Raw genomic sequence first — 114596 nt, 5'->3', positions numbered from 1 at the left:
ATATTCCTAACTTTCCTTTCCAACTTTTTTCACCATTCTTGCAGGTTATAGAATTAAACAAAAGTGAGGACAGGTTACTCTCAAGGTAGGTAAGCTTGATGGATCAATTCTGCAGCTCAGCCCTGATCATAAGTCAGTGTACTTATAGTTAATGGTTTCTGATTTATTTTTGCTATGATATACTGCCGAGAAGGACCTAAATAACACCTTTGAGTTGCCCCAAATGAGTGTTATTTGCAATGCAAACATCACAAAGCCACCTTGCAAAGATTAACATTTTCTTCCTACTCAATCCATTGTGTAGCAGCTTGTCAACGCACTTGTGTCAAAGAGCCAAATGACGAATTAAAATGCCCTTAGATGGCATGAGGGTATGTGGTATAATCGCTGGGCTAAACAAAAGAGTAAGAAAGAGTTTTCGGTGCTTTGTTTTATTATAGCTGAAGCATAACAAATAGAATAAGCAAAGGTTTTAGCAGCCACCTAGTGATCAGCTTAACCGCTCGAAATGCATTATTGAGTTTGAGCGAATTTGCTGAAGAACTACAATAGGCAAACAAGGGACATGAAATCAATACTGCTATACACTCTCTCTGTTTCACAATCACTTGCATTGTCTGTTTTGCAATATCGGAAAATACTGAAAACAAACAACAGATTCAGTGAGTGGATCATTTGATAACGTAGAACAACTTAGAGGGGTGCCTCAGTTTAGGAAACAGTATGAAAATTATAGGGTCACAGTGGCTCAGGGGCTAAGACGCTGAGCTTGTCGATCAGAAAGATCAGCAGTTTGGTGATTCGAATCCCTAGCAATAGCAATAGCAATAGCAGTTAGACTTATATACTGCTTCATAGGGCTTTCAGCCCTCTCTAAGCGGTTTACAGAGTCAGCATATCGCCCCCACAGTCTGGGTCCTCATTTCACCCACCTCGGAAGGATAGAAGGCTGAGTCAACCCTGAGCCGGTGAGATTTGAACCGCCGAACTGCAGATAACAGTCAGCTGAAGTGGCTGCAGTACAGCACTTTAACCACTGCGCCATCTTGGCTCTTGTACCATGTAACAGAGTAAGCTCCCGTTACTTGTCCCAGCTTATGCCAACCTAGCACGTAAAAAATGCAAGTAGAAAAATAGGAACCACCTTTAGTGGGAAGGTAACAGGGTTCCATGCGCCTTCGGCATTTAGTCATGCCGGCCACATGACCACGGAGAAATCTTCGGACAGTGCTGGCTCTTCGGCTATGAGCACCACCTCCTAGAGTCAGGAACGACAAGCACATATGTGCAAGGGGAACCTTTACCTTATGAAAATAATAACTCGCATACAAATATTCTGTTTATGTCAAAAGAAAAACTCCGCGTAGATGTTTTACAAATTCAATATGTGAAAGTATCATTGGCAATCAACCCAGGGGCCGGTTTATGCAAAACCTAACTACATTTGCATATTTGTCACACTCAAGTTGCTCTCCCACAACCTTTCACATGGACTATCTTCTCTGCCGTCATACAGAACTACAAATTAATATAAACAAACTGATGAATTGCTCCTTCCCAATCAAACAAGAGAGGTAGCCATTCATGAATAGAAGAAAATAGATTGTATTATGCAGTTTATAGATAGATAGATAGATAGATAGATAGATAGATAGATAGATAGATAGATAGATAGAGATGTGTGTGTGTGTGTGTGTGTGTGTGTTTGTGTGTTCTATTTGTGCTGATAAATAAATAAAGGGAGACTAGTATAGATCTATTTCAAGCTATTTAGCTCTCATCAGCTAGCCATACCCTTACTGGGATTCGAACCTGGGCTGTATTACATATTAGGCAGATGTGTTAACCACTAAGCCACAAGGTTCTCCTCCTTTATCAGATGAGCCAGGGAAATAGGTATGTATTTAGTGTCACAACCCCTGGTGTGCCCAAATATGGGAGGAAGCCTACTGCTTCCTTTCTCTATCGGCTCCTCACAAGAGACCATCCAGACAGAAACCCAATATTTTTACTGTTGCCTTTGCTCAAACTTGAACATTGGGCACTATCTAATAAAATGAGATTTAACGGTGAAAAGAGTAAGGTTCTATATTTAGGCAAGAAAAATGAAATGCACAGGTACAGTATAGGTGGTACCTTGCTCAACAGTAGTAACTGTGAAAGGAACTTGGAGTTCTAGTGGACAACCATTTAAATATGAGCCAGCCGTGTTCAGCAGCTGCCAAAAAAGCCAACCCAGTTCTAGGCTGCATAAACAGAGGGATAGAATCAAGATCATGTGAAGTGTTAATACCACTTTATAATGCTTTGGTAAGGCCACACTTGGAATACTGCATTCAGTTTTGGTCACCACGATGTAGAAAAGATATGGAGACTCTAGAAAGAGTGCAGAAAAGAGCAACAAAGATGATTAGGGGACTGGAGACTAAAACATATAAAAAGAACGGTGGCAGGAACTGGGTATGTCTAGTTTAATGAAAAGAAGAACTAGGGGAGACATGACAGCAGTGTTCCAATATTTCAGGGGCTGCCACAAAGAAGAGGGAGTCAAACTATTCTCCAAGGTACCTGAGGGTAGAACAAGAAGCAATGGGTGGAAACTAATCAAGGAGATAAAGCAACTTAGAAGTGAGGAGAAATTTCCTGACAGTTAGAACAATTAATCAGTGGAACAGCTGGTCTCTAGAAGTTGTGAATGCTCCAACACTGGAAGTCTTTAAGAAGATGTTGGACAGCCATTTGTCTGAAATGGTATAGGGTTTCCTGCCTAGGCAGGGGGTTGGGCTAGAAGACCTCCAAGATCCCTTCCAACTCTGGTATTGTATTGTATTGTATTGTATTGTATTGTATTGTATTGTATTGTATTGTATTGTATTGTATTGTATTGTATTGTATTGTATTGTAACCCAAATATGAAGGTTTCCCGGTTTTCCCACCCAGTTGAAAGATCAAGATCTTGCCTTCACATTGACAAGTCCATCGCATGGACCAATCTCCCACTGCCATGCTGGCAACTTCCACCCATCCAGTTCTGGTCAGGTGCAGAGGGACAAAGACAAAGGTTGACCTTGGCTTTCTAGAAATAATTTTGTTATGGCTGTATATCTCTAACACAGTACAATCCCCACTTCCATTTTCCCACAATAGGAAATGCATAGTAGAATAATAGAAAGTGTGGCAGGCCTGAGATCCACAAGAAAACATGACTGCAGGCCTGACATAGTGATTCACTAACAACTGTGAAAAGAAAGGTCATAAAATGGGGCAAAACTCAATTAACGACTGTCTTGCTTAGCAACAGATATTTTGGGATCCATTGTGGTTGTATGTCAAGGATGACCAGTACCTTTTTTTCCTCTTGTCTCTGAAAGATCTTTTTTTTTTTTACCCTTTTGCTATATGGTGGATCAATGTCTGTGGCATATTGTACTTGGACATTTGCCAAATGCAAATTGCTATCAGGGAATAATAAACCTTAGCCCATGCAGTTTATAATTTAAGACCTGGCATAGAAAAACAAGGAAGAGAATAGGAATTGGACAAATATACATTTAAAAATGCCCTTTGCGAGCGTATAATAAGCAACTGCGTTCTCTTCGCTGATGATGTAAAACTATTCAACACCACCGACAATGCTACTGCCCTACAAAGAGACCTTGATTATGTGTCAGAATGGTCAAACAATTGGCAACCCCAAATCTCAACCAACAAATGCTCTGTCTTACGCATTGGCAAAAAAATATATCAGAATACCAAACACAAACTGGGCGGATACAACCTTGTGGATGACCCACACTCTGTCAAGGACCTTGGAGTACTCACTTGTAATTATCTAAGTGCCAGAGCTCACTGTAATAGCATTGTTAAAAAGACATTAAGAGTTGTTAACCTAATCTTGCAAAGCTTCTTCTCTGCAGTGACGTGCGGTGAAGTTTATGGCTGGTGAGGCAGTCCTCTCTGCCGGCAGCCCACTGATTAAAGCGCTTTCTTTCGCCTGCAGCAGAGCTCAGGCAGGTGAAAGGAAGCGCTTTAATCAGTGGGGTGCGTGCCGGGAAGAGAGGAGAGAATCTCTCTTCTTCTCCCGGCACACACCTCACTGATTAAAACGCTTTCAGTGGGGTGCGTGCCGGGAGGAGAGGAGAGAATCTCTCCTCTCCTCCCATCACGCACCCCACAGATTAAAGCACCTTAATCGGTGGGGTGCATGCCAGGAGGAGATATTCTCCCGGCACGCACCCCACTGAGGGAGAAGAGAGATTAAAGCACTTTCTTTCGCCCAAGGCGAGCAAAAGAAAGCGCTTTAATCTGTGGGGTGCGTGCCAGGAGGAGAGGAGAGAATTCTAAAGAAAGCGCTTTAATCAGTGGGGTGTGTGCCGGGAGGAGAGGAGAGAATCTGTAAAAATGTAAAAAATGTAAAAAGAAAAAGGCAAGAGCTGCTGCTGCCAAAGCCTCCAATGGATGACTCTGCTTAACTGTTTTAAAAAAGCCTCTAAAAATGTGCCCTCTGCAGGAGGAGGCGAGAGAACCACATGCCTCCTTCGCATAAGAAATTTTTTGCCTTTTAACCCTTGCTTAACTCTGCTCAAATGATCATAAAGATAGAGTAAAGGAGGCACATTGTTCTCTCGCCTCCCCCTGCAGTTAAGCACTAAGCAGAGTCATTCACTGTGACTCTGGCAGTAACTACCTCAGCCTTTTTCCTTTTACATTTGTTTTTCTTTTCATGATGACAGTGGTGAGGCCCTGCCTCCCCTGCCTGCACGTCCCTGCTTCTCTGGTAATATTGTATTGCAAACTAGGGCATATAAAACCTTTGCTAGACCTATTCTCGAATACAGCTCATCTGTCTGGAACCCGCAGTGCCTATCAGACATTAATACAACCGAACGAGTCCAGAGATATTTCACGAGAAGAGTCCTCCACTCCTCTGCTCACAAACCACCAGGCTTGAAATTTTGGGCTTAGACAACTTACAACTATACCGCTTTCGGTCTGACCTGAGCTTAGTGCACAAAATTATCTGCTACAACATCCTACCTATCAATTACTATTTCAGCTTCAACCGCAACAATACAGGAGCTCACAATAGATACAAACTTAACGTAAACCACTCCAAACTTGATTGCAGAAAATACGACTTCAGCAAGAGAGTGGTCAATGCCTGGAATGCACTACCTGATTGTGGTTTCTTCCCCAAACCCCCAAAACTTTAACCTAAGACTGCCTACTGTTGACCTCACCCCAATCCTAAGAGGTCTGTAAGGGGCGTGCATTAGCGCACCAACATGCCTACCGTCCCTGTCCTACTGTCCCCAATTATTCGTATCCATTTCCTGTATTCATAATCATGTTTATATCTGTTATCTTATATATGCTTGACAAATAATGATAAATTAAAATTTAAAAAATTAAAATTAAAAAAAGCTCCTTGTTTTGAGACCTAATTACTGATTTTGTTAAACTGGGAGTGAAGAAATAGTGACCAGGTTTTAGAAGGTATGATTTGAAGAAAGATGAAATTACTTTGGCTTTCCAGAATTCTCTCCTTTAAGCTCTTCCATGATTGGGAGTTAAAAGGCAGTTAGAAAATTAAGCAAGACTTTCCTGGAGGACATCAAGACTGGCTGCACGGTCTGTCTTCTTCACCTCTAATATGCAACACCTCTACCTGCCTTTATTGACTATCCAGAAATGGCACAAAAAATGTGGTAATTAGATTTTTAAGCTGCACAGAATCTGGGAATATTATAAATAATGGTCTTAAAAATTAATGTCAGTCGTCTATTTAATTCTGGGCTGGTTTTGACCTTTTGGCTCCACACCTGCTTTCAGAATGTAAGCAGATCCACCAAGTCTGTTTTTCTGAAAAAATATGCCCTTTCCTTCATGTTTTGGTCCCTGTGTGTAGAGGTAGATTTGTAAAGCATTAGATATATTGAACTCTGAAGAGAATAAAATCTCACCAGGCGGGGAAAAAGGTTAAAAATCATATACACAAAGTATTAGATATATGCAATGAATATAATTTTTATATAGTTTGTTACAAATCTGCTTTTCTAAGGAGAAACTTCCTAACAGCGAATACTATTAACCAGTGGAACAGCTTGCATTCATAAGTTATGGGTGCTTCATCACTGGAGGCTTTTTACTTTACTTTATTGTCATTGTACGTATATACACAATATACACATACAACAAAATTCACATAACACCCAGAGACCAGGCCCAACACACATAACAATCCCCAAACACACTCCCACCCACGCAAAAAATTCCCCGCCCCTAAACCACCCAAGCATCCACATAACAGACCAAGCAGTGCTGTCCAATAGCTCACTAGTGGTGGCCCTTTAGTTCATTGTTGAGTGCAATGATAGCTCTGGGATCATAGCTATTCAGAAGACATGAGGTCCTAGTTTTAATTGTTCTGTATCTTCTTCCAGAAGGCAACAGTCTAAAGAGATTGTAAGCAGGATGGGAAGAGTCTCTGAGAATGTTATGCAACTTCCTCAAACAGCGAGATGCGAAGATGCTATCCAGGGCTGGTAGCTGGAACCTGTTGATATGCTGGGCAGTTTTAATGATTCTCTGTAGAGCTTTGAAGAAGAGACTGGACAACCAAATGTCTGGAATGGTATACCATTTAAAATAGGTGTCTGTCCAGTTTCTTCTTGAAAACTTCCAGTGACGAAGCCCCCACAATGGCTGTTCCACTGGTTAATCCTTCTGTCAAGAAATTTCTCCTTAGTTCTAGGCTGCTTCTCTCCTTGACTTTTTCCCCGTCCATTGCTTGTCTTGCCTTCAGGTGCTTTGGAAACTAAGTTGACCCCCCTCTTCTTTGTGGTAGCCCCTCAGATACTGGAATACTGTTATCATGTCACCCCTAGTCCCTGTTTCCCCTGGACTAGCCATACCCAGATTCTTACAGATAGTGATTTACAACCATTCATAGTTATGAATGACCCACCCAAATAGTACTTACAACAAGGTTCCAAAGTTTTAAAAGCAACCCACCGGTAATCACACGACTGCATTTTGGGTGTTTGGCAATTGGCCCATATTTACAAGAGTTTGCAGCATCCCATGGTCACATGACACTTTATAACTTTTTTCACTAGTCAGCATTTACTTCTGGTTTTCTGCAAAACCAGTCCATAACGAACAATTGGGTCTCTTAACAACTGCAGTGGTTGCTTTAGGACCAGAGTGGTTACTGAAGAACACTCACAACACACACACACCCTTGTAAAATTGAGTTGGGCATGTCAAAGACCTCATAACTTACAACCATAATGCACATACTATCTGTTAAGTTGAAGGTTACCTATAGTCTGTTCTACCTTGTTGGGTGACACAAGTTTAGAAATATGTATCTTGTCCTATTAAAATAATAGTAATTTACAGATAATGTAACAGCAGCTTTGTCAGTGTTGCTCACAGCAGGCGCAAGAAAAACTAATAAGAATTGGGACCATGGTATTGAATTACTATATGGAAGCCAGCCATCTTTCTCCACCTGCTATTTTAATTAACAATGATTAATCAAACTTTCTGCTCTGACATTTTCCATCAAGGAAGGAAGCAGAATAAACAAAAACATGCTCCTTACAAAATAAAGGAACTCTGGTGAATTGCAAAAAAGCACCTTTTATTCTTTCCATGCTGCAGAACACTTTGTCGCCTTCTAACAGACAACTATGCAATTTAATTGACAGTATGAAGGCTTTTTTTCTTTTTTAAAAGGTAAATACTAAAATGCAGTAGGTCACACCTTCCAATTCTGCCCCCCAACTATTGACCAAGGAAGTGATTTGCCTTTCCTTTTTTGCTGGGTGAATATCTTTTTGTAGACATGGTCTGTAGCCATTGGGAAGAAAGGAGTGGCAAAATTTCCTCAGAGAAATGTTGATACCGATCAAGGAAATATTAGTGTGAGTGCGTTAGGTTGGGTTATAGGAAGAATCTGGCTGTCCTTTTTGTGACCAGATGCCTTCCTGCATGACAGGATAGCCTCCTAAATGTTATCATGGCATGAATCCCTAGCGCTGCATAAGGGAGCGAGCTCCAGTTACTTGCCTCAGCTTCTGCCAACTTAGCAAATCAAAAGCATGTAAAAATGCAAGTAGAAAAATAGGAACCACCTTTGGTGCGCCTGTTGGCAGGAGCTGGAGTGAATGACGGGAGCTCACCGTTACACAGCAGCAGTTGGATCTTGAACACTGGCTCGTCATGCATCCTTAATCACATGAGCCACCATACTCTTGATCATCACTTACAAACCCTACAAGTCCCAAAGGTGCTTTTTCAAAAAGCAACTGGACTTTGTTTTTACTTGAAGACATTTCGCTTCTTGTCAAAGAAGCTTCTTCGGTTCTGACTGAATGGTGCAGGATGGATTTATATTCCTTGCAGTCCTGTGATCATTAGCACTCTTCCTGAGGTTCATGGAGGCCACCCTCAGTCACCTGAATAATGCAAATGGGTAGGTGGAGGCTTCTTGGAACTGCTGAAAGGACTGTTGTAAACAGGAGATAAGTGGGGTCATATCCTTCCCCCCCCGTTGAGAGTGGGCTGTTCTAATATAATTGCCTTTTTGACCTTTCAAACTAGTAGTCCTCTGTCCAGAATGTGGACTCCACTGTCTTCAAAAGTGACTTTTATCTTTCAAATGCAGATGGACTGCTGAACCTTGTCCTGATGTATTTCTTCTCCTATGTGCCATGCATTTGTGAAGTGGTTGTTGTTTCTCCAATGTACAGATCTGTACACATCTCACTGCATTGTGCTGCATATATCACATTGCCCAGTTTGTCTGGGTGTCTTATCCTGGGGTGGACAAGCTTAGGCCTTAGTGTGTTTTTGAGTTTCAATTGTGTATGTATATTGTGTTGGTTGTCACCAAGTTGGCACCCAGATAGGTTCAGGAGAGCCTGACCCGAAGAGAAGTGATTCATCCAATGCAGACATCCAGACATGGGATACTCAAAAGAGTCCTTTTCTCCCCTTGGAAGATAACAACAGTCCCAGTTTCGTGTGTATCCCCTTGAGAAAATTAACTGCCCAACCCTGATTTACGCTGTTGTTTGGGATGGATTATTATGGGTTTTAAGTGCAATTCTAGCGGAACTTCTATGGTGCTATATTTGATGTTTATAAGAATTTGTAAACTGCCTGGAGTCCATGTGGAATTGGTAGTACAGAAATGCCATAATATAATAAATAAACATTTTTAAATTAAATTATTGAATGTTGCTTTGATTAAATTACGTCCTGAACGTCTCAATAGGCTTAAGAAAATGTCACTTTCTGTTGCTTGGTGGACGCGTCTTTTGCTTAATTTATTGTTTGTGCAGATTGACCATTCTTCCTTATCTGCTTCTACAGCACTCTGCTGGTAGGACTCTGTGTATCTCCTCGCAACATTAAAGAATAAAAAGCAATTTCATTCTGCTTGTATCCCTCCGGTCCACGCTTGCACTCCAAATGTTCTTCCTATCTCAATGTGATAATGGAAGAGTTCCGTTACTACCATTTCATTGGCTTGCGAAACTGTTCTTTTTCTGATTTCAGATATTCATCATAGAGTTCTCTTAGATGCACCAACAATTCCTCCAGATTTTCTCCTGTCAGAGCAGAGAGTGGGATGACCCTCTGCTTCACTTGCTCCTTAAGGAGAAGCAAGTTGTTCTTGGACTCCGGAAGGTCAAGCTTATTTGCAACAATGGCGTGAGGCGTCTTTGACAAGCCAACTTTATACTGTTCCAGTTCATACTTCAAGGCTTCCAAGTGAGCCCAGGGCTCAGCCACAGAAAGATCCAACACAAAGAGGAGAAAGCAGCAGCGTTCTATATGTCTCAGAAAGTCCAAACCAAGACCCCGATCTTCATGGGCTCCTTTTATTATTCCAGGGATATCTACAACTGCAAAATAAAACAGCAAGAGATCAATAAAATTCTGGTTGTTGGAGAATGAAACAAAGAGGAAAATTGGCTGGGGGGAAAAATCAGTATCTGGATAGCTGGAGCAGAAGTTTTCCAAATTTTTCAGGCCATGGAATTTATTAAAAAGAAAAGAAAAATCCCATAATCCTTCATCACGGCGCAAAATTGTAATGACAGAAAATTGGCTGTGTTGGCATGATTTTTTTTTTCCCGCCAGAGAAGCTCATCAAAGTTTTCCAGAACTCTAGGATTCCATGGAACACAGTTTGACATCCTAGAGGACTGTGGGGCAGCTGGATACCCTCATGTTCAAGACCCCTCGATTAGTTTATAGTTGGCATACAATGAGAGACATTCAAAACACTTTCAATTTTTGCAAGATCCAATCTGGGTCGGGGACCAGAGGTGCTGCCAAGCCCTCGCCTCTTAAGTACTCAATAAGCTGGTGGCGGAACAAGCAAACAACAGCCAAAGTCTTAATAGCCAGCTATCAAAACCCCAGTCGACATCCAAAAAGCCACATACAACAGGCACCATATAAATACCTCACACAGAACAGCCCAAAGAACATACACTCTGCTAGAGAGAAGTTCCCTGAGCATGGGCTCCAGCATGAGTCTGAAGGCTCAAAAGACTGACCCAGATTGGATCCGGCAGTATTATCCTTGGACATGTCTATTAGCCTTCATCTGTAATTTTCTTTTTCTTTTTTTTTACAGGAGCTTCATTTTTTTTTCCTTTTACATTTCTTTTTCTTATTTTCCAATCTTGGGTCATGAAAAAGGGTGATCTTCAGTTAGGCTTTCTCCCCCCACCCCCCAACTTAGAACAAACTTATGAAGTGATATCACTGTTGTTCTGACCGAGGCTTCTACCAAGAGCATGAAGCAAACTCCTGGTCCCGGCAAAAAACCCTTTTATTAATTTACAGTAAATTCTGCTCATTCATAGCCAGCAAAGTCTTTCAAGGGAGGATTTACAGTCACAGACCTTATCTGGCGTGGAGAGCTGCCAGGCCGATATCTGTAAAACTTGACAAGGAGTTTCAGAGACTCATGAGGCAATTAATCAAACTAATTGTCTCCTGCAAACTTCACTCCCCTTTCGCTCCTCTTTTATTTCCTCCGGGAGGGGCCATTCATTGTCTGGCCTTACTCCCAAGTCAGCCTCTACTCTTTAGTTGTTCCCTTCGTCTGGCAACTCTGTGCATGCAGAAACTGGGAACAAGCTCCAGCTGTTCGTCTGCCTCAGTGATGTCTGACCAGCTGAAGGCAGCTGATAACTGGCATACGGCTGTCCCCCTCTCTGCCTCTGACACAGAACCTTCATCAGAGTCTTCCCCAGACTCCAGGACTGGCCCATGTTCTTCCCCAACCTCCTCACTGTCCGAATCTGCTGCCAACTCTGCTGGCTGGCCACAACAGCTGTCACAAAATGCTTTATTTTTCCCCCCAGGAAATAATTCCGTGAAGGTCATTTCTTTTTTAAAAAAAAGGAAATATGAAGACGTACCTGCAATCTGCTCGTAATCTTCGTAGTGAACAATGCCTACGTGAGGATTCAGGGTTGTGAATGGGTAAGGAGCCACAGCAGGTTTTGCTCTGGAGATTGCTCGCAAAAGGGACGATTTCCCAGCATTGGGGAATCCAATCTGGAATTAAGAGCCCAATTGGAAAGGGAGATAGATTTTACCTTCAACATTACATTTAATTCAACTGGCAAGGTAGAACACGAATTTAGCAACTTTCATATTTTTTTAAATTTTTTTCACTAGATTTGATTTAATGATCTAATTAATCTAGGTCAGGGATATGAAACTCGCAGCCCACAGGCCTGATGTGTCATGCGCTGGTCGCGGCCATGCCTGGTTTAGCAAAGGGAAAAAGTCATGATACATCACGTTACAGCGGCAACGTGATGGCGCAGGTGTTGGGCCTTTTGCGTTGGGCTTTCAGGCCTGCCACAATTATTGCTGTGGGAAACTGGAAGGGGGGTTATATGGAGTGGAGTAGATATAACATTCCTTTCTCAGAGCATCAAGGTCATCCTGCCCTGCACCTGAGGTGGATTGACTGGGAGGCATCTCCAGTTGGGACAGTGCTTGATTGGACCACGTGATGGACATGTGGGTGCTGGGCAGGGACTTGATCTTTCACTTGGGTGGGGAAAACGTGAAAACTTTCAGATTCGGGTTTTCCCAGATGGGCCGATATGACGTCTCTAATAAAATGGAACTTTGAGGAAACTCAAGCCTCGGAGTCTTCTTTCGGGGTGTGACAGCAAGTTTGACCCCTAGATGGACTAGATTAAATCCAGCCAAATAATATTTAAATAAATAAAAATTTAGAAGCTTCATCCCTTCAGCCATTTGTTTTACAGGCTGAAAAACATAATACAGATAGTCCTTGACTTGCAACCGTTCATTTAGTAAGCGTTCAAAATTACAACGGCACTGGAAAAAGTGACATGACCATTTTTTCCCCACATCCCCACAGTGACGGGATCCAAATTTGGGTGCTTGGCAACCGGCATGCATTGATGAAGGTTGCAGGGTCCTGGGATCACATGACATCATTTGCAACTTTCCCAGTCAGCTTCCACAAAGTCAAATGGGAGAGGCCAGATTCACTTAACCATCACACGATTTACTTTGTTGTGATTCACTTAACGATTGTGGCAAAAATATCATAAAATGGGGCTCAACGCACTTAACATCTGCTTGCTCAGCCACATAAATTTTGGTCTCAGTTGTGGTTGTAAGTTGAGGACTACCTATAATGGCAAAAGAAGCCTACTCCCAAGTTATCCGGCTGTTGTTAGTCTGATCGCCAATTATCTCTAAGCCAAGAATTTCAAAGCAATAATCAACAAGCAGATACTATGAATTATGTGTCATCAGGTCCTTGTCAATTCTTAGTGACCACCTAAATTTTCCACATCTGTCCCTAGCTTGTTTTTCAATTTGGGGAAGGAGGCACCTAATGATTCCAGTGATGGGACTTGAATAACTTAACAATTGGCTGGATAGGCGTGGCCAGTTGGTCATGTGACTGGGTGGGTGATGTCACTCATCACACCCAGCCCCGCCTCTCGGAGACTCAGGATTCAGTAGGATTCAGACGATTGGGGCTAATCCCACCACTGGCTGGCCCTACCCCCGCCTGTTTTTTGACTGCTTTCAGTCCGTTTCCTGGTAAACTGCCCGGAAAACGAGCGGAGACGGGACCAGCCAGTGGTGGGAATTGCTGGTTTGTTGAATTGCGCAGAATCTTAACTACCGGTTCGCCCAAACCAGTGCAAACCGGCAGCAGCCCACCTCTGCAAGGAGTGCATTTTTTAAACCTGCATACATATCTCCCATCTTCCAACATTCCTGATGTAACATAAATTTTTGTTTTTTCAGAGTTAAGTATCATACTGACAAACAAACAAACACACTAACCATCCCTGCATGGCCCACAGTTTTCAGCTCCAAGTGAAGGGATCTTTCCTGACCCAGTTCTCCTGGAGTCGCAGTTGTTGGTGCTCGGTTGTCATTAGCCAGAAAGAAACGGTTGCCTTTGCCCCCGGCTCCACCATAGACTGCAACGTATTCTTCTCCGGGATGGTTGAGATCAGCTACAACCTTAGTGCCTTCCTTAATCACGGTACCAATAGGTACCTACAAAACAAAGGTAAATTTAAGTAAAATAGAGATTAAGCATTTACAATCCTTGGCTGTTTGCTCCCATCTGTGCACAAACAGCTGCTCAGCAATCTTCCAAATGTAGGACATTAGAGATTCAGCTTTTATAAACACAAAATTTTGGCCATCCAACAAGAAGTATCAAAAACTTACCTTAATATAAAGGGGCTTGCCACCTGCTCCATAACAGTTTTTGCTTCCTCCCTTTTCCCCACTGAAGCCTCTATAAAATGGGTAGAGATAGGCCAAGGATTTCATTTGCCGATCCACTGTCAAAAATAAAATATTAAAATTCAACACGCTAATGATGAATTCTTTTTTTAAAAGGAAAAAAAAACCCTGTGTTGATTAATTATGAGTCAACAAACTGTTTCCTGGATAGGAGCACATTACAAATGCCAAATCTTATATTTTTATTTTATACCAAATGCTGATTATACCATCTGTTTCTTACCTTCTGATATACCAGCTGTTCTTTTCTCTAAATGACAAAAGTGTTTAAATAAATTTTTGCAAATATAACTTTATGATTAGTATTTCAAAATACTAAAATTACTGTACTTAGGCAAACTGCAATTCATATTTTTATTGTATTCACTAGTAATTTCAAGAACAGTATAATTAATGATCCCATTGTTTTAGCAGTTAAATTCTCAACATTCATTCTTGTGAGAATTAAACTAAAGTACATATGATGACATACTTTGATGTGTTCTTTTATTTTACCTCATTTATTTACATATTTATTAATATGTAGCGAGCTTATAGGCCATTCTAATCAGAACAGACTGAAAGCAGTTTCATTATTTGAATTACTGGATTTTTAAAATCTGGCCTCCTTTATATTTTATCTTGCATTTTGTAATTGTAATGATCATGCTTTTAATTATTTGCTTAAAATACATATACACAGGCATGCGTGCAAATGGCAAGATGAACTAATTCTACTTTATTGTAAGGCTACATCAAGAGAAATGAATGGACAAATGAATAAATAAATAAAACAATTTTTACCTTGCCTTTATTATTTTTATAAGTAACCCAAGGCAGTGATCATACCTAATACTTTTTCCCCTCCTACTTTACCCACAGTAACAACCCTGAAAGGTGAGTTGAACTGAGAGAGAATATAACTGGTTCAAATTCACCCAGCCGGATGACATAGGAATGTAAATAAAGCAAAATCTTCATAAGATTCTCTTCCAAACAAGAAAATTCTGGGAACTGAGTGTTGGGTTTTACTAGCTGAATTTATAGCAAGGCAGGTATTCTGAAAGAAGCTCTTGGATTAGATGCTCTCACAAAACAGGAACAAAATAGATCAAAGCACTTATGTTCCATCTACTAAAGCATTGTTTTGCACATTATAGCGCCTTTGGACAGTTTAATGTTTTATTACTATAAGGAAGTATCTTTGATTCAATACATTCAAAATGCATAAAATTGATGCCTGCCTGCACTCAAGATGCAGATGGGGGATTTGAAGGAGGCTGTGGGAGACAGAGGGCATGGAGAGTGCTGGTCCATAGAAGGGCTGACGGCCGGACATGATAAAAGACTGATGACGATAATACACTTGAGAATGAGTGTTCTGAGTCCATTGACATGCATGGTGCTTAATGTTCCCCAATTTATTCCTCCTGTTAAATTTTCCCCTGAACCTAGCTTCGGGGTGGTTAAACCACTCATTCACAAACTGCAATAATATTTCCCCTTATTAATAAAACTGATAGGGCCATTAAAGGACCAAATTCTAAGATTTTGAGAAGCAACCCATTTGACTGTTGCTATTTTCTTTTTTTTTTCTTAGTAAAACAGTGTGTATGTGTGTGTGGGGGGGGGGAATCTGTGTAAGGAAACATTGCCAGAATAATAACCTCTTCTCTTTGGTTAGTCAGAGTAATAGGCATATTTCTTATGACTCATCCAGCTCCGTCTCCAAAAAATATTTTGATAATCAAAAGGAGTTTGGAAAGCCTTTTCAGGGCAGTAATCTTTCAGTAATCTATTTATTCAGGCTAGGAGGAAAGATATTTACTCTGCCCAGTTATGTGTTTTCTTTTTTCTCTCTTCTTGGCTTTCTTTTATAAAATTTGTCCACTTCTTTTGCCTCCCATTTTTCTCAGACCTATCTAGACTACTTTTGGCTCAGGTGAGAAATCTTTCGTTAAGGGTGAAGGGAAGTAAGCCTTCCTTGAAGTCATTTCTCTCCCTCAATAGCCAAAATCACACAGGAGAACAGCAGAGAGCGTCAATCAATCTTTTTTTCTTATTACAAAAAGAAAATTTTTTGACCCTTTAAAGTCCAGAACCTTGGATTAGACTAGAAACATGGGAGGATAATGGGACTGATGGATTGTCAAATTTGCTCATGGCAAAAAGGACGTGGCTCAGGCTGATAAAAAAAAGTTTAAAGATTTCCCCTATCCAGTCATGATTGACAGAGTGCTTATCTCTGATTCTCAGTGAAGAGAGCCTTCGTTGTCTGAGAGATGCTTCCATCATCATGTGGCTAGCAGGAAAGTATAGACTGCAATAATCTTTCCCGCCGAAATGGTACCTATTACTTTACTCGCATTTGTATGCTTTCAAACTGCTAGGTTGGCAGGAGGTGAGGCAAGTAACAGGAGTCACCCTGTTGTGTGGTGCTCGGGTCTCAAGCTTTTCAGCTGACAAGCAATGCAACTTTAAACACTGACGCATTGCGCCACCCCTAGGCTGATAGAATAAGGCTGCAATCTAAAATAAACAGGTTGAATCCTTCAATAGGAAGAATTGCAAATTGTTATTATTATTAGTTTGGATTTATTAAAGGATTAAAATTATTTATTAAATGTGTTAAAATTAATCACATTTAAGGAAGAAAAAATTCAGGGATGCATAACTTGAAAGCACTGAAAATTCACTCAGTGTGGTCACTACAGCAAGGTGACTAAGAGCCAACAGTTAGGACAGCTACCAGATGGGACTATTGCAGTTCTGCAACACTTTAGAAATAACACTAGATCAGGGCTGTTAAACTCCCGGCCTGGTTTAGCGAAGGGGGGGAGGTAGTCCCGATACATCACATGATGCCACCATGGCGCTGTGAGTTTGATATCCCTGCACTAGATCAAATGCATAGGAAGTCCTTATCTCTCCCCCCTCCCCAAGAGTCTCTCTTGCGACAAAAACATTGATCAATTCTGTCATTCAAACTGAAATTGCTAAATTGGGACAGTTTAGCAGAGAATTCTTAAAACCGAAAAGGTCTGTAGAAGAGATAGTAACCTTCTTACCTTTAAATATAACATGCCCCCCATCTCCTCCATCTCCACCATTGGGACCTCCAAATTCTTTCCTAGGTTCACTGAGAAAACAGGCAATACCATCTCCTCCTTTCCCTCCTATCACACGAACCTTTCGGTGATCGACAAAATATCGAGTCTGTAATGGGGCAACATATTATTCAGAGATGCTAATCATTTGTGAAGTTTAAAGTTTCAAAAGCCTTCAGTTCTAAACCTACTCAATTATGTTCAATTCTCAAGGAAACATGTAGGACGACTTGTATTGAGGATTGATCTGATGAATACTGCGATTGATAAAAAATAAAGTTGGGAGAGAAACCTACTATGGTGACCTATAATCCAGAAATAGCTTGATCTTTTTCCTGAATTCTATCAATTTACTCAGTTAAGAATACAAACTGCTATCACCCTCCATTTTTCTGAATTCATGAGTACAGGTTGCTTTTGCTCCAACACAATGTCCCTAGCAACACCCCTCACAAAGGATGTGCACAGCCTCACTTGTGGTCATAAGTTGAGGACCATTTGTATATCCTTTCTCAAGTTTGCATAGCATCACCAAGTGGTGAAACTGAAAATTGCTGCAATATTCACTAGTACATTATTTAGACTCACAAAACATGCCTCTTTTGCATGCTTGCTGTTGCCAAAAGGATTTATAAAATCAACAATTTGAAATCTCTCACAAAAGCCAAAGTTCACAAAGAGACCTCTCTCCTGAGAAGATGTATTCAGTAACAATTAACATAACCTTGGGACTCAGAAGAGATGGCTACAGTTATAGTCAGACAGAGCCTAATAGCATGCTGCAGCATGCCTTTTAATAACATGTTGGAAAAAGGGCTACTACAGACTAACACACCTCTCCTACGATATTCCAAATGAAACAAACCAATGATACGATCTAGCTACAAGAAAATCAGCATTAATAAAACCTAAAATGAAAGTCTGATGCTGATTTTTTATATTTCATTTCTTTATATTTGAATTCAAAAGCTAGGATAATATAGAACACTATCAAAAGATGTTAAGTGAATGATAGATGGATGAATTTAGGTCAGTCACCATTACCCTATTTATTATCCCTTGCTGCAAAATTGAAAGGGAGAACACAATGGAACATTGTGTTCCAGAGAAAAAAACAATAGGATGTAAATTAAACAAATATATACAATAACCATTTTCATTCAAAGGAAAACCCCAAATTCAGTGGATTATATATGTAGACAATTGAAGCCTTAAGTCTGTCTATTCTATACAATTCTACACCTTAAACACAGGAGAACATTTGCGTGCAAGGGATATTGAAAACATGTGTCAGGCTTCTCATCTAAATGCTTAAATCTTAATTTAATTATTTTTATTTTTTTCATAAATTTGTGCTTTGTGTAAGAGAAATAAGAGACTTTAAAAGTAGCTAAGAAAAATTTACAGATTACATATATGTAATTAATCTGAATATTTGTTTACTTTACCAGCTTCTTCTCAGATAGACTTCCTTTACAAGTTTTCCGCAATTTTGAACATTGTGTGTTTGTTGTGCTAAGGCTCCTGTGCCAGTTTTTAATCTGCTTTTGCAGTAAGCAACTGTGTATTTGGGAATAAACTGGCTTCCACTGATTTTCCAAACAAGCTCTGACCATTATTTGTAGCATACTGCCTGGAAGGAAAAGAAAACAGTAAGGGGCAGACAATAAGGTGGTAACTATGCCAAAGAGCATACATATTTTGTACCACATCTGGAACAAAAATGAGCTGCTAGCAAAATGAGTTGCTTCCATTTTTGATTTTGAGTGGTTGTAAAAAGCATTAGAAAAAACTTTCCGAACAGCTTTCTCAAAAATATTAACGCTATTGTTGTGGAACTTTACACAGAAAGGTAAATCAGGCCTATTATATGTAAAATATGTATTAAAAAAAACCTTTTCCTCCAGCTCCAACAACTGTTTAGTATGAACTTTATGCCATGCATCCTTAAGTCTTGCAGAAAGTAGCAAAAGACTTGTTCCAATATTGTTTAACCTACATGAGGAGGGGTCAGGCAACATACCAGTAAGCTCCAATTTAAAATATAAAGAGAAACGGACAGGTTTAAAGTTTTTGTTGGTTCGAAAGTAGCAAGATTATCCCTCACTTTGTGGTGTGGTTAAGCAAACTCCTTTTCTTTTCTCTCATTAATGCATTGACTATTTCTGTTGGAAGGGCTCAAAGTTCCCCGGACAGAGATTATTTCAGCCATGTTTACATTCCTGCAAGGTACACCAGTGTTAGATCAATTCTTGAATACAGTTCGTCTGTCTGGAATCCGCACTGTATATCGGACATTAACACAATTGAGTGAGTCCAGAGGTATTTCACGAGAAGAGTCCTCCACTCCTCCGCTCACAATAGAATCCCTTACGCCACCAGGCTCAAAATTTTGGGATTGGAGAACCTAGAACTACGCCGCCTATGATCTGGCCTCTAAACATTGTCTGCTACAACGTCCTACCTGTCAATCACTACTTCAGCTTCAACTGCAATAATACACGAGCACACAACAGATACAAACTCAAGGTAAACCACTCCAAACTCAATTGCAGAAAATACGAATTCAGCAACAAAGTGGTCAATGCCTGGAATGCTCTACCTGACTCCGTTGTTACATCCTCTAACCCAGTGTTTCTCAACCTTGGCAACTTGAAGATGTCTGGACTTCAACTCCCAGAATTCCCCAGCCAGCGAATGCTGGCTGGGGAATTCTGGGAGTTGAAGTCCAGACATCTTCAAGTTGCCAAGGTTGAGAAACACTGCTCTAACCCTCACAGCTTCAACCTCAAACTGTCTACCGTGGACCTCACCCCATTCCTAAGAGGTCTGTAAGGGTGGCGTGCATAAGTGCACCAGCATGCCTTCCATCCCTGTCCTACTGTCCCCATTTATTTGTACTCATTCCCTTCATTCATGTCCATGTTTATGAATAAACATGGACATGAACATGGAATGTTTATTCTTTGTTCATATCCATGTTTGTTCTCTGTCCATGTTTATTCATTTCCTTTGTTCATGTCCACGTTTATTCTGAATATTCTCATGTACAAAGTACTTATGTAATTTGTACATGAGTGACAAAGTAAATAAATAAACCAAATAAATAAATGAACCTCAGCAACTTTGAAAACGAATGGACTTCCAGCTCCCAAGAGTTGCAAGGCTGAGCTTCAGAAAGCTGGATGTAGAGGTAAGGTTACCTGGGAAGCCTCAAATCCCCTCAAAGAGGGAATAAAAGGGGGGGCAGAGGGAGAAGAACACGCGTGACAGCTTCTCGCCTCCACACGTGTTGCCTCGTCTCCCATCCCCTGAGACACACACGCACCTATGTCACCCAAAATGAAAATTGGGAGTCTGCCCTCCCTCCCGCCTCTCCTTTGGCTTACTGGAGCTCCTTTTATAGCGCCTCAGTTTCGTCCCCGCTCCATAGAACAAGGGATAAGGGACGGGGCAGGCACGAGACTTGTCGAGATAGGGAAACTTTCCCGCTTCCTTCACGCGTAGCCCTTTTCTGAGGAGCCTTCTTGTTCGGCGTCGCGCGCCGTGACGTCCAAAGTTGCGCGTCGAGGAAGGGACGGCTAAAGAAAAGAACCTGAGCAGCGTCTTCCCTCTTCTCTTCCCTCCCCCCCCCCCACTCTTCTCTGGGGAAATGGGATTGGAGGGAAAGAAGCAGGCGCGGCGTTGTGAGTGGATAAGAAAAGCACCCGGGGTGGGACTAGCAGGAGTGGGGGAGGAGCTTTGTCAAGGTGGAGGTTGGGTTCTTCGTGTCAGGAAAGGAAGCTGCGCAGAGATTGGCAGAACTTGGTAGCAAAGGAAACCCTATGCTAGGGGTCTGCAACCTTGGCAACTCTACGACTTGGGGACTTCAACTCCCAGAATTCCTCAGACAGCACGTGCTGGGTGAGGAATTCTGGGAGTTGAAGTCCACAAGTCGAAAAGTGGCCAAGGTTGCACTAAGCGTTTCTTATGAATTCTGCCAGGGTTTCCCAGCCTTCGCAACTGTAACATATATATGGACTTCAACTCCCAGAATTCCCTAGTCAATATTGAATTCTGGGAGTTGAAGTCCACATAGTTTAAAGATGCCAGGGTTGAGAAACACTACATTATGTACATTTAATTATTTTTGGAGAAGGACTAGTGTTTGCCACTCCAGCTAGGTGGCAGGCCACTATGACACAGTTGCGAGAAAGCTAGCAGCTATTTGGATGGGAGACCACTAGGAAATTCTAGTGGCCTCCCATCCAAATAACAGCTAGCAGGTGGAATATAAATAGCAGCTGGGAATCATAGTGGTTTCCCATTCAAATCCTTCCAGGATTGTCTCCCATCCTGGAAGAAAGTGGTGGCAAACCACTGACTTCTTCAGAATGGAATGCCTGTAGATACTTTGGACCAACTCCCAGAAAGCTCTGATTCACCCACAAACCTGCCTGTTAGGTGAACTCCATCAATTACCTTGATGGAGGTATGTATTTATACAACATATTAACCTGTGGGTAAATGAGACGCACTGTATTGTAGAAACTCAGCACCCACCCCTCTCCTAGAAGAATGAAATATTAAAAAGGCAGAATATTATATTTCCCTGGATGAGAAATGGAGAACCATGTTTTTAGGCAGGAAACAGATTCACTCTTAATAGCACACCACCTTTGTCAATGGACCAATAAGGCCTGAGCCAATCTATTCTACTTAACAAAAGATCTACCCACTTCAGGCAGAGCCATTTCACTGCCCTTCATTGCACCACCCACCAAGTTTCAACCAAACCTAGCACACAGACAACCTACAAAGCTAGCTATAACCTCTGGCAGCAACCAATCAGGATACTCGGTTCCACCACAAAACCGCGGACGACAAAATTGCGCTCGACGAAAGCGCGCATTTGACGTCATCACAGCGCGACGAAAACATCGCGCTGTGATCGATAAATGTAAAAATAAAGCGAAAACCTTACCCTAACCCCCCCAAACCTAACCCTAAACCTAACCCTAAACCTAACCCTAAACCTAACCCTTAACCTAACGCTAAACCTAATGCTAACCCTTAACCTAACGCTAAACGTAACCCTAACGCTCTAAACCTAACCCTAACCCTTGACCTAACCCTAACCCTAACCCTAACCCTTACCTTTATGTGAATCGGCTTGCTTTAATTTTATTTTTATTTCAATTTTTAATTTTTTTCATCGCGCTGTGATGACGTCAAATGCGCGCTTTCGTCGAGCGCGATTTTGTCGTCCGCGGTTTTGTGGTGGAACTGAGTATCCCGCGGTTTTGACGGGTCACAGGATACTCTTCCTGTGTCCCAGGAAGTTCAAAATCCAGAGAGGGCATAAAACCCAGGGATTCCCAGCATCTCTTCCCTTTTCACCCAGGAGCTCCAAGACATGTGGTCCTGTCTACCATTAAACCATCTTTCCAAACAGCCATCATGTTTCCAGTGTCTTTTTCTTCACTTGGAACTGAACCTAGATGGACATTTCTTCTGACAGTATTGAATTCAATCCTAATTTGTGGCGCTAATTATACTGAATTGGATTTGTATAAAGACACAGAGCAACGGATAGTCAAAGTTAGTTGGCCAGTGATTCGCACAACCTAGCAAACACCATTTTCCCTTCTTGGGATTAAGAAATTGTATATACAGTGCAGTGGTGGGATTCAAATAATTTAACAATCGGTTCTCTGCCCTAATGATTTCTTCCAACAACCAGTTCACCAAACTGCTCAGACAGTTAACAACCAGTTCTCCCGAAGTGTTGCGAACTGGCTGAATCCCACCACTGATACAGTGCTGTTTGATCAACCACTATAAAAATCCACCCATTCAACCAGCCAATTGGTCAGCCACCCCAGAAACATGTCGCTGTCACTCTAAAGATTCTGGAAATCCAAATAAACAGAGACTTCCTTTCCATGTGGCCTGCCTCCCCTTTTATTTTCAGCATCTTTCTCCCACCTTGGAAACGGACCACATTTTTCTTCCAACATCATTTTTGTGGTTGTTAAAATCAGAAGTATTTTCCCCACTGGCCTGTCATGAGGAACTAATAGAGGGAAAACTCTGTGATTTATTGTTGATGTGGCCAGGAAGGCACTTAGCTTCCCATTCAGTGACTTCCATCAATTGTGGTGGTATCTGAAAAAGATCAGTCAGCCCCACACTGCACTGGACTAAGTTAATAGATTATTAAGAGAAACAATGGTATGTGTTGCCAGGATGCTAGTATGGAAAAGATGGTCAGTTTCTCAAGCCTATCATAATACTCATTATCGATCTGCTTCCACGTCTCCTAGTATGAATAGATGCAATAACCAAGTGGTCTATAGAAAAAGAGAGCTATATTTAAATTTAAATTGAGAACAATTATGCACTTAACCCTGTAATTAATTAAGATCTAATTAACCCATTATAACTATGGCCTAGGACAGTGATGGCTAACCTTTTTGTTGTTGCATGCTGAAAGTGTGTGCACACACCCATAATGCAATTTGTGCACCCCCACGTGTCCCACTCCCACATGGGTGACCCTCCAAACATGTACGTGTGATCCCCCTGCACTTCCCACCCCCATGTATGCACGCACGACTCCCCCCGCATGCACTCCACCCCCCCCACCCATTTTTGGCTTCCAGGTTGGTGCAGGAGGCTTTCCAGGCCCTAAATGGGGCATGGGGGGAATTGCATGGCACCCCCGCACCTCGTTTTGGCTTCTGGGTTGGTGCAGGAGGCTTTCCAGGCCCAAATCAGGATACCCAGGAGGGGGGGGACAAGGGGGACACAAACCCTCAAAATGCAATGCGAGCTCCCCTACGTGCATGTACCCCACTTTCCCCATGCGTGTGTGACACAGACCCAAAGACCAGCTGGCTGGCATGCCTGCAGAGAAGGCTTTGCATGCCATAGGTTTATCTTCGGGCCTAGGATTCCCTCTCTCAACCCTGCTTAGTTTTCTCAACCTTGCCAACTTTAAAAATGTGGGGATTTAAACTCCCAGAATTCTCCTGGGGCATTCTGGGAGTTGAAATCCACACGTCTTAAAGTCGGCAAAAGCTGAAAATCACTTAGATCATGCTACTCTTGCAAAATCATTTATGTTCTCCAAATCTTTCCTTTGGCTGCTGCCTTAAGCCTTTTTCTGCTGGCACAATTTTTTGGTTGCTTTTGATCATTCTTCTGTGAGTCCTTTGGAAATGTTGGAAGAAATGTCCTTCTGGGTTTAGCTCCAAGTGGGGAAAAAGACACTGGAGACATGGAGGCTGCTTGGAAAGATGGTTTTAATGGTGGACAGGACCACATGGCTTGAGTCCTGAACAGAAAAAGTGATCATATGCTTCAATGTTGGTGGAGAAGAGAAGGGAAAAGGAGAAAGAGAAGCTGAGTCCCTGGTTTTATGCCCTCTCTGGCCTTTGATCTTGAGCTTGTATTCTGATTGGTTGTCAGACTCCCATGGGGCCATGCAGGGGCAACTCTCTAGGTTGCATTTTGAATCCAGGTTTGGTTGAGTTCTCAGATGCTATGTGGTGAGTTGGGTAAAGTGCCAATATTATCATGCCTTAATCCCATTCCCCTGGAGCTGAAGTGGAGAAGTCTTTATTATGTAAAGCAGTGGTAGTCGACCTGGTCCCTACCGCCACTAGTGGGCATTCCAGCTTTCATGGTGGGTGGTAGGGGTTTGCTGTAACTCTGCTTTATAAATTTTATAAAGTTACTTCCCTACTTTATAAATCACCATTACTGTGGAACTGGGTGGGTGGTTAGAAAATTTTACTACTAACAGAGATACAAAAGTGGGCGGTAGGTATAAAAAGGTTGACTACCCCTGATGTAAAGGGACTAGCTTGGCCTTCTTAATGGCCCATTGACAAAGTGGGGATGGGCAGGAAGCTGCAGGCAGCTATTCTGTCTTTTAAAACACGTTTCTTCCTTTTCACATCCAGAGAAATATTCTGCCTTTTCAATATTTCCTAGGCTATTTCATTTTTCTGGGAGAGGGCTGGGTGATAACCTCCTACAGAAAGTTTTTATATACTAAAAGGCAACATGTGCAAACAGATCAGTTAAATAATCCAGATAGGCGCCCTTCAGATTTAGTGTTTTTTCAAATTTGCAACTTTTAAGATTTGCAGACCTAATCCTAACTCTCTAACTCTTGGAATCTCCCCTCCAGCATATAGTCTGGAGGATTTACACATCTGAAAGTTACCAAGTTTTTTTTTTTAAACTGCTTTAGATCAAGTGCAATTCCAGGTTCAGTGCAGGAATCTAGTAAAAGCATCTCAAAAACTGTCTAACCTCCATTTCAAAGAATCTCATCTTTCCCCAAGAAGAGGACCAGTAATTCTGTCACTCTGCAGAGATGTTGAAGATTCTAGGAACACAATTTTTTTCTGCTCCACGTGGCACTTCTGAAAGTTATTCTACTTAAAAGAGAAATGGTTGAAGCCTGACCTTGATCATTACAATTTTGAAAAGTGACATTGATGCTTTTTTTCCTCATGCAATGATCTTTACTTGAAATATTTCCAAATATTATAAATAGAACGTAGTTTATGTGTCATTTTCATTAAATCTCAAATTTAAAAAAACAAACAAAACGAAGACAAGACTTCAAATATGATTACACCAGTCCTTTTTAAAAGTCTTTCCGTCATACGAAAAAGCGCCAAGGCTTGGCTTCACAATCCAGTCTTTTAAACCTAAAGTGTATTTTAACATTCTGTATTACAAAACAAAAAATATGGTACAAGTAATGAAACTGTTAAAATGCTGGCATTGCCTCGTTTTCACATCAATACATAAAAATCACCACACGTTATCTTGTTATTAACAGTTAGAAATATTAACACTAAATATCAAGTATAAACCAGGAAATAATGTACAAACTATTTCCAAAGCGCGTTTTTCAAATACAATTTATATACAACATTCAAGAAATTCTTAATGTAAGACATTTCCAACAGATGCTATGTTGCTGTTTGTCGGTGTTTAAATGCTGCTGTGGCTTTTTCCAAAGTGATTTTCAGCAATGCTAGGGAAAAAAATATATCCATAGAAGAAACAAATTAAATATCAAAGCTGGTTAAAAAAAAAAAAGCAAGGTAGGTTATACCTTTTTGGATATCTACAATTCCAACATAAAAGCAGTTATTTTCCTACTAATCCTCTGGTGGTATTTAAGAAGCATTATGCACAGCAGTGTTTCTCAAATGTGACTTCAAGATGTATGGACTTCAACTCCCAGAATTCCCCAGGCAGCTGCATGGCTGACTGGGGAATTTTGGAAGTTGAAGTCATACATTTTAAAATCACATTTGACAAACACTGGTCCACAGTTTTCGAGCCATCTTCCCTCAAGTGGTGGCACCTACTGTCAGAAGAATAATTTGGGGGTCCAATTTAAGCCAGGAGGAAAGAAGAAATATTTATTCCTAAAACCAAAGTTTTTCTTTAGGGGCAGCTGAAGAAAAATGAGGCTGAATTTTATCGGGGATCTTGTCCTAGGTGTGGAAGTGTCTATGTACTGATTCTAGGGTCACCCTTAAAGGGCATCTGTGTGTACATATGTCATCCATGTTGTTTATTCTTGTGGATATGCAGTTCCGCTGCAATAACTAATTTAATTAACTTTGTGTTTACAGACTTTAACCTTTGATATGTCGATTAGGTCTGGGTAACTTATTTGGGGTTGAGGAAGTTAGATTTCCCCCCCTCCCATTTGCTATTTTTACTTAATTAACTTAGTTTCAGCTTGACTTTCACTTATCCTAGTGGAAACACGGATTCTCAGTTCATTGTGGATTCTCTTAATATTTTAAGGGAAGGTGGAAACAGCTTAAAGAATAAATTATATTTTGATCCAGGTTTCTCACACTACTCAAAACTTGGCTGAGCAGACTTGGGCTTGGGTAATAACATGGATGGGAGACAATCAGGTAATCCCAGGACGGCAGTCTAGACAGGGGAGTTGATGAAACCAGACAATAAAGACTATCCAGGGGTGGGATTCAGCTGGTTTGGACTGATTCGGGCAAACCGGATGCTAATTTTACATCTGGTTCGCCGAACCGCTGATTACAAGGACTGGCTGGCCATGCCCACGCAGCCCTTCCCCTCCCAGGAGTCTCCACGCAGCCTGGATGCCAGGTAAGTGCAGAGCCCGCATGGAGGCTCTGGGAGGGCAAAAAACAGGCCTCCCAGAAGTTCCGGAAACAAGCCTGTTTCCAGCCTCCGGAACCTGGGGGAAGGCTGTTTTCACCCTCCCAGAGGCTTAAAGAAAGCTCCCCGAGCCCAGGGAGGGCGAAAACGCTCCACCACCACCACCGTGGTGCAGGAGGCCGAGTAGGCCACGCCCACCATGGCCACACCCACCCAGCAACCAGGCAGAGAACCGGTTGCTAAAACTTTTGAATCCCACCCCTGAGACTATCCCATATAGTTGCCAAGAAAACAGCAAGGGGCTGTCCATGAATTCATCGTGGGATTTAGCTTTGTTTCGATTAAATAATGGTGCAATTTTCATTCCCTCCCTCCGCGCAAAGAGCCAAGGGAATTTGCCAGAAGTAACTGCAGGTCAGTACATTCAATTGCTCTTTTCAACAATTTTTAACCGGCGTTGTCTGCAAGTAGGCCAAATATAGAGGTTGTGGTGGGAGGAACAGTACCACAAAGCAGAATATATTAGAGAGTTTCAGTTGGTCCTAGTGGAAACTTTTTTTTTTTAAAGGAAGAAAAGAAAAATAGGAATACGTTATTCCAGCTCTTAAAATGTGGGCAGGGTGTTATAGTTTTTTAAAAATATTTGTTTTCTATTTGTAGCACTAGATATATCGGGGTTTTTTCCTTTAATTGATAACTAATCAATTGGTTATTATCCAAGCTCCTTTGGATAGAAAAGAGAAAAAAAGAATATAACACTTGACAAGAACATTATTTTGCACATCCCCTTTATTTATTTTTTTATAACCACTAACTTAGTACCTATATAGTTTTGCTATGGATATTCTTATCCATAGATGAGAATCCATAAGTGTTGAGATTTTGTGGTGTGGGGATATCTCATCTGTACTTTTCAGAGATTATTATTTTTAATTAATTTTTGTCCCTGTTAATCTCAGGGGCACGGTCTAAAACTTTCAAAAATGTAAGCAAAAGCATATTGAAAATAAGGCTTTGAATAATATTATAGGCAAGATTCTTTTATACCAATTGAGTCAATTTTGTCTGTGCTAGTTAATTCAAGAGACTAAGACTGCAGAAAATTGCTTGGGTTCCGGGGTGAAATCCAGCAGGTTCTGACAGGTTCTGGAGAACCGGTAGCGGAAATTTTGAGTAGTTCAGAGAACCAGTAGCAGAAATTTTAAGTAGTTCGGAGAACCAGCAAATACCACCTCTGGCTGGCCCTAGAGTGGGGTGGGAATGGAGATTTTGCAGAATCCTTTTCCTGCCACACCCACCAAGCCACACCCACAAAACCGGTAGTAAAAAAAATTGAATCTCACCACTGGTTGGGTCTCTCTAGAGTTTGGGCCCTTTTTTATGACTGGTGGACTTCAACTTCCAGAATTCCTAAGGCTCGGGAATTCTGGGAGTTGAAGTCCCAAGTCATAAAGGAGCCATTGTTCCTTACCCTTGCTCTAGAGCAGTGTTTCTCAACCTTGGCAACTTGAAGATGTCCGGACTTCAACTCCCAGAATTCCCCAGCCAGCATTCGCTGGCTGGGGAATTCTGGGAGTTGAAGTCCGCACATCTTCAAGTTGCCAAGGTTGAGAAACACTGCTCTAGAGCAGGGGTGTCAAACTCGATTTCATTGAAGGCCGCATCAGGGTTGTGTTTGACCTTGGGGGGCCCGGGGAGGATGGGGGGGCATGGTCAGGGGGCAACATGAGCGCTCTGCCAGCCAAAACGGGCTCCCAATCTCCTTTTCCGGCTCCTGCAACCCTCTGCCAGCAAAATAGAGCTCCATTTTCGCTGGCAGAAGCCCGCTGTTTCCAGGGCGGCCTGCTGCGGGCCTGATCTAAGCACCCCGTGGGCTGCACCCAGCCCCTGGGCCTTCAGTTTGACATCTTTGCTCTGAAGTAACAGTCCCTATTTACTTGAAAACCTGCTGTGTTCACTTATAATGCTAAGCCATAATTTTATATATTACATTTTTATGCCACACATCTCCCTTACATGGTGACTCTGGAATTCTTCAACCGTAATTTGTTAAACCTGCTTTTTATTCTTCTGAGGATACAACATAAAAATTACATTAAGCCAAATCTATACCTACCAACGTATGACTTAGTTCACCCACTGCTAAATAAAGAATCTTGAGCATTAAAAAAAAATATCTGCATTTTAACCTTCCAGAGTGCAAATACATGTCGTAGTAATATTGTTGACTGGCAGAAAAAGATCAGTAGATGGGTTTTTTTTTAAGGGGGGGGGGGTTAACTAAGGTGAAAATACATAGGATAAATGTGTATTTTAATACACAATAATTATAATTTGCTGGGGGGGGGGACACTCCAAAATCGCAGTATGAATATTAAGCAGTTTTTGCTAAAAATCTCAATGTACATTTGTCTATGGAGATTCTCAGTGAGCCAGGTTCAAAGTGCTTGGGAATGAAAGGAATATAAATCCTTCCATTCTCCACCATTCAGTCAGAACTGAGGAAGCGTCTTGGATGAGAAGTGAAACGTCTCCAAGCAAAACAAGAAAGTCCAATTGAAAGCCTTTTGAAAGAAAGCACCTTCGGATCAACATACATTTCTTGTAACATCTGCCAATGTTTCTGCAGATAAATGTTTCCTTGGTATTCATTTGTTAGGCGCTATAAGGCCATCATACATCCCATCTCCACGTCTTTTCCAATGTAGATTTAAGATCTGGCAATCAAATAATCAAATACAGGTAGCCCTTGACTTACAAGAGTTCATTTAGTGAGCATCCAAAGATAGAACAGCACTGGAAAAGCTGAGTTAAGACCGTTTTTCACACTTACGACCACTGCAGCACCTCCATGGTCACATGATCAAAATTTGGATGCTTGGAAATTGAATCATATTTAGGACGGTTGCAATGTCCTGGAGTCCTGGGATCCCCTTTTGCAACCTTCTGTCAAGCAAAGTCAGTGGGGAAGCCAGATTCACTTAACAACCAAGTTTCACTTAACAACTTTGGCGAGAAAGTTCATAAATTGATGCAAAATTCCCTGAACAAATGTCTCGCTTAGCAACAGATGTTTTAGGTTCAATTGGGATCGTAAGTCAAGAACTACCTGTAATTTATCCAGAATGGTATACAGTCTCCTGCTTGAGCAGGTGGTTGGATTAGAAGACCCTCAAGGCAGGGGTGAAATGCTACTGGAACTGGTAGTAAAAAATGCTACTGGTTCCCAGAACCGATAGTAAAAAATACTAAAGAAAGTAAAAAATAAATAAAGTCCCAATGATTGCACGTCGCACAGCTGATGTTCGGAACTTTTTTGACCTTTTTTTTTTACTACAGGTTCTCCGGAAACGTGGGGGTGGGGGGATGTCCGTTTTTGCTCTCAGCAGGCTTCCCTGAGGCCTGCTGGGCCAAAAATGGGGGGTGGGGAGGTGCTGAGAAAGAAAGAAAGAAAGAAAGAAAGAAAGAAAGAAAGAAAGAAAGAAAGAAAGAAAGAGAGAGAGGGAGGGAGGGAGGGAGGGAGGGAGGGAAGGAAAAAGGAGAGGAAGGAAGGACTACAAACCTGGCACTAGAAGCAGCTTCAGAGGATAATCCAGGGCTAGAAGGGACCTGGAGGTCATCTAGTCCAACCCTTCTCCAGCAGCACATTGTTAAAGTGAGTTTCTGTCTTTTGACCCCCCCAGTTACATGATTACATAGCCACGCCCACCCAGTCGCATGACCCCACCACCACCAAGCCATGCCCACCAAGCCACGCCCAGAACAGGTAGCAAAGATTTTTAGATTTCACCACTGCCTCAAGATCCCTTTCAACCGTATTATTCTATGTTCTAACAAATTGAGGATGAGTTACTCCAGGGGTACAAAACTGGATTTCTTCGAGGGCCAGATCAGCATTGTCCTAGGTGGGCCGGTCGAGTGGAATGGATACCTCCTGCACCATCCTGGTGGCCAAAACACGGCATGGAGGGGGGACTGCATAGGTGCCCCCCTGTGCCCCATTTTCACTCTGGACGGCCTCCTGCAGCACCCTGCTGGCCAAACTGAGAGGTGAGGGTGTTGCAGGAGGCTATCCAGGCCGAAAATGGGGCACTGCCTCCACATAGCCCATTTTCGCTAGCAGTGGCACCGTGGGCTGGTCCTTTGCTATTTCGAGGCCAGCCCTGCGGGCCAGATCTAAGCATCCCATGGGCCGAATTCGGCCCGTGGGCCTTGAGTTTGACACCCCTCGGTTAGTCATAGACAAAATTGCTGTCACACAAACACAACATTGAGCAAATCTCAAATGTATATATCCCTGCATCCCAGTAGCTGTGATTTTGCTCATAGCTCAATTAAGTACGTTTGAGAATACCTTGAGCCCGATTAGAATTTAACGAAGACCAACGCATTTCAAAGGAAGTGAACCCTGAATAGCTGAAATACATCTGGGTTGAGATATTCCAATGACCAACCGGTTGGGTGAACAAAAAACGAGAGATATATTCAGTTACGTGCTTGTCACACCACCCGCAAATATTTTCCAGCTTCTTGGTGGTCCATCGGATCAGAAGGATGCTTGGTTGTCAATGATCTTGTGGGAGGAAAAAAATAAGCAGGTCAACAAAAGCTGTGTGACCTCTTGGTTTCTCAAATGGGTTTGGTACGTCAAAAGAGGAAGTGGGAAGAAGTGACGGAAGAACCTCTCCGAGGATTATTAACGGCAGCGCCAAAATCTACCAGACCGTTCAAACATCGCCTCATTGCCAGGACTGCAATGCACTGTTTCAGATCCAGCATGAAATGAATACTATTTCACATACAAACGCTTCTTTGTGCTACAGCGGTATCCAACACCTTACGATCCATCAATCATCAATCATTTAAAAAGAAGAAGAGGAGGGGAAAAAAAAGACTTGCCGAGTTCCATAAAATTGGACATAAATATTGAAACAAATTTGACACGGGTGCTTGTCATTTTATTGCTGATAGTTTCCATACTGGCCCTGTTAAACAACGGGAGAGTGAACAAGAGAGAGAGAGAGATTAATTGTAAATAATTTGTTTCTACACATTTTGTAAAGTACACCCAGCAATGGGCTCCTATGGGTTCGCCTGAAGCTAATGTTATGGCTGGTTCAGAGAACCTCCAAATCCCACCCCTGGAATGCCCCACCCTTCCCCTCCTGTCCCAGGAGCCTCCACGCGGCCCGTTTTGGATGTGAGGTAAGTGCAGGGCCTGTGAGGATGCTTGGAGGAAGGGAGAAAAACAGACCCACTGGAAGTCCCGGAGTTTCTGGGCTTCCAGAGGGCCTCCGGAGGGCGGGGGAGGCAGTTTTCACCCTCCCAGAGGCTCAAGAAAAGCCTCCGGAGGCTGGGAAGGTGAAAACGGCCCTCCCGCCATGGTGCAGGAGGCCGATTAGGCCACACCCACCATGGCCACGCCCACCTAGCAACCAGGCAGAGAACTCCTTGCTGAAATTTTTGAAGCCCATCCTTTTCCACGAGAGAATTTAAGGGCGGCGAAGAAAAACATTCCGAATATCCGTCAGATCTTCTCAAAAGCGATGGAAGAGGGCCAAGGGACAATCTTCTCCAATCTTAGAGTGATAAGATTAGGAAAAATATTTGAAGGGAGAACAGAAGAAAAACTCCGGCCAAGTACAGATGACCTTTGACTTTCAACCGTTTGTTTAGCGATGGTTCGAAGTTACAACAGAAGTGGGCAAAAAATGACATGACTGTTTTTCAAACTTGGGACTATTACAGCATCCCCACAGTCACGCGAACCAAATCCATCGGCTTGGCAACTGACTCATATTTATGACAGCTGCAGTGTCCTGGGGTCATGCCAAGAGCCGAGGTGGCGGAGTGGTTAGGGTGCAGTACTGCAGGCCACTTCAGCTGACTGTTATCTGCAGTTCAGCGGTTCTAATCTCACCGGCTCAAGGTTGACTCAGCCTTCCATTCTTCCGAGGTGGGTGAAATGAGGACCCAGACTGTGGGGGCGATATGCTGACTCTGTAAACCGCTTAGAGAGGGCTGAAAGCCCTATGAAGCGGTATATAAGTCTAACTGCTATTGCTATTGCTATGCGATCCCCTTTTACAACCTTCTGACAAGCAAATGTCCATGGGGAAGCCAGATGCACTTAACAACTGTGGCAAGAAAAGTCAGACAACGGGGCAAAACTCACTTAACAACTATCTCGCTTAGCAACAGAAATTTTGGGCTCAATTGTGGTCGTAAGTCGAGGACTGCCTGTACTGATCATTTCTCAAATACCAGGTCCATCTCTGAGGCCACAGGTACCAAAATGACCTTTCTCTTTTTTTTAAAGAAAAAACGTCAAATTTCATTAGTTCTTGGTGGTTTCTCTTTCAAGAAACCTTGCTCGCATCCATTTTCTTCTTTTTTAAGAGGTAATCCTTCCGGTTTAATTTTGGAAACTCGCAGACACCCTACTGAAATATTGTGGGCGCAATGCTCTTGAGGCCCTTGAGTGAAATGAAAGTAAATTACACTAAATATTTCAGAGAAAACATAAAATTAGCAATAGCACTTAAGACTTATGTACCGCTTTACACTCCTCCCTAAGCAGTTCATAGAGTCAGCCTATTGCCCCCAACCATTTTGGGGTCCTCATTTGACCCACCTCGGAAGGATTGAAGCCTGAGTCAACCTTGAGCCTGGTGGGATTTGAACTTGCAAGCAGCAGAAGTAGCCCGCAGTACTGCACTCTAATCACTGCGCCACCACAGCTCATTATCTTAAAACAGTGGTCTCCAACCTTGGCAACTTTAAGACTTGTGGACTTCAACTCCCAGAATTCCCAGCAAAGCTGGCTGAGGAATTCTGGGAGTTGAAGTCCACAAGTCTTAAAGTTGCCAAGGTTGGAGACCACTGCCTTAAAACATAGTAGAAGTGTTCTCAACACAGATTCTCCACCCTGAAAACAAATAGTTGAAGCAAAATCGGTCTTATTTCCCAATTATCTCTGTAAAGCTCCCACATCTGGAGCTTCCCAATACACCTTTCGTCTACGATTCTCATTTTATCCAGCCTAATGTTTCTCACATCAGTTCAATCCCTTCCCAGCTTACCTGTTCATAGCCATAAGTCCTCTGTTGCTGTGCAGATGGTCCGGTTTGGGAAGCTCTGTAGCTTCCATACTGTTGGCCCTGTCCTTGTTGGTAGCTAGAATACTGTGATGAAGTTCCTTGGGCAGGTCCTGGAAAAAAACACAACAAAACAGCAGAAGCCTTGACAAAAGCTCGAAATCCCAAGTTGTGAGTTCTTTGGTTTTCCTGATTTTCTATGGCCGGTTTTCTTTTCATAATTAACAATCAGGAGGTTTCTGCAGAAACAAACGGGCAGTCTTCGGCAGCCTACAATTTCTCACCAATCTTTGAAAAAAAGGTTGAGTGCACGGTGAGAGAGTGGAAAGTGGAGAAAAACTAACTGTTCTGACCGAGGCTTCCCAAAAGCATGAAACAAACTCCATGTCCCGGCAAAAACCCCTTTTATTAATTTAAGTGTGAATTCTGCTCCTTCACAACCAGCAAAGTCTTTCAAAGGAGGATTTACAGTCACAGACCGTATCTGGCTTGGAGAGCTACCAGGCTGATATCTGCAGAACTTAGCAAGAATCTCGGAGTCAATAACCAATTGGTGAACTACTTGTCTCCTGCAAGCTCCACTCCCCTTTCGCTCCTCTTTTATTTCCTCTGGGAGGGGCCATTCATCATCTGGCCTTACTCCCAAGTCGACCCCTGTTCTTTAGCTGTTCCCTTCATCTGGAAACTCTGTGTATGCACACACTGGGAACAGGCTCCAGGTGTTTGTCTGCTCACTGATGTCTGACTCTGAAGGCAGCTGATAGCTGGCATACGGCTCTGGCCCCATCTCTGCCTCCGACACAGAGCCCTCATCAGAGCCTTCCCCAGACTCCAGGACTGGCCCATGTTCCTCCCCAACCTCCTCGCTGTCCGAATCTGCTCCCAGCTCTGCTGGCAGGCCATAACAGTAACGCATTTTAGTTGAAGCTGTAAAAAGTGAAGCACTCTTCACTTCACAAAGCAGAGTCCAAGTTGGTTTACAGGTAGTCCTTAAGTTACAGAATACAGAATAACAGAGTTGGAAGGGAGTTTGTAGGTCATCTAGTCCAACCCCTTGCTCAAGCAGGAGACTCCCATACCATTTCTGACAGGTGGCTGTCCAGTCCTTGACATACAAACAGTTCGTTTTGTAACTGTTTAAAGTTACAATGGCACTGAAAAATGTGACTTGGTGATCGGTGGGTGGGGAGAATGAAGGTGGGATTTCCTCCCACATTCAGAACCTCCTCTACCCCTTAGGCAGGAAACCCTATAAAATTTCAGGCAAATGGTTGCCTAATCTCTTCTTAAAAACTTCCAGTGTTGGAGCAGTTACAATTTCTGAAAACAAAGGAACAACTCGCCTCCAGAAATTGTGAATGCCCCAACACCGGAAGTTTTTAAGAAGAGATTGGAAAACCATTTGTCTAAAATGGTATAGGGTTTCCTGCTTAAGCAGGGGTTGGATTAGAAGACCTCCAAGGTCCCCATCAACTCTGTTATTCTATTCTATGAGGCACCCATCCTCTGCTTAATGGTCACTTAAGTATGGTCTCTTAAGGACCAACTGGGGAGAGCAGTAATGAGGGTCATTTTAAGCAAAGCAAACACACAGGTGCCTTGCTTAACAACTGTCGTGACTTGCAACCATAATGGGCAGGCTCCATTACGTAAAGGCGGTCCTTGACTTACAACCACAACAGAGACCAAAATTTCTGTTGCTAAGCGAGACACTTGTTAAGTGAGTTTTGCCCCATTTTATGACTTTCCTTGCCAGAGTGAAGTGAATCAGTGCAGTTGTTAAGTTAGTACCATGGTTGTAAAGTGAATCTGGCTTCTCCATCGGTTTTGCTTGTCAAAAGGTCGCAGAAGGTGATTACATGACCCCAGGACTCTGCAACCGTCATAAATATGAGTCAATTGCCAAGCATCTGAATTTTGATCGCATGACCACGGAGATGCTGCATAAAATGGTTGTAAGTCACTTTTTCAATTTCTCTCCAAGCTTTGTTGTAACGTCACACGGTCACTAAACAAACTGTTGTAAGTCGAGGACTACTTGTTCTCAAAGCCAGTGTCAACACTGAAGCTGACCTGCCTGCAGCCATTTTGAGGCTTCAGTTTTGCTACACTGGAGCTGAGGGAGAGGAAGGGGCGGGAATAGAGATAGCTGGGTTTTTTTAGCCAAGATTAAATACTTTCCCCTGGGAACCAAGGACATTTTAACACTTGGCCAGAGAGAGGAGGAGCAATGTTACCAGGCAACCGGACGGCACCTTGATTGGACCATGTGACTGTTTGGGGACGGGGGGGAAAACGTTTACTTTTAATTAGGTGAAAACCGTGGGAATCTTCAGAGTCAGTTTTCACCAGAACTGTGCCAATATTATATATCCAATAAAATTATTCTTTGAAGAATCTACTTGCCTCAGAGGTTTGCTACGGGTGTATTATTTGGAATCCTGACAGACAGAACTCTTACTCCTTAGGAACATCTCCTGGACCTCGATCTTTGTTGGAAACCGCTCTTCTGCTCCTTAACCTGCCTTTCTTCAGCTCCTAGTTCCCCTTGCGATGTCACCCCAGGCTTTTGCTGGCCTGGAATTCAGCTCTGGAATAAAGGACTTCCTTCTAAGCTCTCCAACCTATCTATCTTTGAGGCTCTTTCCATAGACTTGACATGCTTTTTGTTCCAGTTAGAACCCCCTGAAGGTTTCGCTTTGTGCGAAAGGCTTGATCTGAGTTGCAACCATTAGCTTGTGTGTTAACGCTCTTTATCTACCGAACTCCTTTACAGCCAAGCTAATTGCAGCAGTTAGAATCGATGTGCTAATTCACTGAGGTTATTGTTCAGCCTGGAGCTAAAAATTGGAGTGTTCAGTTTAGAGGGAGTCTCCTCTCGGGTATCAATCTTACTGGGTAAGCTGCCTTCCGGTTGTGATGGGATGGGGAATGGGACAACTTGCCACAGTCAACTTGCTGCAGCCAATTTACCGCAGGACACTCAGCGCGGGACAATTCAATAGAATTATTTCAATTTTTGTCATTCACATTTCATTCTGTCCTTCCTTTGGCATCCTTTCTTTAATGATTCTACCCCACTATTTCTTTGATATTACTGTAACTCTGGTCCAGCAGTGAGTTGGCCATGGCAAATGGGCCGTGGCGAGTTACCCATGGTGAGTTGGCCATGGCAAGTTGGCCATGGCGAGATAGCCATGGTGAGTTGGCCATGGCGAGTTGGCCATGGTGAGTTAGCCATGGTGAGTTGGCCATGACGAGTTGGCCATGACAAGTTACCCATGGTGAGTTGGCCATGACGAGTTGGCCATGGTGAGTTAGCCATGGTGAGTTGGCCATGACAAGTTACCCATGGTGAGTTGGCCATGGCGAGTTGGCCATGGCAAGTTACCCATAGTGAGTTGGCCATGGCGAGTTGCCCATGGTGAGTTAGCCATGGTGAGTTGGCCATGACAAGTTGGCCATGGCAAGTTACCCATAGTGAGTTGGCCATGGCGAGTTGCCCATGGTGAATTACCCATGGTGAGTTGGCCATGACAAGTTGGCTGTGGTGAGTTAGCCATGGTGAGTTGGCCGTGGCCAATTGTCATAGACCCTATGGGAGGTAATCCTCGCATTAAAACCACAATTGAGCCAAACATTTCCATTGCTAAGCAAGACAGACTCATTTTTCAATCTTTTTTGCCATGGTTGTTAAGATAATATCTGCAGTTGTTAATGAGCCATGTAGTTGTTAAATAAATCTGGCTTCTCCACTGACTTTTGCAGGTCACAAATGGTGATCACACGATCCCAAGACAGTGCCATGTCATGGCCATGACGAGTTGGCCATGACAAGTTACCCATGGTGAGTTGGCCATGACGAGTTGGCCATGGTGAGTTAGCCATGGTGAGTTGGCCATGACAAGTTACCCATGGTGAGTTGGCCATGGCGAGTTGGCCATGGCAAGTTACCCATAGTGAGTTGGCCATGGCGAGTTGCCCATGGTGAGTTAGCCATGGTGAGTTGGCCATGACAAGTTGGCCATGGCAAGTTACCCATAGTGAGTTGGCCATGGCGAGTTGCCCATGGTGAATTACCCATGGTGAGTTGGCCATGACAAGTTGGCCATGGCAAGTTACCCATGGCGAGTTGGCCATGGTGAGTTGGCTGTGACAAGTTGGCTGTGGTGAGTTAGCCATGGTGAGTTGGCCGTGGCCAATTGTCATAGACCCTATGGGAGGTAATCCTCGCATTAAAACCACAATTGAGCCAAACATTTCCATTGCTAAGCAAGACAGACTCATTTTTCAATCTTTTTTGCCATGGTTGTTAAGATAATATCTGCAGTTGTTAATGAGCCATGTAGTTGTTAAATAAATCTGGCTTCTCCACTGACTTTTGCAGGTCACAAATGGTGATCACACGATCCCAAGACAGTGCAATACCATAAATACATGCCAGTTGCCAGGTGCCCGGATTTTGATCATGTGACTATGAGGATGCAACAGACATAAGTGTGAGTTTTCAGGGCCATTATAACTCTGAACGGTCATTCAACGAATGCTTATAAGTTGAGTACTACTGTATTGAATACATCAATGGATACCAATACACCAAACCACCAAGAAACTTTGTGGGGCTGCCCCAAAGAAGAGGGAGTCAAGCTATTCTCCAAAGCCCCTGAGGGTAGAACAAGAAGCAATGGGTGGAAACTCATCAAGGAGAGGAGCAACGTAGAACTAAGGAGAAACTTCCTGACAGAACAATTAATCCATGGAACAGCTTTTGCCTCCATTAGTTGTAGGTGCTCCATCACTAGAGGTTTTTAAGAAGAGGTTGGATAACCATTTGTCTGAAGTGGTGTAGGGTTTCCTGCCTAGGCAAGGGGGTTGGACTAGAAGACCTCCAAGGTCCCCTCAACTCTGTTATTCTGTATTCTAAACCCACATCTAAATCTGGTCAGTCTTCCTCAGCACAATCTGGTGTGAAGAAACAAAGGTTCTCAGGATAGACCCCCGTTAAGAATTTCTCCCAGTCTTCCTGAGAAACTGAAGTCAGAATTGACATTCTCTGGCCAACAAAATGCACATTTAGGGATGTTCTCACCATATCCTTGCTGTTGTCCTGGATAACTTTGTTGATTTGAGTATTGCTGTTGGGAATATGTTTGCTGTTGGGTAGCTCCTTGCTGGTATCCGGCTTGTTGCTGGCTGTATTGGGAATTCCCTAAAGACAACAGAGCAGCGCAATGGATTGGCAGGATTATAATATACACAAGGAAGGTCAGCGTATAAATTACGTTTCTCTACCGCAGTGTTTCTCAACCTTGGCGACTTTAAGTCCTGTGGACTTCAACTCCCAGAATCCCCCCAGCCAGCAGAGCTGGCTGGGGGAATTCTGGGAGTTGAAGTCCACGGGACTTAAAGTCACCAAGGTTGAGAAACACTGCTCTACCGTAACACAGGAACACAGCAGCATCCACACGGAATCAGAGTATAGCACACACGCCAAGTAAAGCCCTTCAAATCTCAGGGGTTGCCACAAAGAAGAGGGAGCCAAGGTTGAGAAACACTGCTCTACCGTAACACAGGAACATAGCAGCATCCACACGGAATCAGAGTATAGCACACACGCCAAGTAAAGCCCTTCAAATCTCAGGGGTTGCCACAAAGAAGAGGGAGCCAAGCTATTCTCCAAAGCACCTGAGGGCAGGACAAGAAGCAATGGGTGGAAACTAATCAAGAGAAGCAACTTAGAACTAAGGAGACATTTCCTGACAGTTAGAACAATTAATCAGTGGAACAACTTGCCTCCAGAAGTTGTGAATGCTCCAACGCTGGAAGTCTTTAAGAAGATGTTGGATAGCCATTTGTCTGAAACGGTATAGGGTTTCCTGCCTAGGCAGGGGGTTGGATTAGAAGACCCCCAAGGTCCCTTCCAAAGCCCTTCATGGTATTGGACCTGGGTACTTGAGAGACCGCCTGCTGCCAATTACCTCCAATAGACCGATCAGATCCCACAGATTAGGCCTCCTCCGAATTCCATCCGCCGGCCAATGCCAACTGGCGACTACCCGGAGGAGAGCCTTCTCTGTGGCTGCTCCAACCCTCTGGAACGAGCTCCCCATGGAGATTCGAACCCTCACCACCCTCCAGGCCTTCCGCAAAGCCCTCAAAACCTGGCTGTTCCGACAGGCCTGGAGCTAAAGAGTTTTTGCCCCTCTTCTCGAATGGTATGGTTGTTGTGTGTTTTTAAATTTTGTATTGTTATGTCTTGTCTTTTTTATCCCCCTGTCTGTACCCCCTTCCCTGATTGAACTGTGAGCCGCCCTGTGTCCCCTTCGGGGAAAAGGGCGGCATATAAATGTAATCAATCAATCAATCATGTTATTCTATTGCATTCTAAAACATCCTAAGCAAACCAAAAGACCCAGCAACCTCAAAATTGAAAACAGTCTTCTACAATATACAATTGTAAAAATTGCAACAACCTTTATGTAGGACAAACGGGCAGAAGACTGGCAGAATGCATCCACGAATCCTGACTGGCAGTTGGAAGGCATGATGAAAATTCTTTAATTTCACAACAATATAAAGAACAGATTTAACCAAAGTTTCAATTGGGAAAATGTGACAATCCTAGACCAGATGAAGTCCCAAAAGGCCAGGGGATTTCTAGAATCCTGTTGGCACTCTGATGAATCAGCCATCAACGGACACATAAGATATTAACAGCATCTCTAGATTAGGCAAAAGAGACAATCAACCAGCCAAAAAGGGAACAAGAAGACCTAAGTATCTCTCCACCAGCAACCAACAACCAGATCAGCATATATTTACAAGGTTAAAATCAGACCAATAATCAAGCAAAATAGCCCAATTAAGAAACTGGCAAACAGCCAACAGCAAATAGCCCAATCAAAGAATCTCTAAGACACGGGTGTCAAACTCAAGGCCCGTGGGATGCTTAAGATCTGGTGCACAGAGTGGGCCTGGAAACAGCAAAGGACCGGCCAGCGGTGTCTCTGTTTTTTCTGGCAGAGGTTTGCAGGAGGCCGTTGCTGTCAAAAATGGGGTGCAGGGGATGGTGGGGCGCACGCAGCCCCCCCGAGCTCAGTTTTCACTGACAAAAGGGCTGCAGGAGGCCATCGTGGCCGAAAACGGGCCGAAAACATCACCAGCAGACGGCTAGCAAAACAAACTAGAAACAAAAGGACAAGACCAATGTTTCCCCTTTTGCATTTGAGCATGCAAGAAGGGACAGGGAAGGAGAAAGGGAAAGAGGAAAAGATGGGAAGATGGAAAGAGAGCAAGGAAGGAAAAATAAGGAAAGAGGGGAAGGAAGAATGAAGGAGAATGAAGAGGGAAGGAAAAAGAAGAAAAAGAAAGAAGGAAGGGAGGGAGGGATTATAATGAGAGTGAGGGAGGGTCTCAGAGAACTCCTGCCTTTGCATTTGGCACCATATGTGCCCCCGACACAAGTGATGTCGAGCTGGCCATGCCAGCTGGCCTATGGTGGGTTCCAGATCCCGGTGCAACCAGTACGGTGCAACGGGGCCCAGCGTCCACCACATGAACATGCATGCAGCCTGTGCGCACACATGCGCAGCACGCGCATGCATACATACCGCCTGCGACGCTCCACGACGCCTCCACGAAGCTCCAGTTGCTTGACGGAGCGTTGTGCAGGCGTCGTACACTCCGTGCACATAATCCCTGAAGAGCTCAAATACCGGTAAGGAGCACAGGTGGGCGGGTGGGCCCTCCGGAGCACCATACCGGAACGGTATGCGGTGCTCCCGGCAGGCACCGGTACACCCGTACCGGGGCGTACCAGTCGTAACCCACCACTTCAGCTGGCCTACCCCTGCAAACTGCAGAAACCATACTTCATTACGGCAATTTAAAGGCATGATTGAATTTGGGAGAATTGATTGGATCTGCAAGATCGCTGATCCCCTACCTCCTTCGTAGTAGTGTTGTGTGGAATCCTCAAATGATCGATCATAGCTCTGCTCAGAATAAGACGACTGCTGATACGCGTAATCGCCATGGCCTATTTTCAGATAACAACAAAAAATTAGACAGTTATGTTAGAAACAGAGTTTAAAGAAAAACATTTCTGCGCTTTATTAAGGGAAGAGGCATACAACATGGGGTAAAAGGGAGAAGGGACCCTTTATGCTACATTTTTATCTTGATTTTTTTTTTTGCATCAAGCTATTTATAGCTTGCCCGAAAGCATTTTAGGCGTTGGGAGTTTGCTGCTAGAGAATCTTAAGAGAATCTTTGAACTCTTTTACAAACTGCCCTTTTTCATAGAAAAAGGAGAAGCGAATACATTTCTCCAGTTCTGCAGGATCAAATTACCGAAGGATCGTTGGGGGGGAAAAAAACACTTTGATCGACGAGGAAAAAGACAGCAGAAGCAGACTTCTGAAAGAAGAAGTGGTTTTAACCGCCTGAATTTTAGAACAGTGAAATTCACATCCAATGAGAAGTATATCTTATGAAATTTTCCAGAAGGAGAGAATACAGTAGTGTTTCTCCTTCTAGGTTTCTGCCCCCTTTTAGTCATCCACACAAGTCACGTCCCACTGCCTCCAGGGCTATTTTCCCCACATTTATTTTCACCAACTCGGAGCTGTGACGCACAGAAAAAGGGTGGGGCTTCAATCACACGTAACTGGCTGCCATGTTGACTTTTTTGCCCCTTTGCCTGAAAGCACCCCTGGCACCAATTTCTGCTTGCATCGTGACAGATCACACCGTATTGCACGGGGTATAACTACTCGTAGGAGGTGCTACTTGAGCCGAGGTGGCGCAGTGGTTAAATGCAGCACTGCAGGCTACTGCTAGATCAGCAGTTCAGCGGTTCAAATCTCACCGGCTCAGGGTTGACTCAGCCTTCCATCCTTCCAAGGTGGGTAAAATGAGGACCCAGATTGTTGGGGGCAATATGCTGACTCTCTGTAAACCGCTTAGAGAGGGCTGAAAGCCCTATGAAGCGGTATATAAGTCTACTGCTATTGCTATTGCTATTGCTATTGCTATTGCTACGGTATTTCCCAGGAAGGTCACACAATTTGCACATCAGGTGTTTATGTCCCTAACCTGATGCCTTCTAGATCTGCTATGACAATTTCAGTGATGTCTGTAGCAAGCTAGAATTTTGTGGAAATCGTTAAATATATGTTGTGATGACTCTGTCCTTCACATGTTTGTATGTAGAAAAGATGTGGAGACACTAGAAAGAGTGCAGAGAAGAGCAACAAAAAAGAGGGAGTCAAGCTATTTTCTCCAAAGCACCTGAGGGCAGGACAAGAAGCCATGAATGGAAACTAACCAAGGACAGAAGCAAACTAGAACTAAGGAGAAATTTCCTGACAGTTAGAACAATTGACCAGTGGAACAGAAGTTGCCTCCAGAAGTTGTGAATTCTCCAACACTGGAAGTTTTTAAGAAGAGATTGGATAACCCATTGTCTGAAGTGGTGTAGGGTTTCCTGTTTAAGCAGAGGGTTGGACTAGAAGACCTCCAAGGTCCCTTCCAACTCTGTTTATTCTATTCTATTCTATTCATTATTTTCAAGTCACAGCCTCTAGTTTATTGTTTTCAATAATCAAGATCACGTGAAGTGTAACTGCATTCAGTTTTGGTTGCCACAATGCAAAAAAGATGTGGAGACTCTAGAAAGAATTGCAGAGAAGAGCAACAAAGATGATTAGGAAATTGGAGACTAAAACATACAAAGAACAGTTGCAGGAACTAGGTACAGTATGTCTAATTTAATGAAAAGAAGAACTAGGGGAGACATGATTGCAGTGTTCCAATATCTCAGGGGCTGCCACAAAGAAGAGGGAATCAAACTATTCTCCAAAGCACCTGAGGGTAAAACAAGAAGCAATGGGTGGAAACTAAACAAGGAGAGAAGCAACTTAGAACTGAGGAGAAATTTCCTGACAGTTAGAACAATTAATCAGTGGAACAGCTTGCCTCCAGAAGTTGTGAGTGCCCCAACAGTGGAAGTCTTTAAGAAGATGTTGGATAGCCATTTGTCTGAAATGGTATAGGGTTTCCTGCCTAGGCAGGGGGTTGGACTAGAAGACCTCCAAGGTCCCTTCCAACTCTGCTATTGCATTGTATTGTTTTATTTCATGTTCTAAGCCTCTTGTAATTCAGTGACATGTGGGCAGATGTCTCTCCCTAATGTTCAGCCTCATTACCGTCAGGATAATATTGCTGGTTCATGGGTTCTGAAGATCCTTGTCCATGACTGTATTGCTCACTGTAGTATTCCTCCTGACCCATGTACTGCTGAGAAGAGCCTGAAAGACACAGAAAAGATTAACAGCCTCTGCAGCATTGAAAAATTCCTAGATTGGGATTAGACTTGAAAAGAGGTTCTTATGACTGTAACAGTCTATTTTTATAGGCAACTGAAGAAATAACAATAAGTCAGATCATGGAACTCGGTGATAAATTTGCAGTAAAGTGTTGTAACCAGGGGTGGGCTGCAGAAGTGGGTTCCTACCAGTTCGTAACTATTCGGTAGAACCGGTTCGTCAAATCTACCGAACCGGTTAGAAGAGGTTCCACCAGCGGACCCAGAAAGAAGGCCACACCTACAGAAGAGGTTCCAAAGAATTTTGAAACCCACCATTGCTACACACACACACACACAGACACACACACACAGACAGACTGACAGAGAGAGAGAGAGAGAGAGAGAGAGAGAAAGGAAGAAAGAAAGAAAGAAAGAAAAAAGAAAGTGAGAGAGAGATTAAAAAAAAGAAAAAAGGGACAGAGAGACAAAAGGAAGGAAAGAGAGAGAGAGAGAGAGAGAGAGAGAGAGAGAGAGAGAGAGAGAGAGAGAGAGAGAGAGAAAACACATGGCCGGTAAGCCACTCCCACCAGGTCACATGGCTGGCAAGCCACTCCCACAAAGGAGGCCACACCCACAGAGTAGGTTCCAAAAAAACTTGAAACCCAACACTGGTGGGCTGCTACGTTATGGCCGGTTCAGGGAACCTCCAAATCCTACCCCTGACTGGCCCAGTGGACTGGAGGGGGTGTGGTTTTGCACGCTGCCTGCATCCCGTGGCCACGCCCACCCTGGCCCCCGAGGTCAAACACATACCTGATGCGGCCCTTGATGAAATCAAGTTTGATGCCCCTGCATTAGAGTGTCTGTTATTTTGAGGGGGTCCTTGGTGCTCTCTGAGCTTGTTTGTTTTCTTGCAGACGTTTCATTACCCTAACGAGGTAACATCATCAGTGCTGGACCGTCTGTTATTTTTATTTCCAACAGCTTTCTTTGGGGTGCCATAAAGTAGGAAACCTTTCAAGTATTGAGAAGTTTGCAGCTGTTGTGGCCGGTTCCACCACAAAACCGCGCTCGACTAAACCGCATCCGACTAAACCGCGTAGCTGATGTCATCAACAGGGCGACAACAGCGCGGAGACAGAAGCACGCTGTAAACCCTAAACCTAAAATTAACCCGTAAACCTAAACCTAACCTCACTAAACCTAATCCTAACCCTAACCCTAATCCTTAACCTAACCCTAAACCTAATCCTAACCCTTAACCTAACCCTAACCCTTAACCTAACCCTAACCCTTAACCTAACCCTAACCCTTAACCTAACCCTAAAGCTAACCCTAAAGCTAACCCTAAAGCTAACCCTTACCTTAAGTTGAATCGGCTTGCTTTCAAAGCACTATTTAAAGCACCCTTCTTTCTCCACGCTGGCTGTTGTCGCCCTGTTGATGACATCAGTGACGCGGTTTAATCGGGCGTGGCTTAGTCAAGCGCAGTTTTGACGGGTCATGGTTGTGGCCCGCTAGCGGTGGGTGCAACTGGCAGCAGAGTTGGACAGTGAGGAGGTCGGGGAGGAACATGGGCCACTCCTGGAGGCTGGGGAAGGGTCGGGCGAGGGCTCTGCAGAGGCAGAGGTGGGGCCGAGGCTGTCTTGCTGTTCTCAGCTACCTTCGGAGTTAGACAGCAGTGAGGCAGAGGAACAGCTGGAGTCTATTCCCAGTATGCACATGCGCAGACCAGAAGAAAAGAACAGCTGAGAAATCAGGGTCGACTTGAGAGTAAAGCCACAGGTGGGCGGTGAATGGCCACTCCCATAGGAAATAGAAGAGGAGCGAAAGGGGAGTGGGATTTTGCAGGAAACAATTCGTTCGTTCATTCATTCGTTTCAGGAGTGTGAAGATCTGTCCGTGAATCTCAGAGACTCTGTGCCCAGTCTTTCCTTGCACAGCACTGCGTTTGGAAAATATTTACATGGCAGCTTTCCAAGTTAGATAAGGTCTGTGGTCATAACTTCACCTTTGAAAGACTGTTTGCCAAAGCCTTTGCTGAATGTGAATGAGAGGAATTCACATTTGTTTAATAAAAGGGGTTTTGTCAGGAACAGGAATCTGCTTCGCACTTTTTGGGGAAGCCTAGGTCAGAACAGCGGGCTTGCTATTTGCACAACAGTCTCTGGGAAACTTTATCAATCTGGAAAGCCCCTTTTTACACTCACCTTGCTGTGAAGCTCGATAAGAGCCCATTGGCCGCTGCCCCATGAGGCTGTTCCCTTGATTACTCTGGCTCATCATGGCGATGGAAGACTGCCCTTGGTAATGCTGGCTTCCCGCTTGCGGAGAGTTGTAATGTGATGTTGCTGCTTGCTGGTGAATCATGGAAACTGCAACGTAAAAAAATGGCAAGCTGGGTTCCCACAACATGCTTAACTTGGCTGCTGAATTAACCCAGTTTCTGAGTTTGCACAAAGTCCTAAACCAGTGTTTCTCAACCTTGGCAACGTTAAGTCCTGTGGACTTCAATTCCCAGAATCCCCCAGCCAGCACAGCTGTGCTGGCTGGGGAATTCTGGGAATTGAAGTCCACAGGACTTAAAGTTGCCAAGGTTGAGAAACACTGTCCCAAACCATTAACACCCTTAATTAACTAAGACTGCTTGGGTTGACCGGATATGCTAAGTTCCAGAGAAAGGAACCAACAGTATTAACATTAACACCTAGATCCCTCTCATACTTACTACTGCTGATGCAGGTACTCAGAATAACAGAGTTGGAAGGGACCTTATCATCTAGTCCAAACCCCCCACCCAAGCAGGAGACCCTACACGAGGGGTGTCAAACTCAAGGCCGCATCCGGCCTGCAGGGTGTTTAAATCTGGCCCACGGGGCCAGCCTGGAAATAGCAAAGGACCACCCTGCGGTACTTCCTGCAGCCAAAATAGGGGGGGGGGCTGCGTGCGCCCTTCCTCATGTCCTATTTTTCGCCTGGATGTCCTCCTGCAGCACCCTGCCAGCCAAAATGGCGGCATGGGGAGGCCGCCTCCCCCCCAGCGCCCTGTTTTGGCTGGCAGGGTGCTGCAGGAGTTGTTCGTCCTATCTCCTCTCCCCCCACCCCCCAGCCTGCAGAGAACTACAATGCTGATCCAGCCCTCAAAGAAATCCAGTTTGACACTCCTGCCCTACACCATTTTTGATAGATGGCAGCCCAGTCTCTTCTTGAAAGCCTCCAGTGATGAAGCTCCCACAACTTCTGAAGGCAACTTCGGTTCCATTGGTTGATGGGTCTCACTGTCAGAAAATTTCTCTTTATTTCCAGGTTGAATCTCTCCTTGGTCAGTTTCCATCCATTAGTCCTTGTCTGGCCTTCGGTGCCTTGGAAAATAGGTTGACCTCCCCTATTTGGAAAATCGATTGACACCCACCCCCCAAATACTTCTATTCTACACTTCTACATTTGCTCCCCCCCCCCAAATGCAAGATTTTTATTTTTCTCACCGCTGCACTGCATCTCATTGGGGGGGGGTTAATTAATGAATTAATGCCATGGACCAGAGGTGGGTTCCTACCAGTTCGCACCTATTCGGTAGAATCGGTTTGTCAAATCTACCGAACCGGTTAGAAGAGGTTCCACCAGTGGACCCGGAAAGCAGGCCACACCTACAGAAGAGGTTCCAAATATTTTTTGAAACCCACCACTGGTCCTTGGATATGATTATTCTACACTATCATGCTCATATTAATAAAACTCAGTGCCTCTGTGAAAGGTAAGGATGACTACTGCGTTTGTGGTGCAATCAGAACATTGCGTGTGTTGAAGTTGTTTTAACGCAAACCAAAGATGCCTTTTAAAAAACAAGTTTACATCATATTCTTATGCAGCCAGTACTGTGTGTGAGGTAATTTAAGGTGGTTCTGACAAGTGTCGTCGGCATCTTCCTATCTGGTCACATGGGCGGCAAGCCACTCCCATCTGGTCAAATGGGTGGCAAGCCACTCCCACAAAGGAGGCCACACCCACAGAGTAGGTTCGAACAATTTTTGAAACCCACCACTGCCATGGACTGATTGTAATTATTGAAAGCCAAAGTGGGCACTTGAAGACCACTTGAAGAGGCTGCATTGGTCCAAGCAGGGCAAAGGACCAAGATTAAGTCCACCCCTACCTGGGTTGGACTGCATACTGAGATTCGCTCGCGAGACGTAGTTGCCGATCGATCCCTGGCCTTGCATGGCAACGCTCTGAGATGCAGGCACCGTGTGGCTATAAGTGGGCCCAGTTCCATGGCTACTGAGAGTCATGCTCAGGGAAGTGGTGGGCATGGTACTCTGGCCCGACTGCTGCATAGACACGTGGTTGGGACCTAGGGAGAATGCAAACAGAAAGGCAGGAGAGAGACATTCCGGTCAGCAAAACATACTTTTTGATCAATCACAGTGTCTGCAAAAACAGGGCACCCCCCCCCCCCAAATAAAACAGAAACAAAAATCTCGTATTGCTTTCTCTGGGTCTGCTCCAATTCCTTGCAACATAATCCTTTTTGAGTTGCGGGGCCTGACCTCTTGACTCCCTTTTTAAGTCTTCAAAGGCGCTTCCCTTAGATAGGTTTTTAATTACCGCTCATCTAAATTCACTCTTAATGTTTTAGTTGCATGATTTCCATCTTTTTTACGGTAAATGACAAGTCACTAGAGTAGACGTACATGCAAAATGCACGCTGTCTTCTTCTTCGTTTTATTGCTTTTTAGCTTTGGGATGTTAAGATGCCCAGAATTATTTGGGAATTCAGACAGACAGACAGACAGACAGACAGACAGACAGACAATAGATATAATAGACAGACAGACAGAGATAGATGATAGAGACAGACAAACAGACATGTATACAGATAGATATAATAAATATAGATGAGAGAGAGGGACAGATATAGACATAATAATAGATGAGAGAGATATCGTGAGACAGACAGACATGATAAAGTTAGATTTTATACACACACACACACACACACACACACACACACATATATACATCTCCAATTCTACGCGGGAAAAACCACGAACAACTAGAGACCTACATATATATATCGCTGATAACGGATAAGAGCCTATGGCCTAATGGCTAAGATCTCTGCCTAGTGTGCCTAGTATGCCATATAGCCCAGGTTCAAATCCCAGTAAGGGTATGGCTAGCTGATGAGAGCTAAATAGCTTGAAATAGATCTATACTAGTCTCCCTTTATTTATTTATCAGCACAAATAAAACACACACACACACACACACACACACACACACACACACATATATGTTGTATTTGTGCTGATAAATAAATAAAGAGGGACTAGTATAGATCTATTTCAAGCTATTTAGCTCTCATCAGCTAGCCTGGGAATCGAACCTATACACACACACACACACACACACACACACACACACACACACACACACATATATATATATATATATATATATATATATATATATATATATAGGTTTAGGTATTATTCAACTTATATGTCGCCCTATTCCCGAGGGACTCAGGGCGGCTAACAAAACCGAAGGGAAGGGGAACAATACAAAAGGAAAGGAAACAAAAACAAACAACAATACAAAACCAATTTAAAAGGTCTCAACAAGCACACCAGTTCGAGTGGGGATGGAACTCAGCAGCCCCAGGCCTGCTGGAACAGCCAGGTCTTAACGACTTTACGGAAAGCCTGAAGGGTAGTGAGGGTCCGAATCTCCACGGGGAGATCGTTCCAGAGAGCCGGAGCAGCCACAGAGAAGGCCCTCCTCCGGGTAATTGACAGCCGGCATTGGCCGGCAGATGGAATTCGGAATATACATACATACATACATACATATATATTAGAGATAGATGAGAGACAGATACATACATACAGGGAGGGAGGGGGAGAGAGAGAGAGAGAGAGAGAGAGGGAGGGAGGGAGGGAGAGAGACTGTGATAGGCAGGCAGGCAGATACAGAAACAACAAAACAGCAACAATAACATTTTACAACTGTGATCCCTGAAAGGTTATGCAGTATTTGGAATATCCTTGCAATGCAAATGAAAGGAGAAACAGCTCAACGCTGATTTGAGACTGGATCAACATTTTCACACTTAACTTCCCCCCATCCTGGGCATCCTGCAACTGTGGGGAAAGTGGTGGTTGCAGAGTCCTAGCCGCTGCTATATAAACTGAAAACCCGCAAATGTTTTTCCCCCATGGTTTTAGAAATGCGTTAGACCAGTGTTACTCAACCGTGGCCGCTTTAACATACCCGGACTTCAATTCCCAGAATACGCCAGCCAGCTCTAAATATTCAACCTTGATTAGTTGTAAAACCCCGGTACAAGCATTTGTGATGCAGTTGCCAGGCAACCGTGGACCACTTACCATTGCTAATCTGACTCTGCATGAGAGACGATGTTGGAAGCCCCGTGCTGATTGCATCACTGAGGTTGCTCTGTGAATGGAGAGACTGATTGGAGGCACTCTGGCTCATTCCAGCTGGGCCAAGATTCATGTTTTGTGTTGGTGGCTGTGAGATTGGAACAAAAAGACATTTCTTAAAGCAGCTGGGTTTTCCCTCTCTCTCTTTCTCTCTCTCTCTCTCCCTCCCGAATTTATCTCTCTCTCTCTCTCTCCCCCTCTATCTACCTACCCACACACTCTCCCCCTACCTATTGTATTTCTCTCTCTCTCTCTCCCTCCCTCTACCTACCTACCCACTCTCCCTCCCTCCCTCCTGAATTTATCTCTCTCTTTCTCTCTCTCTCTATTCCTCTACCTACCTACCCACACACTCTCTCTCTCCCTACCTATTGTATTTCTCTCTCTCTCTCTCTCCCTTTACCTACCCACTCTCCCTCCCTCTCTACTGAATTTATCTCTCTCTTTCTCTCTCTCTCTATCCCTCTACCTACCCACACACTCTCTCTCCCCCTACCTATTGTATTTCTCTCTCTCTCTCCCTTTACCTACTCACTCTCCCTCCCTCTCTACTGAATTTATCTCTCTTTCTCTCTCTCTCTATCCCTCTACCTACCTACCCACACTCTCTCTCTCCCCCTACCTATTGTATTTCTCTCTCTCTCTCTCTCCCTTTACCTACCCACTCTCCCTCCCTCTCTACTGAATTTATCTCTCTCTTTCTCTTTCTCTCTATCCCTCTACCTACCTACTTACCCACCTACCCACTCTCCCTCCCTCCTGAATTTATTATTTAGAAAGGGTTGTTGAGCACTGTGAAGCAGTATATAAGTTTAAGTGCTATTGCCATCATCATCATCATCATCATCATCATCATCATCATCATCATCATCATCATCATCATCTATTTTTTAGGTTGGGGTTGAAAGAAAGAAACAAAGTGTGATCACATCTAGATTTAATGCTTTACGGAAGGCCAATAAGAGATGCTGTTTCAGGGGCAACAACAGAGGAGACATAACTCCTAGGTGCCACTAGATGGCACTGTCTAATAGATGGAAACCAGAAGACATCGATTTTGACAGGTCTGGTACAGCAAGTAGGGATGGAGACAGATGGCCCTGCATATAACCTGGTTCCAGGCTATGCAGGTGATCACCAGCACCTTGAATTGCTATTTCCTAGTAATTAGGGTGCCTCACAGAGGTGTTACACGGTCATGTTGTGAGGTGTGTGTGTTCTTGGAGCTCCCTGTGCTTGGTTGTTTTCTTGCAAATATTTCACTATCTAACAAGGTAACGTCATTAGTGTGGGCACTGATGATGTTAACTACCGTATTTTTTGGAGTATAAGATGCACCGGAGTATAAGACGCACCAAGATTTTGAAGAGATAAATTGGGGGGGAAAAAGTTTTTGCACTCTTCATACCTCCCAAACCCTCTGCATGCCTCATTTTTTGTGAAAAACGGGGGCATACAAAGAGTTTGAGAGGCCTGCAAAGTGCTCCTGGGGAGGGGGGAGGGGGCAAAAATGAGCAAAAAATTGCCTGTTTTTTGCAAAAATGGGCCTGTTTTTTGCCCAAAGAAAGGCATACATAGTCTTTAGGAGGCTTGTAGAGTGCTCTTGGGGTCTGGGGGGAGGGGCAAAAACGAGCAAAAAACGCCCCATTTTTAGCTAGTTTTTGCCCTCCCCAGTCCCCAGGAGCACTTTACAGGCCTCCTACATCCATTTTTCCTGGGAGAGCACACATTCCGACTTTCACCAGAATTGGTGTGTTTCAGAAAATCTTTGGCCTGATTATCAGTTTACCTGAGAAAATATTTTCTAATATAAATACCATAACGAGTCATTTGGAAGCCATGCCACTCAAACATGCAAAATTTGGAACAGCTGTGAGAAATTTGTTATCAAAGAAAACTCAACAAAGCCTCCATGAGGAAAGAGACAATCTTTCAGCCTATGTGCCTCAGCTGACCTCAGGAAGGTATGAAAAGCCTTTGAGGGGGAGGAATGAACCAGTAAAGACTTAGAAAAGCAGCTACAATAGTTCAGAGATTGTTTCTTGACCTCGTCTATCTCAAGGAGCTGACAAGTTCCCTTGACAAATATTAAACTTTATATCTAGTATTGTTTTCTGGCTATTTAACACTGAGAACAGCATGAAGCAGTTGTGAAGGAAATAGAAGCAGGGCAAAGCCAAAGGTCCTGCTAAGGACACATGAAGCTTCCATTTTGGAAGAAAAATAAAGCATGAAGATACATGAGTTCCTGTAGTTCTTCAACTGCAGAATTCAGTTAACTGAATATATAACTCTTTCCTTTTGATCTATGATTAGGTTCGTCTCCTCTTTCCCATCAAATATTCCATTACTGCACGTCCATTTTTCTGAAGGGGGGGGGGTTTCGGTAGGCCACAAATGCCGTATTCAGTGTATAAGATGCACCCAGATTTTCACCCTCTTTTTTTTGGGGGGGGAAGGTGTGTCTTATACTCTGAAAAACACAGTAGTTTAAGTAATAAAACATCTGCAAGAAAACCACCAAGCTCAGAAGGACCCCTCATTTCAACCCAGAGCTACAAATATTCTTTTTTATCAGATCGATTGTGTCTTCTCAGTCGCGCCAATGCACAGGTATAAATCACAGCCCACATCTCTTAGTCCACAATATGAAAAATTAATTTCACTGCAACCCACACGCCGGGTGTGTTTCTGGTTGTTCCCCCACCTCCCATAAAGCACAACCAAAGCAGTGGTGAAATCTATTGTTTTTGCCCACCGGTTCTGTGGGTGTGGCTTGGTGTGTGTGTGTGTGTGTGTGTGTGTGTGTATGATGTGATTGGGTAGGCATGGCCAACTTTTTTTTCACGTTTTAAAGCATTTGTTTCCTGCCGGAAATACTAGGCAGGAAAAAAATGCTTTAAAAAATGGGGGGGAAAGCTTCTAAGGATCCCGCGGCTCATAGCTGAGCCACGTGATCCTCGGAAGCTTTTTTTTTACCACCGGTTCACAGAACCAGGGACAATCATCCCTACTGGTTCAGCTGAACTGAGCCGAACCAGGAAGATTTCACCCCTGAACCAAAGGATTCTGCTCAAACTGAGACTTCCTTTGACTTGGCTCATTCAGCAATAAATGGTTTGATTTGAATGAAGATACTTACAGCAGGCAGCAAGGACTGCATATTCTGATTGGAGTCTGCTATGGTGGCCAAGTAAACCAGATTTCTGTGTAAGATTTGTTGGTATCTATAGACATAAGAAAACAGCACATATCTGAGAAAAAGAAACTATATTGGAAACATTTTACACACCACTTTATAAGGCCTTGGTAAGGCCACACTTGGAATATTGCACCTAGTTTTGGTCACCACGATGTAAAAAAGATGTTGAGACACAAGAAAAAGAGTGCAGGGAAGAGCAATAAAGATGATTAGGGGACTGGAGGCCAAAACATATGAAGAACAGTTGCAGGAACTGGGTATGTCTAGTTTAATGAAAAGGACTAGGAGAGATATGATAGCAGTGTTCCAATATCACTGGGGCTGCCACAAAGAAGAGGGAGTCAAGCTATTCTCCAATGCACCTGAGGGCAGAAGCAATGGGTGGAAACTAATCAAAGAGAGAAGCAACCTAGAACTAAGGAGAAATGTCCTGACAATTACAATTAATCAGTGGAACAGCTTGCCTCCAGAAGTTGTGAAACCTCCAACACTGGAAGTTGGAAGAAATCATTAGGGCAGAGAACCGGTTGTTAAAATTATTTAAATCCCACCACAGCCCCCATCTCTCTCAAAATCCACTGTGTTTTGGAAAAGTACCTCTGCACTGGGTGTATTGATGCTACAACCAGTTCACCAAACTGTTCAGAAAGTTAACAACCGGTTCTCCTAAAGTGGTGCAAACTGGCTGAATCTCACACTGGGTGGGGGGCTTAAAATGGATGCTAAATATTCCTGGAATAATCCAGTGCCCTGGAATGAAATCACCTGAAATGAGAGGGGGGGGGGTGCAAGAGGGAAGGGAAAAGCACCAGAAATTTCTGCAGTTTGAGAGAGGTGGGCTGGTTAGATGCAGCCTGCCAGAATGGGATGAAACAATTTCAGTGTGCATTTCATTGCACTGGGCTTCGTTGTCTGCTGAACCCAAGTGGAAGTTACACAAACATTGCTCCTTACTACCACTGATCATGTTACCTAGTTTGGGTAAGGAATCTTCTGCAAGAAAACGAACACACTCAGAGAGCACCAAGGACCTCACAACCTCTTACACGAAGCTAAACTGGGTTCGACTGACAGTGGTGGGATTCCAAATATCTTCCTACTGGTTCTATGAGAGTGTGCTTTGCGCACGAATCAGCTGAGCTAAAAAACAAGGCAATATAGGACAGGGAACGACAAGGGCAGAAGGGCGGGCCCAACCAGAGGTGGTATTTGCCAGTTTTCTAACCTACTCAAAATTTTTGCTACTGGTTTGCTTGAACCGGTCCGAACTGGCTGAATATCACCTCTGGTTCGGCAATTTGGGGTTCAGCTTCGGTTGAGAGACCAGCCGTTGTTATTTAATCTGTTGGGTGACCAAAAACTGTATGATAAAGGTAGAATTTCATTCATAGGTGTAGCACCAATGTAAAACAAATGTCAGACTAAATAAAATAAATAAGGCATGGTTGAAAACAGTCGCCTCTAGAGACGAATGCTTCAATTTAATTTCTCTAATGTAATTTAATTTCTTTAATTTCTCCAGATGTGACCAATTTAAGACTTGTGGACTTCAACTCCCAGAATTCCTCAGCCAGCAGGCTAGCTCAGGAATTTCCCAGAATTCCCACAGCTGTCTTAGGAATTCTGGGAGTTAAAGTCCAATTTGTTAAGTTTGGAGACTTCTTCATTAGAGGCAGGGGGGTCTATGGAGGAGAGTAAAAGAAATCAAGATAACTGCCATACCGTGTTCCCCGAAAATAAGACAAGGTCTTATTTTGTTTTGATCCCCGAAATAAGTGCTTCGCCCTCTTTTCGGGGTGGTCTTATTATTTTTGAGGCGTAGGAGGCAGCGAGCGTGGTCACCTCATGGCTGCTGCTGTGTTAAAGTATTTTCGGGGAGGGCTTATTTTCAGAGGAGGGCTTATTTTAGCACATGCGCTCAAAAGCCTAATTGGGCTTATTATCCGGGTTGGTCTTATTTTCAGGGAAACAGCGTAGTATATGCAAGAAACAGGGCATGGGAACCGTGATTGCAGCAATCTTACCTTTTTTGACCTCTTGACTCCCACTATAAAGAACAATGTTAAGATCCTGACTAAAGAAAAAGGAATTGTTGATGTTTTCCACATTGGCAATAACAAAATTATTATTTTCATCCGCTGACAGTTGGCCAGGAAATGACAAACTCATTGCATTATTTTAGCATCAACCTTATAAATCCATACTCACTGAGTACATTCTGCTGTTTTGCCCTTGCTCTGATAGTCCATGATGCACTGTATCAGATGGTGATTTTCATCCAACATCTGGATTTAAAAGCAACAAAAGAGATCCAGCCCATTACTGATTGAAACATAGCTAGGAAACCTCACTTGATCCTGCTAAAACTTTTGATACTCCTTCCACCATATTTAGGCATTAAGTACTATGACATCTAAACAAGCAATTAGCAAAAGCAGGGGAATAATATTTGAATTCACAGGAATGAAATGTTTCAACCATCATCTAAATTCATTTTAATTTTTAAATTTAGCTTGCCTGTATTTTTTTGTCAGCTGGAGGCCATTTACATGGCAAACATCCCCACCGGTTTTCACCAGCACAACAACCCGGCGAGATGGAGGAGGAATTGGAAAAAGACTTGGGCGAAAAAGTTGGAAATTTGATGTTATATAGCAGTGATGGCTAATCTTTCTGTCATTGTGTGCGATAGCACATGCCGCACCCATAATGCAATGTGTGCACGACACCCATGTGCCCCTCACCCCTGCAAATGAGCGTGTAACCTCCACAAATGCACCCGTGAACAGCTCCTCGCTCCCCCCCCGCGCATGTGCCCCGCCCCCTCGCCCATTTTTGGCTTCCAGGTTGGTGCAGGAGGCTTTCCAGGGCCAAATTGGGGCACGGGGGGGGGCTTGTGTGGGCCCCCACGCCCCATTTTGGCTTTCGGGTTGGTGCAGGAGGCTTTCCAGGCCCAAAACGCATCGTGGAGGGGCTCTGCATGCCACCTGTGGCACGTGTGCCATAGATTCGCCATCACAGTTATATAGGCTGACAATAGCAAGAACACTCTGTGCACACAAAATGGAAGGACACTTGAACCCCCACAATGGACAAATGGCTGCAACAGTTGATGAAGTTACCGTAGCAGAAATAGTTAAATTGTTTGCTTTGATAAAAGAAAAGAAAAAGACAGTTACTTTTGTTTCTACTTGGAAACCACTTCTGGACTTGGTGCTTGAGGTGGAGGGAAAAAAACCTTTGATTTTGGGTTTTACTGATTAGATTGGTTTGTTGTTATAGAAATGGCTAGTTTATACTATTATGGAAAAGTAAAAAGTTGAGTTGAGAGCCTGTGCTTGTCCGAAGATGTCTCCGTGGTCAGGTGGCCGGCATGACTAAATGCCAAAGGTGCCCGAAACACAGTTACCTTCCCACCAAAGGTGGTCCCTATTTTTCTACTTGGCTTTTTTAGGTGCTTTCGAACTGCTAGGTTGGCAGAAGCTGGGACAAGTAACGGGAGCTCACTCCTTTACAGGTTCCACCACAAAACCGTGGTAGAATAAAGCGCGCTCAACGAAAGCGTGTACGTGACGTCATCACAGTGCGACGAAAACATCGTGCTGTGAGCGGTAAATTTAAAATTAAAGCGAAAACCTTACCCTAACGCCCCCAAACCTAACCCTAAACCTAACCCTAACCCTAACCCTTAACCTAACCCTAAACCTAACCCTAACCCTTAACCTAACGCTAAACCTAACGCTAACCCTTAACCTAACCCTAAACCTAACCCTAACGCTTAACGTAACCCTAAACCTAACCCTAACCCTTAACTTAACCCTAACCCTAAACCTAACCCTTACCTTTATGTGAATCGGCTTGCTTTAATTTAATTTTAATTTAATTTATTTTTAATTTTTTTCGTCATGCTGCTGATGACGTCACGTACATGCTTTAATCGGGCGAGCTTTAGTCTACCGCGGTTTTGACGGGTCACGCCCTTACATGGCGCACTAGGGATTGGAACCGCTGAACTGCCGACCTTTCCGATCGACAAGCTCAGCGTCTTAACCACTGAGCCATCAAGTCCCCTTCCATTATCCTAGCCCAGCTTTATAAATGGCTGTATTCACAGGACACACTGAATAACAAGCTAAAGGATTACATTTCAGCATTTTAGGTTAGCACGTTAAGCTCCAGCTGTGGTGGGGAGGTCAAGGAGAGCAAGAAAAAAATGTGTGAGTTCCATGAATCACAGCTGAGTTAATCAAACAGACTAGAGTGTGTGTGCAAACATGGCTTTTTATGTATAAACCCAAACAAGGCATGGTAGTAAGTGGGCAATTTGCCACTTTGATGTCATCCTTAAGAACTACGCTTCCTCTTCTTTAGCAGTCAACGTAGTTGTCCCAAAGATGCTTTCCCCTCCCCCCTTGAAGATGTTTTGCTTCTCATTCAAGAAGCTTCTTCAGTTCGGTCAAAACTGTCAGAACTGAAGAAGCTTCTTGGGTGAGAAGCGAAAAACGTTTTGAAAGAAAAACAAAGTCCAATTGCCTTTTGAAAAAAGCACCTTTGATTTTTTTTGAGCAAACTGTGGCCTGGTTGATGGAAAATCTCCATAGATGTCCATTTGTTACAGGATCCAATCTGGGTCAATGACCAGGACTAGAAGCTTAGTCTTCTGAGCTTTCGGAATCGGGAGCTTCCCAAAGCATACACTCTGCTAGAGAGACGTTTCCTGAGGATGGGCTCCAGCAGGAATCCCAAAGCTCAGAAGACTAAACCAGAGGTGTTATTCTGCCAGTTCGCCCCCGTTTGGGTGAACTGGTAGTGGTGATGGTAGGAGGCTCTGCTCACCTGCCGAGACATCATCACGGACGCTCTGCGCATGCGCTCCTGGTTCCGAACCGGTAGCGAAGGTAAGAGGATTTTATGCCTGGACTAAACCTGTTCTGACCGAGGCTTCCCAAGAGCATGAAGCAAACTCCTTGTTCTGACAAAAAAACCTTTTATTAATTTATTGTGAATTCTGCTCATTCACACCCAGCAAAGTCTTTTGAGGGAGGATTTACGGTCACAGACCTTCTCTGGCTTGGAGAGCTGCCAGGCTGCAAAACTTGGAAAGGATCTTGGAGAGTCACAAACCAATTAAGTGAACTAATTGTCTCCTGCAAACTCCACTCCCCTTTCGCTCCTCTTTTATTTCCTCTGGGAGGGGCCATTTATCGTCCGCCTGTGGCCTTACTTCTAAGTCGACCCCTGTTCTTTAGCTGATCCCTTCATCTGGCAACTCTGTGCATGCACACACTGGGAACAGGCTCCAGGTGTTCATCTGCCTCACTGATGTCTGACTCCGAAGGCAGCTGATAACTGGCATATGGCTCTGGCCCCCTCTCTGCCTCTGACACAGAGCCCTCATCAGAGCCTTCCCCAGACTGCAGGACTGGCCCATGTTCCTCCCCAACCTCCTCACTGGCTGACTCTCCTGCCAGCTCCACTGGTTGCTGGCGGGCCACAACAAAACCTCTGGTCCCAGTGACCGACCCAAATTGGATCCTCCATCATTATCCTGGCAAACGCATATTTGCCTTCATTTGGGAATTATTTCAGAAAATAAATAAATAAAAGCATTCCCTTGATGATTTCAATGAGATTGCCATAACTTATCCTCCGTGACCTTTCAATGTTACTGAAAAAGTGACTTATGACCAGTTTTCACACTTACGACCGTTACAACATCTCCATGGTCATGTGATCAAAATTCAAGCGCTTGGCCACTGGGATACATTTATGACAGATACACCATCCCAGGGCCATGCGATTACCACTTGTCACCTTCCCAACCAGCTTTCAACAAGCAAAATCAATGGAGGAAGACGGATTCGCTTAACAACCGCATGATTCACTTAACAACTGCTGTGATAAAAGGTTGGAAAACGGGAAACTATGCACTTAACAACTGCCCTGTTTGACAATGGAAAGTTTGGGCTTCCCTGCAGCCATAAATTGAGCCTCTTGACACAGGTGAAGAAGGAGAGGGAAAAAGTCGGCTTGAAATTCAACATTAAGAAAACTAAGATCATGGCATCCAGCCCTCTCAACTCTTGGCAAATAGATGGGGAAGAAATTGAGGTAGTGACAGATTTTATTTTCCTGGGCTCCAAGATCACCGCAGATGGGGACTGCAGCCAAGAAATCAAAAGACGCTTCCTCCTGGAGAGGAAAGCGATGGCAAATCTAGACAGCAGACTAAAAAGCAGAGACATCACCCTGCCAACAAAAGTGTGTATAGTCAAGGCTGTGGTTTTCCCACTTGCAATGGATGGCTGTGAAAGTTGGACCACAAGGAAGGCTGAGCGCCAAAGAATGGAGTCCTTTGAACTCTGGTGCTGGAGAAGACTCCTGCATTGAGTCCCTTGGACTGCAAGGCGATCAAACAGGTCAGTCCTGGAGGAGATCAACCCTGACCGCTCTTTAGAAGCCCAGATCCTGAAGATGAAACTCAAGGACTTTGGCCACCTAATGAGAAGGAAAGACTCACTGGAGAAGAGCCTCAAGCTGGGAACAATTGAGGGCAAAAGAAGACAGAGAATGAGGTGGCTGGATGGAGTCACTGAAGCAGTTGGTGTGAGCTTAAATGGATGGTAGAGGACAGGAAGGCCTGGAGGAACATTGTCCATGGGGTCGCGATGAGTCAGACACGACTTCACAAGTAACAACAACAACAACAGGTCACTAGAACAAAGATATGCATACAGCTTTTGACTTACAGCTATTCATTTAGTGACTGTTCAAAGTGACAATGGCATTGAAAAAAATGACTTATGGCCATTTCTCACACTTACGACCATTACAGCATCCCTATGTAATCAAAATTCGGAGGCTTAGGGACTGGTTCATATTTATGACGGTACAGTGGGTCATGGGATCACTTTTTGAGACCTTCTGACAAGCAGAGTCAATGGGGAAGTCAGATTCACTTAACAATCGTGTTACTAACTTAACAACTGCCATGATTCACTTAATGACTGTGACAAGAAAGATTGTAACATGGGTCAAAACTCAGTTAACAACTGTCTCACTTAGCAAGTGGTCGTAAGTCAAGGACTACCTTTAAATAAGAATGCTACTGAGGTGTAACATTTGGGGTAATGAATTAGGACACTCCTAATCCAACCAGAGACACAGAGTGTTCTGACCTAGGCTTCTCCAAAAAGCACGAGGCAGAGTCCTGGTCCCAACAAAACCACTTTTATTAAACGAATGTGAATTCCTCTCCTTCACCTTCAGCAAGGCCCGGCAAACAGTCTTTCAAAGGAATGTTTATGACTGCAGACCTTATCTATCTTGGAAAGCTGCCATGTAAATAGTTTCCAAATGAGGTGCTGTGCAAGGAAAGACTGGGCACAGAGTCTCTGAGATTCACGGACAGATCTTCACACTCCTGAAACAAATCTAATGACCGAACAAACGAATTGTTTCCTGCAAAAGCCCACTCCCCTTTCGTTCCTCTTTTATTTCTTACGGGAGGGACCAAACACCTGTGACTTTACCCTGATTTCTGAGTTGTTCTTTTCTTCTGGCATCTCTGCGCATGCGCACACTGGGAACAGGCTCCAGCTGTTCCTCTGCCTCACTGCTGTCTAGCTCCGTAGGCACCTGTTCACTGCCAGATGGCTTCGGCCTCCTCTCTGCTTCCAACGCAGAGCCCTTGTCCGAGCCTTCCCCAGCTTCCAGGACTGGGCCATGCTCTTCCCCAACCTCCTCACTGTCCGACGACTTCATCCTGAACAAGACTGATTCCAGCCAATAATAGTAAGAATGATGTCTCGGATGATTTTTTTTCTTTTAAATACTGTCAGCTGCCACCTCACGCGTGCTAGAGCTTCATTAATCATTACCATGTGTTGACAGTCTTCCATGGACTCGGGGGATGGTGGATGGGAGGGAGAAATGCTTTAGGAGGGAAAGCGAAAGTTTTAACTGCATCTTCCTGAGACACTGCTTCAAGGTCACCCCGCTGGGAGATAAAAGCAGCTGCATACACTTGAAATGAACTTCTTAAAGACATCTTGCTTCAACCTGATTGGACAGGGGGGGAGGTGTCAGCGCGGGGGGGGTAATTAAGGGAGGAAAAAGTTGAACTTAGGGATTTCAGTGCGTGATTCTCAGTTCTGGCTATGCATTACTGCAATACACTTGACTTCTAATAAATAAAACTGTACCTTTCTCAAGAAATGGAGCCAAGGATCATTTCTGTTTAGGAGTACAAACTGCGGTATGTCTGACAAGTATATGAGACTCTAGAAAGAGTGCAGAGAAGAGCAACCATGGGGACTGGAGGCTAAAACATATGATGAACGGTTGCAGGAACTGGGCATGGCTAGTCTAGTGAAGAGAAGGACCAGGGGAGACAGGATAGGAGTATTCCAATATTTGAGGGGCTGCCATAGAGAGGAGGGAGTCAAGCTGTTTTCCAAGGCACCAGGACAGACAAGGAACAGTGGATGGAAACTGATCAAGGAGAGATTCAACCTGCTAATAAGGAAATTTTCTGACAGTGAGAACAATCAACCAATGGAACGGAAGTTCCATTCAGAAGTTCCAGTCATTACTGGAAGCTTTCAAGAAGAGACTAGACTGCTATCTTTCAGAAATGGTAGGGTCTCCTGCTTGGGCGGGTGTTTGACTAGATGAATTACAAGGTCTCTTCCAACTCTGTTAATCTGTTAAAACATTTTGCAACAGAGGAAAATGGACTGGTCCCCCACTGCCTCAGCTGTTCAGCAGTGAACATCCACTTCCTAGATGCTCCATTTGTGGTCCATCAGTGAAAAACTTTCAAGAAAAGGTTGGACAGGCATTTATCCACCATGGCACAAGGTTTGGACTAGAAGACTTTCAAGGTCCCTTCCAACCTGATGCTCCATCCTCTTCCTCACATCCCTCCGCCTGATGCTCCATCCTCTTTCTCATCTTCCTCCACCTCGTGGTCAAACACAACAGATACAAACGTCAAAGCTTTTCTTTCAAGATTCCGAAAACACCTTCATGGCTGAGGCTCCTGGGTGATGTAGTCTCAGCACATCCAAAGAGAGCCCAGTGGACCAGCCTTGCTCCTGGGAAGGTGGGTGGCAGGCTTGCTGGAGGGGGCAAGCATTGAAAATCCCAGGTATTGTTTAAGCCTCAAGCAGATCCAGCCTGGCCAGTAGTAAGGACTAGCTCCTTTCTTGGGAAACGGGTGGGGAGTGGGGGGTGGGGATAACATCTGGAGGGACCTTTTTGTGCTGTCCCAAACTCCCCAGGGGAAATTTTCCTTACTCCAGATCAGGAAGGGATTCAATTCCCATCCAGAAGAGCGCACAGAACAGAACAGAATAGAATCTGGAAGGGATGTCTTCTAGTCCAGTGTTTCCCAATCTTGGCAACTTGAAGATGTCCGGACTTCAACTCCCAGAATTCCCCAGCCAGCATTCGCTGGCTGGGGAATTCTGGGAGTTGAAGTCCGGACATCTTCAAGTTGCCAAGGTTGGGAAACACTGTTAAATCTAGTCCAGCCCCCTGCTCAAATAGGAGAACCTATACAGTATCTCATAATCACCCCTATCCCAGTCGTTTCTTCCTTCCCGATCAGCTTTTAGGGATTTCCTCCGGAATGAATGAATGAATGAATGAATGGAAAGAAAGAAAGAGATCAGCCTTACAGAGAACTACAGACGATCCCCCAAAAGGCAACCCCGAAAGGGAATACCGTCAACTCCCCCCCGGCGAGGAGCTGGCCACCGCTGCACGCGTTTCCACCCGCAAACAATAATAAAGCCCCCGCCTCCCCTCCGATCCCCATTCCGGGCGCGCACACGGCCGCACTTCGCGTGAAATACACCCGCACACACACAAAATCACACAAAACCCGTTGATCCCCGATTCCCCCCCACCTCCAAGAAAAGATGCGTCGGGCAGAGAAGGGAGAGGGGGGGCTGCTTCTCAACCCTCCTCGCCCTTTTTCCTCCTTTCCCCCCTCCCTCCCTCCCCCCCCCGCCCGGCAAAGGCTGGAGCGCTGTCAAAAGCGACGCCCCGGCATCTCGGCCGAGCCCCGGCTCTGCAATGCGCCCGCCAGCGAGCGAAACCTCGCAGGACGTCGCTCTCCGGAACCGGCCAGTCAAGGGAAGGGGGGGGGGGTTGTAATCAAGCCGGGCTGACCCCCCCCCCCCAAATAAAGAGGTGTAGGGGTGTGTGTGTTTCGAGAGGTTCGGGAGGGTTTTGCACGAGCTCGGCTTTGTTCTCTGCCTCTTTTTTTTTTTTTGCCCCCGTCCTTGCAGCTGCAGCTGCAGCCACAGGCCACAGCAGCTTCCTTTTTTGCAAACGCCCGTGGGAGCCGGAGCCTCGAAGGAGGAGGAGGAGGAGGAGGAGGAAAAAGAAGAAGCGGTGCATCTCCAGCTGCTGAGCGGGTTCGGGGAAGCTGGATGCACGCCTCCCTCCCTGGGATACCCACGGCTGGTGGTCCCTATTAAAGCACCCACCCCTCTCCCTTCCTCCTCTCCCTTCCCGTTTTCTGTCTATCTATCTATCTCTATACATACATGCATGCATACATACATATATACGACGGCTCCCCCCCCCCCGTTACCTTCTGGATAGTTTGCTGGGTGACCTCTCCTTTGCCCCTCGGGCGTGCAGAAGCAAAGGCGACCGACATGGTGGGGTGGGTGGAGGGGCGGCGTCCGCTTGCCTTTTCCGACCCAGACGGGTCAGGCATGCAGGAGGGCTTTTGCCGGGGCTGCCCTAATCTTGTTATGATCTCCTGGCCGCTATTTCTGCCGTGCAAAAAAAATTAAAAAAAAAAGAAGAAGAGGCGAGGGAGGGGGGGGCGAGCCTGCGCCGCAGTGCACGATAGAGGGGGAGCCGGAGGAAATGGTACAATCTGAGCCTGGAACAACCAGCCTGCGGCATTGCACCAAGAGTTCTTCCGCGCAACACCCCCCCTTTCCCCCCCTTTTTTTCCTTTTTGGTTTTACCTGGCCGCTTCTGCACGCCAAGGCAAAAGGCGGCGAGGCAGCAGCGGCTGAGCTGGGGCTAAGGGAGAGAGAGAGAGAGCGGCCGAGCCACCTGAGCGGCTTCGCCTCCACCTCCTCCTCCTCCTCCTTCTCTGCCCCCCTCCTCTTTCTCCAAATCCACCTTCCTCTCCTCCCCCCTCCGCCCTGCACATGGTGCATCCCTGTTGTCGGCTTTCCTGTCGCGAGCGAATCGCATCTCTTCCCTGATTTTTGCCAATAAGAGCATCTCGCTGCGCCAAGTGCGTAGCAAGGGCGGGGGAAGAAGGGCAGCGCTACGCCAAGTGCGTGGGAGCGGCAGGTGGAAGGAGCAGACACGCGCGTACGTCATCTGCGTAGCGTCAGCCAAGCTTTCCCGGCGGCTGCCTTCTTCACCCGTTAACCTCGCCTAAGCTATTAGAGTACCAGGAAGCCCGGTACGCTTCCTTATGCATTGGACTGACAGGTTGGGTTACGCCTCAGCCAGCTAAGCCAATCCCATTCGAGCGTTGCGTCCGGCCAAGAGCGTCGGCGACGAGGATAGGTCGAGCCGCTTACGGCTGCCAAGTACGTGCTTGACGTAAGGCATCAGTCTTTTTTCCTCCCCCTCCCCCCCTTCTCCCATATGCTTATAAACGCCTGGGATAAAAGCGGAGGAACCGGCGTATGAGCGCTGCGTGAATAGCGTGCTACGCGCGGCATCCGGCGCATGCGCGCTGAGGGAAGGTGACGGTGCTGTTTTTTGAGGAAGGAATATCTCGCGCGGCTGCTGCTTCCTTTCATTGTCGGCTCCGGTCGGCGCTTTTTTTGTCGTCTCGCCGCTGTCATGAGTTACGACCGGGCCATCACCGTTTTCTCCCCGGACGGGCACCTGTTTCAGGTCGAATATGCCCAGGAGGCCGTGAAGAAAGGCTCCACCGCGGTAAAGAAAAGGCGCGCCTGAGGGAATTTGAGGGGTGGGGGTGAGAGGTTGGAAAGGGCCTCGGTCTCGCGGAGCAGGGGACGCGTTTGTACTCCAACTCCTATCACTCCCAGCCGGCAGGGCTCCCCCACCCACCCACCCCCCGCCCTACTGGCAGAACCGGCCCAATGTTCTTCGGCTCCAGCCCCGGGCCTCGGTCTTGTCCCGCGTGGACCAGGCCCGTCCCGTCCGAGCGCTGGCCTGAACTTTCCCATCGATTGGCTGAGGAAAGGCTCTAATTTAGAAGGCCTGACTCTGATTGGAAGGGACCTTGGAGGTCTTCTAGTCCACCCCCACCCCTGCTCTGAACTGGAGACAGTCCCGGCCTGTACCACTCCGGACAAATGGCTGTCCGATTGCTTCTTCAGCCCAATTCTAGAAGATCTTTGCAATGGGCAGTGCATTTTTATTTCCCTGAACTGCAAATATAATAATAATAGTAATAGTAATAATAATAGTAATAATAATAATAATAACAACAACAACAACCAGTCAACGGTATTTATGAAACATTTTTAAATGTTGAGTTGACTGAGTTTCATGTTTAATGAATAAAAGTTGTTATTGTTATTATTCATTCATTCATAATAATGTGGTTTATAAATAAAATGCCAAAAGCTTTTGGGTGAAAAGACGCACTTCGAGACGGTTCTAATAAGGAGAGGGGCCTCTTTCCAATAAAGGCCCCTTTTCGGGCTGGGCAAGATGGGCCTCCTTTTCAGGCACTTTGGGATTGGATTTTCCAGAATTATCATCAAGGAGGGCCTTGACTTTTGGCTGTACACATCTGGCGAGGGGGGGGGGGAGGTGACTTTGATAGTGTTAAACCCATAAGATATATATGTGGGTAAAAAAAGTTAAAGGTTCCCCTCGAACATCTATGCTAGTCGTTCCCGACTCTAGTGGAGGTCTCTGATCAAGTGACCGGCATGACTAAAGGGCAAAAGGGCAGGGAACGCTGTTATGTTCCCACCAAAGGTAGTCCCTATTTTTCCACTTGCATTTTTACATGCTTTTGAACTGCTAGGTTGGCAGAAGCTGGGACAAGTAATGGGAGCTCACTCCATTATGAGGTGCTAGGGATTTGAAGCTCAGCATCTTAGCCCACTGAGCCACCGCATCCCTTTTATATGTGGGTATAGGTGTACATGTATAGCACAGGCATACATGTGTTTCCCCACAGTATACAATGCCATAATAGGAGTTTTGGTTTGTAAGCTTTGTTGTGCGCGTCTAAAGAATTTGTCTGAATTTTGGTTTAATGTTGTAGGAAGCCTGGGGTAACTACACAAACTGTGATACAGAACGTTGTGGTTTGGTGTGATGTTAGCAGGGGGTCAGAGAAAAGGAGTGGAGTGGGGGCTATATGTGAGAAACTCTTTTGTTTCTTTGGGTTCATCCTCTGACAATATTGTTTTATATTGAAGGGGTTAGATAAAGTTAGGTTTGTTGTTGACACATTTTCTATCCTGCAGAGAAACTAAGGATTATTCTCCAAAGCTAAGTAATTTAAAGGGAAACAGAAAGTGAAACACAGACTCTTGGTGAAGCTTATCTCTCTGGCAAGAACTTTTTCATTTTTCCAGTACTGTACTTTAAAAAAAATACTGTTTGCTTATGTTTTAAGCTTTAAAGTATAACATTTTATTTTATTTAGTTATAAACATTCCTGAAATGGAAAGGGGTAGGTTCCTAATCAAATAAAGTAATGTCAGGTCCAGAAATGAACACAACATAAGAAAATCCTAAGACAATCCATAGAAAGGATTGACAGAAAAAAATGTCTTGACTGAACTAGATCAGAAAAGAGGCTATAGTTACAAAACTAAGAAATAGGAATTTCAGATTGAGGAGGCAGGCTTTTTCAAGGAGTTAAAGGTATTAGAGACATTCTATCAATCACTGAACTAAATGTGAGCAATGTACAACAGTTCTGGTTAAAAGTTGGAAGAATTAAAACCTAGTTATAGAGAGAGGGGCTTTGTTAACCTTGTTTAATAAGTAAAACAATATAAAAAAGTAAACGTGGCTGAGTGAAATAAAATATTTGTGCCTAGAGTAAGCAATTGAATTGCTGGATGTGAGCAAACAGGTATAGCCAGTGTGTATATGCAATCCTATATTGTAGCCTGTGTTTTTAAGATTAAAAAATAATTGAGGCAAGTTGCCTCAATATGATGGGCCTGAATGTACTTATAGGAAGATGGAATTTTGAAAGACATTTTAGATTGAATCAGTATATTTTTCCTTGTGTAGTTGTTTTCTTTACTTGAGAAGTTCTACTGGACTCAGTTTTAAAATTAAAGAGAACTTCAGAATGCTTATTGTTTTTCTCAATCTCGCTTGAGGAAAATGCTGGAAGATAAATATCAAGCTCAAGTAATAAAACTGCTAGGGGAAAATCACTAACGTTTTGGAGTGGGAAACAAGGTTAAATTGAAGTTCAGGAAAAAGGAGATGCTTCTCCTTAATAAGAAAATAAATTAGGATTAACAGTCAGCATCTCTTGAGTGGGAGAGCCCTCAGGTTTCACTGTATTTGCTTGGGAGATCTGAATATTGAGTATGTCTGCCATTAAAGGTAGTATACTAGCTGTAACCCTTCTTGAATAAATCAGATTTGGCAAATTGTGCTCAGGTTATTCTCCTGACTGCTGCAACAGGTTTGATGAGTGATAGCCCTTGAAAGGTGTCTAAAAGTTGCAATTGGTGAAAAATGGGGCAAGTAAGCTGCTAACCAATGGGTGATATGGTGGTCATAGAATGATCTTGTGTACCAGATGCTTACTGCTTACCAAACACAATTTAAAGATTCAGTGTAAATCTTTGAAGTCCTAAACAGTTTAATATCTAATTACTAAAGGAGTCTCATGATGTAACCTCTCCTGTGAGGTTAGAATGAAAGGAGAGGGCTCTTTGAAAATGTTCTCATTGTCAGAGAGAGATTTCTTGAAGGCCTTTTTTGATATTGTTTCCAGACATTAGAATGCACTTCTTTAAGAGATGCCTTGGGATCCTATTTTTTCATCATTTAAAAAATCTGTAAAGGCATCTGTCTTTTGAAGAGAGATGCCTTCAACTTATATTTTTGTTTCCCCCCCCCCAGTTTTCATGTTTTTTAAAAAATTGTCCTGACTATTCACTAGAGTAAAAAGGTATGATATAGAACAAGTAAATAAAGTTGGTATAGGTGGCTGCTACAATTTTTTTTATTGGTTGTGCTGATTGGGGTTGATCAGAATTGAATTCCATACTATAGGAGGCACCATGAGAGTGGGCACATATAAGGTTGCTTGTTCCAGATGGTGCTGTTGCACGGATGGTTTTGTTTGTATATATTTGTGTTACCTGTTAAAACCACTGAGAAACGTCATACATGTTAAAGTGCAAATTTTCATATCAGATAAAGTTATTTTGATTCAAGTTTTGTTTAGGATAAATTAAAGTTCTAGGTTAAATCTAAGAAGCCAAACCACCACAGTAGAATAGGGAATGATTCTAGTCTGAAATTATAAAAAGGCATTTGTTTTGCTATTGACATTTTTTTTTAAAAAATTACTAATATATGGGAAGGGTGCTTGATATGGCACTTACTCCTTCATTTCATATTACAGGTTGGAGTACGAGGAAAAGATATTGTAGTTCTTGGCGTGGAGAAAAAATCTGTAGCGAAACTGCAAGATGAGAGAACTGTCCGAAAGATCTGTGCCCTTGATGACAATGTCTGCATGGCTTTTGCAGGTACTCTAAGGATGGATTTTCAGCCTTTTCCCAATTTCACTTTTATTTAGATTTGTGTGAGACTATACATCTAAGAATTCTTAGCCAGTGCATTGCTTGCTACAAATGCTAGGAATTACCTTCCAGTGGATCCTTTTGTTGTTATTATTTGCAAAGAATCTCAACAAATTAAAAATATTGGGGCTAGGAAAAAAAATCTGGGGATTCCTTCTCTTCTATTGTTCTGAAAACATCCTAATTAAGGACTGTTTTCTTTATCTTTCAGGTCTATTTTAAACCTCTCCTTTAAAAAAAAAGTACTTTAAAATTGATTATGATTTGTTTTTGAAATCCAAATCTTTATAAGCAAATGGTATTCTACTTTGAATGTTGAGGATATATATATTCAGAAATGTCATCTTTCTATTAATGGAAATTTAATTATTTTGACTTGAATATCATAGTGTCATTCTTCTGTCAGATATTTCAGTAGCAGAGTTTCCTTGTTTTACTCCGCCCACCATTCCTCCCACCTGGTGGTGGGGGTGGATTTAATAGGATTAAAACTGCTGTTAGACCACTAGTCCACTAGATTATTGCAATTAAGTTTTCCTGATTTTACCAATCAGGTTAGCCAGCCCTTAAAGGCAGAATTCTGTAGCATTGATTCATCTTTTTACTTAACAGTCAGATTTAGGGTACAACACTCCTTTTTTATTTATTTTTCTAAACTAAACAATCTTAACAATATGAGCGGAGGAATGGCAGTCACAAACTGTCAGGTTAACCTTTCCTCTGTTCTTTTTCATTCCAAATCGAACATAGGAACTCATAAGATATCATAATGAAAGTGTGCTGGGAATACACGTAACATATATCCAGATCAAAAGAATTTTTTTCCTGGAACATAGGATCAACATGGGCATAAAATAAATAATTCATTTAACCGTCTTACTAAAATAGAAATATTTTTTATCTGTCTATTTTGCTAAAAGCAAATTTTAATATTTTGAACTATTGTTTACAGGTCTTACCGCAGATGCCCGGATAGTTATAAATAGGGCCCGAGTGGAATGTCAAAGCCATAGACTCACAGTGGAAGATCCAGTCACTGTTGAATATATTACCCGTTATATCGCTAGCCTGAAGCAGGTATGTACATTTTTTTAAAGGCCATATTCATTCCTTGGTTTTTGTTGCAAACTTTGGGCAAAAATGGAATATAATATAGCTGCTTTTATTGGGCAAAAATAAAGTCTAATCCCCCCCCTAAAGGTAATGAAAGATAGTAGGAAATAATGTTTCCTATTCCAGTTATTAGATACTATGTTTGATCTTTTTTTGCAACTTTAATACAGGTAGTCCTCTACCTGTAATTGTTCATTTAGTGGCTTCAAAATTACAACATCACTGAAAAAAGTGACATGACCATTTTTCACACTTATAACTGTTGTAGCGTCTCCATGGTCATGTGATCAAAATTCAGACACTTGGCAATTGACTCATATTTATGACCTTTGCAATGTGCTGGGATCGTGTGATCTCTTTTTACAATCTTCTGACAAGCAAAGTCAATAGGGAAGCAGATTCATTTAACAACCGTGCTACTAACCTGTCTGCAGTGGTTCACTTAACAACTGTGACAAGAAAGATTCTAAAATGAAGCAAAGCTCACTTAGTAATAGCAATAGTACTTAGACTTATATACACAGCCCCCTCTAAGTGGTTACAGAGTGAGCATATTGCCCCCAACAATTTGGGTCTTCATTTTACCCACCTCAGAAGGATAGAAGGCTGAATCAACCTTGACCTTGATGAGATTCGAACTGCCAAATTGCAGGCAGGCAGCAGTCAGTAGAAGTAGCCTGCAGTACTGCACTCTAACCATTGCGTCATGGATCACTGTGGCACTTAACAAATGTTTCACTTAGCAACATAAATTTTGGGCTCAATTGTGTTCGTAAATCAAGAACTACCTGTACTTGCTTCTGTCTTTGACAACTTAGTGATGTTCTTTTAATTAAAGGGTATGATAAGGATACCTTTCAGTTCCTAAATATGCATTTGAAAAAAATCCAAATTCCAGACTATTTTAATAGATTAATGAGCAAACAGATTTAAAATATTGATTCTTCAACATCTTTTTGATTACTAGTAAATGTTTTCCAAAAACTATAGAGTACTGTTTTGCAATTTTCAAAAAGCATGGATTTGAAAATGATATTCTGAGTTTGAAACATCTGTTCTGTACTTACTGGAAGTATTTCAGTGCTGTTTGATCATTCAGATGTTTTGCTTCTTTAATGTGGAGCTAAGGTTCAAATTCACTCTGTTTTGAACTCTGAACTGCTGTCTGAAATAGGGACTTTTGCACTTAAAATCTTTTGAGCTCTTCTTCAGAACATAATCTGATTACTTAGTTGTCAAGTATTTGTTCATGAATTTTTACATCACTTGGCATTTATCATAGTTCTATTTTCATAACACCATTTCCCCCCTGTTCTTCTTCAGCGATACACCCAGAGTAATGGCCGCAGACCTTTTGGTATTTCTGCCCTTATTGTAGGGTTTGATTTTGATGGAACTCCAAGGCTATATCAGACTGATCCTTCTGGCACATACCATGCTTGGAAGGTGAGTTGACCCATTAGATTTTGTGAAGATGAAAATGAAGGAGCACTTAAATCCTATAAGTAAATACTTCCATCAGATTAATTCTCACACTCATAATCTATGAAAGATCAGAAAGTATTACACAGTTTAACCGGAATTTCTCATTCCTTCGTCTCCAATTCTGGATTAGATATCATACTCTTTTTAAAAACTGTTTAACCATACTGTGATTCAAAATAGTACATTCCCTATTATTCACAATCCGTGTATTTTCCTGCATTTATTTATATGGAGAAACCAGAGTTAGACTAGGTTCGTGTATCATACTAACCACAATGTGACTGGTTTGGTTTAACAAGATATGTGAACCCTGCAAAATGGAACATGGTTAAGCAAATTTAGTTCTTTGCTTAGGATTTAATGGGCTACTAGAAAAGTAGACCCAAGGCAAGATAGGTGGCAAAAGAATTAAATAAATACATAAATAAAATAAGTACATTTTAAAATGAAAGCTAAATCAATGGAGAAATAGCCAAAAATGGCACAAAATAATTTATAGCAACTATTTGGTTAAAGTTCTATTGTCATTTGCGTTCTCTTATTTATAGGAGTGTCTTCTTTTTGATATTGATAGCATTGTAGAACTTCCCAGTCAACAATTGGAATTGCCTCATTGTTAAAAATATTTGTTTAGATATAGAAAATGCATATGGTTACCCATCTTACATATAAACTCCAGGTAGCCAGCAATAATGAAGAAGAGCAATATAGTAACTTTTAAAGCTCAACCCTTGACCAAATAATTAAAAGGAATCGTAGTACAATAGCAAAGGTACAATATAACAAACTGAACCACACAAAGCACACTTGCAGTGGGTCTCCCTAAAAGCCAGTTGTTCAAGAAGGAGAGGAGCTGGGGTCTTAAGGGAGCCTGCTACATAGGACAGGCATCATAATATTGTGGGCCTGTCTTGCTGCAAAATACTTTTGTCTGATTTCCCTAGACCCTGGAGTAGTAGATTAATTTCAGGGTGAGGTATGCAGTAATTGGACCTGGAATATAGCCATCAATTGGCTTTGTCACTTTGTGGTAAAAAGAACTTATCTCTTTCATTAAGAATATTGCATGTTAGGGGATTGTTGATGTTAATTGGGGTCATAGTATCTGATAATTGTTATTAGCTGGAGGCATCGTAAGCTCTCACATGAAACATTTAAATATGTAAATATTTCATTGACATTTTTCATCATTTTGCCAAGCTTTGCCAAGTATATTTCTTATCCTAGGCTAATGCAATTGGCAGAGGAGCAAAATCCGTGCGGGAATTTCTGGAGAAAAACTATACTGATGAAGCCATTGAAACTGATGATCTGACAATTAAACTTGTTATCAAAGCCCTTCTTGAAGTAAGCGACAACATTTGAATTGTTCCTAACTTGATTATTTTGATAAACAACAAGCCTAATAATTTAATATACTTTAATTTCATTCAGTAAAATTAAGGTCCAGAGTTCTTAGCCTGGTTCTAAGATTTATTTGGAAGAGAGACATTTTTTCTGGGTGTTCTAAGTTTATTAGATTGAAGCACTCTTAGATTTGACATGCAGTTCAAATGAGATGTCATCTTTCATTGCAAAAAAATCCTCAATTGTAACACATTTGTAAGGAAATTGTTTTTCTAAATTTCCACATTTTAAGGTTGTACAGTCTGGTGGAAAAAATATTGAGCTGGCTGTTATGAGAAGAAACCAACCTCTCAAGGTAAGCTGACTTAAATAATACTATTTTTTTGTTTTGAAGATGGGTTGTATATCATAGTTGCTTGCAAAAGAGCCCTGCACTTGAAAGGGGGTGGCTTCCTAATAAATAATAGATAATTGACTTCTATACATACTTGAAGCCTAAATAAAGGAATAATTCATTGCAAATTGTTCTGTTTCACTCAATTTTTTTCCTAAATTCATATATACATGAAAGCAGAGGTTTTTCAAACTGGATAACTTAAAGATGTGGGGATTTCAACTCCCAGAGTTCCTCAGTCCCAGAATAATGGTCCTACTTTTGGGCTCCAGGGATTGGTTCCATGGAGGGCAATTTTTCCACGGCCTGTAGAGGGCATGGTTTCATGTGCTGTCTGGATCCTGTGCATGCGTAAATGGGGTTTGCTTGCTCACGTGACCCAGTTCCTGGCAGCCCACAGCCCAGTGGCAGTCCACAGCCCAGGGTTTGGGGACCCCTATTATAGAACATTATAAATGCAATTTGAAATTTTGTCTCAAATGAAAAAAAATATTGCACAGCGGTTTTTCATTTAGTTAACAGCAGCGTCCTTGACCTAACAGGACTAGAAAAGATGGGGATGAATAAAATAGGCAATTGATTTATCTGTATTTCCCTTACCTGGCTTGCTTAACTGCAGTGTTACTCTGCTTATTACCATTGGATCAAAGAGAATCCTTCAGAGGATGAGATTTGTCAGGGAACAGTCCACAATGAAAACTCTGGTTACATAATATTTGAAACTGACCTATTGATTGTATTTTCATCACTTCCCTTTAGATATTGAGCCCTGATGAAATTGAAAAATATGTTTCTGAGATTGAAAAAGAGAAAGAAGAGAATGAGAAGAAGAAACAAAAGAAAACTACAACATGATGAATGAGTTTCTTTAGTTTTGGTTTTTAAATCAATCATGAGTCTGTATAGATATGTAAGCATTCTATTTCCTTGTTCTCTGCCCCTTTTAAGAGGTCTACAATAAACCACCTGTTTTTTTAAGCTTGTTACTAGAAGAGGCTCCATTCTTATATGTATATGTATATATATAAGCCAGACTGCAATAATACCAGTTTTTCTAAACAAAAATCGAAAATGTTTTCATAACTTGTTCAGGAACCCACAATTTGACATAGAAGATACCTTTTATTACTAATTGTTCTATTACTGTTTATCACCGCTGCTGCATTGCTAATGTTTGTTCCAGTTTATTAAAATACATCAGGGAAATGACTGACAAAGCCTAAAATTGCTGAAACCTCACTCCAGCATGATGTGGAAATGGTTCATACTGAAGTTTTGCACTTAAAATATGAAAGATAACATGTAAACTTCTGATCTCTGTTGAACGTTTGACAGTAGATCTGTGTGTGAATTGATTTCTAACTGCATGGCAGTAAATTTTAATAAAATCATTTTGGCAGGTAATCGTAGAAATTCTCATACAGATTCCGGATGGGACCATGGTTGTAATGTCACCCTGAAATTATGAAAATGTTACCGTCGTCTTGCTTCTTTGAAAAATATATTGGTGTTGAGCCCTTTTCTTCCAAGCTAATCTGGTTTTGTTCCTTTGTCAGTTCCAGGCAATCATCAAAGTCACGGGAGTTACAATCCAAAACTTCAAAGAATTGGCAAACATACATATCAAGTATATTTTGTGGGGAAAGGATGCAGTATGATGAAAAGTATTTGCATATAGAACAGTTGGAAAATAGGGACTATTAAGTTGAATCATTGGAAAAAGGGGATTTTCTGTAACAGAGCAAATAAGCATTTCAACAAATATATATATATATATATATATATATATATATATATATATATATATATATATATATATATATATATATATATATATAATTTGTTGAAATGCTTATTTGCTCTGTTACAGAAAATCCCCTTTTTCCAATGATTCAACTTAATAGTCCCTATTTTCCAACTGTTCTATATATCTTCCTTCAATAATGGGTCCTTTGTGATTTTGCAGCCCAGATAGAATAATGTAAGGTAGAAAACCAAGATTCACAGGTCTGAACCACGCCCTATGGCAGTGTACATGTACTGGAGAATACTTGTAAGCCTTTGAAAAGTAGTGTCAAGATCCTGACTAACGAACCCAAGAATATCAGAACTCGGATGCTGAGGTCTTCCTCAAAAGAACTTCTTTATTGGATACATCATATCAGCATGATCAAACGTAAAACCAACTCCAAATGCTTCCCCGGTTTCAGTACAATTAAAATAGGAAATAATTCCCTCCCCAAAAGTCACGTTGGCCAATTAGGTTAATTGGTGGCCTGTCCAGGCACTCCTTCCCATCTCTATCCACCATCTGTAGAGATTACCTTGATTCCCATGAGAAAGTTGTTTTTTGCCTAATGTATTTCATCCTCCTTTTCCTTCCCCCCATGTGGAACTGAGGAATAGCAAAATGGCTTCTGCCAGGTTCAATTCGAAGTTGATAAGTAGTGCACAAGTGCAAAATTCACAAAAGATTCAAGAGACTAGGATATAGTAATTGTAATGAATGGAAAAGTACGGTAATTTTCAAGTTCAGTATAGGTGTTTCACATGATTTAAAAACAGAAGAAACTTGGCTTCTGAAGTGATGGCAGGATGCTTCCATTACCAGTGATACTTTCAGAGCAAGTAGTTTTAAAAGGATATATTTCTAATGGGTTTTCATTCATCAGTATTAATGCTAACTGCCAATTACCAAATTCAAGGAAATGTGCTCATCCCAGTGTTGCTTTATCTGGGCAGCATCTATAATCTCGAGCACTCAAATGGCATGTCAGCAATATTGTGCAAGCAAGAGGCTATTGCTGTTACAAACAACACAGATTCCCCTTGGAAGTATCACATGTATAGCCAGGACTAGAAAGTTGGTATATTGTAGAACCAGTGTCAATAAGAATAGTCTACATGGGGCAAATGTTGACTTCTTTGCAAGGTGAATTACTATCTTCACAGAACATCTTGGGATGTGTAAATCATCCAACCTTGAATTTAAATTTGGCAAAAAAAACCTGAGCTGCATCATCAAATTTAGCTGTTTTAAATATTTAATAAGTGGCAGAAATCAATGAAAAATATAGAACTGTTTAGACTCGGTGGATCTTGTCATTTTTGCTCAATTACAGGCAGGGGGTGTGCTTTGCAAGGATATTTTTCCCTCTTAAGCAATCATTTTGCTCTTCCTTCAGAGTGTCCCTACAAACTGCAGCAATGTATAGCATGAGGTTATGTTTTGTAAGACATAAATGTTAAGTATTTAAAAATACTAAACTGGTGGCTTCAGATTGGTTTCTCTAAAAGGAAACCTAATCCATTTTTCATCATTGCTAAAATTTTATTTTCCAAACCTTTCAGCATCTCTTATCCAGGCAAAAGTATTTATATTTCAAAATAGAAATTTAAGGAGCAAGTCACTAGGCTCGCAGGAGAAAATGTTGAAACTTCAGCAATAAAGAACAAACTAAATGACATGCGGTTAACATATTGTATGAAAGTGCTTTTGAAGTAAGGAGACAATGTGTGCATGTGTATGTGTTTTTTCTTAACTCAAGAAATCATGTATCTAATTCTGGGCATCCTAATTACAGCATCTTCCTGGTTTGCAAGCATTAAGTCTTTTCATTGAAAACTTAAAAAAAAAAAACCCAAAATCAGAACAGTTAAACATTTACATGTTTATTTATAATTACAATTTACATGACTCCATAATGCGACCTCACCACAACGTGTCACTCTTTGCGATGAAGGCCTACAAAAGAAACTAAAGCTTTACACCAACTTAATGCAAGACCTAGGGGGGAGCCATGGAAATGGAGGTGGCGGGATGCGGCCTCCACTAGGGAAACCTTTCAACAGAATATTTCTACAAGGTAACAAAAGTGGCACAAACCTATTACTAAAGGCTTTTTACCCATTTCCATGCAAGTGTATAATCCCTGTGTGCTCATATCCTCCACAACTATTTTAAAAACACAAAAAAAATGAACTATTTATAAAGTTGGGGGACGTGAAGAGCAACTGAATTTTACTGAATGAGCCCAAGCTTCATTTAGAAGTTGCATCTCGCATTTTTGAGAGAATGTGAAACTTGGAACTTTTTCCCCTTTAAATCCAAGAGATAAAAAGGATCCCTCAAGATTCGCTGAAAGGGCATGATGTGTTTTAAGTTTTAAGTTTTAAGCCTTCTCCGCCTACAGAAAATCTGCAGGGGTGTTAGAATGGCTCATCATTAGAAAATAGACAACGGCATTCATTCCCGGATCAGTTTCGAGATACTAATTCTTCTGAGGGGTGACCAGCACTCCAAGCAACTCTGCAGTGTGTAAAACTCCAGAGGAAAGATTTCTCAAGCAGCAAGTCAGAATTACAGATAACATGGTCAGCGACAAATCCCATCACTACATCACACGCACAACATGTTTGCACTAGAATTGGTTTCTAGACATCAAAACAATCTGCTCCAAAGGGGGGAAGGGAAGGAAGGTGAAGAGAAAAGCATACAAGTCAGAAGAAAAAGGATACCAGCAGACTTATCTCTTCTCCAAATTTTAAGTTGCTGGTTTCATTTTTTTGGAAGAGTTCAGAATTGCATCGCTTTCTTTAGGAATAGAACAAGCACTCCTCCCTCTGTTCAACTACAACAGTGGCTAGAACTTAAGCAGCAGCACAGGTTCCTTGCACTACTTGCAAAAGACCCTCACCCGCAAAAAGAGAAAAATTGGGAGAAAAAAAAAAAAACACCTTGAACCGGTGATTCCCGAGCACACTCCTGTTGAAGCAATCCCAGTGCTCCCATCTGCTGTGACAGACTAGCAATAATCCCATCGGAATTTAGGCTTGTGAAGGTAAAAGTTTCATTCATCCATCCTTTTTTTTTTAAGTGCAGCAAGTTTGTATTGTTCCCTCCTTCCTATGTACACAACTTCATAGCGATGTGTCTGAAAGCTCTAAAATAAAACAGACATGGTTGTTTTTTTTCAAATATACAATAAATTAATTTTATTAAGTTTATTTGCTGCTCATCTCATTGCAAGTTGACTCTTTTTATTTATTTACCTTACTCTGCTGGATGCTTGTTTACTTCAAATGAATAATAAAGGGGTGGTGGAGGCATACGGGACAAGTAAAAACAGGAGAATTGGAGGGCATTGGGTGTTTACAATTCCCAGACTTGTCTGAAATGGTATAAGGTCTCTTGCTTGAGCAGGGGGTTGGATTTGAAGACCTCCAAGGTCCCTTCCAACTGTGTTGATTGCTTGAAATCACTTTAAAAGTACACTGAAAGTATTTTAAGTTCTAAAGGCTAACTAGGTGCAGGTAGTCCTCCACTTATGACTGGTCACTTAAGTGAGTGACTGAAGCTACAGCAGATGTCCCAAAAGTTACAAGTAAGACTTGGTTCTGAAGATCCGATGGCCACCCTCCCTCCCAGTCACGTGATTGCATTTTGGGTGCCTGGTAATTGGCCTACATTTCTGAACACTTGCAGCATCCCCTGGTCATGCAACTATGATATATGATTTCCACCAAAACCTGCCATTTTCTTTTGGCATAAAATGTCCTGTAGTAAGCAGTGGTTCGCTTAATGACTGGCATTTGCTTAACAACCATGTATTCACTTAACCATCACCCCCCAAAAAAGGTCATAAAATCAGGCAATCCACTTTATGACCATCAAAAACTTATAAACGTAAGGTTCCATTACGTTCATAAATTGAGGATTACAAAAACCTTGAAAAGTTCTGCCCATGAGAAAAGCTTGCAACACCATAAAAGCAAATATTTCACTACTTTAAATACCCCCGAAGAGTCTAATCAGTTTTGAGGAACAGACTCATTATAAGCAAACCATTTAATTTTCTTTCTTTATACCAGCTGCTCTAAGAAAGATGAACCTAAAATACTTAAATTTTGTAACTTGCCTGCAGAATTCAAACTCTTCCAGTGCCAACTCTGGGAGTAGCCTGACTTCGCCGCACAGCTCCAGACCCCCTTCCACCACGAAATCCCCCACGAAAACTGCGGCCACGGAGAAATCGCCCAGAAACACCAAAGGTCTCTGTGTTCAGCTTCCGTTCTTCAGCCCATGTTGTACGCCGTGAACTAAAGAACAAAAGTAACCAGTTTTCCTGTTACAGTCCAGTTTTCTTGAACTTCCTGCTGTAAAACTCTTGTCTCAAGCAAAGACTAAGACTAAAGTCTTAGCATCATTTCCCACACAAAAGACTGTCACAAAATATCCTATAAAATGCGCTTTATGATTGTAAATTATTCCAAATCATATTGCTGCGGCTGAGATTTCCAAAACACGTAGATCAAGTAATTCAGAAGGATGGATTAGGCATAAAGGATTCAGTAACCAAACAACAGTATTTATGAGAAGTTTCTGCCAAGAATATGTTATATACATTTGACTTTTTTCTGCTTCCCTCTATTATTAAAATCTTAACTGAAGACAGAACTTGGTAAAAGTTAAGAAACAAGGATATCAAGAGCCCCAAAGAGTAGAGTTTCTAAACATTTTGGACTCCCATCACACAAAAATGAGATTAAGGCTCAAATCCAAGGATTTCTAAAAAAAATTTGGTTGATCAAGTTCTTTTGGTCTCAGATTTCTTCCTCATCCCCATCAATGACTGCTTACCAAATTTTAAACCTTTAGTACTGCAGAGTACTTTAGAGACATAAAAAAAATGCTTTTACGACTTTTCAAGCATGGTTTCAAATAATCTGGGAAGGGCTGTGGGAAAATCTACACTATAGTACAAAACTGAGAAACATATTCATTTGCAACTGGAAAAGGACCAGGGACTGTAGAATTGAGGACATTGCTGAAAAGCCTATTTCTGCTCAATATACCAGGATATCAGGCAAAAACAATATTAAACTGACATAATTAGTGTCAAGAGATAAAATAAAGCTGCTAGAGTTCTGTTACCTAGACTTCAGTTCTGAGGAGATGTTATCAAAGAAAGATTTTGTTTTGTCATAATAACAGTTGGGTCCCAGTAGGTCTTCATCTGGGTTGTCATCCCAGTTTTCAGCAGCCACAGTAGGCTCTCCCTTCTCTTCTCCGGTGTCAACTTTATCATCTGATGGAGGATGGAGGAGAGAGAACGAATCATTTTAAATGTGCGTATATAAAAACAAGTTATACTATTACTAGATCAGGGGTCTCCAAACTTGGCAATTTTAAGACTTGTGGACTTTAGTTCCCAGAATCCCTCAGACAAACATGGCTGGCTGATGAATTCTGAAAGTGTACAAGTGCTGGCTGAGAAATCCTGGGAGTTAGCCCACAAGTCTTACAAGTTGCCAAGTTTGGAGACCCCTGTACTAGATATTGTTTTTCATTCACAGCAAGGAGTGTGTGTGTGTGTGTGTGGTGTGTGTGTGTGTGTGTCTGGAATACAAGAAACAGCCAAAATACTAACCCTTGAAATTAAGTTTCTTCCTGAATTCTTTATCCAATTCCTCTCGGTTGAACTGTGCATTGGCACTTTCAAAATCAAAGTCACCTTCAAACTTGATTGTATTCTCTTTCACGGCAGCTGGTCGATTCTGTCCTCTGGAGCGATTCCTAGTTCTTCTATTTCCTAAACAAAAGATGTTACAATCTTCTAGTGAGAATTCATTTTAATTTTAGACAAAGCAAGGCTTGACCTCACATGCTCCCTGCTCAAGGCAATGCATGATGCTGTGTTGTTCAATCACATTTGAATTCCACAGAAGTGATGCCAGCAAGCTGGCTGATCTGGTACTTCTCATTCTATTAATGCCTGACTGGCATGAATACCTAGAATTTGACGGAGATCACCTTACACTCAGCAGAAGACTTCCATCAAATCAGAAACTTCAGGAAATGTTGCTTCTGAATCTTGTTTATACAGATAGTCCTCGACTTACAACCATACTCTTAGTGATTGTTCAAAATTACAAAGCCCTGAAAAAAGTGACTTATGACCATTTTTCACACATATGACTATTGCAACATCCCCGTGGTCATATGATTAAAATTTGGATGCTTGGCAACTGGCATGTATTTATGAAGCTTGCAGTGTCCTGGGGTCATGTGATCCACCTTTTGTGCTCTTAAGACAAGGAAAGTCAATGGGGAAGCTAGATCCACTTAACAACTGTGTTACTAACTTAGCAATTACACTGATTCACTTAATGACTGTGGCAAGAAAGGTTGCAAAATGAGGCAAAACTCACTTAACAACTGTCTTGCTTAACAATGGAAATTTTGTGCTCAATTCTGGTCATAAGTTGAGAGCTACCTGTATTGAAACATAGTGAAAAATAATTCTATTTAATGAATAAATATTTTGCTTAACTTCTACTCTACGGAACTTTATAGAAATAAGTTCTTGCATTCTCATTCATTTTAATTTTTTACTTAGATTTGAAATATTTCTCCTAGACCAGCACAGCTTCCTCGGCTAATGCTGCTAAAGTCATATCACTCCATAAGACTTCAGATCCTTGTAGACTATTATACCAATGTCCTTTCACTGTAATTCTTTTAGTTTTTCATGCATAGAGCTGTTGAACTCTTTTAGCCTTCAACTGAAGTAGAAGTATAATGAATTAATTAGGAGCAATTAATCTTGATTCTTCTATGAAAGGTTGCATTACAGCAGTAACGCAAAAGAGGCAATTCAGTTGCTTTAAAGAATTAAATTCAATTACTTTGGACAATTTACAATCAGGTAACATACCTGATCTCCTCCTCTGGGGCCTTCTATTCTCATCATTCACCTGCCCTTGCGTTTGCACAGGTGGTGGGTCAACTATATCTAAGACAAAATAGATATATGTTCACTCCATAGAGCCAAGATGCTGAAAGGCAACAGCAGATGGTAGTTCCAATTACTATTAATTTAAAACACTGGCATATTGTCTGAAGGAAAAGATTTCAGTACCATTTGTCTTGTGATTCTGCTGAATCTGACGTGTGTTGCGTTGAATTGCTGGAGGAGCTTTGACGGCCTTTTTGGGATTCAAGTTGTTATCCAGCGGGCCAGTTTGAACAGCCTGCTCCACCATTGGACTTTTGCGCACTGAATGAACAGATGGAAAAGCAGCACCTGAGAGAAACCAAGCAATGTTAGTAACCCCTGCATTTGTTCGGACCAAACTTGATTTGTGCTCAGAGACCTCGGCTCCCCTCAATCCTGTCAAAAGGTTTTCAAAAAAAGAATCTCCTCCTGAAAGAGGTTTAACTCTAGGAAGCGTTAGTCACTGATCAAAAACACTGCACTGATGGAGATGCTACAAGGCACAAATTCAATTTCCCTAGTTCCCGAATAAGCAAATTTCAACAGGTTATTTGAAATAAATTTCACTGTGCGTATTTCACACCAAGGCAGATGGGTTCTCAGATTTAGATGAAAATCACACCCTCTGAATCTTTGGGAAGAAAATCTGAAAGCTAAGCTCTCTCTTTCACACAGAAATTGCGAGTACTGACATAATTAGAAGATCTGGTTGACACATCACAACGAAGTTGAAGTGTGTTCTTTTGACTAAGTTACAATTGACTGTAAGTCCACATGCTAAGCTGAAACCAAACAAGTAACAATGCTCAAAATGACACATGAATGTACCCACATTTACAAAGGTTAGCTGCTCAATTGTCAGGTGATTATGATCATGGATTCCTCTCCATATTGACCCAGGCAGCTAATAGCAAAACTGAAAGATACCAATATTAAAGCATACCAACAGACTTGTGGGATTTGCTAGCAGATTGGACCTGTCCATCCAGCAGCAAATCTACAAGTTAAAAGCAGCCAATCTAAACATTCCATAATAATTTGGGTTCAATGGAAAACATAGTTTTTCCTGGGAGAACACACATTCCAACTTTCACCAGAATTGGTGTGTTTCAGAAAATCTTTGGCCTGATTATCAGTTCACCTGAGAAAATATTTTCTAATATAAATACCATAATGAGTCATTTGGAAGCCATTCCACTCAAACATGCAAAATTTAGAACAGCTGTGAGAAATTTGTTATCAAAGAAAACTCAACAAAGCCTCCATGAGGAAAGAGACAATCTTTCAGCCTATGTGCCTCAGCTGACCTCAGGAAGGTATGAAAAGCCTTTGAGGGGGAGGAATGAACCAGTAAAGACTTAGAAAAGCAGCTACAATAGTTCAGAGATTGTTTCTTGACCTCGTCTATCTCAAGGAGCTGACAAGTCCCCTTGAAAAATATTAAACTTTATGTTTTCTGGCTATTTAACACTGAGAACAGCATGAAGCAGTTGTGAAGGAAATAGAAGCAGGGCAAAGTCAAAGGTCCTGCTAAGGACACATGAAGCTTCTGTTTTGGAAGAAAAATAAAGCATGCAGATACACGAGTTCCTGTAGTTCTTCAACTGCAGAATTCAGTTAACTGAATATATAACTCTTTCCTTTTGATCTATGATTAGGTTCGTCTCCTCTTTCCCATCAAATATTCCATTACTGTGATGCTGATTGAAACATAAAATACGAGAAAACATATTATATAAAAAATAGAATCATCCATAAACCTTGTCTGGGTCCCATATATCTTTTAAAAAAAACACCACACCGGAATTGTATTTGAAACTAACTCACACAATAGGCAATCATACAGAGATACACATTTCCACAGTAAGATAAAGTCCGACCACTTTGTAACTAAATAATTGAAAATTAGATCTGAACCATGAATTCCTATTTGTGTAGGCATATGCTTACAGGCACACATATTTCATTACTGCTTGAAACAGTAAAATATATATTTATGCAATGCTTGTTATGTCAAAACCTCTTGAAGTATTTTTTAAGTGGCCCTGAAGTTGAAAAAAAATTCTAGAGCTGCAAATTAACTTCTAAGATGGCAAGCTGACAAAATAGCATTACCCTTTCTGAATATCCAAGAGATTCAGAATACTTCTATTACTCCTTAAAAGCCACTCACACAGCTTCCCGCAAATCCTCAGATATGAGGAGATTTGCAACTTCAAATAGTTATTCCTCCATCTCTGCTTTAGATAATCCGAAATTCAAAAAGAAGTGTGAAGGAAATGCCACCCCCACCAAGAGTTAACTACGCTCAAGGCTATTCAAGAAAATGCACAAAAATGCATTCAGAAAGCATTGAAGAAATAATACAATCACTTGAGGAAAACAAGAAGCGCAATGCCCTGAAGAAAATTTTACTATAGAAACGTTCAAAATACGAAACTGCTCCATATTCTTCCCAACTTTTGCCTACTGTTGCTGAACCCTGGCCTTGCATGTTTGCCACAGAATTCAAGCAAGAGCAAACTGCCAGACCATCAACTAGTCAGGATGCAGAATCCAACAGACCAGAATTTATCTAGGGAAACTGTTTTACCAAACGTAAAACATGCCCAGGTAAAATGGATTGCTTTGTGGTTGTCCTATTATTTGCCATATACTAAATGTTATAAGAATAATTTTCTCCCAGCTTTAATTTGTATCCCCCCCACACCTCTCTTACTTGCACAGGTAGGACATTTTGCAAAGTGGAAGGCTTCCAAATCTGCAACAGCTCATTCTCTTGTGTTTATGCTCTTAAATTTTTCTGGCTCCACCCTGCCCTATCCCTTCAGTCTTAAGTTTTCACCTCAGAATGTTAAATGAGTGGCTAAGAAGCAGGTTCCTGTTCATCTACCCATCTGATACCTGGAGCAGGGGCACCAAGTCTCTCAGAAACAAACTACTGTGGTAATTCTTGCATAAGTTACTCTATTTGGGGAGAAGAAAGGGGGGTTTAAAAAAAACCAAAGCTTTTGCAAACACCATGCAATTCTTCTAATACTTGGAATCCTCAAGCTGCTGTTACCCTTAGAAGACAGCAGATGTGGCTCTGATGACAAGTCAGGCTCTGAAACTGGCTGAGGAGATGAAGAAGTGCTAGGACTGGAAGCAGCTGCTGATGCTGGAGGGCTTACCAGCTTCTCTAGAAAGACAGACAAGGGAGGAGAAGAAAAAGCAGAGGAGGAGACTAGTGAGACACACGGCAGTACTGACATCCAGATGACTGAGGAGAGAAGGTTTAAGCAGCTAACACAGCGACGTCACATTCGATTTCGTTGAGGGCCGCATCAGGGTTGTGTCTGACCTTGGGGGAGGCAAGTGGGCATATTTGGGGTGGGTGTGGCCAGCTCGATGTCCTGCAGCCCTCTGCCAGCAAAAACGGAGCCAGGGAGGGCCATGAACGGCTGGCAGAGGGCTGCAAGAGGCTGTCACAGCTGAAAACAGAGCATGCACATGGCCTTCCCACAATCCATTTTCGCTGGCAGAGGCACCATGTGCTGGTCCTTCGCCATTTCCAGGGCAGTCCCGTGGCCCACAGGCCTTGATTTTGACACCCCTGAGCTAACATATTCTTAAAAGTTCTGAAACTTGGAAGAATTTGACCAGGGAGCAAGACAGATCCTGTTAAGTTGCTCCCCATCAGATGTACATTACACATCATATGCTAACTTTATGCAGAAATGCTTTAATAAGTGACAGAAATGAAGAAATGGAGAAAAAAATGAATATGTAATTTAACACTGAATAATTTATTTTTTTCTGAACAAATATATGAGTAACCCTTAATTTTCTCATTGCTGAGAATTCTACCCTGTTTCCAAAAATAGTGTTCGTGTAGAAAATAGAGTCCAACACTCATACACCTCTACAAAAAACCCCAAAGAGTAACTGCTCCGATGCCCTGAAAAGAGGAAGGAATCCTAATAAGTATTCAACTGATATTAATTACTTTGTACATTTTACTCACGTATATCACCTAGTGAGTAGCCTGTCTAAAAGTGGGTTAGTTGAACAAACTTCACTTAAGAACCTTGTTTAAAACCAGTAAAGTTAAAGTTTAACACTGGTTTTTGCAAAGCTATGCTTTCAACTTAGAAAAGGTCCAAATTCAACCTATCTTTAAGTCTAATTCTCACTCTATCAGTCGGTGCCAAGGTGGGATGTCTTCCGATTAGAGAGTTATATAATGAAATGTTTTCCCGCAATACTTTGATACAAATTATTTTTTAAAAAGGCTTTCCTTATTCAACAATATATACTTCTCCCTCAGAAAAATATTCTCTGCAGACATGTAGCGCAGCCCAGAGACTGATCATCTCAGCAACAGAAAGGTCTTTGTTACTCACCTAAGCCAAGAGATGCTGCATATTGTTGGCCAATTAAAGAATTGGCGGCAAGCTGACTGTAGGATGACATCCCTCTGAAAGGACTATAAGGCACATGAGGTTGAAAAGAAGATGCAGACGCAGAGCTCAAAGATGACTGAAAAAAATGAATGTGGGACAATTAGCAAAATGAAGAAAACAATATGGATGACAGTCCAAAAATTTCTTACACGCTTTAAGAAATGCAAAGATTAGCACATATTAGGCATTGTTGATTTAATCATGGTTTCTGAAGAAGCTAAAGTGGTGTGGCTGCTAAATATGGTTTAATATCATGCGGACAGGCAGCATAACATCTGGTCGATAACTTTAAATCTGATGATGTTGTGAAATGAACAGTATCATGAGGAAAAAAGGAAAATCTTTGTAACCACCAATTTAACAAATCAAATGAGGAAAGATTCATTCAGCTGTATAATACGCCCAAATTTTTCACATGAAGCTGAAGATGAAAATCAGACAACCTTAACCCAAATTATGTATTATCATCTTAATAAAGAGAGCCACAGTTGGGGTAGTGGTAAGAAACTGGGAGAATTCTAGTTCTACCTTAAGATAGGAAGTCATCTGGAAGGTTCTACGCCAGTCCTTCACACTCAACCTTAGGAAGATAGCAATAGCAAACTACTTCCCAAAACCAAGAAAACTACAGGGACTCATCCAGGCAGCTACCAGGAGTCAAGACTGATTTGAAGGCACCCTGAATGTCTTGGTGAAAGCCAGCTGCTATAGTCTTCACAAATCACAGTCATGAGAATAGATCTTCCTGCCTCACCATATCCTTCAACACCTAGTGCTATATAATGCTAATAATGTTTTTTTTTTTAAGAGGGACACTTTTTGCCCATTGATAGATTTACAAGATTTTAGTTCCTAATGTGTCTATTACTATCTCTTAAATCACCAATCCTCAATGTGTTTCATTTTTGGGTTCTAGGTTCTAATTTTTGAACAGGAGTGCACTGGCAAAGCATTCAGAGATAACGGTCAAACTTCTGTATAAAACTATGTGGCTCCATCACACTAGCCAGGCAGCAAATCAGAAAAGGCCCACATGCTGTTAATTATTAATTTAATAATTTTCTCATTGTTGGAGGGAGAGAGATAGTCTTAAGATTTGAAATAACAAACTCAATTGAATACAAATGCATTTCATCCAAATATGTCTAGGATCAGTACTGCCATTATGTTTAGAACAGGATTAGATGGATTTCACCTTAAACTCTCATTTCAATATCAATGTTTGGAAATGAGTAAATCCTAAATCATGGCTAACAATAGTTAAACTAAAAGTGAAACACTTCATGTTGACTGCGTTCATAAAGCGTACTTAATGTTGGCACCAACTTTACCTATTTTCTAGTTTATTACACTAAACCATAAATTAATCAAATGGATTAGGTATTACAACAGATTAAACCACAAAAAAAGAATCCAAGAGGAACACTAACTAAGGGTAACATTCTTATGGAAATGCAGTTTGGTAGGTTTTAAGCTGACCTCAGTAAGCACTGTACATAAAGTGTCATTATATTTTAGATTTAAACGGCCATCGCAGTTTATTAATTATGGCTAATTTATCATGGAGCGTAAACCAAGTAGCATCTGAAATTATTAATGTACTGGAAAGAATAGCAACTTAGTCAAATAGTAGACAAAACATTTGAAAAACCTTAAAACTCAGGAGGTTATTTGTTTCCTGTTTTCATTTATATGCTCCTAAAACAAGGGAACTCCAACATACTGTACATCTGTACTCAATCCTGAATGTTCAGATTTTTTAAAATGGCTAATACTGTTTTTGTTTAAATAAGAGTAGGGGGGGGGGTCTAACCTCTAACCAAACCAATTTGCAGAAAATGGCTGTGTTGAAATATGCCCTAGGTACATCCGGTTTTCCAAGTAAAATCTTTACCAGGGGCTATTTTTCAAATGAGTTCAGACAGAACTCTGGCCAAAGACTGACATTAGCCAAGGATAGGGAACACCCAGTTTCCATGTTACAAATGACTCACTAACCTGCTCTAGTCAAGCTATTGAAAATATTTCCCCATTAGGCTCTGTCCGAGTTGTAAATTCATTGGGAGAGGACCCCATTCATACCATCACAACTGGGGACATCCTTGGTGGAAATGGGTGAGATAATCAGCCTTCCATTCTTCTGAGGTCGATAAAATGAGGACCCAGATTGTTGGAGGCAATATGCTGATTCTGTAAACCGCTGTAAAGCACTGTGGAGTAGTATATAAGTCTAGGCGCTATTGCTACAATCTTCCGAATCACACTCTAGTGTTTTGGAATAGCAAGAAGTTTCTTGTTATTCCAATTTGTTTCCATTTCTGCTATCGTGCTAGAGCGAATAAACAGGTCTTAATAAGATTATTAATATACTACTGTGGTTAAGCTGTTTGTGTTCGTTTTTCATTCCCTACTTCACTTACACTTCTATTGTTCTTGTCCTTGAGCACTATATTTAACAGAAAGCTATGATACTAATTTAATCTTAGAAAACATAACAAGCAACAATAGAGTCATTCTTACTGAATTAGAACTTATCAACAGGCCCAGTTGAATTTATATATGCCTACTAGTGCCTAGTAAGGGTGGTTTTTACTGTTCGACATTCCCAAAGAAATACTAGGTGAAACGCTTATCTGTTCCAAATGGAATTACTTACTTGGACAATAGCAGGATCTTGGGGCAGATTATGCTGTGCTTTTGGAGGCTCACATACAGTGATATCTTTAATGTCACTCCCTCGGAAGATGATATATTCATAAACTTCTTCCCTCGGAGGAGCAGGGCGGTCTGTGGGGCGATCTTCTGTTCCAAATGAGCGCACTATGAAGAAAGACTTAAATGTTACTACTTGAACTCGATACCTGTTTCACACCATTTTTATATACATATTATCTTTTTGGCTATGTGCTTTGAGCTGTGCTATCAATTCTCAAAATAGGAGTTAGTATTCATAGAAGAAAGTATTTGTAGCTCAAGGTTGAACTGTGAGGTCCTTGGCGCTCTCTGAGCTTGGTGGTTTTCTTGCAGACATTTCATTACCAAAGTAGGTAACATCAACAGCACAAAAGTTAGTATTTTTTAAGAACTTATACTGACTGACCTGGCTACTGAGTGGTCCAAGTTATTATCACTTGTTGACCAATATTAAAGACTGCCTCTTTGTCTCCCTTTCCATTACACTATATTGTTGCTTTGGATCTCAGATAACTCCTGCGAAGGAAAATATATTAACTGATAATTTCTGAAGTTATCCTAATCCAAAGAGTAATGGAAGAAATTTATTTTTCTTCCCTGTATCCTCTCCCATCCATGAGGTGGGACAAATTGTGGCCGAGTGACAAGACATCTTGGGTGTCCTGTTTAATGTTCTCTCCAAGAAGCTTAGCCAGCACTTATGCTGATAGAATGTGATCTTTTTTTAAGCCGTATTTTGAGAGTATACATTAAATGACTGAAGATAGTCTTTGACTTACAGTCACAATTGAGTCCACCATCTTTGTTGCTAAGTGAGACATTTGTTAAGTGAATTTTGCCTCCTTTTATGACCTTTCTTGCTACACTTATTAAGTGAATCACTGCAGTTGTTAAGCTAATAATACAGTTGTTAAATGTATCTAGCTTCCCCATTGTCGTTGCTTGTCAGAAGGTGACAGGAGGTGATCGTATGATCCCAGGACACTGCAAGCATCATAAATATGACCCAGTTGCCAAGCATCCAGATTTTGATCACGTGACCATGGGGATGCTACAACGGTTGTGTGAAAAATGGTCATGTCACTTTTTTCAGTGCCACTGTAACTTCGAATGGTCACTGAATCAACTATTGTACATCAAGGACTATCTGTATGTACAATTATGGTCTTACACTAAGCATTCTAAAGGCAGGATCTATCCAATATGTTTTCAGGATTAGGCAGAGACATTTCATTTTCCAAAGGCTTTACATTATTTTTTTGTTCCTGAACAATAAATATTTTGCTTATAATGTCATGTTTAAAAAATTGAACTGGCTGGAAATATTTATTAAAAAATACTACATAAATGTATTAAATGAGGATAGAACAACACTGTTTTAATACAAGCAGCAATGCCGTTTTGTTTGAGTGGTCCAAAAATTTAAACATATTAAGTTTCTCTCATGTTTCAAATAAATAGATTACTCAAAATTATACTTGAATGTTTGTTTTTCACTAACATTGCTCACTTGCAGGAATGAAACCATATAATTTGGGGCTGAAGAAAGAAGTAAACCAAATATTGAAGTAATTCATCCCTCAGTTTTCTTTAAATCATGCCTATCCACCCCTGCAGAATGGAGCAATTAGCAAGGAAGTTTGATACTGAGAGAAATGGAAAATGTTTATTCAACAGAAAGCAAAAAAAAAAAAAAAAAAAAAAGCTGGAATGTTTTAAGACAGTAATTCTCAATCCAAAGACTTGTGTTGTTTTCAATGGGAGAAGAAGGAGAAACATGGCATTTGGACAGGAAGATCAAGGAGTTGTTCCACACAGAAAAAAATTATAGCCTAATAATAGGATTCGCTTTTGGGAGGACAAAAATTACATGTGTATTAGGTTGAACTGAATCAAATTAGCAGAACTACATTCTCATGGCAGGAGATTCCTTTGTTTTCACTACAACAACTGACAAGCTTCCTCATTCATCCACATTTGTTGCTGCCAAATTAAAACTAGAGGTCTAGTTTTATGTTCAAAATATGCCTCAGTACCAGTTAACAACTGTACAACTCTTCAGATGCAGCCAATTTTTTTTAAAGCAGTATTTCTTGTATTTCCTTCCTAAGTATAATCAGAGCACAGGAACTCTCAACTTAAAGACAATTAAGCCTAGAATTTTAGACATAAATCATTGTGATCATTAACTGAGACATTCATGTGACAGCCTCACAAGATTACATCCCCAATTCTCCCCATTGTGGTTGTTAAGCAACTGCACAGGAGTGCCTCAGTGTGGGGAGTCTTGGAAGGCCTGGCGGTTTGAGAGGCCTCAGCCACTGGTACATGGACCTCCTACTCCTCCCCGCCAACTCCCTAGAGCTGTGGGTTTTCTCCTTGCCCCATCATGCCTGAGTCCCTGGTGCTGCTGACAGATGTGCACAGTTGATGTGAGGCTCAGATAGAAAGCTAGCAAAGGCAATCTTCCTCAGAGGCAAATCTTTCTCAAGGCTGACCAGGAATAGGAAGTTGGCCAGTAAAATGATGGGGCAGGGTAAAGGCCCAGGCCTCTTGAGACTAGAAGGGAGAAGAAATAGACTTGCACACCAATGGCTCTAGATCAGAGTTTCCCAACCCTCCGGTCTATGGACCAGCACCGCTCCGTGGCATGCCAGAAACAGGGCCTTGCAAACAAGCAAAGCCCCATCTGCAGGATGCATGCAGCACATGAAACCATCCCCCCGAAAAACCTCTCTCCACAGAACCAGTCTCTGGCACCCCAAAAGTTGGGGGCTACTGCCCTAGATGACTGGTGCCTTCCAGCCCACAATGGAGAGGAGTTGTCGAACTCCCAAAGTTGCAAGAGCATGCATGTTGCCAAACACTCTCATTTTAATGATGTGACTAGGGACAGTGCGACATTTGGAATTTTGGACAGGGGCCATGAGTCTCTTTGCTCAGCTCATCTTAAGTTACAAATAGTCATCGAATGAACAATTTTAATTCTAAGTCAAGGCCACTTTATTGCTCTCATAGTATTGCCTCTTCTGTTAGGAAGACTAATATCATAGGTACTCCATCTTTACTTGTTGAAGGCAGGTAAAAACATATTGATCACATCCAGGACAGACCAAGAAAAACATTAGCAACAGAATCTCCTCAACAGATCCTATCAGAGGAAAGTTACGATACTTTCCCAAAGTGACGCTAGAAGACTGGGAAATAATTTTTTATATTAGAGCAATAAATAAAGTAATTAAAAAGAATTCAAAGATGCTCTAAATCTATTAAGGTTACTTTATAATCAAACATCATTTTTATCTAGTTAGATCTAGATATTAAAAGGCAAAAGATTACCAACTGGCAATTTTTAATGGCCCTGTGCACAACTCAGTAGTGGTGTAGTATTTCACCATTACTCATTAAATCAGTCCAATGATTTCCCCTGAAAAGTAGTTTTCCTGTTTTAAAGGATTTACCATTAAAGTTAATGAAATCCTGAAAAAGAAATAACTTTCTTTTCAGGATTCCGCAGAAGCTTGAAAATGACAATCTGTTTTAATAAATTGGTCTGTAGCATTCATTCGCAAGATTTATATGGCTGCTCATCTGAAATACATGACATGCAGCTGATACTAAAAACACATTCATATACAAAAGTCCACATAAAATTCATAGCAGCCAAAAGAAAATTACAAAAACATCAGGTGCCACAACAGGAAATGGACACCATTGCACATTCAGAACCCCAGGCTACTGCACAGAACCAAGCCTCCAAGATCTTGCAAATCTGGAGCCAATGTAATCTGTGGAGGGATGATATTTCAGAGGGCAGGCACCACTGCAAAAAGGACTCTGGTCTTGAGTTCCAGCTGATACTACTTAGGAGATAGGATCCTAAGGGACAGGATGCCCCTACTGCTAGACAGGATCGGACAGAAAGAAAAAAACAGGGAGAGATGGTCTTGTAAATAATCCAGCCTAATAGCAATAGTACTTAAGACTTATAAATTGCTTCATAGTGCTTTACAGCCCACTCTAAGTGGTCTATAGTCAGCATATTACCCTCCCAACAATCTGGGTCCTCATTTAATGACCTCGGAAAGATAGAAGACTGAGTCAACCTCGAGCTGGTCAGAATTGAACTGCTGGCAGTTGGCAGAGTTAGCCTGCAATTATGCATTCTAATTACTGCGCCACCAGAGCTCTTAAAGCTCAAGCCATGAAAGGCTTTAAAGGTGACTACCCTCATTTTGAATTGCACCCAGAAGCACACCAGTAACCAATGCAGCTTTGCAGAGCAGTGATGTTGCATGTGCCAAATAATAAAAGCACTTTTGATTTTGGTGCACATTCTGTGTCAGATGAAGCCCTATACAGAATGTATTATAAACCTCCAATTGGGAGGTCGTTAGGACATGACTGACTGAGCAGCCTTCCTGGTCTAGGAAGGGGTGCAACCTACAACACAACCCAAAGCTGCCTCTTGCTCCTCACTCAGGAGCTGTGTGTCCAAGGGGATCACCAGGTTACACACTGGTTCTGAGGCAGTGCAACAACCATTCAGAACCCAAATGGAAAGTCCCAGGGTCCAAAGGGCTCCAAAACAAAAAGTCACTCTGTCTTATTTTTGTAGATCTAAATTGCAATATTCTTTATTAAAAAGTGCATAACGTTTTTTTTAGCTTTGATGAAAATACAGAATCAGCCCCTCCTCTAGAAATAATGATTAATTTCAAGAGCTGAAGAAGCTTCTTGGGTGAGAAGCAAAACGTCTTCAAAGAAAAACAAGAAAGTCTGTTTGCCTCTTGAAAAAAGCACGTTTGGGGCAACCTTGACCTGGATGACTGAGACTCCATAGACGATTCATTTCAAACTTAGTTTAAGAACACAACATCTAGATGGACAAATCCTGCTGCTCCAGGTACTACTTTTAAAGTTCCTTCAGGATCAAAAAGTACATTGTTAAAGCAAATAAAGTTAAATGAGGATTTGCAAACAGATTTCAGCATTCTTCAGCTACTATACAGTATTTATTTTTTGCACACTCCTTGCCTTGGGGAGGAAGAGTTACAAATCAATTTCTTAGGTCCTATTAGGAATGGAGGCTCCCAGTAGCACCCAGTGGCATATAAATCGAATAAACCTCAACCAACACTATTTGGCCAGTAGAGGACTGCAGCATTCAGCACCAAATCCACTTCTATTTTCAAAACAAAAAACAGGTAGATTTACAGTCCTACAGAATTCTTGTTTAGCAAAGATGTGATTCTGGAATCTTTGAAGTGGTGCCAGTCTAGCACACGCAGAAGATATAATGGCTCAATTTCTAAAGAAATTCTGGTCCCAACTGTGGTTATAAGTTGAGGGTTATCCTCCATCTGGATTTGCTTTCTTCTTTACATATCTATGTTTTGCTTCTCACACATTATAAATCTTTAGAAAAGATTAATGGAAGGGGACTAATTGCCTTTTCTTCTCCATTTGTGTTTTGAATCTCAAGAACTTTTCTTAATTAAACAGAAGAAACATTCGTTCTTTGGTTAGGGTTTTTTTTTATTTTCACCATTTTGTAACAGAATCAACAACAGCTTCATTTGGAGAAGCTTATTTAACAGTATACAAAATGCCTCCCTACCTGGAATAGATTCTAAGGCACAGATTTTTTCCCCCTCATTTTTAATTTGCTTTTATAACAATTCATTTTGGAGTTATTTAGTGTTCAAATCTTATTAGACTGCATTAAGGATCCCAAACATCCTCTGTAGTTCAAAAAGTGCCTTTTTCCCATTTCAAGATCTACAGGAAGCTGGGAATAATTAGCAAATTTCAGCCACTTCCTAAAGGGATTTGGCTTTCTGCATTACTGGAAGCCAATGCCTCCGACAGAAACAATGCTTATAAAGCTTTGCCTAGCAAAATTTCAGTTAAAAAGAGCTTTGCTCCAAACTGACCTAAGCCCTCTCCAGGGGCTGGTAATTCCTTCCATGTAAAAGCCCAGCAGTGATCATACCAGGGTTTTTCAACCTTGGCAGCTTTAAGATGTGTGGAGTTCAATTCCCAGAATTTACCAGCCAGAAATCCACGTCTTACAAGTTTGCCAAGGTTGAGAAACACTGGATCTACACAGATTCCTTTTCTGAAAAGACAAGACCCCTGCTTATATTCTTGCAGGAATGAAAGGCACAGGATTGATAATACTGATTCATTCTGCTGTGATATGGATGGCTGAGTTCTGGCATAAGTTACCATCGACATTGGTTTCAAAGGATGGCTGACTTCTTCATGGTTCCTGTCTATTTTAATCCAGTTGCCATTTATCTGAATATGGGGTAAGTCCCTCTTTGTTAATCAATTCAGGGTAGTAAACCAGCTGCCAGCAATTGCTGGACATAGGCAAACATGCAATCAGTCCCCCCCAGTCCCAAAGATATTTATGTTTCATTTAAAAGCTTTGGCACTCCAAGTGACCATTCAATTCACCTCTATGGACAGGTAGCTTCTGGGCACAATCATAGTCTAAATGATTTCACTATTCTGAAATCACAAGTGCCAATCAAAACTGCTAACAACTCTTTCCTGCAAGGCTTCTGGAATTTAGGCATGGAAATCTGTATAAAATAAGCATTACAATTAAGGATTAAAATTTAAACAATAATTTCATCAATTCTTTTCTTTTGGTATTTTAAATGGTGCCATCTCACAGACATTAATAACTCCAGGAATCTGGGTCAAATCAATGCTGTCAGCCATTATATAAATTTGCCACAACTGTTGAGAGCTAAGAAAATTATGAGAGCCTTTCACAATTTAGGGCAGGGTTACAGACTGGTACCGGACCGTGACTTGTTATGAAACCCTGCACAAGCAGCAGGTGAGCAAATGAAGCTTCCTCTGTGCATGTACAGGATTTAGGTTGCATGCAAACCCATTCCCTCCTCCCAGTCCATGGAAAATTTGTCTTCCACAAAACTGTGAAACTTTGCGCACCGCTGATTTAGGGGACTCGTTTCTTCTGCAATAGCTTGTGGTTGATTAGGTAACCAGCTAAAAGTTTCTAAACTTTCTCCCCGTTACGTAATATTATTAGCATTATGTTCTATTACCCTGTCCATGACTAGAGCAACCATTTAGCTAAGCTAGGCTGCATTTTGGTGTAGTAGTTAAGGTGCTGGTTTAGAAACCAGGAGACTATGAGTTCTAGTCCCGCCTTCGCATGAAAACCAGTTGGGCTTTGGGCTAGTCACTCTCTCAGCCCAACCCCCTCACAGGATTGTTGTTGTGAGGAAAATAGAAGAAATGAGTATTATGTTGCCATCCTGTATTACATTAAGAAACAATGTTCTGGCAACACAGCATCTCCAAAGACAATCCTTGCTCCAATCCCTGAAGAAAAAGCTAATTCAAAATCCTTGCTGCTCTTAAGCATTCAGGCTATGCTTTCTTCAACTTAGTCCTTGTAGTCTCTAAGTCTGTTTCTGCCTTTCCTGCAATCATCCTGCATTTCTCTCCCTTTATTTTGGAAATGTTTTAAAAGTGCATTTTAAATCTGTCTGTTGTGTTGCTTTCCTCCCCCCCTCCAATCTCCTTCAACTTTTTATACTTACTATTCATTCATCATCCATTTATTTTTACCACAAAGGCCATACACCTTGAACAGGATTTTATTGCTTATGTGGTCTTATTTTAATGCAATATCTGAAAACGCTTCCTTTATTGGAGGCTACAGTGGTTTTAGTTCTTAATTTCTTATATATACTTTTTCAAAGCCCCCTTTTCCATTTTAATTTTTCCCCCCTCTAACATAAATGATGCAGGAATGACTTTATGGTTTCTTCTGAACCAAGTCAAGTCACCTCAGCCTTTCCTCACCGGAACAAAAGAAAACCAGTATTACTACACAAAAATGCTTCACAACTTCCCAACTCTAGGTAACTCCACCCAAACAGCAAAGCTACCAACTGTAAGGCTTCCCAACTCTGGTTATTTTTTTCCAGTGGCAAAACAACAAACATTCTAGAATGCTATAAATATTTCCACCCTGTACATCACAGTTCAAAACGCTTCTCCACCTCTCTTCCAATTTACACCCTCTAACTAATTGTTAAAGCCAGAGCTGCTAAAAATCAAACACTCAGAGTTAAAAGAAAATCTATTTTGGGTATAATCTGAACTTTTCCAAAACAGCTTTTGTCTTAACCAATCAAAAGGAGAAATGGAGCACTGTTCCTTAGGCATCATATAATTTTCTTCCAGAATATGGCACTAAGAAACTCAACTGCCAAAAGGAGACAGAGCAGCAAATTGGGGACAGAGAATAAAGTTGAGGAAAGACACATGTTACTCAAAACAGTCTCAACATTGATCAAGCAAATAATCCATACCTTTGCCACGATGAATGCTACTCAGTAAAGTTTAAAACTGATTTGAAAACAATCAAAGGACAGGAAAGAAGACACCCATTCTCTGGAGGATCTTAACTAAAGAATACTCTCAAAGGTTCTGACTGACTTTTCACATAGACTTTAGAGCTAAAAAACATTGTAGCAAACTTAGCATTATAGTTCTAGCAATCCACACTATTAACAACAAAGCAATTCCCATTTTTTTCCAAAATGACATGTATCAGCACATCAAAAACAGAACAAGTTGATCCAGTGTTTTCAACGACTACTCACTCTGCTCACATGTACACAGTATGCATTAATTTGTACTTGAGTTTGCATATATTCTCCACAAAACTTTACTAAATATACTCAGGAGCAGAGTTTAAATTTTAAGTCACCTTCTTATTCTAAGCCATAAAAACTGAATCAAAATGGAAAGTCAACACTACAAAGTGCTGGATCTCCTGCCTCTACTTGCCTGGGACCTCAGTGCTATATTGTGCCTTTGTACTGCAATCTTAGAGAATGACCATTGGCTTACTTGAAGGGTCCTTTTCTGTGCACCGTAGGAGAGTCCAAGCGACGGATTAAATCAGTCTGGTTGCCCTGGGACTGAGGAATCTTTTTCCTTGGCCACGCCTCCTGGTGTTACTTGGCGCCAGAATTTTGAGATGGTCTGGAACGGTGAAGGCTGGAAGCATGATGAATCAGGTAAAGAAAGTCCAAGTTGACACAATGGTCACAATCCCTGGACTGAGAAACTAGGGGGGGGGGGGTTGAACTCTCCCGCGGTGCACAGAAAAGGACCCTTCAGGTAAGCCAATGGTTATTTTCCTGTGCACCGCTTGGAGAGTCCAAGCGACAGGACATACCCATTATGTCACTAGGACGGGCAGAAGAACAGTCTCGGGATTCAGTCGTGGAAACAACCGCCTGTAAAACCCGCCTGCCAAAAGATGCCTCGGCCTCGGCATACATGTCTAATTTATAGTTCCTGACAAAGGGCAATGGTGAGGACCAAGTAGCTGCTCTGCAGATGTCTTCAATGGTAGCCTGGGTGGCCCAGGCTGCGGTGGTGGCAGCTCTAATAGTGGAGTGGGTGGTAACGTGCCAGGGTACCGCCCTGGACTGGTGTTCGTATGCAGCTGCAATGCATGCTCTTACCACCTACCGACCGTGGTAGATGTCACCTTCTTACCCAAGGAACCAGGCTGGAATGAAACAAAGAGGGCCTCTGACCTGCAGAAGTCCGCAGAACGTCTGATGTATATCCGCAAGGCCTGTCTGACGTCCAACTTGTGCCAACCATGTTCCCTCGGGTGGTTGGGGCGCAGGCAGAAGTTAGGCAGGATTACTTCCTGTGTTCTGTGGAACCAGGTGTTGATCTTTGGGATGAAAGCAGGGTCCAGACGCAATACGACCCTGTCCAGGTGGACGACACATAGATCCTCCCAGACCAATAAATCTGCCAGTTCTGAGATGCGTCTCGCAGATGTTATTGCAACAAGAAAGACAGTCTTTAAGGTGAGGTGACAAAGAGATGTCATACGTAGAGGCTCAAAGGGCAGAGAGGTAAGAGTCTGTAAGACCACCGATAGCTGCCAGGTGGGATAGGGGTGAACCACCGGAGGACGTAAGTTGGAGGTGGCCTTAAGGAAACAGCGAAACTTCGAGATCTTGCTGAGGGGCTGGTCCGGGTCGCCGGACCAGATGGTGGATAGGGCCACCACCTGACGACGAAGTGTATTGGGGACGAGACCTTTGTCTAGGCCCCCTTGTAGAAAGTCCAGTACATGGGAAACAGGCGCAGTGACTGGATCGAGATGGTAGTTGTCATACCACTTGGCGAAAGTGGACCAAATGGAATCATATATCCTGGCCGTTGATGATCGTCTGGATGGTACGCACAACTCCTCCGACAGGTCTTCGCTCCTCAGGAGATCCCCCTCAAGTGCCAGACAGCCATCTGGAGCCACTGGGAGTCCGGGTGTACTATGGCCCCCGGCTGAGGGAGACCTGGTCTCGAGGAATTCCCCATAGGGATGACACCGACAGGCTGACAAGGTCGGCATACCATGACCTGCAAGGCCAATGGGGAACTACGAGCAGGACCGCCGCCCTTTCTGCGATGATCTTGCACATTACCTGTGTAGAAGCGGAAGCGGTGGGAAGGCATACAGAAGACCCTGAGGCCATCTGCATCGAAGGGCATCCGTCCCCATCACCCCTGGCGAGTGGTAGCGGGAGAAGAAGCACTGGAGTTGTGTGTTCGCTCGGGTGGTGAACAGGTCGATCACTGGGGTGCCGAATCTGTGAGACAATTGGTTGAACAGGGCTGGATCCAGACGCCACTCTGCACTGTCTATGGTGGTCCTGCTCAACCAGTCCGCTTGCATGTTCTCCACTCCCGAGATGTGGGAGCGAATGGATGCAATGTGACACTCCGCCCACCTGCCCAGGGCCTCCACCATGAGCTTCCTGGACCTGGTGCCGCCCTAGCGATTTATATGGGCCTTGGTGGCCACATTGTCCATCATCAGGAGGACGTGTTGATGAAGAATGTCCCGGTGAAAATGTTGCAGGGTGAGTTTGGCCACTCACAGCACTAAGAAGTTGATGTTGCAGGCTGCTTCGGCTGGAGACCACTTGCCTTGAGTTACGTGATGTCCCATGTACACCCCCCAACCGGCAAGGCTGGCATCTGTCGTGATGACTACTCTCGTGAACTCCTTGAACAGGTGTCCCTTCAGTAGAGCCGTCGATTGCCACCACTTGAGAGACCTCTTCATGGTCAGGGGAATCCGCATCTTCATGGATGAGTTGTTCCTGTTGGCTCTTTGATGGGTCAGGAGAAGCCACTGCAACTCTCTGGAGTGAAGTCGTGCCCAGGGAACGACCAAGATGCAGATCATCTTCCCCAACAGTTGTGATAGGAGTAGCACGGAGACCTGCCTCAACCCCAGAAGTTTGCGAGTCAGGGAAACTAAACTGTCTATCCTGTCCTGGGAAAGGAACACCCTGCAAGCTGAGGTGTCTATCACCGCCCCCAGATGGATGAGTCGGGTAGTTGGGATGAGATGACTGTTTTCCAGGTTCAGGGAGAACCCGTGATTCCTGAGGGACCTCATTGTAATGTGGATGTTCCGTAAGCCTGATTGGATGAGAATGTCATCCAGGTAACATTGAAGCCTTATGGGCCTGCGTCTGAGTTGCGCTGCAACCAATGACAGAACTTTTGTGAAGGTTCTGGGTGCCGACGACAGGCCGAATGGAAGGGCCTTGTACTGGCAGTGTCAGCCGGCATAGAAAAACCACAGGAACCTTCAGTGTTGTGGCTGAATGAGAATGTGTAGATAAGCCTCCTTCAAGTTGATGGACGTGAGGAGGTCCCCCTGGCGAATCCCCGCTAGGATATTTTTTTTATTTATTTTTATTAATAAAATTTATATGCCGCCCAATCCGGAAGGACTCCAGATAGTCTGCAGGGATTGCATCTTGAACCTCCTGTATGCGATGGTTAAGGTTCTTGAGATCCAATATGGCTCTCCAACCCTGAGTTCTTGGGCACCAGGAAGAGAATGGAATAAAATCCCCTCCCTTCCTGGTTGGGGGGAACTTGTTCCACAACATTGATCTCCAGGAGATGATGAATTTCCTGGGTCATGAGTTCCCTCTCGAGAGGGCAAGAAGGGGTCGGACAGCAGATGAAGTTCTGAGGGGGTTGGGAGAGAAACTCTAAGGAAAGCCCCTCCCTGACAGTCTGGAGGACCCAGGCATCCTCTGTGGTCAGTGCCCATTGGGGAGCGAACAGCTGGAGTCGGCCCCCAATGGGAGGGGAGCGTTGATGGTCACTTGGACTTGTGGAAGGGCTGTTGGAGGCCCCACCGCGGTTGGACCTGCGGTAGTTGAACTGCTGTCTACCCCTGTCCCGAAAGAACTGCCTGTCCTGGGACCTATCTCCCGAGTGATCTGTTTGAGGGAGCGGAAGAGGATCCTGCGGACTCACTGGAACGAAAGGACTGCCTCTTGAAATAGGGAGAAGATTTATGATGGGATGCTGCAATAATTTTTGTTATGTCCTGGTGAAGACGAGTGTCTCCTGCCGGTAGTTTAGCCTGAAGCTCACGCAGCCAAATGATAGAAGCTCTGTTAAAGAAGGACACGGATGACAAAGCCTTAATGGCCCAGGCCGCTGCCTGATGAGTCTTGTGGCAGGCCTTCTACGCTTTTGTGTCCTCTGCCTTGAGGCCTTCCAACAAGTCAGCTGGAAGGACTGAATTAGAAGTGAGAGCCACTATAGGGGGGTCTACAGATGGTAGGACCAGGATGTTTTCCAGCGCGGGGGTCAACTGAGTACAGCTTCTTGTCCCTGCCACTGGACGCGGACAGGGAGCCAGGCTGGGCCCATTGCCGTTGAATGACATCCATAAAGAAATCTTGCTGAGGTGCCTGAATGTTAAAACATGCTAGCATTGGGGTTAACTGGAGCGGAATCCGTGGATCCCTGCATTGTCTTAGGTTTGGTACCCACTTGGGTGGTGTTCTTAGCCTTGTGCAAGATGGACTTAAATAGGCTAGGCTTAAAGAGCCCTGATAAGGCAGGAGAATCCGGAGGAAGGTCCTCATCCTCCGAGAGCTCCTGCTCCTCCTGCTCCGGGTCCTCCAAAATGGAAGACTCACTTAGCGTCAAGGACTCCAGAGATGGGTGACGGACCCGCCTGGGGGTGGAGGGAGCTTCCTGCCTGGGCTGAGAGGAGCTGGGAGCGATGGGCGCTTGGTCACGTCTCTGCATCCCCTAGGCAATTCCCTGAGAGATGGCACGGGCGACCACCACCCGCATGTGAGCAGATAACTCAGGTTCCTGAGCTATGGCAGAGTCCGAAGCAATGGGGTCCCTGGAAGGAGGAAGAACATCCTGGGCAAGCATGGGATCGAGCCCCCGGGGGTTAGGGTCCTCGGGGGCGGGCCTTGACTGAAGAACACACAAAAAAGCAGGAGAGCCCAGTTCAGCCAGAGACCTATCCGGGGAGAGGTCCTGGAGTCCACTTCCTCATCAATTATGGACAGATGATCCCCCCTTGGAAGTGGTGGAATGACTGCCCCAACAGGAGGGTTAGGCCAAGGGCACGCCCTCACAACTTGGCGTTGGGCCTTCTTGAATTGTTTGTCGAGGGCCCGCTGCCGCCTCTCTGCATCCCTAGTCACCGCTGCAGAAGGTGCCTTACAGGGATGGCTATCCTGACTGGCCACCCTGCCCTTCCTTACCCCCTTGCCTGTGCCTGCAGAAATTCCCTTGCTAGGGGCTTGAGAGGGACCTGGTCTACTGTCAGGGGAGTCAGATGGGCCAGGATGCTCCATGGCCTGATGGCACAAAGATGAACGACACTCTGGTGGCTGGTGCTGGATCAGAAGACACGCAGAAATTGTGGAAGCAGGAACAGTTTGTGGAAAAAAATCCAGAGGAGTAAAACTGGGGCTCTGCAATGAGTCCAAGGAATCCAGCCACTCGACGGTAGGTGAGAAGGTGGAAAAGCAGCTGAGGCTGCAAGACCAGGCAGATAGATCAGGGAGAATCAGTGGATAGAAGGCAAAAAATTTACACAAAAATCCTCCCTGTGCCGGTGTATGATCACTAGGGTGGCCAAGATGCCAGCGCCACTTGGGGAAACGCTGTGGGTGGAAGTGACCCAGCCGGAGACCTGATCAAGGCCAGCCACCCTGCGGCTATCTGCAGAAGCGTGGCTGAGTGGGAACACTAATGGGAGAAAAGGCGTGAATTCAGGCCCTACCAATTGGCCGCCGCTCCAGTGTGAGGGAGGAGGTGAAGATGGCGGCTGCATGATTTAGAGTGGCCGCGCACCCCTCTGTGGCAGGCTACACCCTCCAAAGGGCAAGAAAATCGCAAAAAAACCCAAAACAAATTCCAACTAAAAAGGGAAACGCCAGCAGCCACCAGAAGCCTCACTGCTCCTCCCGCGCTTTAAAGCAAAAGCGGCAACTCTCCGCTGCCGTCCAAAGGTGGAGCGGCAAGCGGACCACCCACCACCACGCCTACCTCCGAGTCTATAGGAGAAATCAAACGACATGAAGCAAAAAGGGGAGACAAATGAACTGTTAATTATAGGAAAAACAAATTAAGGAAAAAGAAAGGAAATACTAGAAGGAGAGTCCAAGCCTAAATAAATTACGCTGGAGCTCACAAATATAAGTCCTGAACGGGCAGACTGAGAAAAAATTCTGGCGCCCAGTAACACCAGGAGGGGTGGCCAAGGAAAAAGATTCCTCTGGTCCCAGGCCAACCAGACTGATTTAATCTGTCGCTTGGACTCTTCAAGCGGTACACAGGAAAAGTGTCATTTCAACTCTAGCTTTGCATATTTCACTGGGCAATAATAATATGGAAAAACTGAATTTTAATTTATAGATTTATTACATCATTGTTCAAAGCTTTTTCACAGTTATCTTGATTTTCTCTCAAGTGGGAGGGGAGAGAGCTGTATAAAACAGAATATTCATTGCTCTTTAGCTAACTTCATGAGTTCCATAAACAGAGCAAATAGATAAATGGCCAATTACTACTTTGGGGAGAGTGCAGTTATGCTATTAACAATGGAACAGGGGCTGGTAGCCTTGTTTTCCAAAATAAAATGCATTTTATATAATATATTCCTAAAATACATTAAAACATTTTAGCAGGGTGAAACTCTTGCACAAACCACAACTCGACTCCTTGATTTCAGTTAATGACATTTTTACTCTTTCTGAGTGCTCTTTTTTTAAAGAGGATGGGGGAAATTATTTCTATTTAATCCCAAAATTTCATATACAGAATGATTCTTTAGAAAAATACTACTGTGCAATAAATTTCCACATGACTTGAATGCTGAGTGACTTCCCGCCCACCCTCCAGTGTAATCTTACAAAATACATCTTTCCCTAAAGCATTTTATACCTTAATTTCTCAGTGGCGTAAAACAAGCAGTATCAGTTATATTATATTTTGTCTTTATAAACAACCAGTCCACATAAGAGTGTGAGTATTTTGCCACATATGCTTTCTGGGGACAATTCTGAAACTGCCCAACATTGAAACTGCCCAACATAAACAGCATTATAGCCATTTAGTGTGGAACATCCATACTTTTTTCTTGTGGAAATAGAAACCTTCTACGCAGACACATAGAATGGAAATGTTTCAAACACTACAATTGCTTTTACTGAACTCAAACAATGTGAGGATCCAATATACTATGAGGCTTGGAAATAGCAGTTAAAGAATTACTCACACAACTTGCTTGCCCATTGTTCACAAAATTACAGCCAAATGAAGCAACACACCTTCTTATACTGGGGCTGTTGACCACACTGCTGAGGTTCAGCCACAATCCGATTGGGTATATGGGTGATGTTTTAAATTGTTTTCCTTTATTTTTTTTTATTAATTACTTTTCTTTTTGCTTTGTAAGCCACCCGGAGTCCTCCGGGATTGGGCGGCCTATAAATCTATTTAATAAATAAATAAATAAATAATACTTGTATTACAGACCAAAATCTAAACCATTCAGAACCAGATCCATATATTACCCAAAGGCTAAAAAAACATGACCGGCCCTTGGAAGTCACCAGCAGCTTTTACTACACTTCTCTTCACAGATCCCACCCAAAAATCCGTTGGCCACAAAGAGGCCAGGGAATCACTGGAAGTTCAGCAGATTGCAGCAATTCATCCCCCACTCCTCAGAACCCAGAGTAGGGTAAAAGAAGGGGGGGGAGCCCCACAAGGAACTGCGGCATCTCTCTCAACCTCTTTCCTGACCATGGGAAACTTCTGAAACCAAGCTCAAGAAGCAGTAGCAAGGTGGTGGTGATGGGAGTTTCCCATAATCAGTCAGTCAGTGTCTGTCTGTCTGTCTCTCTCTCACACACACACACACAAATCAGCCTTAGAAGGAAACACCAGCACACAATAGATACAAACTCAAGGTAAACCGCACCAAACTCCATTGCAGAAAATACGTCTCCAGCAACAGTGGTCAACGCCTGAAATGCAGTACCTCTGACTCTGTGGTTTCTTCCCCAAACTCCCATAACTTTAACCTTAGTCTGTTGACCTCACTCCATTCCTAAAACGTCTATAAGGGGCGTGCTTAAGCACACCACGGTCCCTGTCCTACGGTCCCCATTTATTTGTATCTATTTCCTGTGTTCTTATTCATGTTTCTTCTTATTCCTGTTATATTGTACAGGAGTGACAGACTAAATAAACAAGTTGCTATTTGGGCCAGACCAGCCCCCGCTTCACCCACCCAGGCATTCAAACTACCATCTCCTTTTCCAGCACCAACGTGTAATGTCTCCTTTATTTCTCTCCGTCCAGCTGTGGAAGGCCAAAAAAAAAAAAAAAAAAAAAAGAGCCCCGGGGGAAGGATTCCCCCTCCTCTCAGCTTCCCCTTCCCCATCATTAGCCCCTGCTCCCGTCCTCCCCCCCCACCCCTCACCAGGGGCTTCCCCTCCTTTGCAAACTGCGCCTCATCCTCCCCCCCTTTGCAGCTCTGCGGCGCGCGTGCCCCTTTAAAGGGATGCGGACCGGGGAGCCCAGAGCCTGCTGGCGGCTCCACGCTCTCCTCCTTTCCTCCCCCCCCCCCCACAACCCAGCTGCGGCCCTCACGCCTCGGAGCCCCAACAACAACAACCACCACCAGCCGCGCTCGCGTGTCCCTCCCCCCCCCCCGAGGCAAAAGGGGGGGGGGAGAGAAGAGCCGCGCGAGGGAAGCGAAGCCAAATCCCGTCGCCCTGCGCCATCGGCTCCCCCACCTCCCATCCAAGCCCCTCGGGAGCAACCGGACGCAGGGAGCGCCCCCCCCCCCGCACCACCACTTTAGGGTTGTGGGGAAGGCAAGAGGCTGAGGCAGATGCGTCCCCGATTCGTCGGGCTTTATTTCCCCTCAGGCGCCCCCCCCCTCGCACACTTTCCCCGCTCCGGCCCTACCCTTGGCGAGGGCGACGGTGGAGTTGTCGGTGTCGATGGTGTAGAGGATGCCCTCGTAGCGGATCTGCGCTTTGGAGATGAGGCTTATCTTGCTCCCGATATACGGCGTGCCGGAGCTCATGGCGTCGGCGTTGAGGGGGGGTGGGTGGCCGTCGGCCCAGCAGGCTGAAGTGGGGGTGGGGTGGGGTGGGAAGGCCTCGAAGGCGGCTCCGACGCAGCCCGGCGGCCGGGCCTGACAAGCTGAGACCTTTTGAGGAGCGGCTGTGGGAAGGTATGAGGGAAGGAGCGCCGCAAGAAGGCGACCCGGAGAAGGCCCCCGCGGAGCAAGGCGTCGTCTTCGGCGATGTCGTCGTCTCCTCCCTCTCCGTCGCACCTCCCCGCTGCTGACGGGCTGTCTCGGCGGCACGCGCGCCCCTGCCGGGAGGGAGACAGGCACAGAGAAACCCACCGCTCGCGCCTCCGCAGCGGACTGAGGGAAAAAACTCCCTGCCGGCCGCTCCTTTTATAGGCCGCGGGCAGATTTAAGGTGGGGGAGGGAGGGGGGGCTGTAAAATGGAAGAGCCGGCGGGGAGCCAGAGAGAAAGGAACGAAGCGAGGACAGCGGCGGAGGGGAGGGAGGGGAGAAAGAAGAGCAGGCGGGAGGGACCAAGAGGCGGAGGCGGGGGAGGCGGGGAGGAGGAGGGCGGGACCACGCAGGCGCCGCGGGCTCTCTGCGCGCGCCGGGAGCCTGGCGAGCGGAGCGGGAGGAAAAAGGGGCGGGGAGAAGTAGGTAGGCGGGCTTGTTTGGGAGGTGGGGGGGAGGAGAAACCGGAGCAAGTCACGTGACGGCCCAGCTGCTGCCGTTGCAACGTGGGAGGGAAATGTGGCGGAGGGGGGGGGGGATGGAGGGAAAGAAGGATGTTTAGCCGTCGATGTTTGGAGCGCAGCCGGAACCTGGTTGCTTGAACTACTGAATCTCCCCTAACCCAGTTTTGTTTTCGTTTTTTCCTCCCACCCCTAAAAACAAAAAAGTGCAAAACGCAAGGACACAAATTTAGCCTGGGCAGCGAATGGCAAAGCTATGCGCGTGCTTAGTTAGGAGATCGTGGGTGGCCTGGGTCATTTATCTCTAGCAACTGGCTTTAGCCCAATGGGCCTTTCCTGGGGTTCAAAGGAAAAAAAATGGGGCGTTTTTCCCCCCGGTTAACCGTTAATTCCTGGGTTTGCCTGAATGAAGCAGGAACGCGGGTCAGGTATGCACAACCCAGCGAAGCTCAAAATGCTCAAGTGCCCTGCATTAGGCGTTCGGGTAAAAGGAGCTTGTCAGATTCTGCTAGAATAATAATAGTAATAATAATAATAAATAATTATGATTAATAATAGTAGTAGTAGTAGTAGAAGTAGTAGTAGTCTAGGTAGGTGTACTATTGGATGGTATAATTTACAAGATAAACTAAACACAACGCAGCTTCTTTCAGCATCCAGGAGTTGTTGGTTATTGTTATGGCTTTTTATCCTGAGCTAATTCAGCCAAATGTGGTTTATTTAATGTAACTTAGTTAAACAAGCTCATTTACCCAATCAACATCTTTATATTAAGAGTCAGTTATAATTAGCATTTAAGGTAGGTAAGAAATGAAGTATATCTCCTGGGAGTTGAAAAAGTAGAGTTTTGGAAGAATGAGTGTGTTTAGTGTTTGTATGTATATCCTTCCTCTGTGTGTGTGTGTGTAGAGGGAGAATATGTGTATATGTAGATATATGTTAGATAGATAGATAGATAGATAGATAGATAGATAGATAGATAGATAGATAGATAGATAGATAGATAGATATAGATAGTATGTGCATAAGGTGCGAGAGAGATATGTGTCCGTGTGTATGTATGTATGCATGTATGTGTGTATACACACACACATACATACATAGATTATAGAATGTGTGTATACATACACATACTACAAAAAAAGACCTGTATTACATCTGTACACAAGGACCAGAAGACATGATAGATGGATTATATACAGTATATATGACATTGGTGATGATAAGATATAATGGTGCCAAGTGACAGCAACATCAGGAAGGTATATGAGAAGATGGAAAAGTACCAGGGCTGCTGGAAGAAATGGTCCTGAAGGAGGAAATGGAGAGGATGTGGAAAGTCAAGGCCCAAATGATCCAAGTAACAGTAGGAGCACTTGGGGCTGTGAGTGAGTGTCTGCAACAGATTCCAGGAACAACACTGGAGCTCTCTGTTAAGAAGAGTTTAGTTAAGGAAGAGCTAAGATATGGCACAGAACCCTCAAATTCCCACCCCACCCCCTGGAAGAGGACCCAGGATTGCAGAAGACACAGGCCCATCTGGGTGAGAAGGTATTTTTTTTTAATATAAAACTCAAGGTAACAAGCATAGCTAATACTCCTTGCTACTCTTATTTTCCACACAGCAACAACCTGCTCAGGTGAGTTGAGAAAGAATAATTGGCCCAAAGTCACCAAGAGGTCTAGAACTTACAGAGTTCTAAGGCAGCATCTTTACCACTACATCAGACTGGTTCCCAACCAAAAACCATATTTCCTTTTCTTTCTTCAAAGAGCGTGTACCACTACTTAATGTTATTTGATAATGATTTGTAAACTGATCAATGGATTTGGAAGCTGTTTTGCATTGATCCTCAGATAATATAAACTCTTCTGTTGGAATAAGAATATTCTGTGACCACGTGTTGGAAACAGGTGGGATTGTCTAATCAGGTACAAATATATAACATTTCCACCTAGAAGAATGAAAGTTTAGTTGGAAATACATCTGTAATGTCCAATTTCTAAAGGGTAGTTATGTTAATATTTCGCAGGGAAAAAATCTTGGGGCACTTTAAATGCTAATTTGTAAGAACATCTTTTGTGGACGCATAATAATCAGCCAGGCACATTGGCTGTACTTATCTAGCATGCTAACTTTAAAGTGTGTTTAGTAAACATGATTTCATGGTATACTTTCTCCCTCTATATTCACAACTCTTAAATGAAGCTTGCAGGATCACAATATACTTTATCACAAATCTCAGGTCAAAAAGCTACATGCTATGGGGAAGTTATGGGTGTCTCCATATTTGATAGCTAAGCTTTTATGGAGTTGCAAATCATCTAAGATCCAGTTTAAGTGAAGATTATCAATTCTACATGGAAAAAGAAGTCTTTAGAGGCACATGTAAATGTTTGTCAATCAATATGGCATCATCTTATTTGATCTGACAAATCAATTCAGCTTTAAGATTTGCTTTGAAGAGAAAATTTTTGAACTGGGCTAGTAGCTTTACCACGTGCTATGTAGATGCAGAAAGTGGATTGGATCTTTTAATATCTTTTAGAATGGTAGTTTGTACAATGAAATTGGTGGGATTTAAGTAAGCAACATCTTCAACCAGGGTTTAGGATTAGGTGCAAACAAGGTCACTATCTTAGTTTGTTGCAGAAAAAAATCAATGCTATTTTACTAATTGCAGTAGAGGGACAAAATAGTTTTCTCCCTGCAAAATTCAGTGAATATGAGTTTTACCACTAGCCAAGAAACACTTTTTGTTCAAAATGACAGTGACCACCTGATTTTTCTGCTCAAATCCTTTTGCTGGTGGGATGAAGATACTAGCATTTAGCAATAGCACTTAGACTTATATGCTGCTTTACAGAGCTTTTACAGCCCTCTCTAAGCAGTTGACAGAGTCAGCCTATTGCCCCCAACAATTTGGGTTCTCATTTTACCCACCTCGGAAGGATGGAAGGCTGAGTCAACCTTGAGCCTGGTGAGATTCAAACTGCATTCTAACCACTGCGCCACCGCGGCTCATACTAGTTTGGTGGACTATTTTTGAACAATCATGAAACATGTTTTTCAACTTTTTATAGCACTGTTTATTGTAGTTGTATCTAGTTTTCTCTGGGTGTATTGGGTTTGAAATTCTAAGAACTGAAGTCCAATAATCCACCAGAGTAGGATGGTGTGTGTGTGTGTGTGTGTGTGTGTGTGTGTGTATGTATGTGTATGTATGTATGTATCACTGACCTTGAAGAGTAGGCTGCATTGAGTTAAATGGAACCTAAGATTGACAAAAGTGGCAATTCACCTGGACTCTATGTAGCCAACTACATCACAACCCCTCTTAAATAGGCTATTTAGCTGCAGAGACTGCAGCAAAGAGAATTTTGTCTTCCATCAATTAACATCTGTGAAGCAGATGGCAAGAGACTAAGTGCAGAGCAGATTCTCTTTCTCCCTAATAAGTTCCATCTGTAGTTATACATGGCCATGATGTCTCAGAAAAAACACAGCAGTGGTGTTTAATATTAAATTTATAACCCCCCCCCAATTCTGTAAACACTCAATAATTGAAGCACAATCTAGAACGTTATGATGCAGTCGGTATTGTAAAATCACACCCTTGCCAATTTCCTAAACACGGAGAGAATGGGGGTTAATGTTCCTCCCTGAACGTTTTGGGGACCATCTAGGAGAAGACCTCTTCATTCAACCAGGGGGCATTTTCAAAGGGGCCTTTATGCTAGTCTACGAAGATTGACAGCAGAAATAATTCCTCAGATAGGTTCTTTACTGATTATTGTTTAAAGGTAAATAACAAATTCCTTAAATTGTGCCTGGCAGGCAACCAACCAACACTGTCAATCTTTTTCATTCCCCAAAATCACTACACCTTGCACTGGTTAGCAACTGCATTTTTCACTACTTGTAATTTAGAAATCCTCAAGGCTTAACTCCACGAGAAACAGATTACAGTAGTGGAAGGCTTGATCAGGATTTCAATCTTATCAAAATAAGGCCAAATGCGTTGCCTGCTGATTCATATATTATCCATTTGTTATGACAAAGTTGAGACCTTGGGAGCAATCTACATGTTGATTGTAGATTTCACCTTGAACATTCCCCACTTACCTTTGTCACTTAAGTTCTCACTGGGGCTTTGAGACAAAAACTCGGGGTTAGCAACCTGGCAGGTAAATTGGATTCCAAAGTAAAACAATCAAGGCGCTGAGAATTTCTATTAGGTTTTTTTCCTAGCCATTTTCAACAAATATTGTTAAAAGAAACACCGAATCTTATTTTCAGCTAAAGTATGTTGCCAAGAGTTTGATGCTACATTTATAGAGAGCAGAACAACTGGGTAACATTTGGCTTGAGTTAATTTATCCTGAAAACATGCAAAGTGAGGCTTCTAGAATTTTCTTTTACAATTCCTTAATAATAGCTGCATTTTGCATCATGTAACTGGAACAAAAAGAGGGAGGGGCCTTAGAATGGAGGATTCATCAACATCCCTTGTCCCACTGCCCCACTTATAGGGTGATATACAATATACTCTGTACTGTATTTTTCTTTGTACATTTGGAATAATCCAACACATTTTTAAAAAATTTTGAGCTTTCGCTTGTTAGCATATCCTGCATGAAATTTAATTCCATTGTGTTCTGGAAGAGTTGGCCTAATAATGAGAAGCTGGACAGAATAACAAACAAATTTCAGAGCCCTTTACATATATTTTCCCCCAAAATTCTGTTGGGTTGCAAAAAAATAATAAAGCAACTGGAAGAAACCAGAACTATTGCTAACCAAAATTGTTAATGCGGTTTGGGTTCATGTTTGCTTAAAATGCAATTGCCTGGTTTGTATTTCAGAGTGTTGTGTAAGCCTAGATTGCCTTAATTCAATAAACCATGGAGCTGTTAACCATGAATCAATGTGTTATTCAAACACAAGCTGGAGTATTTTCAAAACATTATTTTGGTTATCTAATGCAAATGTGTTGACTATGTTATTCCTTCACACATTTGATTCCTTAACCATAATAAAGTAGCTATTCCGTGATTAAGCACAGAAGGCTGGTAAGTACAGTAATTTGCAATCATGACTTTCTACTTCATTCTAAGTAAAAATGGTGGCCACCAAGTTCAGATAACACAGCCATGGAAAAACCACTTATCCTGGTTCAACAGCCATGTAGGGTAGTAAGAGCAGAGTGATTCAATGTCATTCTCAGGATGCGAAAGAATCTCAGAATAGTGGTTATTCTCCTTTTCTCTCAGCTGATCAGTTTGTTCATCCTTGACTGCTATCTATAGTAGTAGAAAGTTTGCCATTTCATATCCCAAATTTTGGAAAAGACAAGCCAATTTTGGAAAAGACAAGCCAAGAGATTTTACTGCCTGATAACAAGAAATCAAAACAACTCCCATGTGGTAGCAAATTACCATGCAAACAAATTTATTTGTTCTTTAATTACACTTCCAAATACAGTATACTATGATAAGGAGGCTGGTAGAACAAGCTCTGTGTTCTGATCCTTTACTATTATAGGTAACAGTAGTGGAATGGCTTAAGTTGATGATGTGCAATTGGAAATGGATGATTAAAGTTATAATCTAATTATTTGATTAGTCCTTTCTAGGATCTAAGGCTTTATTGGGTTCAACATGGAAATGGAAACATATTTGCTTTTCAAATATATTCAAAATCTAAGGAAAAACATTGTTATAGAGCAGTGTTTTTCAACCTTTTTTGTGCAAAGGCACACTTTTTTCATGAAAAAAATCACGAGGCACACCACCATTAGAAAATGTTAAAAAAATTTAACTCTGTGCCTATATTGACTATATATAAAGTAATTCTCCCACGGCACACCTTACACTATGTTACGGCACACTAGTGTGCCGCAGCACAGTGGTTGAAAAACACTGTTATAGAGAAGCAGATCCCAACACCTATCCCCTTTATGTTTATAATTGCTATAACGGATACATAAGGCTGATTCCCTGCTATCAAATTGGTAGCAATTGTTAGCAACCACATGGATGAAAATTCTCCAGCACAATTTATCTCCAACCTGGTCCTTCATATGTTTCACCAGTGCATCCTTCATTGCTGCAATGAAGCCCATTCAATTTGTTGTTCATCATTTACTTATAGTTTTCTCTGCCTGAGCAAGGGGTTGCAGTAGAAGACCTCCAAAGCCCAACTCTGTTATTTTGTTACACAGGTCTGCAAAAAAATTTTTTTTGAGAGC

At 42.8% G+C, this 114596-nt stretch overlaps 4 protein-coding genes across 9 annotated transcripts; 1 reads left to right on the top strand and 3 right to left on the bottom strand.

Annotated features, from left to right (window-relative positions):
• Positions 1-7627: 7627 nt before the first annotated feature.
• MTG2 (mitochondrial ribosome associated GTPase 2) lies at positions 7628-20494 on the bottom strand. Of its 2 annotated transcripts, none has more exons than XM_014054849.2 (7): positions 20272-20494; positions 18392-18576; positions 16905-17052; positions 13780-13895; positions 13384-13602; positions 11454-11592; positions 7628-9920 (listed from the first exon to the last, which is right to left on the bottom strand). In XM_014054849.2, the coding sequence occupies exons 2-7, from the start codon at positions 18569-18571 to the stop codon at positions 9526-9528; spliced, it is 1197 nt and encodes a 398-aa protein (XP_013910324.1). In that variant the 5' UTR covers positions 18572-18576; positions 20272-20494; the 3' UTR covers positions 7628-9525. The 2 variants fall into 2 exon arrangements, with proteins under 2 accessions (XP_013910324.1, XP_013910326.1); XM_014054851.2 differs by having other exon boundaries at positions 20333-20493.
• Positions 20495-25482: 4988 nt separating this feature from the next.
• On the bottom strand, positions 25483-65181 carry SS18L1 (SS18L1 subunit of BAF chromatin remodeling complex). 3 transcript variants are annotated; one of them, XM_087720546.1, is made up of 12 exons: positions 64771-65181; positions 56373-56449; positions 54105-54189; positions 50906-51050; positions 48670-48867; positions 46727-46891; positions 44416-44517; positions 42153-42245; positions 39297-39416; positions 34193-34320; positions 31465-32095; positions 25483-25983 (listed from the first exon to the last, which is right to left on the bottom strand). In XM_087720546.1, the coding sequence occupies exons 1-11, from the start codon at positions 64897-64899 to the stop codon at positions 32069-32071; spliced, it is 1269 nt and encodes a 422-aa protein (XP_087576672.1). In that variant the 5' UTR covers positions 64900-65181; the 3' UTR covers positions 25483-25983; positions 31465-32068. The 3 variants fall into 3 exon arrangements, with proteins under 3 accessions (XP_087576672.1, XP_087576675.1, XP_087576673.1); XM_087720549.1 differs by lacking the exon at positions 64771-65181 and adding an exon at positions 59001-59141; XM_087720547.1 differs by lacking the exon at positions 25483-25983 and having other exon boundaries at positions 30623-32095.
• Positions 65182-65882: 701 nt separating this feature from the next.
• On the top strand, positions 65883-75671 carry PSMA7 (proteasome 20S subunit alpha 7). The gene is made up of 7 exons (XM_087720545.1): positions 65883-66095; positions 69748-69874; positions 70881-71005; positions 72365-72487; positions 73754-73873; positions 74166-74228; positions 75027-75671. Exons 1-7 carry the CDS (start codon positions 66000-66002, stop codon positions 75120-75122), a joined length of 750 nt encoding a protein of 249 aa, XP_087576671.1. The 5' UTR covers positions 65883-65999; the 3' UTR covers positions 75123-75671.
• Positions 75672-77918: 2247 nt separating this feature from the next.
• On the bottom strand, positions 77919-108073 carry LSM14B (LSM family member 14B). Of its 3 annotated transcripts, XM_087720542.1 has the most exons (10): positions 107542-108069; positions 90146-90309; positions 87430-87565; positions 86109-86225; positions 83189-83353; positions 82985-83062; positions 81698-81859; positions 81202-81355; positions 80186-80366; positions 77919-79210 (listed from the first exon to the last, which is right to left on the bottom strand). In XM_087720542.1, the coding sequence occupies exons 1-9, from the start codon at positions 107660-107662 to the stop codon at positions 80195-80197; spliced, it is 1269 nt and encodes a 422-aa protein (XP_087576668.1). In that variant the 5' UTR covers positions 107663-108069; the 3' UTR covers positions 77919-79210; positions 80186-80194. The 3 variants fall into 3 exon arrangements, with proteins under 3 accessions (XP_087576668.1, XP_087576669.1, XP_087576670.1); XM_087720543.1 differs by lacking the exon at positions 82985-83062 and having other exon boundaries at positions 107542-108073; XM_087720544.1 differs by lacking the exon at positions 86109-86225 and having other exon boundaries at positions 107542-108070.
• Positions 108074-114596: the final 6523 nt, after the last annotated feature.

This window comes from Thamnophis sirtalis, unplaced genomic scaffold (assembly GCF_051295495.1).
Source record: "Thamnophis sirtalis isolate CommonGarterSnake01/CBP01778 unplaced genomic scaffold, rThaSir2_p1.2 scaffold_7, whole genome shotgun sequence".
In the NCBI taxonomy this organism is placed as follows: Eukaryota; Metazoa; Chordata; class Lepidosauria; order Squamata; family Natricidae; genus Thamnophis; species Thamnophis sirtalis.
The sequence above is the reverse complement of the archived record's forward strand: the minus strand, read 5'-3'. Positions and strand labels throughout refer to the sequence as shown.

Excerpts from the sequence above, each read along its gene's own strand:
- MTG2 (XM_014054849.2), bottom strand. The coding sequence starts at position 18,571 with ATGCTACAAATAATGGTCAGAGCTTGTTTGGAAAATCAGTGGAAGCCA. Across the intron at positions 13,896-16,904 it reads GGGGCATGTTATATTTAAAG|TGGATCGGCAAATGAAATCC; the intron begins GTAAGAAGGTTA and ends TATTTTTGACAG. Across the intron at positions 11,593-13,383 it reads CTGTGGGCCATGCAGGGATG|ATTGGATTCCCCAATGCTGG; the intron begins GTTAGTGTGTTT and ends TCTTAATTCCAG.
- SS18L1 (XM_087720546.1), bottom strand. The coding sequence starts at position 64,899 with ATGCCTGACCCGTCTGGGTCGGAAAAGGCAAGCGGACGCCGCCCCTCC. Across the intron at positions 56,450-64,770 it reads CCCAGCAAACTATCCAGAAG|ATGTTGGATGAAAATCACCA; the intron begins GTAACGGGGGGG and ends TTTTAAATCCAG. Across the intron at positions 44,518-46,726 it reads TTATCGAGCTTCACAGCAAG|GCTCTTCTCAGCAGTACATG; the intron begins GTGAGTGTAAAA and ends TGTGTCTTTCAG.
- PSMA7 (XM_087720545.1), top strand. The coding sequence starts at position 66,000 with ATGAGTTACGACCGGGCCATCACCGTTTTCTCCCCGGACGGGCACCTG. Across the intron at positions 72,488-73,753 it reads GCACATACCATGCTTGGAAG|GCTAATGCAATTGGCAGAGG; the intron begins GTGAGTTGACCC and ends TTCTTATCCTAG. Across the intron at positions 74,229-75,026 it reads GAAGAAACCAACCTCTCAAG|ATATTGAGCCCTGATGAAAT; the intron begins GTAAGCTGACTT and ends ACTTCCCTTTAG.
- LSM14B (XM_087720542.1), bottom strand. The coding sequence starts at position 107,662 with ATGAGCTCCGGCACGCCGTATATCGGGAGCAAGATAAGCCTCATCTCC. Across the intron at positions 87,566-90,145 it reads AAGATCCTGCTATTGTCCAA|TCATCTTTGAGCTCTGCGTC; the intron begins GTAAGTAATTCC and ends CATTTTTTTCAG. Across the intron at positions 81,356-81,697 it reads GAAGAAACTTAATTTCAAGG|ATGATAAAGTTGACACCGGA; the intron begins GTTAGTATTTTG and ends ATCCTCCATCAG.